Source organism: Xiphophorus maculatus, chromosome 5 (assembly GCF_002775205.1).
Source record: "Xiphophorus maculatus strain JP 163 A chromosome 5, X_maculatus-5.0-male, whole genome shotgun sequence".
NCBI lineage: Eukaryota > Metazoa > Chordata > Actinopteri > Cyprinodontiformes > Poeciliidae > Xiphophorus > Xiphophorus maculatus.
The window spans coordinates 21,994,745-22,121,066 of record NC_036447.1 but is presented as its reverse complement, the minus strand read 5'-3'; the positions used below and the strand labels follow the sequence as shown (position 1 = coordinate 22,121,066).

General features: G+C 38.5%; 11 protein-coding genes and 1 long non-coding RNA gene across 20 annotated transcripts; 3 read left to right on the top strand and 9 right to left on the bottom strand.

The window, feature by feature from the left end:
- Nucleotides 1–977: 977 nt before the first annotated feature.
- On the bottom strand, nt 978–6,562 carry LOC102227346 (golgin subfamily A member 7B-like). Its single transcript, XM_005805066.2, has 5 exons — nt 5,757–6,562; nt 4,724–4,849; nt 3,277–3,429; nt 3,079–3,180; nt 978–2,471 (listed from the first exon to the last, which is right to left on the bottom strand). The coding sequence occupies exons 1-5, from the start codon at nt 5,766–5,768 to the stop codon at nt 2,388–2,390; spliced, it is 477 nt and encodes a 158-aa protein (XP_005805123.1). The 5' UTR covers nt 5,769–6,562; the 3' UTR covers nt 978–2,387.
- Nucleotides 6,563–7,481: 919 nt separating this feature from the next.
- On the bottom strand, nt 7,482–21,747 carry zfyve27 (zinc finger FYVE-type containing 27). 4 transcript variants are annotated; one of them, XM_023334014.1, is made up of 13 exons: nt 21,422–21,746; nt 18,219–18,438; nt 18,057–18,127; nt 17,786–17,972; nt 14,645–14,740; nt 13,890–14,002; nt 13,684–13,802; nt 13,192–13,263; nt 12,174–12,194; nt 10,221–10,362; nt 10,054–10,100; nt 9,868–9,949; nt 7,482–8,963 (listed from the first exon to the last, which is right to left on the bottom strand). In XM_023334014.1, the coding sequence occupies exons 2-13, from the start codon at nt 18,434–18,436 to the stop codon at nt 8,896–8,898; spliced, it is 1,236 nt and encodes a 411-aa protein (XP_023189782.1). In that variant the 5' UTR covers nt 18,437–18,438; nt 21,422–21,746; the 3' UTR covers nt 7,482–8,895. The 4 variants fall into 4 exon arrangements, with proteins under 4 accessions (XP_023189782.1, XP_023189783.1, XP_014326512.2 ...); XM_023334015.1 differs by having other exon boundaries at nt 21,507–21,746; XM_014471026.2 differs by lacking the exon at nt 12,174–12,194.
- Nucleotides 21,748–23,621: 1,874 nt separating this feature from the next.
- Nucleotides 23,622–26,610, bottom strand: LOC111608525 (zinc finger protein 79-like). Its single transcript, XM_023333278.1, has 3 exons — nt 25,840–26,610; nt 25,031–25,327; nt 23,622–24,778 (listed from the first exon to the last, which is right to left on the bottom strand). Exons 1-3 carry the CDS (start codon nt 26,297–26,299, stop codon nt 24,201–24,203), a joined length of 1,335 nt encoding a protein of 444 aa, XP_023189046.1. The 5' UTR covers nt 26,300–26,610; the 3' UTR covers nt 23,622–24,200.
- A 5,663-nt stretch (nt 26,611–32,273) lies between these two features.
- pi4k2a (phosphatidylinositol 4-kinase type 2 alpha) lies at nt 32,274–40,633 on the bottom strand. The gene is made up of 9 exons (XM_005805067.2): nt 40,145–40,633; nt 37,110–37,310; nt 36,047–36,178; nt 35,243–35,396; nt 35,021–35,082; nt 34,076–34,175; nt 33,741–33,874; nt 33,555–33,614; nt 32,274–33,404 (listed from the first exon to the last, which is right to left on the bottom strand). The coding sequence occupies exons 1-9, from the start codon at nt 40,475–40,477 to the stop codon at nt 33,243–33,245; spliced, it is 1,338 nt and encodes a 445-aa protein (XP_005805124.1). The 5' UTR covers nt 40,478–40,633; the 3' UTR covers nt 32,274–33,242.
- A 1,317-nt stretch (nt 40,634–41,950) lies between these two features.
- Nucleotides 41,951–46,145, top strand: LOC102227865 (phosphoglycerate mutase 1). The gene is made up of 4 exons (XM_005805068.2): nt 41,951–42,317; nt 43,869–44,143; nt 44,610–44,790; nt 45,542–46,145. The coding sequence occupies exons 1-4, from the start codon at nt 42,179–42,181 to the stop codon at nt 45,709–45,711; spliced, it is 765 nt and encodes a 254-aa protein (XP_005805125.2). The 5' UTR covers nt 41,951–42,178; the 3' UTR covers nt 45,712–46,145.
- Nucleotides 46,146–47,201: 1,056 nt separating this feature from the next.
- On the top strand, nt 47,202–56,044 carry exosc1 (exosome component 1). Its single transcript, XM_005805069.3, has 8 exons — nt 47,202–47,259; nt 48,539–48,654; nt 50,360–50,434; nt 51,305–51,393; nt 51,472–51,505; nt 51,620–51,670; nt 52,425–52,509; nt 52,777–56,044. The coding sequence occupies exons 1-8, from the start codon at nt 47,202–47,204 to the stop codon at nt 52,881–52,883; spliced, it is 615 nt and encodes a 204-aa protein (XP_005805126.2). The 3' UTR covers nt 52,884–56,044.
- A 198-nt stretch (nt 56,045–56,242) lies between these two features.
- On the bottom strand, nt 56,243–62,023 carry knop1 (lysine rich nucleolar protein 1). Of its 3 annotated transcripts, none has more exons than XM_023333180.1 (7): nt 61,953–62,023; nt 61,551–61,625; nt 59,676–59,744; nt 58,484–59,572; nt 58,333–58,404; nt 57,869–57,937; nt 56,243–56,771 (listed from the first exon to the last, which is right to left on the bottom strand). In XM_023333180.1, the coding sequence occupies exons 4-7, from the start codon at nt 59,540–59,542 to the stop codon at nt 56,466–56,468; spliced, it is 1,506 nt and encodes a 501-aa protein (XP_023188948.1). In that variant the 5' UTR covers nt 59,543–59,572; nt 59,676–59,744; nt 61,551–61,625; nt 61,953–62,023; the 3' UTR covers nt 56,243–56,465. The 3 variants fall into 3 exon arrangements, with proteins under 3 accessions (XP_023188948.1, XP_023188949.1, XP_023188950.1); XM_023333181.1 differs by having other exon boundaries at nt 58,348–58,404; XM_023333182.1 differs by lacking the exon at nt 58,333–58,404.
- Nucleotides 62,024–63,175: 1,152 nt separating this feature from the next.
- LOC102228375 (G-protein coupled receptor family C group 5 member B-like) lies at nt 63,176–72,399 on the bottom strand. Its single transcript, XM_005805070.2, has 4 exons — nt 71,958–72,399; nt 70,294–71,395; nt 65,682–65,797; nt 63,176–65,603 (listed from the first exon to the last, which is right to left on the bottom strand). Exons 2-4 carry the CDS (start codon nt 71,393–71,395, stop codon nt 65,559–65,561), a joined length of 1,263 nt encoding a protein of 420 aa, XP_005805127.1. The 5' UTR covers nt 71,958–72,399; the 3' UTR covers nt 63,176–65,558.
- A 1,047-nt stretch (nt 72,400–73,446) lies between these two features.
- LOC111608549 (small proline-rich protein 3-like) lies at nt 73,447–81,119 on the bottom strand. Of its 3 annotated transcripts, XM_023333376.1 has the most exons (6): nt 81,032–81,119; nt 78,763–78,815; nt 77,344–77,916; nt 77,128–77,187; nt 75,765–75,912; nt 73,447–74,727 (listed from the first exon to the last, which is right to left on the bottom strand). In XM_023333376.1, the coding sequence occupies exons 3-6, from the start codon at nt 77,909–77,911 to the stop codon at nt 74,622–74,624; spliced, it is 882 nt and encodes a 293-aa protein (XP_023189144.1). In that variant the 5' UTR covers nt 77,912–77,916; nt 78,763–78,815; nt 81,032–81,119; the 3' UTR covers nt 73,447–74,621. The 3 variants fall into 3 exon arrangements, with proteins under 3 accessions (XP_023189144.1, XP_023189143.1, XP_023189145.1); XM_023333375.1 differs by lacking the exon at nt 78,763–78,815 and having other exon boundaries at nt 81,032–81,112; XM_023333377.1 differs by lacking the exon at nt 81,032–81,119 and having other exon boundaries at nt 78,706–78,784.
- A 9,417-nt stretch (nt 81,120–90,536) lies between these two features.
- On the bottom strand, nt 90,537–98,701 carry LOC111608536 (cell death-inducing p53-target protein 1 homolog). 2 transcript variants are annotated; one of them, XM_023333320.1, is made up of 5 exons: nt 98,623–98,701; nt 93,511–94,158; nt 93,315–93,356; nt 93,066–93,213; nt 90,537–91,535 (listed from the first exon to the last, which is right to left on the bottom strand). In XM_023333320.1, the coding sequence occupies exons 2-5, from the start codon at nt 94,151–94,153 to the stop codon at nt 91,430–91,432; spliced, it is 939 nt and encodes a 312-aa protein (XP_023189088.1). In that variant the 5' UTR covers nt 94,154–94,158; nt 98,623–98,701; the 3' UTR covers nt 90,537–91,429. The 2 variants fall into 2 exon arrangements, with proteins under 2 accessions (XP_023189088.1, XP_023189087.1); XM_023333319.1 differs by having other exon boundaries at nt 98,619–98,700.
- Nucleotides 98,702–100,168: 1,467 nt separating this feature from the next.
- LOC111608574 lies at nt 100,169–105,580 on the bottom strand. The gene is made up of 4 exons (XR_002752744.1): nt 105,513–105,580; nt 103,465–103,692; nt 103,216–103,363; nt 100,169–101,483 (listed from the first exon to the last, which is right to left on the bottom strand). It is a non-coding gene; the product is annotated as an uncharacterized LOC111608574 (long non-coding RNA).
- Nucleotides 105,581–114,637: 9,057 nt separating this feature from the next.
- On the top strand, nt 114,638–124,613 carry LOC102218975 (somatostatin-like receptor F_48D10.1). Its single transcript, XM_005805115.2, has 5 exons — nt 114,638–115,914; nt 118,023–118,163; nt 118,231–118,503; nt 119,377–119,523; nt 120,644–124,613. Exons 1-5 carry the CDS (start codon nt 115,339–115,341, stop codon nt 120,857–120,859), a joined length of 1,353 nt encoding a protein of 450 aa, XP_005805172.1. The 5' UTR covers nt 114,638–115,338; the 3' UTR covers nt 120,860–124,613.
- Nucleotides 124,614–126,322: the final 1,709 nt, after the last annotated feature.

The window sequence follows — 126,322 nt, the reverse complement described above, 5'->3', positions numbered from 1 at the left end:
GATTAATATTTTAAATATGCATGTTCATTTAGATCCACAAGAGGCCGCTGCAGCACCCTTCACATTTCTCTTTCCCATTCCCTTGGTTAAATTTGATTGGGCTTTGTTTGCCTTCTTATTAACAATAACATTTAATTCAGACTTTTTTCAACATCGAATCCATAACACTGAATATTTTGTCCTGTGCCATTATGTGTATAATTTTTATTATTGACAGCATGTTATATTTTATTTTTATTTTGTCTACAATTGCTACTCAGTGGTGGTTGTTGTGTGTCTTGTCTCTATGCTGTAACTGCGAAATAATTTCCCTGATGGGATGAATAAAGTAATTCTATTCTATTCTATTCTATTAAATTTTTATTTTTACCATACTAAATTCGAAAGCAAATATTTCACTTGCAAAAATGTTATTTTTCAGAATAATGAAGGGCAAGTTAGTGTTTTAAATATGGAAGATATTCGCTATGACTTGATGTATTCATCTTTTACTGATTCTACTTTTTGCTTTTATTTTAACTGAATAGTAAAAAAGGGAATTTAAACATCTAGTGACTTTTACTTAGAAGCAGACTTGGGTACACCTATGTATTAAATCCCATCAAATACATGAAGCATTTTTGAAGAAACTGAGAAGACAAACTCAAATCTACAAATAGGGTAAAATCTTGAGGCCATTCAAACTTTATTACTTGTATTTTTACTCGCAGTAAAATTTTTTTTTTTAAACAGACAGCACCGGATAATATCTTTAAATCAGGCAGTTTGGAAAGAGCAAAAACAATGCTATTCAAATGAAAGCCCAGCAAAACTAATATTAAGCTTCCTGTTGTTATTTTAGTCTTGATGATACCACATAATATAAAACTTATCAAGAAGCTGCTTGGATTCAGTGTTGACTTCTCATCCGTTGAATTATGATTTGACAAATAAAACGCAATTAAAATACAGATGAATAACAAGATCAACAACATAAGTTGTGATGAAACAGTTTATTCCACACCTTTTGGTTTGACCTTTATGCCACATGTAGCAAACAAGCAGTATGAAATCTTGTACTTTCTGAAAACATCATGAAAATAAAAGTGACATTCACATTTATGAGAATCTGTTTGTTTGTTTGTTTGTTTGTTTTCTTTTTGGCAGTTACGGTTCTTTGGAAGTTTGAATCAAGGAAGGGCAGGTGTATTTTCAAAATGACAAAGTAATATTCTGGAAGACGTTTTGACCTATTCTTTCTCTCCTTACATCCAGACATAACTCACAGTGAGCCCTTGCATAATCTACACTTAGGAAGAGTCTGCCTCTCTCGCTAAAACTGAACAGGGTAGTTCTCGTATTTTTGCAGGTGTCTTCATGTCCAGCAAAGTAAATGCAGGCGTAAGAGTGAAAAATACAGAAGGTATGCTACATTATAGAGTGGGTTGACATTCATCTGCTTTCAGGCAGTGTGGAAAACATCAGAGGTAAAACAGGAAGAAATGCTCGACCCTGGTTAACTGAGCTTTTGGCAAGTGAACTTTAGCGTGGCGTCACACTGAATACAGCTACCTCTGGAGTCAGGTTGAATAACAGAAAACCTGACGTTAAAAAAAAAAACCTTCCTACGGCGAAGAGTTGATTTGAATGAGTTCAGTAAAGCCTTTTAATTGGCGAGGGATCTGGGCTTTGTTGTGTACCTACTGGATGTTAGTTGAGGTATAAAGGTTTAGTGAAGCTTATGGTTCTTCTTGGCTTGGCACCTCTTTCTTTCTTTCTTTTTGTTTTGAGGGCAGAAAGAAAAGATTGAGAAATTGTAGCTGTATATGTAGACAACAGATCCCATTCATAGATCGTAAAGGATAGTTCTTAAAGGAACAGGAAGGTAAACGAACGGTCCCATTGAGCAAACGAGGTCACATTTCGTCTAATGTTAAAGGTACAGCATCATCTCTGAAAACCAATAGGGATTTCCCCCCCCCAGGTTGGTTCCAATGCTACAACAGATCTGGTTTTTGCACAAGGAATTGTTCTTAACTGGTTCATTAAAAACAATTAAGCATAAATTTGGTTTTCTTTAGCCAGCAAACTGCATTGGCGTCATGTCACGTGGTGCAAAAAAAGCATATGTACCTTGTTGGGACACTTGCTTTATCTTGATTCCTTACTGTTGCACTGAGTGGGTGAGTCCTGTCTGAGGTGCATTGTTACGTGTTTACATCTTTGAGACGGCTAAAGTGCGTGTTTAGGCTACTGTGGAACAACTGTGTGATGACAGGTCAAGGTGACAAACATTGTCATGGAGGTTGGCGAGTGCTTGGTGTGAATGTAAATGGGATGTGAAGGCCGTTGGAACGCGAGTGCTGTTATTGTCCTAAGTTTTCCTGCAGGGAGAGCTCTGCGCCCAGTCATCGAGCGGTGCTGCCAGACACCGAACTGCTGCCGGAGCTGGAGCCACTGGAACCTCGGTCTTCGTAGATGGATATCTCAATCTGGAGGACGTAGTTAGGGGCCAAAAAAATGTGACGTAGCTTGAAATTTGTTGCTAGGAGGATCATCAACGGTACAACAAAATCTCTTGTGGACACATTTCTGTATTTTTATACATTTAAGTTCCTTTAAAGACTTTCATACAATTTCTCCCTGGATGTTGATTGAACATCTTACATAATTTTGTAAACCAGCAATTCTTGGATTGTTTGTTTATGTAGGTTCTCCCTACAAAAGGGAGTTCTGCAAGGTTCAGTTCTTGGCACAATACTTTTGCTATAAATAAATGACCAAAACAGAGTATTTCAACCTAAGGTTTTTACTTCCATGCAGACAGTGGGTTCTGAAGGATTTTGAGAATCTCCAACATACTTTTGACAAACTAAAAGAACATTTCTATCACCTACGCGCAGAAATGCAGAAGAAAAAAAGAAACAAATCGTATCTTTACAGGCGACCTTAACAATAACCTTAATAGCAACAACAAGCAGTTCAGTTGACTTTAAATGCTGAATAGTGCACTTCATACGACACTGAGATTTATTGCCAACTCATGAGCGCCCACTCCGTACTAACTGGAAGTCCACGCATACTTGCAAGCAAGGATACAACACGCATTCCCCTTTCGATGGGATCAGTGATAAGCAGACCTCTGGGAGCATAGATCTTCTCGTTCTGCTCTTGAATGTACTTTGCTATTTTCTTCAACACCTGACAAACAGATTGTACAAGAAAAGGCAAGAACCTGTTTGGCGTTTATGTCCGATTAACCTAAACCTTTAGAACGCATTAACCTAAAAATCTGACCTTCTCGTAGCGAGTCTCCATGCAGAGGAAGATGAGATAAGCCGTGGCACACGCCAGACAGCCCTCCAGGTAAGACTGGCCTCCAATCTTTTCTGCTTCTGCATAGAAGTTGTTCAGTGTCTTCACAGTCTCCTCAAACAGAGTCAGTTCAATCTGCAGACACATTATGACCCGCAGTTATTTAAAGAAAGATGAGAAACATTGGAAAATATGTGAGTGAGATATGCAGTCATTTGCACCCTCACTGCTCATATGTCATAAGACTAAGGAAACCTAAGACACTTTAGCACACATAGAGGGTTATGTGAATCATGACAGTAATCTAGTATCAGTGCATTACAACTTATATCCAAATCCCAGTACTAGGCAATTCTGCATTATTTCTTAAAGCATCCCTTGAGTGGAGACTTTGGGTAAATACACGTCGTATCAGTCACTGTGTAAGAAAGGAAAGAAAGTTCTTATTTATCTTGCTGAATGAAAATTGGAGCTAACTTTTCTTCTTCTTTTGGGTCAGCACTGAACTGGTGTGTCAAACTGAAACTTCAGTGCCTGCTGCCATTTTTCAGTCACGAGAAAGTTTTTCACCTCCCGTGTTCTCAGAAATCTTGTGGCATCTGTTGATAGCTTCGTCTTTCTGGGCAGACTGTTCCACTGTTCCTTCAACTTTAAACCCCTAAACTATGATCCCAGGTTTAATTCTAGGGACATTTCGTAACCTTTGCTGCCTCTTTGTGTCCCGTTCCATTTGCTTTTGCAGTGCGACTATCTCTAAACTCTTTGAGCAATTCTCTCGACTTATTTCTAACAAGCAACACAATGCTACAGTCCAGGGTTTTTTTAGATGTTTGATCTTCAGCACTCTGGATGCCATTAATGAAGTTGTTGCATCATGTGTGCATGAGACCGGGCCAGATTTGGAAACGTGTCCTCTAACACAGTAGTCTCTTCAAGCGGTTGAAGAAGCTTGAAGAATCAGGAAAAAAACCCAAAAACATTTAAACCATTCTTGTGTAAGTTGATTATTGCAAGTGTGTGAACAAGTTAGAATTTTGCCAGTAACCCTCATTTGAAATGGGGATTGAATAATTTTAGGTACAAACTTAGGCCTTTTTTTCCTCCAAATGCCCTGTTAACCTTGTTATAATACATGCAATTAACTGCAAAATGTTCAATTTTAAACAAAAACTACAAAAATGAGTAGATGCAGAATCTGGACAGAAAACATAGCTAGTATATGCTACAAGTGATTTTGTTGTCAAAGTAAACATTTCTTAACGTGACTTTTTTCTTCATCTGCATAAATATACTCAAATTAAAAGTAGATTTTCTCAAAATAATAATAATTTGTGGACTTTTCATACATTTTTTTTGTCCACAAGTGTCTGTTCACATGTTCATGGATCCCTCTAAAATAATGACACCAGGCAGAAAATCCTCTCCTTACCCTGCTCTCCAGCTCAGACGGGAACTTGGTCTGAAACCTGCATGTGGTCCCTTCGCTGTAGTCCCTCTGGATGAACACCTTGTTGGCGAGAGACGCGCTGTGCCTCAACTCCTGCAGGTTATGGAACTGAGTTGGACAGAAAATAAGGACAGTGAAGCAGCGTATGTCCATAAAGGGCCTGGACAGATCCGTCCCTCCGTGGAGCTCATCAAGCTTCTGTTCACTCCCGTGTGTGCAAACAGAAGCTGACGTTGGACGATCGGGTAGGAGCAAACAGGACGTGATGATCGATCAATCTGTGACTGGAGTCGTTCCTGCCTGGTGAGCTGTTGGCGGAGAGCCACGCACTCCCTTATCCACACACCCACGGCTGGGTTATCTCCCATCTTCCTCTATGGGCTGGGATGAGGTGCAACATTTCACTACATCTCACAAACAGATCGAAGCAAGATGAGGCAGACACACCAAAAAAAAAAAAAAAGGCCAGATAGACATTACAACCGGCCCCACAAACAGTGGCAGCTGAAGGTCTGCGTGGCGTGGCTTCTGTCCGTGGTGCTGAACGCTTTCCCCGCGTGTTTCAGAGCAGAGCAGGCAGACAGTGGCCCGTCACCGGATTAAAAGGGAACAACGGTGGAGGAAAAATAGAGCTGCTTTCACCAAAACAGCTTAACATCGCGGGGGTGGGAGACCGGGTTCACGCCGCAAGTTTCTCATAAATGTACCGACCCGCGTCACGCAGACGGAGCTCTAGCCCTCACCACGTACACAATTCCTGTCGTTTTGAATAAAAACGAAGACTATGTAGCTCAGTGTGATAATGTAGGACACAGTCGGGTCCAGAGTGAGGGGAAGTGCGGTTAAATCAGTTTGACCGTGTGCAGACCCGATGCCCTCACTGACCGCGTTAACCGCATCAACGGGTGGAGGGCTGGAGGGGGTCTGTTTGTATTTATTTTCATAGATAAATGACAAAATACAGTCTCGTTCCTGAGCGAAGAGGAAAAGAAAAGCATAGCTTTGCCCGTCTTACCTCTGTCGCCATGTTGCCATCCGTGAACGCGGGGCAGAATCCCTTCAGGAGCTGAAATCGCTTTAGTGGGACGCGGAGGAACGAGGGGCGGGGCTTAACGTGGAGGCGGGGCTAATTATAATGGGGCGGAGTCAGAGTTGAAACAGTTGAAAAGGGTGTGGCTGGTTATAGAACAGCTTCGCACAGGATTTCTGCTATGTTTATCATTTCAAAATAGGAATTTTCAGATTTTTTTTTTGTTCAATTTTGGGGCTTTCTTTTTTAAAAGCGTTCATATGTATACAATTTCTAGTGATGCTCTGATTTCGATGTTCCTGGTCATTTCCAATTCTGAATAATGTTCCTCGGTAGGGGTGAAATGTGGAAGGCAGTTTTGTGCTCTCAGGGACCACTGCCCAGCATATTTTAGATGCATCTTTCCCAAAACTCTCGACTCAAATGATTACATCCTCTGCATGCCACCAAGTATTTCAAAAGCCTTGAAATCATCAACTTGTGTATGGCGTACGGGAAACACCTAAAACGTGTAGGGCAGCAATCCCAATTTGGGAAACACTGCTCCAACAAGAACATTTTAATCTGGACTATCCTGATGGATGCAGATAAGAAGATCCCACCGGTTTTCTAAGCAACACAGGAAGGAGATTCCACCAACGCCCTGAGAGCTTTTTGTCTTATGGATTTACAAAGTAATGAAACGTGAGGTTGTTTGCGGCATCAAATGGTCCTGGCTATGAGGAGATGCTGTCGCAAACATCCCTCTAGACCAGACAAAGGTCCCTGATCTATGTGGTCCCAGGTGAGGGTTAAAACATCAGACAGGTAAACAGGGTTGCTGCATGTTTCACCAACTCAAATGTAAGTTTTTTTTAAAGATAATTATGAATTACATTTAAGACTGATATTATTATGAAAAAGTACAGAAGAACATTTTACATTTTGTCCAAGCTTTGTTGCACAGATATTGTATAATAATATTCCATGGGTTGGAAATGGAAGTGAGCCAGAGGCGAAGGCCAACCTTGTCTAGCCAACTGGCAATAAATTTACACTCAGGATAGACTCAGAAGAGCTGCCTAGCTACTTAGCGGTAGCCACAACCGCCTCAAGTCACAGAACAGAATGTCTGAGTGCATCTGAGTTTTGCTCCTGCGGGAAAAATAAACTAGATAGAATATACGAGACCAAATAGACCTGCCACAACAAAATGTAAGATCTGTGTTTAGTGCATTAAAGACCAATGTACATATTTTCTAATGAATTTAAGACATCTTAAGGCCTTAATTTTTTAGATATGTGAATTTAAGACTTTATAAAAAGAGCTTTTCTTTTAGGCTTAGGTCTTTCTTCACCAGGACAGACCAGAGCAGAGCATACGTTACAACAGATGACCCCATCTGTCCACAACAGGAACTGAGCCTAAATGCAATTTTACATCAAACTATTTTAGTCATATCAACAATTAAAGACATGGGATCTATTTTATGACATAACAAAAGTGTTTATAGTAGTAGGAACATTTATGGAAACCATAAGCATTTACACCACTGCTTAGTACCGACATTATAGCTCAGTTAAAAGATGAATTGCCTTGAAAGATTGAACCCAAACTTTTCACAGTTACGTAAAAATGTAACCTGCCAAAATTAGGCCATATAGCATTAAAAAGAGAAACTGATTATATGTGTATACTGCTTTAAAAGGAAAGAAAAGAACTCTGAGTAATAAAATTCAAAATAACGTTTAATTTTTGTGCTAAAAACTGGGAGGAATGTTATAAGAAATTCTACATCCAGTATTAAGCTGCGATTACAACCGTTTTTCAATTAATGTTAATACCGTTTTAATGAGGAAGAAGAAAAACCAACCCTAACCTTCTCTATTCAGAGTTGATCATTTAAATTTTCTGAGTTTATTACAATAATATCATAAACGAAGCTTTAAAACATGACCCCAAATTTATATATAAAAACACAAATAGTCAAGTTGTTCAAAAAAAAATCTGCACTTTCTGGAGTTTTAAGTTAAATATATTAGATATAGAACAAACAGAACATATTACAATAATGGTGTATGTATATAATTACCATAAAAGCAAAGCAAACAGTTACAATCATCTGTGTCTGATTAAAAATCGACTTTTCACCGCGACACAACGTCAGTTCTTCAAGTCAAGTCCTGCTTGCAAGAGAGAGTGAGGCTGTGGTAAATGTTTCAGGTGGATTCTGGGACTTTCATCCAGTTAGACCAGAGTCCATTCAGTTCGAAGAGAAGCTTCAGAAGTCTGGAGATTGCTATGCTGCTGCGGCACGTCGACAAGCGCATCTACCCACACGGAAGCAATAAAACCAGAAGGAGGCAACAAGTCGATAGTTATTTTGTAAAAGTCTTTGTTCTGCTTAACGTTGTGCTTTTTCCACATGTTTTTCCTCAGGTCACAGGCAGTACTCCAGCAGCAGGACCACGTCTGAAACACAACTGGGCGTTTCTTCTAAATGTTTAGGAATAAATTATCCCTGCAAGTTCAGGTTAGCCAACAAAATACGATAACTGAGCAACACTATGCAATCTCCACATTAGCTGGCCAAAGCTAGACGCGGAACTTTAATCCATCATTAATTTGAACGCACCACCTCCAGTTTTGTCCACTTTGGAAATTAATTCAAAAGCATCTCACATTTACAGAACGCCCTTCACTTTGTTCCTATAGAGAATTCCTCTCAGTATGACTCATCTGCCCCACAGGACAGGAAACGTAAAGCAGATTAAAAACCTAAACCAAGGTATCCATCCTATTCAGTTTTGGTATTTATACTTCTCTCAGCTTAGAGAGAAGAATAAATGTAGGTTCCTTTGATTGAGAACCCATAATGATCTGTGTCAACCCTTAAAGACTCATGAAGTCCAACTGCAATTACTGACAGATTTAGCAGGAAACATCTAAAAACACACTACAGGAGTAATCCCACAAGCCACATGAGAGGTTTACAGAGGGATGGCAGCTGGTAAAGGCAGGAGGGTCCTGGAGTTCCACGTGGGAAATTATCTGGACAGCGTGTACGAGCCTTTACTACACAACCGAAGCATGTAGGTTTGGGTTTCGGCGAAGGACTCTGGAGACAAAAATCAGTTTGCCGTCTCATTGTAACTTGAGAATGGAAAAACAGGCAGCACACACAAACACGGTCTCTCTCTGCGCCTCTGGAGCTGAAACAGAAACAGGAAGCAGAAGATGAGACGCAGCAGGAAAAATAAACAGCAACTGGAATCAACCCGCATGAAGGGGTCTCTGACTGTGGTCCTCCAAACCTTTTGTCCTGCAACTTTTACATGCATACAGGCTCTAACCTGGATCAAATTAATGACTCATTAACAGACTTCTGAAGTCTGCCATTTGATTCAGGTTGTTTGGTACAGAAATGCACCTAAAAGTCGCAGTAGCTCCAGAGGACTTAAATCAGGGCATCTGCAGGCAAGACTTTTAAAGACATTTTTAACACAGAAAAAACTACAAATATGAGGCATGGTTGGGAGAACTGGCTGCATTACAATCAAGCGCAGCAAAAACAGTGAACCCGCCTTTAGCTTACTCACTCTCAACAGCTTTAACCCCACTAGTGCCTAGCTTAAACATTTTTCTGCACCTAGCGTCATATAGGTTGGCAGCAGGAGCCAACCAGAACCAAACGCATGCCATCCAGTTAATTGGTGCTAAATTACCAACTGGTGATGCAAAAATGATAGCTAGCAAGTTAGAACGGATATGTATGTTAGCAGCTAGTTAGCGTTAGCCTCAACGGTCTCTAGTTACAGAATGCAATGAAGATGTTTTATGTGTGACTCAAATTTTTCCTAACAGAAAAGTCCCCAAAAAGAAATACAAAATTAAAAAATCCTGCCAGGACAAAATTTAAGACCTGTCCTCAATTTTACGTTTTTTTTTTAAGTTGTCACAGGTTTAAAAAACCTGTGACAACTTAAACCAACTTGTGTACAAACTGGCAAACCTGTTTTTTAAACCACCATGTTAAGAACATTTTACTCCTTAAAAAATGTAATCATAATTAATGCAAACATGATTGTATGTATTGTTATTATTATGTATTCTCACCTGTTGCCCCCATGAAGGACCTCGGCACCTTGTAGGAACAGCATCGGGAGCAGAAGCTGTTGCCACAGTTGCTGCAGTTTCTCTACAACATAAAGACACGTAGTTAAATTTAGAGCCAGGGAAATGATTCAGCTAGAATAGATGATGTAAAAGCTAAAACATTTAAAAGGAAAATTTCGGTCTCACCCTCTTCTTCAATACTGAGAAGACGGCATTGCAGCTGGAACAGTTGCCTTTGGAGATAAAGAGAGAAAAATGAAAGGTTGATGCACTTTAAGGTTTTTCTTCCCTATCAATGAGGTCTAGAAGTGGGAAAAAAAAAAGACCCAGAAGAGGAGTCGGAGCAGACTGACCCATGCTGGTGGCAGGGTAGCGTTTCCGGAGTCTCTCCGTCAGTTTGGACACCTTGCTGCGGATCGGTTCATTTCGACTCAAGAAGCCGTTCTCAGAAACTGTGTCATATTCAGGAGCGCCAAGAGGTCCGTCGTCATCCTCCTTCGGAAGATGGAAAAAAGAAACAAAAAACACATAATTTATAAAACCTGAGTTTTTATGTTCTCCTTCCAGATTAAATTCAGCCAAAATTCAGCCATGCTTCAACAATAACTAATGTTTGAATGAAAAATGGAGCAGCTTCAGTATAGCTAGTAAGACCACAAATGTAATAATTAAACCTAAGAATCCATGCATTTACAGTGCAAATACACACAGCACATGCATCCGTCTTATAATGAGCTCAAAGTCATGAAGGGAATCAATATTTTGGGCCTACAAATTTTAGATTGGATTAAGGTATTGGGATTAGTCTGATCCCGCAATAATGATAACGTTGTTCTGGAACCAGGATGCTGCTCTCTTTACTGCCGTGTTTGGACTTGTTATCTTGTTGAAACACACAATTGAAGGAAATTTACTCTGACACTGGTCAACATTAGTTTATATAGGATGTTCCACCTGCACTGAGGCTTGAAATCAGTGTTAGAAGGTCATCTGATCAACTATCTACAACCCAATATCCAATAAACAACCAGGCTTTCACCAGTTCATAAACTTTTTCTCCCAGACCAATAGATTGGTTCTTAGGCTGTGCAACAACAAAACTTCTTGCCAATTGCCTGACATTACATTAGCTTCTTCTTCACTCTGCAGCACTCTAAGGTAAGCGTTCATGTAATGCAGCTGGCAATGTAATGACTGCTGGATCCTTTGAGGTTTACTCTACTACACCTAATAGTAGATTATTTCTCATGTAGAAATGTAATATCTACAAAAATGTTTATTTTGATTAAAGTGATGACAGACTGCTATTCTTTTGACACAACTGTAAAAAAAAATAATAATAAATCGTCGGTCATCAGCGGGTCAGCATAGTTCACTGAAACAGAGCAGGAAGCCATGTCAGGTTCTCAAAAATAAATATAACCATATTAGGGATGCGCAATCGGCATTTACATTGCTATTGGCCGTTGTTAGTCAATTTATAAAATACAGTGAACCCGTGATAGGCGAAATCCGTGAAGAAGTTACCTTTATTTTTTACAATTATTATACAGCATACTTAAATACTCTACATTGAAACCAAAGAACAAAGCCTGTTTTCAGGCCCAAGCATTTTTTGACAAATATAAAGCATTCTTACAAATAACTACAGTAAAATAATCATTGTAATCATTAATACGAAGTACAGTAGAACAAATTGTGACTCGCGTATTTCACTGTTCCTCTGACTGTGACGCTGCGGCCTGACTCCGCTCTCTAGTGGCTTTTGAGTGCGACATTGATTGGAGAGTGTTTAAGGGAAGTAGACTAGTAATGTTTTTCATAGTGTCAAAAGGGGTAGCAAAATATATTTAATAATATGTAAAATATTGGTCAATATCAGTTATCGGCCATGACAGCAATGTTAATTTTGGCCTAAATTTACACATCAGTGCTTCCCTAAAATGTTTTGTTATGCATAGACTCATGCATACATGTTAATATGTAGAGGGGACAGGCATCTGAGCAAAACATCCCATAATATGCTTTCAGTTACAAAAGCATACTGACACTGACAATCCTTAATGAGGATGTTTTAATAAATTGGATGGAGGAGAAAAGCTGATTTCACTAAAGTGCCTCATGGGTGGATGGAATCCACTTACCAATAAGAGCAAAGGGGTTTCCTTGTTAGGAAACAGAACAACACATGAGAACAACTTGAGATAACAGCCATGCTTTTAAGGCAAAATCAACCACCACACCAGGTCACACACGGCACGTGAAGTTTTGCTTTTGGAGGAATTTCAAAAGTGGGGAAAACTCACCTGCAGAGCAACTGAACTTTCCTGAGTCAAAAGGACAGCATGAGGGGAAAACAGGGGGAATCAGAGCTTTTAATTTCCAAAACAACGAGTGGTAAATGTAGACTATTTTCAAAATGTGTGTTGGAAAATGAAGAAAATACTCCAGAATGTAAAAAAACCGTGCTTGTTTCATATGCTTTATCAGAACAGTTTCTGTTATCCTTACATTAAAATCTGTCTGAGTCACATCAGTCATAGACATGTATTACTGATGCACCAATCAATTAAGCCAGTGACTGATAGCAAACCAATGCTCCTTCCTGTTCAGCAGGTCAAATTTCAAAGCAAGCAAAAAAAAAAAAAAATACCATCAGCCCCTAAAAGCCTAATATTTAACATCTGATGCAGGGGTTGAATTTGTGTCACAAGACTGTAAAGACAACAAGGCTATTTAGGACTTGTGCAAACATAAAATGTGATGCCTTTTGTCATGCATGTGCATAAATCACAGGAACAGCAACTAAGGTTGGCCCGTGCAAACCTATTTTACTGAGATATTCAAGAATAGCAGCAGTTTTGCTTTGACTATATATATATATTTTTTATATATATATATATGTGTGTGTGTGTGTGTGCATATAAATTTAAAAACATAAAAATTGAGGTGAAGCTGTGTTAAGCGTGGCTCATTCATTCGTTTATGTAACCTTACTGTAACTTTATTAACTTCTTGTTCAACTGTTAATCTTTTGCTTAAAACATTTTAATGAAGCAAGGTTCAAATTATACTAGAAGGAAATAACATGTCCTACCTGTGCAGCATGTAAACTGTGCGACTACCTGACTGATTATGTTTCTCTAAGTGCTTGGATGTCTCTTTAACCCCAGCCAGAAATGTTCAGTTCTGTGTCTGGGGATTATCTGAAAATGGGATTGTCCAGGCAAATTCTTTCCTCCGGTCATGACAGACTGTGGGATTACAGGCTCAGCACGGGAGGGAACTGGATCTTCAAATATCAGCGAGAGGTTTGTTTTTTACCTCAATTGCATCTTTAAACTCGTCATCTGGCTCAGCCTCCTCTGCTTCTTCTATGCTGCCAGGAGAGAGGTCCTGTTGAAAACACACACACACACACCCACACACAAGCAAACATGACCACTGTTTTGCAGACATCTTCTAAAACCTTGTTGCCCCCAGAATCAGCCCCCTGGACAGTAGAGATTAAACAGAGATCACAATAGATAAATAAAAAAATAAGCACACAAATTAATGTCAACTGTGACACTTTGTGTTGTCTGGTGCCTTATTGTCTCTAGACTAATCTGAGGCCCTGTCCATTCGTTTAATATGAAAAAAAATAAAAAATCAACATGGATGACAAAGTACCATCTATGTCAATCTATGGATTTGCACTACATTAAATACGATGGGTTCAGTACACGTGGCAGACAGAATAAGAAGCTTACAGTTGCGGCTGGTTTTACCGTAAATCACAACATCTGAAATTGTCACATTTTTCTGTAATCTCACCTCCAGGCTGGTTGGGGTTGGAGTCTGGTCCGTCGTGTTGGCAGGTTCCTGCTCCTCACTCAACCCCTCCAAGGTCTGCGTCTGACCCAAGTGAAACAGGTTCCTGAGGTCCAATAAAACTGAAAACACACATCAATGAAACATAAAAAAAAAAAAAATCAAAACCATCCCAAGAGTTATTGTTAAATATGTATGAATGAACCAACCTCTGTAGAAGTCTCTGTTCCACAGGAAGACAATACTGTTGAGCCCAGCAAGCAACCAGCCCAAAGGAGCGACATACAGCAGACTCACCACTATTAGCACTGCACCATAAAACCTGGAAGGAGGAGCAATGGAAGAATCAGACAACAGTTTTGGCCTCTGACTCAGTTTTCAGTCAATTTTGACCTAACTTTAATGCTTAAATACAATTATTCATTTTGAATATACTACAAATTTTGTTTTGAAGTAATTTGCATGGTCGCAAATAAGTTCGCAAAGAAGTAAGTTCGTCAGTAACTTTGTAAAGAAGTGAGTTTGTGTGTTCATAAGTAAGTTTGTAAGAAAATTAATTTAGAAGTAATAAGTTTGTAAAGAAGTAAGGCCATAAGCCAAGTAAGCTCATTCATAAGAAAGTTCATACATAAGTTTGTCATACGTTTGAACGTAAGTACGTTTATTATTTAAGTTCATACATAAGTAAATTTGTATATAAGTAAGATCATATATAAGAAAGGCTTAGACCATGGGACACAGAAAAAGTATGGCCATTTTTTTTCTTCCAAAAAAAAAAATAAAAATAATAATAATTCCAAACTCAGGTACAAATCTCCCATGAAGGGCAAGATGGGTAGTATATTACAATTACGGTACTATCTCAATATTGACGGTTCCAAGGTTCAGTCTGCTGAAGAAAAACGGCTGAATCACATGCAGTGTACATGTATTTGTGTGTGGGTGTTAGTGCACACACACACACCTTGATGATGTGGCATGATCATCCCAGTATAAGACCTTATAAATAGCTTCTGCTGACTGACAAGCAGAGGACAACAGTTCATCCAGGTGCTTTAGCCTGTTGGGGACAGTAAACACAAACAGGAATAAAAATGTAACCTGCTATTAAAAGAAGCAGTTATAACTAGATTAGATGTAAATGAATGTTGTGGCAAAAATATGCAAGGTCATTGTGTGAAGTAGTGTTGCTAGTCAAAGAACCTTCGGAGAACAGACAGGCTTCAGTTGAGAAAATATGATGAAAGTTGTTTGATGCACGAATGTTACTGTGTACACATGTGCAGGTGCATATTTTGCCTAAACTTCAACAGTATTAAATCTCCCCAATATTTACTTAAGCTATCACAACCCTACATCCAACCAACCTCTTTCTTGACTTAATGACTCTGGGATTTTCCCCAAACAATGAAAAAATATTTTCACCCTTTACAATAAAACTTCCCGGTGAGACTGCAGTGGTTACTGCAGCTCTCTTTGTGTCTGTGCACTATCCCTTCGTGTGGAGGAGATCTGTACATAAAGCAGCTGAAACTGTACTCATTGGGGCCTGCCATGCAAAGCAATGGCAGGAACCTATTGCTATTCTCCCAATTCTTTATTTTTCATCCGTAACCGTTAATGCGGCTCATACCGCTGGGTGCACACCTACAAATGAGGTATCAAAACGTGCAGAAAATTCACGCCATTGGAGCTATTACTTTTGGTGGGATTTGGGCTTAACGTGGCGACATAATTCGCAAAAAACTACGAAAAAAACCCCATTATAACTCAATGGGAAAAATCCTAGAAATACCCTATTTTTGAGGATTTTCTGTGTCGTCACGAATTCACGTAGAAATACCATTCAAATTTCATTTTGTAGATACGTCTGTGATCTCTTCGAAAGTGAAGACGGCTCGTCGATACCAGTTACGGTTTGTCCACAATTTGTCTCTAAGCGACCCAAAGTTTCTCATTTTTCCGAAAATTAGAGTGAAAGCCAGGGCCTTTAGATCTCGGCTAGAGTGAGAAATGGAGAGATTTTTTGAGCCCAAAATAATTTTGAAATCGCCATCACGCCCACAAATATTGCACGATTGGTATCAAAATCGGTCCTCACATTGATACACATGTCTGCTCCGGTAAAATGTTTTCGAAATTTATCTAGACCGTACGGTTTTCTGTCACGGTGCTTCAGAGCATAGTCATGCGACAGGATTTTCTAGGCTGTCTCAGGCTCTGTCACTAACAGTTCACACCTTGGTGAGAAACTTATTTCCCATAGCAACGGAACTCAAGAGGCTATTGGCTGCTGATTAGGACTACAAATACGCATCGCTGTAGTTCTATCTATAGTGGAATACTCAGTTGAAACAGATCAGGACTGAACTGGCCTTTACAACTACCCGCTGCTATGGGCTGTATATAACTGATTTAACTCAGTAACTGTTACACATGGGATTAGTTTGGAACTTTAAAATTAAGCATAATAATAATTTCAAAATAAAAGCCTTGAATATTTTTAAATCAGATATTTGCTCTGTTGGGCAATATATAACTGATTTAACCCAATGACTGTTATACATGGGATTAGTTTGGCCCTTTGAAATGAAGTTTAACAAAAATTCCAAAATAAAAGCCTTTAATATTTTCACATCAACTACTTGTGTTTTGAGCATTATATAACTGATTTTATCCAATGACTGTTATTCATGGGATTAGGTTGGCCCTTTGAAATGAAGTTTAACAAAAATTCCAAAATAAAAGCCTTGAATATTTTTACATCAGGTAATTGCTCTTTTTGGCTTTATTTGACTTTTTCATCCAAAGCACTGTTACACATGGTATTAGTTTGGCCTTTTGAAATGAAGCTTAACAAAAATTTCAAAATAAAAGCCTTGAATATTTTTACATGACGTAATTGCTCTTTTTGGCTTTATTTGACTTTTTCATCCAAAGCACTGTTACACGTGGTATTAGTTTGGCCCTTTGAAATGAAGCATACTGAAAATTTCAAAATAAAAGCCTTGAATATTTTTACATGACGTAATTGCTCTTTTTGGCTTTATTTGACTTTTTCATCCAAAGCACTGATAAACATAGGATTAGTTTGGCGCTTTGAAATGAAGCTTAACAAACATTTCAAAATAAAAGCCTTTAATATTTTTACATCAACTACTTGTGTTTTGAGCATTACATAACTATTTTAACCCAAGGACTATTACGCATGGGATTAGTTTGGCCCTTTGAAATGAAGTTTAACAAAACTTCCAAAATAAAAGCCTTGACAACATTTTAAATCATACTGAATGGTGCACGTCCACCTTACTTAACGTTCTTGTGATTCTCAGCATGCTATTGATTACGTTGCAGCGTTCTTTAGCATCGATGCCAATTTGTAGCGTGACAACGCCGGGCCCAAACCGATGGGCACGCCTTGGCAGGCCCCGGCTAAATTTCTTCAGAAATTTTCTAGTTAAAACATTATGATGTCCAAAGTGAAACAATAAGTTTATGCCACACGAAACCAGTGTTTTCAGTAAGTTTTGCCACAGGATTAACAGAACCTGCAGAGAAATGTACCACTGAACAATGAGTCAATACAAAATACAGAGACAAAAAGCTAGTATTAGCTTAGCCATTTAGCAAACTACCCAACATGAAAACTTTTCAGCATTTCAGCCTTCTCGAAACATTGGAGTAGTTTTCCCAACCCAGTTAACCCACTGCTGGAGTGGTTTTGACGCAGAAAGTCCAACTGGGACAAAATATCTGCTGCAGTCGAGAAAAACAGAAGAGAGCGACTTTGTAGAACGTTACTGGTGAGGGAGATCAGTGGGACAAAAATCACAATACTAATGAGGTCATCTAATATAGATCAAATGTAATCGTTTGAGGGGTTTTATGCATATTCACAGCTTTGGTTTTGTCAACTTTGATGCTGTATTGGACTGGGACTTGCTTTTGGTAAATGAATGACCTTAAGTGACAAAGACAAATATCAGGAACCAAAAAATAATAATTTCTTAGGAGATCCTGAGCCTCAGATCTGACCAATACTTATTAAATCAATAAGCTGAAGGTTACACGGTCATTAACTACAAACCAGCACTTTGTATCTTACAGGTCTTTGATTTCCAGCATGGCCTCCTGTTTGGTGAGATTCACTGTCTGCAGGTCTTTACGATGCACAGCGTGATATCGCCTCTTCTGGAGCTCGGCTTCTGACGCTCTGCTCCCGCACCTGTCCTGCAGGTAACCCAGGGCAGCAGGCACCGAAACTGTCACCACGCTCACTGTGAACCAGCCAGCTGACACCAGAGGAGAAAAAAAAACTTGTTTTATAAATTATTAAAATGCACAACTATTTACTATTACTATTTACGTCATCATACCTTCAGTAATTGTGCAAAAGAAGACATTAAGGAATACACACACAAGAAGAGAGCACACCGGCATCTTCCATCTGAGCAATGAAAAAACAAATAAAACAACAACTATAAATAGAGATCTCTGGGAAAAACATGCTCGTTCAAGACATAAGCACCCGTACATACCCGAGCAGACAGCGAATGAGCTCCACTGCGTCCACAACCGGTTCTAGAAACAGAGCCATTCTCTTGTAGGACACCACCGTGTTTAGGAGGTCAAAGTTCGGTGGGCAGCGAGGACTCCCCAACTCTGAGGCATCCGGAGAGCCTGGGGTCTCTTTAGATAATGAGTGCACCAACTCTCCCCGTTCCCCTGAACCCTCTCCAGTGCTGTGCATTGCCATCTCTGGGCAGTGAGTAGAAAAAAAAATAAGACAATCAGGACGGAGGCAATCAATGAAACATGGTGCAAAAGTCACCCAGTCATAAAAAGTTTCTTCCTAGAGCAGTTTAGTAGGAAAGCATTTCAAAAGTTCAATATGGTCGAGGCAACGTCGTTAGCATAGCACATGTTTAAACAACAAGGCAGGTCAAAGTGATTTACACCTTGAAAACATAATACAATAACCAAATACGAAACAGCAGTAAACATAATATTTTGTCAAAAACCATCAGCAAAATCATCATGAAAATATACATAAAATATGTTGATCAATGTTCCAGTTATTTCTGGCTGTTGAGTTTTGGAACAATTTAGATTGTGATTTAGTCACATTTTAACATCATGTCCTATCTGCTCTCCCTGAGCTCTTTCTCTGTCTGTTACCAAGATCTAAACTAGGTATGAGCATAAAAAACAGAGAAAGTTTATCCAATGGCCAAATGTATTTTTGGCAAGCATCGTTCCTGTGTGGGTTTCTACTGCCCAGAGTCCATCGAACGAGCAGTTAGTGAAATATTATAGCCTCCTAAATTATGCATCTAAAGAGTCGTTTGAGAATGCACCTTGGACAGTAAAACCTTGATGACTAATGGGGATGGGCATTTATCGTATTGTGGATTGTTGTAAAAATCTAAAAAAAAAAAAATAATAAGAGTGGCAATTTATCATAACCAACAATTAAAACATCAAAGGTTTTGTCCATGTTATTTTTTCACTGCTGATTTCAAGAGAAAAATCAATAAATAATCAATAAAGTTCATTAAAAAATACATGGTGGTGTCCTGAATAGAATATACTTTATTGATCCCCAAGGGAAAATTGCTTATTTGTTGAAAGCTACTACGTCTTATGTGATAAATACAAAGTTCGTAAAATATATATATACACCCAAGAGTGAATAATAAAGAGAGAAAAGTTCAAAATGACTAGACATAAACAAATAAATAACAAGCAATCACATGCAATATATTGATCAATAAATAACCTAGAAATGAGCGCAGACAAAAATTTGAATCAATTAGCACAGACTTGGGCATTGTAAAGCCTGACGGCAACAGGCAGAAATGACTTTCTGTGGCGCTCTGTGGTACACTTTGGCAAAATGAGTCTCTGGCTGAAGGTGCTTCTGTATCCGGGCAGAACGTCATGGAGTGGATGAGACTGAAGTAGCCCTTTTCAAAATAGATGTTAGTTAAGAGTAGTGTTGGTGTTTGTGGGGCTTTGACTGCAGTTATATCCAATCATAGCCACACACAACTGCCTAAAAAAAGACTGAAGTCGTAATTTTTTAAAATCGTTTTTTGATAAATACCACAAAATTGTGTGGTAAAATTTTAAGTCCTAATTTCCCAGCGCATGCGACAATTGCAATTTGATTGTGCGGCTCTAGTTTAAAGCTGGATAGTGGTGCATAGCTGAAAAGCAATAAGTCATCTGACTCAAAGTAACTTGAACTAACATCTGGTTAAGTTCTGGATCAATGCTCTCGTTCCTGCAATGTAATCTGATTACTTTGTTTAATTAAATTGTTCATGTTTAGTTTATGATTGAGTAAGTAAAAAAAAAATCACAACATTTTGGTGCTTTTAGTTCTTTTAAATCATATTTGTTTTGGCCCGACGAGCTTGGCCCACATGACAAAAGGTTTGGACACCCTGCTCATCAAGTCCATCCACCTAAACTGACAGACTGGACAAGGAGAGAATTAAGGCCGTCAAACTGAACAAAAATCTGATTTTTAAAATTACAGATCTGATTCAAGACACTAGCAGTCTGCATTTCCAGACAAAATTGAGTCCATGTCATTTAAAAACAAGAAATGAAATAAATCATCATGATGTTCAACAGAGCCATTTGTCAGACAAGCCAACTAAGATCTCCATGGTAACACTGGAGTAGCTGCAGCAATCCAGAGCTCAGGTAGAAGAACCAGTTGAACAGACTTGTAGAGTCCTCCACAAACTGGTGAGAAGAAAGCCATTGTGTCATCAATTGGTGCTATATAAATAAATGGAATCTAATTGAATAAAAACCTTTGAAGTTTTATTTTCCTTAAAAATCCCATTTGTGCTGGGACATTCTTCTCACCGCAAACATGAGAAGAATGTGACGGTTTAGTCAGATTAAAGCAGAATTAAACTTTTTGATTGCAAATTGCTGTGTAGTTTGCAGGTATAGGGAATAAGGTCAAAGGTTTTATGTAGTTTAGACTGCTACAAAAAATTTCAGACTGAGGCAGGGGCTTGGCTTCAGCCAGAATGACGGCTGTAAGCATTTAGCCAGAGGTAAAAATGGAATAACTAGGATCAAAGCATATGTTAGAATGACCTAGTCAAAGTCTGTGAGACTTCCAAGTGAGAATCTGTGATAAGAAGAGAGCTATTATTTTAAAGAATGACCAAAACAAAAGGTCAGATGTTTAAAGCTGATATAAAAAAAAAACTACCTACAACTTGCGGCTGATTTTGCAGAAAGGGATTACTTTCTAGTGGATGAACAAACAAAAGCAGGTCACACTTTGCCGACTTATTATTTGTCAAAAGCCTTTAAAAAGGACTTAAATTTTAACATATTCACTATCTAGTTCTGCTCGATCACAACCAAGAAGCGTGACAAAAGGTGTAGAAAGGTGAAGCGTACTTTGAAAGGCAATGAACATGACAAACAGTGGAAGTGGCTTCCGATAAGATAGAACTAGTTTAGCCTTTAAAAACTTGCTTGAGCAGTTTTTAAAAACACGAATGCTTCCAACAGAGAGCCACAACAGAATGAGCAGGCAGCTCAAACAACTGGTGCTAGTAGCTGCTGTGGCCCGAGAGAGATGTGGTCAAAACAGGAAAGTGAACTCTGGATGGAGAGCACGGAACATTGCGCAATAACACGAATGTGGGAGCATTTCATGTTTCACATAACTTAAAATATGAGGTAGGAGTCGATAATAACTCACTGTGAGCAGAGAAAGTCCAGGAGCAGCAACAGCAGCTGCGGAGGAGAAGAGAGAGAGGAGCTCAGGCGAAACTAACGAAACCCACCGACATCATGAGACCGGGGAGGGAGGAAGAGCCTCCAAACTCGACCAGCTCCGGTACCATGACTGCAGACAGTCCGTCCGAACAGTCTGGCTCATCAAGACTGCCACAGAGGGGGAAAGGCGACAAAAACCCGCCGGTTTTTGGTTAGTTAATGGAAGCGGCTATCTTTGTTAGCTCGGTGTTGTTCAGAGAACGTTCGCTTCCCATTCTAATCCAGGATGAATAGTCGATAGCAGAAAACGGGCTGATCAGTACAGAAGAGTCGATCACAGAGCAAAATGATCAATTTCAACAGATAGATAGATAGATAGATAGATAGATAGATAGATAGATAGATAGATAGATAGATAGATAGATAGATAGATAGATAGATAGATAGATAGATAGATAGATAGATAGATAGATAGATAGATAGATAGATAGATAGATAGAAAACACAGTTAAGACATTATTATCCTTTCATCTAAATCTGCCAGGAAACTTAGCTGTACCTAGATTGACACCACCAACACACACAGACACACACAGCCTCACAATTCAATATTTGGGTAAATTATGTGTGGCAAGTTGCCAAGAAACCATGATAAACTTCCAGCTTAATACTCATTTTATTGTCTAAATTGGTAGAGTTCACTTGTGCTGGCTGGCATTCTTGTGTGGACATGGCATTTAAGCTTACTTTTCAAGGTCAAGGCCATTCTAGAAGCTTAAATGCTGCCTAGTGTCAGAGATTTTTTATCTCATGGGCCATCCAACAGGACGAAGACCCAAGGATGGATAAGAGCAAAACACTGGACTGTTATGAACTGGCCATCTGTAAGTCCTGATTTGAATCCCACTGCATATCTGTGGGAGGAGCTGAAACATGCCATCTGGAGAAGGTTCCCTTCAAACCTGAGAGAACCGGAGCAGTTTGCCCACTAGGAGTTAACCACAATACCTATGGACAAGTGCAGAAGTTTCATTGATAGTTACAGAAACTGTTTGATTGCTATGATTGCCTCAAAAGGTTGCACAGTTTCCATAATTTTAGTTCAGATTTTTTTTGTTTTTTTAATTCTATTGTATTCAAAACATCTGATTTTCATTGGTCAATTTTTGGTAATTTTTTTTATTTATTACCTCTGTCAGCTTTTTGTTCATTAATGGAATGTTAAACATTTTGTATTCACATGTGTGAATAATGTAACCTGTATGATTTTCACCCACCCCCTAAGTCAGGGGTGCCCAAAGTCAGTCATCAAGGGTGATGACTGACATGCATCCTGCATGTTTTTGTTTTCTCCCTGGTAGTACCAACAACCTTTTCAGCATGTCAGTTTTCTTCTTAGGTCTTCTAACGAGCCATCATTCGATCCAGATGCATTAAACCAGGGAGAGAACTAAAACATGCAAGATGCCGGCCCTCCAGGACCGACTTTGGGCACCATTGGCCTAAGTTATTAGAAGCCACTGTGAAGAGGGAGGAGTGCTGAATGCTGCTCTTGTTGTGCAATGTTTAGAAACAGAAGAAGTGTATATAGTTGTTGAAAAAGGAAGTTGTGTTTTTTTGAGCTCTTATCAGTTCAGTATTAGCCAAGATGGGAAGTGAGTAGAGAACTTTGTCATTTGTTACAGCTGCTTTTTCTCTAAAGCTCATCAGTACAAGAACATTTGATGCAAATAAACAGAAAGAGAAACAAAAAGAAGCAACACTATGGTTTTGTCTTCAAAGCAAGCACATCTTATCAAGCAGTTACACCAACAAGCAGGAAGTTTCTGACAGTGACATGATTGATTAAAATAAGTTTCAGTTGGAGAGTTGTCACATTTTACAAGAGTTGTGATGTTTTCTTAAACACGACCCACCTGAATGAATAGTGATGTGGCTGGTAAAGTGTTATATTGCTTACATATTCCTAAAATGATAATTCGGGTTGTCAGAAATTAAATGCCAAGTTTTTGACTGGATAAGCAAAGCAATTACTGTCAAACTGATGTTCTGAATGTATTTGTATGCTGGTGTTTAATATTTTGTGATTACCCAGCATGAGTTGAAAGGGAGAAATTATCTTTGTCGCCCTCTACTGTAATGGTAAATAAGCACACAAGTCAACAATACCAGCTCAAACTGGCTCATACAGTGAATTTATTTAAATACTAAAAATAGAATGACAAAATACAGCACTTTGAAATCAGAAGGCCCCACAAAAGAAACATAAAATGTCATTATGCACTACTATTGTCACAATACCTGTATACTGCTATTAATATAAGTTAATCTAATACATTCCACCGTTTGAAGGTTTTATTAAATGCTGACTCAGACATTACAGCTCCACCACAATTAAAAAGGCTAATTTGTGAAAACACTTTGTCAAGGAAACATTTTAAAAGACCCTGTAAAAACCATGTATAAAAATATTTACCCTTAAAGCATCAGAGCATTTCAATAAATGAAAAATGTAATTGAAACCCCAATAGTAATATTTCTTTTCTAAACGTGACACTTGCGTATTGTATCGACTCTTTACAGATTTTGACTTGCAGTTAATCGTTTTGTCTAAAATAAATAAAAAGTTATAATATTGGAATTTTTTTTTTTTCCAAAATCAATCCTGGGGAAGACTGCTGACAAACTGATATTTTTAATCATCTGCTTCAGATGAATATGCTTATAATTTAATGCATTAAAGAAGTTAACACTCTCTAAATCTACTGCTGGTGATCGCTGTGAGAGCGCTGGTGGAATTTGAGCCCACCACAGTTCCTGAACGACTTCCCGCACTGCCCGCAGACGTACGGCTTCTCCCCGGTGTGGATGCGGAAATGCCGGGTGAGGGCTCCCGAGTGGCGGAAACACTTGAGGCACACAGAGCAGGTGTACGGCCTCTCTCCAGTGTGGATGCGCAGGTGGGTCTTCAGGTTTTCCAAGCGGTTGAACTCTCGGCTGCACACGGTACAGCGGAAGGGGCTGCAGCCCGGGGGGTACAGCTGCAGCCTAGTTCGCGCACCCCCCGTTACGGGCGGCAGACAGCGCTGCTGGAGCCTCTGGCGGCACTGGCCGTAGTGTCGCCGCAGCAGGCTGGGCAGGGGGAAGGTCTGACCGCAGAACTTGCACGTGGGAACGGTGGAAACGCTGCGGTCTGCTTCGATGTGGAATCTGTGGACCTGCGGAAGAACTTGTGATACGGAAGCTTGTTCTGCCAGGTGGAAGATGTTTGGAAACTCTGGGGAGACGGACTGAAGATCGGAGGCAGATGGGAGGCTGCTGCTCATGTCTGGAGGACAAGCTGAGGGAATGAAAATAAATAAGATTAAAACCATAACGTCATGATGAAAAATGTAAGGTTTACAATCTTTTGTTTGTCACAAATGTATTCTATTTTCTTTGCTCGTTTTAACATGAAAGAGTGAATTTCTTTTTAACTGGATAGAGGGGGCAAAATGTCTCTTGTTTACCGATGGACCAAACATTTAAAACCTTAGCTAGAAATGCTTCTGCACATTTCTTCAACTTTGAGCTCATCTGTTTTGCCTCTTACCTTGATCTACCCTTGCACCGAGAAGATGAGTCTCTGGATCTTGACTCTGAATATCCATCTCCTCTGGTGGCCACCCGATGCCCTCCATGCTTAAGTTTTCCTCTTTAATTAATTCCAAACAGCAGGACGCTCCACTCCTTTGCTCTTCCACTCTTTCCTGCTTTACAATAACTTGCTCCATTGTAGATTTGACGGCAGTGCTGAGAGGTGGCACAGACCCTGGAGCTCGTGGGTTTCGACACGTTATCGCGCCTTCGTTTTTCAATGCAATCATCTGAGATGTCGTCTCAGTGGAACCTATGGGGGAAAAAATGAAGCAAATTGTAAAAATAGAAAAATGTTCAACAGAAATTTTTGTTGTAATGACATTGAATGTAATGCAAAATAAAAGTGTATAAACTTTTTTTTTTTTAGTTTATTGACCATCTGCATTTTGCTGAGCATTTTAGGAATGACTCCTTCCTGTTTAAACATGACAATGCACCAGTACAGAAAGAAGAGTATAAAGAAACGAATGAGCAAGTTTGATATGAAGGAACATGACTGGCCTGCAGAGTCCTGATCTCTACTCAATAAATCACCTCTGGGATGGATTAGAAAGACGACTTCAAACTAAGCCTTGTAGTCCAACATCAGCATTTGACCTCACAAATGAGCATTTCTAAGAATAGTCATTTGTCCCCTAATTATAGAAAGCGTTTTTAGAGTTGAAGCTAAATAGGCACATGAGGGTAAACGAATACTGTCAGCAATGTGGTGTAAATGAAACATCACACCTACTGTATGTGCACACAGACATGTGGCCCTACCTTTATTATGATCCTTTTCTTGTCCTGAGGCTAGCCGCTCCTCACGTCTGTTCATATATTCACCTCGAACATCCGGGCCAGGGCAGTCGTGACCTGCAGGCTCACGCCTGATCTCGGTGCTTTCTGTTGCAGCATTCGTGCAGGGAGTAGGGTGGGGCGCCTCGCCTCTTCGCATAACGCCACTGTCATTATCCTCAAGCCGCTCACATTCAGCCAGCATCTCTTCTGCCCGCTGCAGCGTCTCTTTCAGGGACTCATTCTCCCTCCGCAGCTCTACGTACATGTCGCTTGTCGCCTGACTTACGAGGGTTCGCACCTCCCGGACTGCGATCTCCACAGCCACTTCCAGAGCTCCGTGTATCGCAGCAACAAGCTCCTCTTGAATTGACCGCACAGCCTCAGATCCGCACAGTGAAGGCGCAAACGCCCGCCTTTGCGCCCCGGACAGCTGCGGCTTCATGGCGCATTCAATTTTTTGTTATATTTTTCGTTGACTGACCTAGGTTTGCTGTTGATTTGTAAACAGAAACTCCACTTCCGCACAATGCGATATGTATGAAATTTCAGTCGCTCAAAAAATTGAGGTTGGGATTCTTGCATCTCCCACACATTGCGACACCTAACGGTGGGCGTGCCAAACTGCAAATTTATCCACGGAAAAACCCACACACTCGTCATGATACGAGACTTTATTGCAGTATCCAACAATATTCAAATCCAATATTCAACAGCAAGCACACCAAAATGGCTCACCGGCGTGTCCGCCATTACTCTCGGCCTTTGTAGTGGTCCAAGTTTGATAGAATCCAACCGGAAGGCCCAAGGACGGCCACAAACGTCACAGTAAGGACAAACATAGACTCCTTTAGACAAACAAAAATGAAATAAGTCAAACAAGAAACAGTCTAATTTTCTAACAAAACACATCAAAGAAGTCTACTTTGGAGCTTTGAACTTACCACACCGCCTATTTTGTCGCCTATTTGTCGCGGATGTAAGTTGCTCTTTGCTGAACACACATTCTGGAAAGTTGAATCCGTCGAGATTTCAGCAGTCCGACAAAAAGTCGACTCATATTCAGTTTTTGCAAACTCTCTCTCTCTCTCTCAAAAAATGAAGTGTTACAAATTTGCTGAAGCGGAGCCACACAGCTGCTTATGTTGCACTCACACACCTGCTGGATGATTGACGTTGCGTTCAGGTGTCACAAGGAAAATTACATACCATGAAATCAGATATTTTATAACTTTGACGATATTTTTTGGAAAAACCAGTTTTTCTGTTTGTAGAACCCATTTAATAGGCTTTGCAATCAATAAAGCAAATGTTGCATCAAATGAGGCTAATCATTTTGCTGCTACCTAATGTTTACTGCTGGTTTTTGAAGAATTTTCCTCTAACGAAGAGGCAGCTGAAAAATATTTAAGAACTGGTTACTACAGATTTTTTAAAACCAATTTTACATTTAATGCACCAATTTGTAATTTTCTCTTGACCTTAACCCAGGCTACTCTTACTCTAATTGTCCTCTCTGTTATAGTGGTATTATATATCTCTTGCTGTGCCTTTAATTCGCAATTGGATCACTGTTTTGTTGATCCTGTTCTCTCTTAGTGAACCTCTGCGTTGTGTTCCAGCTTTTCTAATTAAGCTACTAGACAACTTGGACTACTTAATCTCAAAGTTGTTTCCTGTTTGTTTACTCTCTACACAATGCTTCTAATACCCATCCAACAAAAAAAGATCAGAAAAACATCAATTCTAATGTCACTCAACACACTTAAAAAAAAAAAAAAAACAGAAATCTGCAATTGTCTGCTAAGCATTCATCTTGTACCAGTAAAATGCATTTGAGTCCACTCTTGGAAATCATTTTTGGGATCTTCCCCATCCACGATTAGGTCTAGTCCAGGATGATGATTTGCACATTGACCTATAAAGTAACATTCGGGCATCTAATTAAGAAACTGGACTTTTAGATTTAAAAAGTCATTCAAGGAGTAAAAAATGCCTCAAGGTCTAATTTTGAAAGAACTGCTTGAATGGCCTCCTTGCCAGGATCCTGCTAAATAATGGCTCAAAAGTGAGAAGTGAAAGCCTTTTTATTGTCAAGCATGCTTTCCTTGCACAGGCAAGGAAAACCTCTTGTACAATCACATATCCCACAAAACAGCAAGCAAAAAGAAACAAAGTGCGACATAAAGTTAAGCTCCAAACTGTTCATGCTCCTGACGGATTTAAGTTCAAAGCAATCGTTTAATTTTAACTTATCTTACTGGATGTAATATTAACATGTTGGTGTGGCCCAGCCAAAGTCCAGACCTGCATATGATAGACAATCAGTGGAGGGAGCTAAAGATTAGAGTGATGGCAGGGGGGGCTTCCAACTTCAGACTGTTGTGAGTTACGGCAGATATCTACGGCTGCAGGAAACGGATGCGTACTGTAGTTCAATATTCAAATAACAGAACCATTCTATTCCTGTGCTTTCTCCTTATTTTTCCTAGGTTACTTCTCCACATAATCCCACTCAGCCTTGATATTTTTACACATTCTTTTCCTGGTTGTTAAATTCTCTCTCCCTCTTTGTTTATAGGCTGACGCTGAGGTGATCGCCTTGGGCTTGACGTCACTGCTGGATTACTCTTTGATTATTCCTTCCCCCCGCGGCTCTATTTGCCTCTGACGCTGTCGTTAGAACTGGGTCAGCTCAGCATTAGGTGATGGTGAAGCCTGCAGTCTAGGTGATGGTTCAGTAATTAGGTTGTCAGTGCCTGACTGTAGTGTAGAGTCAGACCGTCTCATTCAATCTACAGAACCTAAGGTAAGCATTATGATTGGACCACGCTGCATTTGTTTTTTTCAAAATAACTTTTCAGAGTAAGCAACATTATTTCTCGGTTTAGAAAAAAGTTTTTGCCAAGTGCCATTTAGTTGGTAAACAAAAGAACCTCTGGGCTACCTCATAAAAATACTGTGAGCAAATATTGTCAATAATTATGTTCTTTTATATTCTGAAGGAAGATAATTATTTTCTTAATCTGTTGAGCATCTAAAATCTGAAGCAAAATTGATCAATACAATCATTTTCTATCCAAACATTTTCTCAGAGAATAGCAAGATGGCCTAAATTTGCAAACATGGATGACTAGTTCTACAAAGTATAGATTTTTCGTAATTTATTGAAAACTGTATTCGATCAACAAAAAACATGAGATCTCTTAATGCGGGACGCTTCAGGACAGCATGCATTGCTGCAGACATGCAAAATTAAGCAGATTAATTTATTTGTTTGTGGAGTTTGTCACTAAAATGATAAATTATTGATAGGTTTTAGCTGTGCAGATTTTACATTTTTCTTAGGACTCAACACGTATAGGTAAGTCCAAAAGTATTCAAACATGGATTTAAGCCAAGAAGCTCGACACAAACATCTCTCAAAAGATAGTAAAACTTCATGTGAAATATTACATTTGAAAAAAGACAACTCATCTAAATATATTTACTCTGTATTAAAATAATGTCTCAAAATTATTAAAACTCTTGCAATAATCAATGTAAAAATCTTAATTTGCTTAATAGCAATCAATCCTTTGTTTTATGTGCTGGCCAGCTTTTTGCCTGTTTCCAATGGGGTTTTTTTTTTGTTGACAATTTATATTTGATCATAAGTCCTTGAGGTCAGAAGACTACGTTTGGCCTAATCCAGTAGACGTATGGATATTTGTTGTGTTAATAGAATATAGTGACTTTTTTCTGCTGTGGCAGGAAGTTTCCAGATGAAGTCTCTTCTATTTAGTTTGAACAGCTTGGCTTCTTTTCTTAGATTTCCCCCCTCCTTTCAATTATTTTATCTTCCAGTTATTTTATCAAAGTTACCTTTTTTGATTCTTGTGCAGGATAAAAAAAAACAACTAAGCTGTCTGACATAATAATATGGCAGAGGCCTTAGAAGTCAGCTCCACTGAGGACGGTCTGCCTGCGGAGTGGAAACCTTCCAGTCGACGCAGTAGGAAGTCGGGCTGTTCCAACATCTTCTCAGGGGTGAACCTGCATCAGCTGCACAGGCTGTTCAGAACGGCGGGGGACAGAAACGCGGAGCACCGGGCGAAGCTGGTGTGGCAGGACGTGGAAGCAAATCCGGAAGGAGCAGAGGAGGGAAAGCGGAGTGAAGAGGAGCAGGTAGAAGATGAAGTGGGCCTGGCCCAGGCCTTGGTGGGGCTGAGAGTTCGAGCCAGGAATAAGACCGGAACAAGAGCGGAAGGACACAGTAAACACAAGTGGCTCAGAACTTCGGGGTATCTCAGGTATGTGAAAACGTCTGATAGGAGGAGTCTGAGTTTGTGTCTTGAAAGGTGTGTTTAATATCAAGGACCTGACAAACCAACACTGACCTTGCAAAACTGAGTTCTGATCTGCCTACAAACCATTTCGCAAAGACGCCTCATACTTCATGTTTCACATTCCTCACTGCGATGAAGCTGGCCTTCTCAGGCTAGTAATGAAGAATCACACATTGTTAAAAATATGCGTGAGATTACAGCAAGCCGATTTAATTTTCCTAAAAATCTAATAACTAGACAAACCTTGATTCAGAAGGAGGATAAAACAAAGGAATGGAAATCAGGAAATTTCATTAGAACGATTTGCTATGGGCCATTAGGAATATGTGACGATAGTGTCCCTAACTTATTCAAAATAGCAACTGTGGGATCTTACAGCCACAGCAGTGTAATGTTTCCTGCTGTTTGTCGTTTCATGTTTTCAATGTAAAGCACTTTGAATTGCTCAGTTGGTAAAATGGATTATGCAATGAAATGTGACTTGATTTATCTGAAATCAGGTTTTCAAACTGTTGAAAACCTGATTCTTGTTGACAAATTATTGGAGCTGTGTGTGAATAAACAAAGTGCTGTTAATAAGAGCATTAAACATAGTTTAAACATATCAAACTATCAAAAAATAGTTTGAGAGATCTGCAGTCACTGTTCTTTCATAGGGATAAACCCAGATTAGAAAATGTTCATGCATAAAAGCAATTTGTTGCATTTGTGATTTATGACTGTTCTTTCTTGAATTATTGTTTTTTGAGGATTTCATGGTGGTCAGATAAACTTACTGTTGCCTTTCTGTCTTCAGGGTTGAGGAGCCATTAGCCGTCTACTCTGTCGAAGATAATGCTGATCAGTCAGAAAGTCTGGAGACATTTAAATTGCCAGCAGATGAAGACATTACAGGGAATCAAAATCCCTTCAAGCCATCATCATGGAGGTTGGGCATTAGGATGGAGAGTGCCAGAGATTCTGAACGCTACCTTCACCGCATCCTCCACTGAAAACAATGCCTACTTGTAGAAGACGGAAGGACAGTAATAAGTAAAAAAGCCTGGTTCTGCATTGATGGAAATGTGTTATGCTGTGTGTTACTATAGCAAAATCTCTTCTGTGTTGCTGTATCTGCTAAAAACAGATTATAGGTGCACCATCATGTCAAACTATGTGTGTTTAAAACAAGAGGTTGTGTGGAGCGATGATAGTATTTCACAACTGCATATAGTTGCATGCGGAATTTCTTTTAGATAAATGTGTTGTGTAGTGATGATGCTTTTTTTAAACATTTGAGCTTGTAAAGATGTAAAATTACGATGTCCGTTCAGGATGGAGTTAAAATATTACAAAGATTTCAGTGAATAATGACTTCTGATTTTGCATGAGTACTCTCACACAAGAAATGTAGCTAAACAGTAAAGCAGTTATTTTTTAAAAAAAATCAAAGCTTCATCAATAGAAATGGTCCCTGCAGCTTTTTGTTGCATTCTGGATTAACAGACACAATCAGTCCTAGAACAACACTACCAGCAATAAGGTGGAGTCACAAAGTTTCAGAACATGTGATATGGATAAAACGGTACTTTCTTACACTTCAAAAAGCAAAACTTGCATTGGTTAAATCTATTGATGGAAAGCAAAAGTGAAACGTTTCCCAGTGTTTCTGTGTGAAACAAGCACCCTAAAATTTATTGGGCAAACAAATTATTATTTGTGTGATGACTTTTAAGCTTGAAAGCTTTCTGTTGCAGGTCTATGGGGTGTAAGTGGTCCTGATAGTGTATTGTACTTTTGGTACGAGTTGAGTGGCTATTAATACGGGATCTGATGACTATTAAGTCAGCAAGCGGAACATAGCAGTTCATAAAAGGAGTATTTACATAAATCACTGATGTTGAGACTGGATTGTTTTACGACGGTAAAACTCCACTTCAGTCCTGGAAATTCAGACTAGCTGCTAGGGTGAAACGGTCTGAACCTATACGGAGCTTTAATGCTTGGAAACATTTTCGCCCGCCTTCGACAAAATGTTTTTATTGAGGATATTATTTTCAGACAAGAACTGGATCTACCAGTTCCGACGGAAAGAATGCAAAAGAACACAAATCAGTATTAATTGAATATATTTCAGTTATAATCTATCATTAAATATTACATACAAATTATACAGTGCAGTGTGACAAAACAATGTCAGTTCAGCAGTATGTTACTTCTCGTTTACTTGGGTCGACCCCAAGAGCCACAAACGTCCGGGGAATCGTCATGACTGGGAAAAACGGAGGCGGGTACAAAAAACCCACCTGTCTGGTTACAGAAGCAGAACTTTGCTCTTTTTTAATTAATTTTTAATTAATTTTCAGAAAAAAAAACTAATTAGGCAAACAAATAACATGGCTGCTATCTTATTCAATCTCTTTAAATGTACGTACCTCTGTTTTGTAACGTCACCTCAGACGGCTTAGACGTAGATTTTGATTACCACAGAAACGATGCATACTGTGGATCCAGTTCACATGTTCAATGTATAGAAATACAAACAGCTTTAGTGCCCCTCTTCCTAAGTGTGTGAGAGTTAATCTCATAGTCGACGAAAAGCAAATGTATTGGCACTGCTGTTGCCAGCGTGGGAGAGGAAATCTCCATGAGTGTTGAGACGTGCGAGGAAAACAAAACGAAAGAAAAACCAATGGAATGCAAAACACCTCTCGTCCAAAAAAAACGCACACACACACACATGAACACGCCGGTTCTGAGTGGTGTGCAAGTGGGTGTGTGAGCAACCATAGCATGCGCCAATGAGTGCAGAGAAATGTCATTGCACAAAACCTTCTTCAATCATATTAACACAAGGCACGGATGCAGACAGGGAAGATATTCTGGGAAATCCCTCTTCTTTTGGCCTCATTCTTACATCCAAACACTTTCCTTCTGCAGCAAAAAAAAAAAAAAAAAAAAAACAAGGAGAGGAGAGGTGGTAGAACCTTTTTTTCTTCCCAAAACAAAAATCTGTTTTCTCCTCCATCCATGCACAGACGCTCCCTCGGCATGGCAATCTGCTGCTGCTTTTCTTCTGCACTACCACCAGGTGAAGAAGGGTCTTCTGCTCTGGAAACTCTGTGTGTAGGATTCACTGTTTGCTCTCTGAGGTGCTCTCGCCGTTTCAACAATAACCGGGGGCATCTGGACCAACTGGAGCGGGGATTTACCGTCTTTCAGTGCTTGGCATAGGTTTAAGATCTGAAGATGTAATGATAGGAATATGAGAAAGCAAAAAAAAAAAAAAAAAAATTCTTTTTAGATTAAACATCCCTAAAAAAGTTTTTGATAAAGTTGGGGTTTCAATTTTAGATTTTAGAGCAATCATAGGGAAGAGAGGAGAGAACTCACCTGCCCCCTCATGACAGATACTTGCTTGTGAAACTGTCCCCTGTCGAAGCCCGGATCTTTCTGTAACAAAAAGAAAATATGTGCATGTTTGTTACCTTCAAGTAAACTAGCCACCTTCTAGGTCAACCGCCCATTAATACTTCACTTTGCAGCTACAATTTACGTCAATGCTGAGGCTTTTCTTGCCTTAAATAGTTCATAGAGGTCCTCTTCCAGGTCTTTGATGAAGTTCGGATCTGATAGTTTGGGAAGCACCAACTCTTTGATTTCCATGGAGAAAGCCACTTTGGCTTGGGACAGCCATGCCCAGTAGAACGGGTCTGCAAATCAGACAGTAAAGCTGTTTCTTAACAGTGTCTTAAAACAATATAATCATCAACACTGATAATCTGTTGCTATGTCACCAAAACAACCAGTATATTTCAACAGAGAGATGACAAATACACCAAATAGACTTCTTAGAATACATTTGTGTGAGACATCAGTCTACTGGTAAGCGATAAGCATGTAGAGTTTCTTACAAGCTCTCCAGGAGTCGGGGTGTTTGAGTGGAAAGGCAAGGCCGTTGTCTATAGCTGCCAACTTGATGATGGGTTCCTTGACTACAACCCAATCTGTCTCCTGGAGGGGGGAAATGCAAACATTCAGGATAAGCACAGCACAAAATATGAACTTTGATCTGATCTCTCAGTTAGCCAGGGGTCAACGTAGAGTTGGGTTAGGTTCTGAGGAGCCAGCGACATTTAAAGCCCAATCGCAAAATGATATTCCTGTTAAAATGCTTCCATGAAGATTGATGAACAGATAGCAATATTTGTCTGTGTGTTTTTAAAATGTCAAAAAACACACAAACATGTCATAGGTTTTCATAAAAATACTTCTTTCTGATTACTTATAATACTTACTCCCTAAAAGGAGCTAGGAGGCAACAACAGGAGATGAAAAATGAAAGTTTCTTACTTGCAAAGAGAAAAACTTCAACAGGTGCATTTGTTCTTGAATTTCTCAATGGATATGTAGCAGACCGTACATTATAGTTAGGAAAACAACGGTGAATAGGTTTTTACTTGGGTCGTTTTTACTGAAAGAAAGAGTCAAAATGGAACTACTGATCCCAAGTAGGTTTGTGTTTGCGCGCGTGTAGTTGAGCATGCTAAATATAGAGAAGCGAAAAACACATTTAACAAACAAATGGAAATCTTTTTCGGGAAGTGAGGACATTTCTCTAGTCCTCACTTTTTCCCCCATTGTACTGAGCTTTTATAGTTCTGTTTATAGGTCTGGTGTGAGTTAAGTATTGGTAAGGTTAGGGTCAGAGTACAGTGGTATTGGTTAGGGTAAAAGATTTGGGATGGGCATAAATGCAGTTACTAAAATGAATGGAAGTCAATGCAAAGTCTTCAGAGCAATAGAGGTACAAGAATATGTGTATGTGTATGTGCATGTGTGTGTGGGTCTGTCCTTACCCTGTTACCTCCAGAGTCCATGGGACAGTCGTATTTCAGCAGCCAGTTGTCATTTCCTCTATCTAGATTTTAAAAACGGCCGAAAGTTGTATTCAGAAGGGACATCTCAAAAGAAGCAACAAAGTTGAGTTTCTAATAAAATATGATCATTAACACTACAATAACTACAGTACATTCCAATAAATACTGGAACTTGAATATCTATGATTTGAGCACAATTACCCGTGTTCCTGATGATGTAGTCGAGGACCACGAGGCGTTCAAACTGCAGCTGTAGCTGACGGTTTGTGTTTTCCGGCAAAGGCTCCGCTTCAAACCTCCGCAGCCAGAAATCTGCATCCTTGTATCCGTCGACAAAGATTTGGAAGGACCCGACCTGTTCAAGTTTAGAGAGAGAAAAAAAAATATCTTAACACGTGTGGGTGGGACTTTTTTTTTTTTTTTCTCAACTATGCACATCAGAAGACAGTCCAGGCATATTTTGGTAACATCACTTTCTGATCAAAATCCAGAGGTACTAATTTAGCTTCAATTTCTTTTCATACTTAAAATATGAAGAAAATAAAAGCGCTGGGGAAAACAAATTAGCAAATTATGCGCAGCCTCCAGATGTACAGTAGATCTCATTACCTTACTAAATATTAAAATCCAATTATGTCTTGTGGACCGGTTTCAGTTTGCATTTAAAGTCACTATTTTTTTGTTTGTTTCCTTTTAGATTACCGTTTAAAAACACGAAGAACAGGTTTTACTTAAGACTATTTCTGGCAGTCATGTGACGAACTGTTGATACTGATGATCACTTACCTGCTGTTATGCTTTTATTTTCAATGTATTTAAAATGCCATTTGAATTTGAGCTTATTAAAATCCAGCTTATAGAAAATCTTAACATTGGAGCAATAAATGTAAATAACTAAAATATGAATACAATTCACTGAAAAAAATAGGCAGATATTGACTTTGAAGACTTTTAAGATGTGAAAACCTCATAAAAAAAGATTTCTATAATCATCAATATTTTTACCTTAGGTGGTAGTCCAATTCTGTGGAAGCGCTGACCAACTTTGGGCACCTTCTCCAGAGCAAGCCTTTTCCCTCGAGACTTGACTCTGTCTATGGCACTGTAGTTGAATGTTTCACTTGCCAAATACACCACCTAAAATGACAATGGTGACTTAGAAATTGTAACTGAAAAAACTGTTTCAGGCTTTTATGACATTTCTTGACAACTTTTCGGACAGTATTAGACTTCTAGTTAAAGTCAAATTATAAATAATACAGCCATTAGGAAATTATGTATACAGTTAAACCATGCTTACAGCTTCATTTCACATGGAAACAATATTTAAAAGCTTACATTTTTTTTTTGGTAGGATATAAAATGTCAAGTTTCCAGTTCGGCCAGTTGAATGAAATGCATGTTCCCTAAATACCCACAGCACCATGTGTCTCACAAATAAACCTCTATAAGAGAAATTTTCCTTAAATTAAGCAGCCCTAACTATTAGTTAAACAAAACTAACTTGGAAAATATTGGAGCAACAAGCTATTCATGAAAGACAAGATCGATCACATGGATTTTTATTAGGCAATCAATAAGATTATTTTAGTTTGGAAAGGTAATTTATAACAGTGGAGGCAGATTTTTTAAACTAAAGTCTTTGAACAAAACTATCAAATTACTGAAGATAAAATAAATACATGAATCGCATCTCGTAAAAATTACAAAGGCATGGTGGAGGAAAAAAAAAAAAAAAAGAGTACAGGCACCGTATGGACCTGCCCAGAACTCCTCTTCTGCTGAGGGTAATTCAATTTTAAAACAAAAGCAGCAACAGCAGCTCTGTACTGTTCAACCATGGATGCATGAAGAACGATTTTAAATATCAACATAAATATAAATATGCAATTATACATCCAAAACTAGCTCTGTTTGGCAGCCAGACATTAATAGAAATGTAACACTTGGCTTTCTGGCTCTTTCAACTCTCCTTTTGGCCTGCTGTATCAGATCTGCTGAAGTTCTGCCAGCTGACATAAATCAAGCTTTTGGGGAAATATGTAGGCAGTGGTGTGAGGGAAGATACCTTGGTCCTGGGGACAATGTTGAGTTCCAGTTTCTGATCAACCAGGCTGGCCCCGGCCTCTGAGAGGTAGCCCTGGTTTAGAACCAAACAGTCGCGGCCAAAGCAGCAAGGACAGCACAGTTTCTGGAGCCACTTCGTCCACTTGGGATTCAGCTGGCCGTACGGTTCTTCATTTTTTGGCTTGAAAACACCAATAATTTTCTGCAAAGACAACGAGAAAAAAAAAAGGCTTGTATTTTGTACCAGATGAAAAGTTTAAACTGAGGACATACGAGTCTATCATTAGTCAGAAATCCACGCTAAAATAACAAATACGGTACGCAGCGTCCTTACTCATTACAACAAACTTCAATGTGTCTTATTGGGATTTTATGTTACAGAGCAACAATGTAAAGTTTACATTTAAATTATATTTACAAAGAGATTTCTGGAGAGTGTTTCAAAACCTGAAAATTGTTGTTCTCTGTCCATTCTGACTTAGCATGAACTCAGACAGAAGGATGTGATTTTACTTCCTAAATATGCACTACTTCAGTCTATCGCATAAAATCCAAGCAAGTGCATTTAAATTTGTTAATGCAATGTGACAAAATGAAAAAAAAAAAGCTAAATGGGTCTGAATAAGTTTGTAAAATACATTTAAAGAAGGTAGTGTGAAAAGGGATAAAGCTGAACACTATGAAGACACTACAGATGTATACTATGCATGAAGAAGACACTACAGAGAGCTTCAATGTGGGTTAAACTGTTGGAACGTACACAAATTAAAACCACAAACAGCTTCCAAATAGGCTCCCTTAAATAAAAACAGATAAGAGGATAAGAAGTTTGACAAGAGGAGGATAGATTTGGGGTGTGCCGTGATTTCACAGTTCAATACAGAAATCACATGTCTCTTGTATTACACACACTCCCACCAATTACAACAACAAAATCCTCAGAGAGAGGTAGCACATGACTACTTAGCACAGCGGTGACTAACTTAAGAAAGCGCAGTGGTGGGGGTCAATGGCAGGAGGTCGCTGCGTAGAGTAAAAACCTCCTACGGTTCGCCTACAATGGCCTTTTCTATTTTAAATTGCCTCAAGTCAAAATGAGAGAGGTAAATGAAAGGCTGTGGTTCTTTTTATGTCGAGTAGACTGAAACTGAGGGTCTAAATGTAAGCTTCAAAAAGAGACTTCTGCTTTTTCTTGTTTTTTTCCCTCTTTTGCGTAACATTGGGCACAATGACGAGGACATATTAAGAAGGAATGCGAGTGGCTCAAGGTCCTTCATTAAATCCGGTGGCCACCAGGAAGGTTTAAAGTACTTATTTGAAGAGGAACACTCTCTAGTTTCTCCATGGTGACTTGGTTTTTATCCGAGTCACCGTGCATCAATTTGTAGAGTTCCAGTTTGTAGAGCAAAGAAGGCGCGCGGGTTCAACGTTTTTGGTCCAAATAGATGTCAAAGAGTTAGTTGTCTATGGAGAAAGAAAAGCATAGAACACAACACCACAGAAAGTAGAAGTTGCGTTGTGAGAACGACTAAAGTAAACTAAACTCATTACAGCGTGAGTGATCAATGTGATAGAAGGATTTAAACAAACACTGACATGCAACTTTTTCCCAGCAGATGAACCTGTAATGATTAGCATCTGTCTGCACAGTCAAACTCAAATGATTAAAGCATTTTAAAAAGGACTTCAGCTGTTATCAGTGTCACGGGATGCCAAAGGTAAAAAAAAAAGTTTACAGTTTCAAAACCACAAAAATGTCATCACAACGTCACCCCGACGTGTGGCTGCATGATCCGTTTGCTGAACAACAAAATAATACTTTTTTTCTAGCTTATACGGAAGCCTAATGCGTCCGTTTAGAAAAACTTTCAGTTAAAAAAAGAAATGGACAGTCAATGCTTGGAAACAAGTTGTGCAACCGATCACTCTTCAATCACTAACACTATCTGAAGCTACAGACAATGAGTTGCAGGTCTGTTAAGCAAGTAAGAGCAGACCCACTATCCCAGCAAATGATTGGTTTCAAACTAGTTTATACCTAAAAGACCAACACCATAATAAATTGAAATACTGGCTTAGTCCCAGGATGCATTAGTATTGTGTCTTAAAGCCTTTTGTGAGTCTGGAACCTACCTTTATAATGTTTTAACCATGAAAAAGCAAGACCTGTTTGGAAAAATGCATCAGTGAGATTTATATTTTAAAGACCAACAAAAGGAGCAGCAAAAGCAAAAGATAAGGATGAGCAGTGCTTGAAAACAGCTGATGGCATCACCCAGGACATGTTACTGTGGAATATCGTCTCTGCTGCCCAGATATTGAGCTGCTAGCATGTCATGATAGTCATGAGACCATCATAAAGCAACAGTCTTCAGTCAGAGGCCTTTTCGGAGTAGTTGTAAGACTGAGTGCTACTGGAGATCTTTCCTGCCCGCCATCTACAATGACTCGAAGAAGATATTCGGATTACATACGCTACCACGACATTTGATTTCCCTTTGGGTTAAATAAAGTGTTTTTGAATTGAAACTTTAAGACTTATTTTGCAACATTTTTGCTTAATGGGACAACAAGGCATTTTTGAATGGGTCTCTATTAAAGCTTTGTTTTCAAAGTGGATTTAGCTACTATAGTAAACTGGAGCACACTTTAGCAAGGATCTGCTCTTTGTCTACAAAATGCACATATGAGAAGAAAAAATAAACTCTCTTTATCCAATGATGCTGTCAAGGGGCTATGTGTTACAGTAGGCCTAAATGCATTGCATCTTAGTTTTTGCTGTGTTAACTGGGTAAAAGTGTGTGTGCGTGTGTGTTGTGTTGTAGACCATCTGCCATGTCATCACCGCATTGTTAGAGAAGGCCTTTATCAACAATCGACCACAACTATGTCCCAACACACATGTAAATATTTTTCAGGACTACAGAGATCTTCAAGCTGAACCCCAACTCTGTCAGATGTGTGAGGAGACACCTCTGGCAACCTTTAAGTAACCCGAGGATGAAGATGTGAAGATGTGAAAGCCGCTCCTCTTACCCCCTGAGAGTCTTTGACAAAATAGCTTCCACTGGAGCCCTGGTAGATCCTCTCTGGGTAGATCCCTTCCTCTATGGCTCGCTCGGCCTTGCGGATGATCTCCCTGAACTCTGGATCTTCCGGGAACTCGTTCCTGTGCCGCTCCCGAGACGCGTGTCCTCGATCCTTGTCCAAGAGCGGCTGTCTCTCCTGGCTCCCTCCGGGACTCCCGGGCGGGATGCGCACCACGGAGCCCGGCGTGCTCCCGAAGGCGCCTCGGGGGCTGTTAGGCTCCGTGTAGCTGAAATCCCCAGAGTCGCGGAGCGGAGAGACAAGCGGACTTGTCTCGTCCATGGTGCGAAGGTACCTGAGGAGTTATTTTATCCTCCGTTAAGGGACGACAAAACGGAGAAAGAGGGTGAAAAGGAAGAAAACAAAAGGCAGGACAGTTGTTTTGCTGGTTAGCTCTGACGCTGGCTAACAAAATCAGATGACTGTCATCTTCCGGGAAGAGGCGGGACCTGTTGAGTGTGTTGATCTGCAACCAATCAGCGTTGAAATCCTTCTGTCAGTAACCTAATTACAAATCCTGATTGGATACAGTCGCCCTGCACACAAAATACACGTGAGAGTGTAGTTAATCTAATCAATTACCTCTACCAAAAGGCCTTTGTGAAACATTCTGTGATTTATTTCAACTAAATTAGATCTGAAGCGTCTGGATTTCTCTAAAATTAAAACTGAGCTCTATATATTCATGAAATAACTGCAAGAAGCCGTTTTATTTATTTTTTTTTCAGTGAGACATCGAAGGACATTAATCTTCTGATGAAAGCCTACTTGATTTATGATTCTTATTATCTTTTATATAGCTTACATATTGCTTGCAATGAACCATTGTAGCTTACTCGTTACCTCCACACAATACTATAAATACAGGGGAATCACTGCACGACTCTGTTGTAAAATGATTCTGTTCAACAACAGGCCTGGCTTTAAATTAATTCAATAGACTTTTATTAATTATAAAGACAAATGTACTTTCATATCAATGTCAGTTACATAAAATACAAAGTATTTGTCCTAATGTGTATATTTTTTTTATTTTAATTGATTCATGAGTAACTTCATCCAAAGTTACAGTAAATGTTTGCTGTGTGCAAGACAAAATACGCTTCAGTATATTTCATGGCTGGTTGTTAGAAGATGACTGCGTGTCAATACTGACCTCTGCGGGACACTATGAGTATTGCACAAACGTTTCTCACAAATTGTTCTTTGCTACTCACTCCGCAAATGTATTTTCCTGACAAACGTGGCGTCATTTAAGGCGAAATACAAAGCTTAAAAAAAAAAGTATAAAATGTATCATCAAAAAACATTGCCACAGGGGGAAAAAATCAATGAAAAGCATTAATTTTGCTTTACATTGTACATGTCCAGGAACATTTATTTTTGTACTGGCTCATATTATTCATACATTTGTTTAAATGGGATTACTTCTCCATTCTCTAAAATTAAAGATTGTATTATTTTAAAATGTTCATTGATCCCTTTGTATCCCAAAAAGAGATACATTTATTCGACTTTTAGTGTGCAGGATTCTTTGCAGTATACAGTATTCTACAGTTCATGGACAGATAATTATATTCATAAATAAATAAACCAATTTTTTTATTTATTTTTTGTTTGTTTGGGGGTGAAAATTCCAGATGTTTTGTGCCAGCCTGGAGGACGCAGAGCTGGGTTTGTGGACGTGCTGCAGAGCGCATCCTCTTGACTCCGTTCTCCGTCGCCTCACTCAGCTCGCCTTCTGATTGGCGGAAACCACCCGGAAGAGAAGAAGGGAAGCCCTTTCGTCACTCACGCTACTCCTTCAACCCCTCTTCACTAACACGCTGTTCCTCGTCGGGTTGTGCAAAAATACTGAGTCCTTTTCTTAATAAACACTTTGGAAGCTGCTGCGGAGTCAGAACTAATCCGCCGGCGTCGCTGCAGCGTTTTTGGAAGAACCAAAGTTACCGGAAGTACCGCGCAGAGGGCATTGGAGTGAGGATGGCTGCCTACAAGCTGGTTCTGATCCGCCACGGAGAGAGCGCCTGGAACCAGGAGAACCGCTTCTGTGGCTGGTTCGACGCCGACCTGAGCGAGGCCGGAGAGAAGGAAGCGAAAAGAGGAGGACAGGCCCTGAAAGGTAGGGTACTGCGGGCCCGGTCAGCAGGTCTGATCGGACTCTAACTGGGTTAAGCCCCTGAAAAGATGGTTCTTATGTAACTGGAGGATGAAGAAACAGGCAGGCTAGGGACTCCATTAAACAATTCAACTGCAAACACAGAGGACGTATTTCTGTGTCCTTTATATCTTCCTTTTCCCCTTTATTTTGACATTTTGTTTAAACAAACAAAAAAAGGGAACATTTTCGGATTAGATTTCTGCAGTTCAGTGAAACCTGTCAGACAAATGAAACCAGTCATGGCCTCGCTTTACTTAGATTTATTCAAATGTATATTCATATTTAAAAAAAAACGTGTGCAGAAGTGAAGGAGCTTTCTATGCCTCACAAAGGCTCTTTCCAGAAAGAAAAGGGGGAGACTATCAAGACACAATTTCTCAATTTTCAGTATTTTGTTCTCCCTTTTGACAAGTGGAAATTTCCTATGAGTCACTGAATTTTGGACACGTGTTCATGCGTGCACCCCCTGTTAATTTGACCTCAAATTCACCTGCAAACACATCATCCAGAGCTCACAGTCAGGCAGTACCATGTGGCCGATGACTTTAAAGAAGAAAATGCTTAATTTCTTTGGAAAGTGAAATGTAGCATGAAGATAATCTTTGTTACCCTTCAGAATAATGTTTCCCTTTGTATCTTAAATGGCTTAAAAATCTGTGTAACAGCACCTTGTAAAAGGGTCCCTACCTTCTAATACAAACCATACGCTTAATTGTGAAACAGGACGATAATAAATGGTGTTTTAATTTTAATTACAGTCTGAAAAGTGTGGTGTGCACTTGCTGACCAGAGTCGATACTTTGTAGAAGTGTGTTTTTCTACAGTCACAGCTGTAAGTCTTTTTAAAATATCTTAACATATATATTTTCAAGTCCTGGCAAAGACTCGGAATTTGATTTAAGTTTGGGCTTTGACTGGACCATTCCAATGGATGAATATTTGATGAATATTGATCTTTAACCTAGCTGTTTGGTAAGGGCTGTAATGCTTAAAAGTGAACAACAGGTTTTTCCTCCAAGACAGCCCTGTAGTTAGTTCATCTTCGTTGAATGACTGTTCGACTACTTGACTTTTAGGTACCTTATGACCTAACCCTGCCTTGAACTTTTCAACAACTTTATCCCTGACCTTTCAGCTTTGCTCTTTAATCTTTGTGATGCTGTCTGTTCACTTATACTTTCTAACAAACAGCTGAGGTGCTCGCATAACATCCGTATTTAGGTGACTTCTGAAGGTTGGGGTCGATTGCACCTGATTCTAGAGGTGTAGGAGTGAAAGGGGGCTACAAATGAATGCCGCACTTTTCAGATTTTTATTTATAGAGATATAATGCCATTTATCACTTTTCTGCTTTGCAATTACGCACCAGTTTTCACACGTGATCCTCATAAAACCCATATGAATTTGACAAGATGAGAAAAGGTGAATAATCTTACATAGCACCCTGTAAATTCTCCCACTGTCAAATCCTCATTAAAATGCTTCTTGTCTCATCTTTCTCATTATCCTCAGATGCTGGCTATGAGTTTGATATCTGCTACACCTCTGTCCTTAAGAGGGCCATCCGGACCCTGTGGTTTGTCCTGGACAGCGTCGACCAAATGTGGCTGCCCGTCCACCGGACCTGGCGGCTCAACGAGCGCCACTACGGTGGCCTGACGGGGCTGAATAAGGCAGAAACTGCTGAGAAACACGGGGAGGCTCAGGTGAAGATCTGGAGGCGTTCCTTCGACGTTCCTCCCCCACCTATGGACGAAGGACACAACTACTACCAGAATATCAGCAAGGTGAACAAGGAAATCTGTTGACACATGACCTGAGTTTCTATTACAAATGTGTAATTAAAATCACTCATAAATAAGTTTGCTCACGTGAAAAGTCATTTAAACACATCATCCTCCTAACACTTCCTGTCATTGTTTTCGTCTTTTTCGCCGGTAGCAACATGCGGTTGTTGATGGCGTGACTTGTGTGAGGTGAAAAAAGGTTTTGCATTGCAGTTTTGCCAAGTGAATTTATTTCAATAAAGCCAAAAATCCACTCATCGCAGTGCAAAAGCTTTATCAAAAAAACAGTTGTTTTTTTTCCAAAGTTGTTTCCATTTAGCAAATTTATTTTTGTTATTCCAGTTTGTAGTCATTATATGGTCAATGGAAATGCATCTAATGAAGCTTTTTTTCTCCTATAAAACATAAATATGTGTAGTCTAACCCTGAAACCTCTAACGGCTGGAACTTTGTCTTTTCGTGGCAGGACCGGCGATATGGTGACCTAACGGGGGATCAGCTTCCCAGCTGCGAAAGTCTCAAGGACACCATTGCCAGAGCACTTCCTTTCTGGAACGAGGAAATTGTTCCTCAGATCAAGAAAGGAAAACGGGTCCTTATCGCCGCTCATGGCAACAGCCTGCGGGGCATCGTCAAGCATCTCGAGGGTAAGAGAGAAAAAACTAATCATAGAGACAAAACCCAGATGTTGTTATTGTTTATCCCCTACTTAATTTTTGCTCTTTTGTTAAATACGCTGTGTTAAGGTTTTTGTGGAATTCTTCTGAATACAAATTATAAGATTGAGTTTAATTTAAGAAATAAAACAAAAACTCAAAGAGAGGCTTGAAACTGCAACACAATTTCAAAGCAGTTCTATACTTAAGCTTTTCAAATCTATGAATAATGACCAGAGATATTTGTTATGAATTTAATCGTGTAATTAAGCCTGTGGCAATAAGCAGTTATTTAATTGAATGGTGAATTAAAATAAGCTTCATAATTTTCATTCTGATTTGGCCTTAAACCCAGAGCGAGGAACATTGTTGGGTAGTTTAGCGAATGCCGTATGAAGGGGCTTAGTTTATGGAAATTAATAGGGATGCACAATATATTGATATCAGCCGATGTAATTCATTTTTTAACATATTGGTACTGGCCGGATAAGTAAAACTGGGCCAATTTAAAAACAACAGATGTTTATCTCCATTGTGTTGCCATTTGTTTCTGGAGCGTGTTGGTCATGTGATAGTGATGTAGAGCAGGATAAAAGGTCTTTACATACCGGTGCATTTCTATAAATCAGTTGATAAAGCACTGAAGTCTTAACATCAACTTTGATTTTTAATGAGATTTGCCTTGCTTAAGGTTGAGTGAATGAAGCATATTTTCTGCTTTGCATGTGTTGCTGTTTTCCAGGGATGTCAGAGGAAGCCATTATGGAGCTGAACCTGCCCACAGGCATTCCCATTGTGTACGAGCTGGACAAGAACCTGAAGCCCACGGGACCCATGCAGTTCCTGGGAGACGAGGAGACCGTCAGGAAGGCCATGGAAGCGGTGGCTGCTCAGGGCAAAGCCAAGAAATAGACTCGTCCTACCCGGCGAAGCCCAGAATGAAGACCAATCGTGTGCTGTTCCCACATTGAGTTGAAAAAAAAAACACGGTTATTTAATGTTTGTGTCACCACAAATTGAACACAATTAGACCCCTAAACATGCACTTTAGAAATAATACTCTGCCTGTGTTTATTGGTCTTTATTCTGTTATACACTGAAACATGCATTTCATTATTAGACTATCGAGAATAGTTAAAGCACTGACCAAATTGGAAATTAGGGACCAGAGAGAAGAAGGGAGATTGGACCAGTGGCTGTAGATAAAGCTCAACGGGAACCGGATCGCCACTGGTTGTTGTTGTTCTTAAAAGGATGAGTGCATTGTTCTGTTTTGTTGTACAATGGTGAACATTGTTTGCTGTGGCAAAAATGAATAAATGTGGAGACATAATTTAATGATTACATTTTTTTTACATGTCTTTGGTCTTTTTTTCTTCCACCAGCACAACTTTCTTCTAGGATTCAGTGTTTTTATCTGCCATATGTAAATTAATTCACTGGAAAACTAAAGTCTACATAGGGGTCTATCAATACCCAATTTGTTCTGTTCAAAGTCAGAAGGATGAGGTTACAGGGTATATATGTTTTTGGTTGTTTTTTACAAGTACTTATCAGAAATATTATGTATTAACTCTTTATTTAAGACAATCTATGAGGAAATGTATAAAGTCTTGTTAAAAAAATATGCACACCCTTTAAACTTTTCACGTTTTGTACACATATTTTATGTATTCAGATCTGATAAACCAGGATAAGTGGTGCAAAAGTTGTTGAGAAGATAAAAGCAGAGTTAGGTTATAAAACAATTTAGTCAAAATGAACAGAGCTAAGTACGAGACAATACTGGAAGGAAACATGCTAGATGGAGAGTTAAAGATTGGAATGGAGGTTCACTGAACATCCCTATCACACGCTAAACATGAAGCTGTGGTGGAAGGATTTTGATCAAAGGTCATTTGCTCAAAAGCCTCAAAGTTCAGACCAAGATTGTATTCAGAATTTGTGGCAAGACTTGAAAAAACTGCTATTCACTCATGTTTGTTACCTAAAATAACAGACAGTGAACCTGTTTTGCAAATTATGTACGAGAAAATCAGTCTCATGATGTATAAAACCGGTGGAGACACCCTGAAAGTATTCCAGCTGCAGTGAAAGGTATTGACTCAGGGGCTCTGCTTGCACACTGTTAAGACTTTTATTTGTTAATTGATTTAAAATAAAACAAACTTCTATTTTCCTTACACTTCACGACAAAGTACTTTGCGCATCCCTGGTCTAGACAAAAACGTCTCAAAGGAAGGCTGGACAAACAGAATGGAAGATCTCGTCAGTTCCAACTCCTTTCCACTAGGTGGCTCTAATGTAGCCTACGGTTGATTGGCCAATCGCCAAAAGAGGGGACAAATGAAGAAGAAAGAAAGCCGTCCAATCAGAATCTAGACCAGCCTTCTTCATAGCCAATGAGGCGGCTCTCTGCTCTTCCCGAAAAGATGTCGCCCCTGAGATTGTGTGTCCCAGGTGAGTCCTCCGTTTAAAGTGTTTCAAATGTGTTTCACTCGGAATTTAGACCGTGTTTGTAGCGATGCTGATGTCTCGGGTGATTGAGAGGCTTTTGTGTAGCTGAAAAGTTAAATGCAGCAACAGACAGACATGTTGAAACAGCTAAGTAGCCACACGTGAACAGAGGCTTGCCTCTTCTTGTAGACTTACAGCGCGTTAAACTTTTATTTATGGCCACAAAACAAGATGGGAGAGATACGTTATAGTTAAACTTACTGCTTATTTATTTATTTATTTATTTAAATCGACTTCGTTTAGCTGTTTTGGTCTCACCTGCCCTGCCCAACGCCCCAGGCATCGCTGCACATTCCTCTGCGCTCTTGTTTTGACACACCGACTCCACCCGCAGCTTTCCACCCCCCTCTTTAGTTTCAGTATGAGAATTAACGTTATTTATTTATGTATGTATTACTAAATAACGGGTTTAAATTTACAACAACAAAAAAAAAGCAAACAAATTACTTACAAGTTTTAAAAACTACAAAAGTCCTACCTTTAATTGTCTGTTTTGAAGCCTCTTGTACACTATTACATTTCTGTTAAATTTATGACAACACAATACAATTTAGATTCTACCTTCAGATTCTCACCATTTAAACTGAAGCTGGTATTACTTGAAACATTTATTTGACCATTAATATTGTAACTCAGTGTGTAGTCATCTTGTAATTGGAAGGTCGTTGGTTCGACTCCAGCTTCCTCCTGTCCGACTTGCCCCTGTCTGTGCAAGGCACTTAACCCCAAGTTGCCTGCCGATCTACTCATCGGTGTATAAAGAGTTACTCAGACCCTGTCAGATTCTTAGATATAAAATTATTTTATTTCAACCTTGAAATGTGTCTTATTAAATGATATGGGGAGCTTTCAATGATAAGACGATATTAAAGTAGTATCAACATCGAATGCAGTATTTCATGATTACACTTTCCTAAATGTCAAATATGATTTGTAGCCTTTCTTAATAATCAACAGGCAGTTGTTTTATAAGCTTTATAAAACTACAATTTTTCATGTTTGCACTTGATGATTTAGCTTTGGTGATGAGCGCCAAGTCTTTGAGGTTGGAAGTTCTCCTTGGCATCACCTTGATTTTTAGATATTACTACCAGCCAAAGAAAACATTGTGCTCAGTTGAAAAGATCACTTTAAGCCTAAAATCTACCAGAGGTATGACTAATTTTGCACATAACGGTATGTAATGTTTCCCTTTACTGACTCCTTTTCTCTTTGAGTTCAGGTGAGAAACTGTGCAGCGTAGAAGACTGTAATCAAGGCACTGGAGTGTATCAGCGGCATGGCTACATCTACTCCTCCCTCGCTGGCTACGTAATGAGGAAGAACGAGGGAGAGGAGGTGAGGTTCACAAGGCAGAGGCAGTCTATTTGTGTAGCTGGTGGTGCGGATGACAGACTTTTGGAAAGCTGCCAGCGAGGTTCACACAAAGGCCTGAATAAGAGCATTGTACAATGTGCAATTTGTGGCCGTGGCTCAAACACAAAGTAATGAAAGTGAGCTTCTCAGTGTGCAGTGTCGCTTTATTTTGAGCCAATTGAAAGCGGTCACATTTTTTTGGATGAATTTCCGCAACAGAAAGTAAGCGTTTGTTTAAAGTCAGTCTGTTGCACGACAGCAACTAAATTATTTTATAAGCACAACTGTTAATTTCTTACTCTGTGAATATTTTAACATTATAAACATATTCTTGCATCCTAGAAGAAGGAAATAAGTACAAGTGTATTTTTTAGAAAAATGAAGATTAAAAAAGTAATTAAATACCGATAAGTAAGGAGTTTTCATTTTCAAATCTGAAGGTGTTTGGTTAGTCTTTCATGAAATATTTTTAGTAATTCTGCTTTGAACTTTTCAATTGTCCTGGAACATTTGTTTTCTGCTATTTCTTTAAAAGTCAGAAGTGTTGTTGTCAACCAGTTTCTTGAGTGCTTTTGCTCCAACATGTTTTTAGCTCCTGTAGTCGCATACCATTACATTCTCACTCCTTGTCCAGCTGCTGTCCAGCTGTTTAGCACACTAAACATCTTCATGTTCATGTATTCCACTGTGGCTCGGAGCTTTTTCCTGCTACTCCAGAATGCCCACTGCTCTTGGAACTGTTTCAGACAAAACAATCTTCCATTTTAAATAAGCTGTACTTTTACCCTCTAAAATATAGTTTTGTAAGACAAGATTTTTTTTTCCTTCTCTTGAAAATGGCCTGCTGTTGCCTTTGTATTGTAATGAACTGTATTATGACTGAATCCCTATTCCACAAACACAAACTGCTGGTACATTCCTGCTCTTTAGTTTTAAAGAGTTTTAGTACACACTGAGAGAGGGTTGCAGCGCTAAACAGTTGTTGCAGTTTTTGTTTCATCGTCATACGGTCCTTTTCAACAGCTGATTTAAAATCTCTCTGAAGTTCAACCAAGGATTTAATAACTGTTGGAGAAACTTATTGTTCACATTTTGCTACTTCCACATTTCCTGTAAACTGTCTTAAAGAAACGTGTCATCTTCATGTATTCCACTGTGGCTCAGAGCTTTTTCCACAACCTCAGTGGAATAACTTGCCTCATTTTGTTAAAAGATTTTAGCTACAAATCAGCAACAGAAGAACAACCAGTATATGTGGTTGGGTTGTGACTTAATCTGTAGAGGAAATGAATTCTCCAAAAATAATGATTACCATCCAGTTAATTACTAATTATGAAACATTACAAAAACAGCATAATTAATAAAATGTCTTTGCCTGCCTCAGTCTGTTTCCATAGAAACACCAGTAGCCTCAGTTGAAATAACTTTTAATTATTTCAAATTCACTGTTTTTGCTCACTCACTTTTGTTTGTATTTACTTGTTGTGTACAGGAGACATTGGGTGCACATATTTAATATTTGATGAATATTAAATATGATTTTTTGTTGATGGAGTTCAATGTAGGCTTGTAGCATATAAGTTATATTGCACAGAAAGGTCCCCACATATGTTCAGAGTCAGTACTGAAATGTGAGCAATACAATTGTTTTGTAATATAGTTGACTGAGGTGTTTGTGTTCTCCCAGCTACCGGTGATCTCAGTGGTGAGGGAAACTGAAGCCCTGCTGCTGCCAGATGTTGGAGCCATCGTCACCTGCAAGGTCTGTTATGGACAAGCTAGTTTATTTAAGCAATTCATATAAAAGAGACTTACTGTAAACAGAACTATATGTTTTAATCCTTTATTTAAAAGTTTGTTTATTTTTTTATTTACATTTTTTTCTTCCACTCAATCTTCCATTGTTATCCTTGGACACAGCAAGCTTATTGATGCTGTGAATAATTTTTAGAAATATTTGAAACGTACTACAGCATCTGCAACTGATTTACAGCAGGTGCATCTTAAAAAAAAACAAAACAACAGAATTTCATCTCAATATTGATCTATTCAGTGGTTAACATCTGCACAGGAATGCAGTGGCTATTCCTGTCAGCATCACTTTTTTCCTTCCACTCAGCTTTCCATGAACATGCTTAGAAACCGGTGCCTTAACCTCGTTGTGGAGGGTGTAAGTGACTGTCTGCTGGACGTCTGTTACGTCAGCCATTTTCTGTGATTGTTTCTTTGGCAAAAACATGATCACAACATTTCTCTGTTAAAACCTCTTTTTATTGGTTTTATGTAATATTTTCATTTTTTAGAGGAACTAAATGTCATCTAACTTATAATAATCAAACCATAATAATCAAAATGAACGGATACTCAGACTTAAAATGAATCACATGTTAGTGATACATCTGGAAGATGAGATTGACTTTCAATTGATTTACAGAAATAGATTAATCAACAGTGATAAACAATGTAGAGCACAGTAAACCTGTTTACTTTTGGACCACATGAAGAACTTTGACATGTAGGAGAACTTTATCTTTCCTTGTTCACACACAAAAACAAAACACAAAAAGCATTTTAAGACTTTACCAATAGTTGTTGTGCAATCTTACATTAATTTTATGCTTAAATTTAAAAGGTGACTGGCATCAACTCCAGGTTTGCCAAGGTCCATATCCTCTACGTGGGGTCCACACCGCTGAAAGACCGCTTCAGAGGGACCATCAGGTAAAACCGGAAGTGTCTCCTGGTTGATTTATTGCCTTTTCTGAGAAACCATCTCATTCTCTCTCTCTGCGTCACCAGAAAGGAAGACGTGAGAGAGTCGGAGAAAGACAAGGTGCGTGACGATTGACGCTTTCACTCAGATGATCTCCCACGTCTCTCCACACTTTTCCTTCTCTTCATGTGTGAATATATACCGAGTGTAAACATTACCCTCTTCTTTGTGTAGGTGGACATATACAAAAGCTTCAGACCTGGTGACATCGTCCTGGCAAAAGTTGTATCCTTTACTTATTTTTAAGCAAATGACTGACATGGTTATATGACAGGTAAATTACTTTGTGAAGAATCTATGCAGCTCATACCTCAGATACCTCCTTTGTTGTTGATTGACATTCCTAGACTGCATGCGTCTGCTTCCCACAAATTAAAACCCGCAGCTGAAACAGGTGATTAACTGTTAAGAGCAGGCGATGAGTGTCACAGTCCACAGGTGCATTGCAATAAACTTGAATAGATTTAAAAAGGTAATTGTAGCAAATAACCTAATATGTTAGATTCATTGCACGCAGATATAAATTTCAGGTTAATTCAGTTTCTCACATGATCTTACAGTCTTGAGGAAAACTGCTGTCCAGAAGACGGTAAATGACAACAGCAACAAAAAGTCAGTACTAAAGAACCTAGCTGTTCAGAACTCTCAATTCAAGCATTTTGATGTAAAGTTTTGTGGAAGGAAAACGCGGTTCTATATGCCTTTCAGAGGTGCAGTTATGACAATCTATCATTGTCATAACTACCAATGTAACCCATAAACTCCATATTATTTTCTCAGTTCGTTACCATGTGTTAACTACTTGTTTTACATTTTCATCTGAATGTTTCTTTTCTTAAGTGAATTTTAAGTTTTTACAATTATTCTGCTGTTGTTTTTTCTGTTCCTTTATTTTCTTGTCAAACAATTTGACTTTACGTATAAATGGTGCTACACAGATAAACCTGTGAAGAGTTAAATCCTTCACCTGCGATGTCAGATTTCGCTCGGGGACGTTCAGTCTACCTACCTGTTGACAACAGCTGAGAACGAACTGGGCGTGGTGGTGGCTCACAGCGAGGCAGGTAAATCTCACCGCTCAGCTGCAGCTCTTCAACCGGATCAGGTCGACAGCATTTTTGATTACAAACACAAGGTGGCGCAAGTAAAGGCGAGATGTTTACTTTTACGTAGTTGCTTCTTGTGAAAATAAGTACAGTTTAGAATTTTGACTTGAATTTGCAAGACTCCTGTTTTCTGTTTGCAGTTACTGTCAGCCATGTCGAACTCTGTTCTTGTTTGTTGAGCATGTCACTGATGCATGTTTTTAAAAACATTATTCTACATACCAGGTGCCCAGATGATTCCCATCAGCTGGCGTGAGATGCAGTGCCCGCAGACCAACGCCAAGGAGTTTCGTAAAGTGGCCCGAGTTCAGCCCGAGTATCTGGAGGCCTGAGAGACCCTGAAAGTCTGTTACATCACCAACAAACGACTCCTTTTGTCAAGTGGCCTCCCAACTCTTTTTCTCTGGGTGACATGTGGTTCCTGGGCTACTTCTCATATCGGCTCATTAAGTGTCTTGTTAACGGCTTTACTTCTGCACGTTTTTCATTGTGCTGGATTGAACCCAGAGAGCTCCAACTAATGAAATTGGTTTTTATTCCAAATAAATTGAGTTTATTTTTATCAAAGGTCCACGGGCCAGCAAGAGGCATGTTCAAAATCATCCTGAATTACTTTATAGAATTGCATCAGGTCAGGATTTTACAGTTGAGGTTGCTAAGATTTTACAGAATCCAAAAAAAAGTATCATTTTTGCACCAAGAGAGGAGAAGTTTCTGTTCCAAACGCAGGATTCAGGGTTGTATCGATAAGTATTATGGCAGCATCAGCCAGAACTGCCACTGTTTTGCTGGGAGATGAAACTGTGTTATTGATAAAATCCAAATTTCAGAGCCACTTCTGCAGAGGCCAGGTCTAGACTCTTATAATTAAATGAATTATCAGCCCCCTCTATTTTAACTCGGGGTGGATCTATATTTTGGATTTCTGGCCCTTGCGAGTTTGGCACATTTTAGTTGAACTGTCATAGAAAAAATGTATAATAATCTAAGGCTAGTCATTGCTGAACATCTGGCAATGTTCACCATTGCCAGATGCCAGATCATTGCTAGATGCCAGACTGCCAGACAAACTAGCCAGTTTGTCTGGCTGAACTGCCAGACAAACTGGCTAGTTTGCTGCCAGTTTGTCTGGCATTCTAGCCAGAAACTGGCAGTCTAGCCTGTTTCTGTCTGGCAGTTTTCCTAGTTTTTACTAGGAAAATTCCAAACCAACAACGTACCAGGGCTTTCTAAAGTAAGCACACCGCTTTGAACAGTTTAAAATTTTCACTTAACAATCACAATATGTAAAGTATTTAATTAGGAATTTATGTGCTAGACCGACACAAAGCAGTGTATTAAAGTGAAATGGAAAGAAAACGATACATGGGTTTCAAAGAATGCTTACAAATGAAACATCTGAAATGTGTGGTGTACATTTGGATTCAGCTCCCTTTACTTTGATACGACCTCCACCTAAAAATGCAGAGCAACAAGTTGCCTTCAAAATGGAGGTCATCTGTGTGTGATTTAGTGTCAGTGTGAATCCAGATGTCCTGTGAAGGCTTCAGACGTTCATTAGTCAACAAATGGCATCATGAAGACCAAGGAACACAGCAGACAGATGAGGAATAACGTGGAGAAGTTTATAGAAAAGAGTTGGTGGCGGCGGCAGCATCATGCTATGGCGATGCTTTTCTTCAGCAGAGACAAATAAGCTGGTGGGAGTAGATGAATGGAGATAAATGGAGGGCAGTCCAGGTAGAAAATATGTTGCAATGGCCCAGTTTAAGTTGAAACCAAAATGGATTTAGAAAGGTTTAAAATTGATGTTCAGAGACTTTTAATCAAATCTGACTGAGATTTAGCTCTTTTTATTTTAATTTTTTTTTTGCAAAGAAGGGCAAAAGGCTTTCCTCCATGATTGCAGAAAAACATGGTTTTAAAAAGTATTACCGTAAGGGAAGGGAGATTCAAAAACGCGCCGCACCTTTCAGATGTTTTTGAAAACATTTTGAAACCCATGCATCATTTTTATTTCTCTTAAAGATTAAGCACTACTTTGTTGGTTTATCATATTAAATGCCAATAAAATCCACTAAAGCTTGTGGTTGCAATGCGAGAAGATGTGAAAGTTCACTGTACCTGAAACCATTTTTGCATAATTTTCTTTAAATCGGCGGTCTCAAGCCGCATTCCTCGAGGGCCGGTGTCCTGCAACTTTTAAACATGTCCATTGTCCTCCACGCTTGAACTAAATGGCTCAATCGCCTCGCTCACATGCAGTGAAGCTCTACAGATTAGCTGATGATCTGTAGAGCTCATCTACAGATCAGCTCTGTAGAGCTGAATATTGGAGTCAGGTGTGCTGAAGCAGAGAGACCTCTACAAGTTGCAGGACAACCGGCCATTGAGGACCGGAGTTTGAGACCGCTGCTTCATAGGGGAAGTTCAGGTTTTATTTGGGGTCAAATGGAGTAAGAACGGTACCATTAAAAATGAAATTTCTGCCATCTGAAATAAGTCAGGCTTAAAATGTGAGTGCTATGTTCTGAATTTCTACGCTGCATCATTTGGTTTGTCGTAACATTGTAACACAGAACGTGTTGACATGGACCGTGGTCCGTGTTCCAACCATACGCTAGTGGTTTCAACATGGACAGTGATAAAAAACAAAGACAGTAAATTTAAAGGGCGCCTCTGTAACCTCAGTGAGGTTCTGCCGAGCACCTTCTCTTTTACACATGCTCTCATTTTATACTGCTTTTATATGTGTATATATGAGATGTAAATAAGCATATCAAATGGGAATCAGGTGGACAGTCCTGCTCAAGGACACTTCGGCACTCTGTTCCCCCCACCTTCTAATTGGAAGACGATTACCCCGCCGTGGGTAAATGGATGCGATGTGTTCGTTTAAAGCAGCAACACGCTCACTTGAAGCTTTCTGCTTGAGTAGACTTAGAGGATGGAAAGTTTTTCCTGAATGGGCCTTTTCTGAATATTTAGGCATGTCTTTTCTGCTGCCTATTGTTCAAATACTCCATTAAACCCCATCAAAAAATATTGAAACACCTCATTAACTTCTATTCATTTACAAAATTAAATGGAAACAAATTAGCCTTAAAACCTTGAAGTGGTTAGAACTTGGATATTTATAACACAGGTAGGCTTCTTGTGTAAAGACATGAATTGGCAGTAAGCATCTTTCCTGCAGATTGTTGTTCTGTGGCTGGTCTGTCAATAAGAATTTACAGAAAGATGATCCATGTTGTATGGCCTGTATTTTTTTGTATCCTTGCAAGACTTTTTGTATTTTTAAAGTGCAACTGGAAAGCCCAAAGCAAACTTTAACAAGGCTGCTATGCTTGGAACACAATGTACGATTCCAGCTGAATGTCTGTGAGCCATCAGTAACAAACCTGATTTTCTGTTTTCCTTAAAGTGAACTTTTTCTTTTATACTGTCCCTGATTGCTAATGTGCAGGAACAAAATTAAATGACTATCAGAGCATTCGCTTGTGACTTTTTATTGAATGTCAGCTGCTAGTCAAGTTGCTGCTCAGCCCAGTGTGTCCAGATGTTCACATCTGTTTGGCCTGAGGAAAGGCTTTCAAACCTTTTTCTTTTTTTTTAATCTTTAAAAAAAAGAAACCAATTTAGGTGTATAACACATTGTCAAATGGAAAAAAGCTAAAATCAAGCTTGCGTTTGAGAATTTATTAAAATAAACATCATCACAATGTCTTCAGAGAAATTTACAAAACAATGACAGTCTACTATCCAAAGTCTGGTATGTAACGCTACACAACATGCAATTTGCAAATTTCTCATTCATAAAATGTCATTATATACATGTTGATGAGTTATAAACTAGTCTCCAGTTGAATCAATACTTGAAGACACTAGAAGTACAAAAAGGCCGACCTCCCTAGTTAGTCATCAAAGCGGACGGATCGAGACGCATTGATGTCGATGGCGAACTTCTTATTGGAGGGTCCCGTAAACCCAAGTCCCGCTCCTCTGTTACTGAAGTCCATTTTCCGTGCGTGTGCTCGCTCAAACTCTCCCAGAAGCCCTTGCTGCAGATGCTGCTGCGCGTCCTTCCCCAGCGCCATGTTGGCTCCTCCAGCTGCGGTCCCAGTCAGCTGGAAGCCCTTCTTGAAGCCGCCCATCAGCCGCAAGAACTTCTGCTGCTGTTGGGAGTTGTCGAACTGAGCGGTACTCCACTGACCCAAAGCCTTCCAAAGACAATTAGGAAGAACATTCAGGTTCTGACGCTGGTATTGACATCTGAATCTCTATATAAGAAAGTTGCAGTGTTGTGGCATCAAAGAAATGAATGAAGCTTCCATGACAGCTCTCATTAGTGCTCTAATCTGTGAAACGTTTTAGTCAGTGGTGGGCTCACTTATGCTAATGTGCCAACAGGGGAGCTAATGTTTTGCTTAGCGTTTTAGTTTATTTTGAAAACCATTTTTACTGCACTTAGCTTCCTCTAAACTGCATTTTTTCCAGATAAATTCTGACTGTTTCCTACACTTTCACATGAATTAAGTTCAACATCTGTTGATGTTTTGGTTATCCACTGCTAAGAACTCTTCAAGCACTTTATATTCATGCTCTTATTTTGAACAGCAGCTCTGTTTCCTATCATGTTTGTTTTTTTATATCATCCATCGCGGTTGAAGTGGATGTTGTTTGTGCGTCAAAATTACAGGTGTACCAGAAATGCAAATACAAAAGGTTCTGGTTTGGCATTTTTGCATGAGAAAAAAAAAGTATTACAATTTTAAACGCTTTATAGTCTATAAAATAAATAAATTGAAATTAATATGCTAAAGTCCTGGCCCTAGTTGCAATATGGTTTGTCACTGACATATTCAACATTGTTGAACTTAGCGCATTAGCTTGTGTTAATGTTGGTATAGCCCTTTACGGTTAGTGTAACTAGCTTTTTAGTTAGCAATGCCCACAACTAGGACTAGTTATAAAGATAAAAGCATTTATAGTGCAGGCTTACTGTAGATGAGCTACCATGGAAAAAAAAAGAAAATATCCACTAAGAATATAGCTATGAAGCTCTGCATCCTCTCATTGTTACAACCCATTCAGGCTGGTAAACTGTAGCGACGCAATAATCTGGTCTCTACTGGTTAGATGTCCTAAAACAACAACAACAAAATAAACCAAGTAAAAACTAAAAATAAACATCTAATTTGTCCCCAAAAAAGCCAGAGTATCACTTGGCTTTATCATAACTACCTGGAGACAACGTCATGAAATGGAAGCATTTAAAGTTTTAAATGAATGATCAAAGAAAAATCCTGATACTGACCGCAGATTTATCCGGTTTATGAGGTACGGAAGCTTCCTCGATCTCCATTTGAAGAGCTTTTCTTCTCTCCTGTGACCAAAACATCGTATTAGACATCAAAATATGGAATATAGGTGTGTTATAAAGTTAAAATCCATGTCAACAACTTGGATTTTTGGAGAGAAATTATTCATCCAGCTTAAAAGGAGAGACAGATAGTGGATCACTAAGAACCTTCCTTTTTCTTTTTCTTTTAACAAATACAAAGTTTTGCAAACCATGAATTGGGTTTTATTGAGTTTGGAATCAGTGAAAAATAATCCAGTCCAGGTTGAATCAGTCTCAATCAATTTCTTGGGATACTGATCCCAAGAAAAACGCTTAAAATGCTCCCTGTTGCATGTTTCTCTTTTTTTAAAGCAAAGGAAGGGTCTCATTCATGAACACAATCCCACAGTGGAAGTGATGCAGAGAGATGCTTTTACTGGATTAATGGAGACCTCATCGATGTTTCCAGTCTTTGCTGATAGGAAAACGACATCGCCTTCGGCAAAGTCCTGAAACACGAACCCAGGCTTTTTACTGACCACTTCAGTAATTTAAAAACAACAGCTAAACACTTATTTTTTGGCTCACCTGTGAGTCTTCCTGCTCTTCTTTGTTTTTTTTCTTCTTTTTTCCCATAGCCTGGGCCTCAGTGTTCATGTCCTGATCGTCTTCAGCTAAGTTTTTCTTCTTTTTGCTCTTCTTGCTCTGCGGTTCAGCAGCCAGAGTGATGCTGTCCTCCACACCCTCATTCTCCTTTACTCTTTTCTTCTTCTTCTTCTGTGGCTCCATCTCCTCAGCTTCTATTTTCCCATCTTCCTCTATGGCTTTCTTACTCTTTTTTTTCTTTTTGATCTTTACCTCATTTAAATCTTCCTCTACAGCAATCTCTTTGTTTTTTAACTTGTTTTTTTTCATTGGGAGAATTTCCTCTTCCTCTGTCGATCTTTTCCTCTTTGCTTTGATTTCATTTCCAAATCCCTCAGATTTACTCTCCTTCTCTTTCTTCCTTTTTAATTTCACCTTGCTAACCTCTGTCTCTTCTTTCTCTACTTTTATCCCATTTTCCAACACTTTTGCTTTCTTTTTTGCTTTTGTTTCACCAACTCCATCAGTTATTACAAAAGTTTTCTTTTTCTTTTCTACAACTATCTCTTTAGTATCAGCTGTCCTCAAAACTAAAACTTCGCCTTTTTTCTTCTTGGGTTTCTTGCGATTATTACTTCCGATCTGCATTTCCTCGTCTTCTTCTACCTTCATATTTTCTGGTGTGATTTGTACACATTTGTCCTTGAGTTTCTCCTCTTTCTTTTTCTTCTTTTCCAATTTTTCAGCCTTCAAGGTAACACTTTCTGCTTGAATTACACCGTCTCCTATCGGATTCTTCTTCCTCTTATCGTCGTCATCTGTTTCAATAGTTGAAGAAACACCATCATGTTTCTTCCTTTTCGTTTTTTTCTTGTCTTTCTTCTGATCGGTTTCATCTTCCTTTTCTTTTGCCACCGTTTCTACTTTTTTCCATTTCTTTTTAGTCTTGGCTTGGCTCCCATTCTCAGCTGTGCAGATTTGGATTTCTGGTGAACATATTTGTCCTCTCTTCTGTTTTTTCTCCTTCTTTATTCTATTAACCTCACCGTTCTCCCCCTTCATCTTTGCTTCAGCACTGATCGTGTGGCTTGTCTGGTTTAAACAAGATCATGCAAAAAAAATAATACTGTTAAATAAATAATAAAAACATGGCTCACAAACACATTTTGTACATGCCGGAGGAGTCAACACTGACCAGAGGTTTGGCAGGCTGCGTGGGCTGGGACTGCTCATCAATGTCTCTCTGCAGAGCCAGTAGCTTCTCCTGCAGCAGAGCCAAGCAACAGATCTGCCTTAACGTTCACTATGAGTGCATAACACGAACTACATTAAAAACAACTACCGCGTCATTTACATACATGTCGTTTACAGGCTGTGCAAAGCTGAGCCTGGAGTTACATTTACGCCATCACAGTTTAACTGTGTGCATTAAGTCATAGTGTAAAGGACTGCAGAGGCGTTAAAGAAACACTGTAAATCATAACGTCTGAAAGATCTCATTTCTATGCTTTAAGGATCGCTAAGAGGGTTTTGATTTCATGCATTCACTGATTGAATAAAGAATAAAGCACTGTGTGTCTCATCTTATACTCTTTTTTTTGTGTGTTTTATCTTATCGCAACCACAAAGCGTAATGTATTTTATTGGCATTTTAAGAGACACAAAATAGGGTGTGATATTTTATTTGCAAATAAATATCTGAAAAGTGTGGCGTGCGCTTGTTAAACCTGCTCTGCTCGTAGATGTGTAACATCCAGATTTCTCGTGTCTTCTGGGCCGGACTGTCCTACACTAAATCACGATTTTCCGGAGCGCAGTTTGTGGCGTTTAAAAACTTTAAAAAGATTGAGTTGACAAAAAGCAAGTTAGTCTTTTTGTGAATTCAAATTAAAAACTGTCTACAACTTGGTTTTCTCACTATGAGTTTTCATATTCTTGTTTTCTGAGGCTGTTGTTTCATAAATAAATGCATTCTTAAAGTATTTATGTGGTTTATATTTTGAAAAAAAAAGTGTTTACATATTAAAAACGTAATTAGGAAAAATAGAATCAACATCATTTAAGAGAGTAAATGCTGTATGAACAGAATTAACGCATTTCCTGCAGCCCTGTGAAAGGAAAATAGTCTGGTAGCCCAATCAATGTTTTATTCTTTGTCCACACTGATCCAGTTAGGAATCCTGCTAATTAGACTCCTGAATCTATGTTTCTTAAGGATTTTACATTGAAAATAGTTTATTTTCACACAATTTTATGCAACTCTGCCTTAATCTAAATAAGATTCCCTATGACAAAATGTGGAAAACGGAAGCACGTTTAATTGTTCATGCTGCTTGATGCTTTTGTTGCCATACCTAAAATGTAAATACATGGAAGCCAAATGACCACAACAATGCACAACAATGCAGGTCATGTTGCACTGGGGTTTAGGTGTTGACTGGACTATTTGGACAAATGAAATATCCTTGTGTTTCGTGGCCCTACCAACAGGTACAGCACCCTGTGGTTCCTTTACTTTTGAACGTTTTGCTGACGGGTGAGGGGCCAGATTTGTTTGCGAATGCTTTAATATATTTAGGGACAGAAGACCGACTTTGATCTAGAGAAAGCTGAATGTGACACGAGTGGTAATTAATCTGATTAAGATATGAATCAACTTCAGAAGGTTTCTTAAAAGTATAGAGGAAAAAATAATAAGTTTTATTGTAAAAAGCCTCTAACTGTGTTAATCTAAAACCCACTTGGAGGAAATGTGGGATGGGTGTTAAACCAGCAACTTACATGATGAATTAGACATTTTACCAGCCAGGCTAAAAAGATACTCAATTACTCGTCAAGAGACAAAGAATAGAAGTAATACAACTGTTTTTGATTACATCTGTCATTTAGACAGACTATGACTGTCTAAATGTCAACTATGACTATCAGATTTTTGATTTACAGATCATTTTTAAAAAGTGATCATCGTGGGAAATCTAAGTCAAAGCTACTTCATATTACCTATAACAGTGTTTTGATGTGTGATAAATACATATTATAAAGAGAGTTCGGTGTTAGAATAAATCCTTACCAGGTCGATTGTGGTCTCTACGGGTTTAGGCGCAGACTTTTCAGAAACAAACACCACGTCCTCACTGGAATCCGTCTGAAATGTGAACAAAAGTTGGCGTTTCCCGATCTTCAAAGTGGAACAACCACGTTTACATTCGACTCAACGCAATCTTAATTCAGTGCTGAAAAATCGACAAACGAGATAAAAGGGGCAATAAGAGTAAAACTGACTAAATGAACACAGTAGACTATTCTTTCATTCATAGCTGTCGTTAGCATTGTTTGTAAGCTAGCTGCAGCATGATTGAAATGATCCACAAAGAATCTGAGAATGAAAAAAATCTGCTAGCTACGAGAAACTCCGACCCAACAACAGTCGAAACGTGTTTATAAAACCATAGTTAGTGAGCTGCTTACTTACTTTGTACGCTTTGATAAGTCACGTGGAGACACATTTACGCTCCAGGCGGAAGTAGCGTTTGCTCCTTCCTGTTAGCGACAACACAAGCGTCCCTAGCAACGTGCGCGCGAATAAAATACGGTCCTCGTTTTGTTTTCGATAACGTTTGGATAAATGTTGACACTGGACTTTTATTCGAAATACAGTGCTACTGAAACGTCACAAGGTGGCAATTTTTTTTGTATACTTTTGGCGTCTTCTTGCGGTGCAGAAGAGCATTGAGAAGAGAAACCGAAGTCAAATTCTGTGCTTGTGTTCACAAATTCCTGATTTCAACACAGGTGTTATGTCTAGTTTTGTTGCCCCTCCCCGAAGGATCATGTTTTCCCGATAAAACTCTCCCCCGTCGTCCTGTGCTCGAACCAGGCAGTTCCTACAGGTAAGCTACTTAAAATAAATTGTATATCGAGAAAACCTTCAATATTTCTTTCACTTTAATTTCATAAAGTTAAACCTCATGTGTTAGTTCAAATGCACATACAATGAAATACTTCAAGTCTCTTGCTTCTTGTAATTTTAATGTTTATTGCTTACAGAAAATGATGTTCGTTCTGTGGAATACATATTTGGGTCAAGCAGACTCTGGAAAAAACTAAATATAATGGTGCTTTGGGCGCTGTACAGGGTCCAGCTGCAGTCCAGTTTTTAAATTGCAGCCCTGAGCAGCCCCTGCAGTTACACAGCGATGACTCACTCAGTATTGAATGGTTAATTTTGAAACACTCCCACAGGCAGTAAGATATTTTTTGACTATTTTGTGAGATTTGAAATGTTATGTCATGTGGCTCAATATATTCACAGGCCCATCATTGGGCCTGTGAATGATGGGCCTTCAAAATCAAAAAACTTCAAAATCAACTTCAGTTGATTTTGAAGTTGGCTAAACAGTAGCTAGTTAGCCTGCAGCTTTTTTTTTCCTGACTGTTGATATTGCAAAATCTACTTAGTTTCACAAAAATATTTCAATTACTTTGAAACGTTTATGTCATCGATACAGTTAGGATTTCTGTTTAGTCATTTTAAGAGCGCAAACTGTTAAATAATTTGCACATTTCTTATGGTAGCCCCTTTTCTGAGATTTTCTGTATTTGTGGAAATCGGTGCTGTGTGGAAACGATTTTGTTGACACCACATCTGTTAAAAGCAACAGATCCTGAAGGAGAAGAAAGGCAAACCAGACAGTGAACTGTGCAAAGGATGTAATAGCCACTTAGTGCAAGTCACGTTACAAACATTCATTTTAATGCTGCCAGAAAACAGTGACAGTATTGTTCTTATAAATCCATCTGAAAAGCATTCTTTCTTTACAGTAAAAGTTAAAAGTCAGGTTAGACAGAGTTTTTCATATTGATCCCATATTTTCATTGAACAATGTACAAGCACTCACCTGCACACAAAAACAAAGCCATTGACAAGTTAACTTATTTTTGATTGGAGTTACAGCAAAAAGGACTGGTCACAGTCACATACACAACGCATTAACTGGATATACTGTCTCAGCTTGAATTCACTGTCGCTCAGGAGATGAAGCTGAAAAACCTTTACTCATACGTACACAAAATGGTGTTTTGAATTACCGGTTTTGAAAAGCTGTTTCGGACTAGAGCTATCAAAGCAATAAGACTGTAATAGAAGCAACATACATAAGATTTTTTTTAATTTTTTTTTTATAAATTCACAGTTTGGGATCAATAAACATTATCTTTGTATTTCCCAGCAGTTAAAATAAAGAATAAAGATATGCCGAATTGTTTATTGAACCTTTCCAGTTGTCTGTACTGACGGTATACATGAAGTTAAGACATCACAGCCAACAATGCAAAAGAGCGAAGTGACTCTATTAGAGCAAGCAGGACTTCCTTCACTGCTGAAGCAGAGCTGCAGGCCAGTCTCCTCCATGCCGTGTTGTACTGACGCAGTGATTCATGCTAAATGCTGAGAGGACAAACTGTCCAGTAGCTTTCAGTAGGTTATATGTTTTTATATTAAAATGCTTCTTTTATTGGTCTTATGCAATGTTCAGATTTCTGAAACTGGATTTTTGGGTTTTCATTCGCTGTATAAAGCCATAAAGTTTCTAATTACCAAAAATATACCGTCTAGGAGCAGTGAAAGCACATAATATGTCATTTTCAGTGTTGTACTGGAACAGCTGCTGCAAATAATTTCTTGATAATACAAACATTTCATCGAGATCCATCTATTAATAAGACTAGCATGTAAGAGTCTTCCAATTTGACTGGTGTAACTTGTGATAATAATAATCGAACAGTAAAATAAAGAAGCATGGATACATGCATGACTACCAGGACAACACAGTGGAGTATTTGGGGTTGTTCTAAGCGTTGACATCTTTAATATTAAACAGAGGAAATGTAGAAAATGTAACCACCTCTTTTTTTTCTTTTTCTTTTTTTTTTTTAGTAAAATTGCAGACCACAAATCCCCCAAATTTGGCAATAAAAAAAGTCTAGCATGCTCTTTAGGTTCGTTTTGATCATTACTAATTTGTTTATGAGATACTCTGGAGTTATGAGAAAATGTGCAATCAGTGTCATTTTTCTTGAATAAGGCAGCATCCAGTTTATGTTGGTTTTAAATAGACATGACTGATTTTGATTAATTCTTTATCTATGATGATAAATTGACTATAAAAACATTGTAACAAGTAACTCCCTTTGCTATATATTTAAACATACAGTACATATAAATGTTTGTATAAATAAAAAATACTTAAAAAAAACATCCATAAAATGCAAACATTTAGATAAAATACTGTTCCCCCCACATTGTGCTTTCACGTGCAACTTAAACAATCTTTAATCTCACAATTTCACCATGATCTCTGTACTGATGACTGTCTGTGCAGGTTAGGTATTGCAGTATCAAATGGCTTTTATTATATGCTTCCTTATAGCATAACACTTAAAATATAACTACTAAGTTGGGACATTTCTTTACCCCTTAACAGCACCTGATAATCCAACGTTTTCAAATAAGTGTGCCAAAGTGTCCCAGCGAGTCAGAAGGTCACTAAGAAAGAACCCTGAAACACAACACAGAGGTTAAGCAAGCTTTGTAGGCATCTGCTTGTCATTTACATTAAAGTCCTAAAAGGCTGAGTTTGACAAAAGTGCAGTTTATTGAAGTAAGCGTCACTTATTAACAGACACTTATTAACTCTTATTAACAGAGACCAGATGCCATGGCACTGGTGTCGAGGTGCTTAGATGGGATGTTTACTTCAGCACATTAAGGTTGACTGTCACATGTTCAAATTCAACATGTTCAGTAATTCTCATTCAAATAAATCTTTGTTCCTCATATTTATGTATTCCTCAGTGTAAATATGGCCACTATGCTCCATCCTTGTCTTATGTGGTGCTGTCAAATCGATCTGTAAAATAAGCTAAAAAGTTAGTCTGAAATACTATTTGCAGTTGTCTTTTAAATATATTAAAACATGTGTGCAGAAACACAAACACATTAAAATACTTTTTCTTCTTCTTAGGTAACGGGAAACTCTTCAGCATCACAAAAGTGGCTTGACTGTAATCCTGTCTTGTGTTACCATAAGCGCCTCCCAGTGTAGTTAATGGGAGCTGTGGGCATCTGCAAGAGATACGGGAATATTTAGGAACATATTTACAGATTTAAGGATGTAGAGTGTGTGTGCCTGTCGATACTTACAGTACCGCCGCCGTTCATGACCAAAGCCATCTCAGTCGGTTGGTAGACATGGCCTCTGAAGGCGATGCCTGGGCGCATGCTGCCATGGCTGCTGTGGTACGTCCCACTTCGGACAGCTGCAAGAACAGTCGATGCAAAACATGCAAAAAAAAAAGTTATCAGTGTGGCAGAGTCTACATGTTATGTTTCTAAAATCTCCTCAAACACACCTGAACAGCAGGATGTATTTGAGTCGTACGTGTAAGGCATGACTCTTCGTGAACACACTTGGTTTTGAATGGGTGAATAAATGGAATGAAATGCTCAAGTAACAGTCACCGATTTTCCAAATTAAGTTTTTTCCTACATAAAACTTATGAAACCATAAATTTTCATAACTTGTGGTTATGAAAACCAAATTCATAACCGTAACCGCAAATGTCTTTATAAATTTTACTACGTGAGGGAAAATCAAAAAGGACTGAATAAATGCAGACATTTCAAAAATCTTCCTTCATAGTTTGTGCCGTAATGAAATGTTGACCATTACCCTGCGAGGACCACAAAAAAAAAAAAAACAATTTCACATGAAGCTTTCCTTATGGTGGATTAGTCAGCTGAGGACCATAGATCATGGAGGAAGCCATTTTATTTTCTCATTTGCCTCTGCTAACAGCCTTTTCTTTCTTGCCCTTTTGCATTTTTATTTGTTTTTTTTTTTACTGACTAAGTAACACTTTCCTTAACATGTACTGGCAATACCAACAACAGGGATGACTAACCAGAACAAGTGTCATTTAACTAGATACCCATTAGCATAGCTATAGTGGTTAGTTTATGCTTTTTCCAATAAAAAATTATAACAAACAAACGAAAAAGAAAATTTAACATATTAGCTGCAGTCTTTGCTAATTTTACTGTTAAACTGATCAAAATGATGAATCGTGTGAACACAAAGATTCACTTTGCCTTTATGACCTGGGTTTTTCTGCATTTGTTCTTCAAAGCAGCCGCGTGACTCTGGGCTGTATCATCAAAATGAACTTTCAACACATTTTACATTTAAGCACATCAGTAAGACAGCACAATATCACTTTTTAAAACAACTGCCTGCTGGATGGCATGCAGCCTAAGCGGCCATTGTTTCAGCCCCTGTTTCTGAATCACTGTGCTGCTTTAAGAATAACTGTGCGTGAGAAACAGCTTCTTCAGAAATTCAGCAGTACTGAAACGATACAGAAGAGACGGTTGAGAGGAAACAAACAGATGGTTGCTGCTGAATCCGTTTTGCAGTAGGTAATTTGGAGCCCCTCTAAAGTCTTGTATGTTTTTCTGTTTTATCAATTCACTCTCCGTCTGGAACGGCTGCTCACTGGCAATGCCTACAGATACAGCGGTCTCCAAGGCAACGTTGATATTTTATGTCATTACTGTAACAAAAGAAAAGTGTTTTCAGCAGAGTTGGAACAGCACCATAAAACATACCTGGCTTGAGTTTCGGATCTGTTATCACAAAGATAGAAATGAAAATTATATACAATTTGTACACATCTAAACTGTGCTGTTTTTTATTTTAAGAAGCTTAATCAATAATGAAAGGAAGTAAAACTCCAGTTTTACATCTTATTTTTTAAGATATGTAAAGGAGACTTTAAACTTGGGAACAAATTAAAAAGAAAGGATTCTGCTGACAGTAAAACATTTCTATATTTTAAAATGTGCTGCATCACCTTTTAACTCTATCAGGGACTTGGTTGTATGTTGCTCCTGTAATTAACTCTGATTCCTAAATATCACTGTATGCCAGCAGCTTCCTGCAGAATGCATGTCAACTTTGCAGTCTACATTATGTCTTATCAAAGATCAACTCCTGATATGTGCAGCTGGGTTCAGAAAAATGTAGCGATTAGTTGAAAAGGAATGACTCACAAATTTCCGTCTTGTAAAGGCTGGTGGATATTCAGACATTTCATGAGACTTAATTGTTTTTTTTGTTTTGTGCAGCAGGTACTTATCCTTGCAGCCCCAGCCACACCTCCTTCCCCACGACCCTGGCAAAATAAGCGGTTTCACAAGATGGGCGGTTTGATTTACACAAAGCCACAACAAAGGAGATATTCAAACCTTGATGTGACTCAGATTGAAATGTGTGGGGTTTTTTTTTGCACCATTATTGAAAACTTGGATGCCGTCTAAATTATGTAAATGTACCAGATTGGGGGACTATCCATTTATATATTCCACGTTCCCTGTATTCACACATTTACAATAAATATATTATAAATATGTATGAAGGAGGCTTTCACATCAATTTATAACTATACTCGTAGATGTTTATATTTGCAGTAAAATAAGTGATTGTCATAATGTGTGTTGATGGTGGATCCAAATGCAGTAAGGCAGAGACAGTGGGTAGTTTGAAGTGATGAATATTTAATGGACAAAACAATGATAAAAAAACTTACAGGCAGCCAGGGTTGAACATAAAACACAGGAACTAGGAACAAAAAAGCATTATGGAGAACACAGGGATCCAGGGTAGAACAAAAAACAGAGGAGCCAGGAACAAACAAACAAACAAAAAAACCCAGCAAGATGAACAGGGAAGCAACGGGATATAATGGGAGGAATCAGCAAGGAATCGGAGCAGGAGATGTGTTTAAATACTGTGATGCTGAATGCTCACAATATTTAAACTGTTTCTGTTTCATAAAACAGAAACCAGGCTGATGTAATTAAAGAAAGAGACTAAGGAGCACAGAATAACAATAAAACTAGAATCAATAAATCAAATCCCAAAACATCATAGGCCCTGACAGTGATGTCAGTTTCATAATCCAATCCAAATTGGTCCAAAGTAAGTAGATAAATTCCTTCAGAGATTCCCAATTGATTTTTGATAAATGTCTGAAGGTGGCTTTATAGGTATAATTTCACTATTTGTCATTAGCAGGGCGTACATCATTTGTTTTTTTTTTAAACTAGATTTTAAAAAATTCTCTGCCAAATGTGAAACGTCAAACAACATTGTGGCTTTGGTCATGGTTTTCACCTGGAAGAGTTGTGAACTTACTGTAGTTTTGCCTTTCAAGATTTTACCTAATTGTTGAACTGACATATAAACATAGCATTGCCTGTCCACTAGGTGGCACAACAGTAAGATTATTACATTATTGATGGCTAATAATTCATAATGACTTGCTAAGTTTAAACATAGGAGGAGTCTCTGCTTTTCTTTGGCTGCCAGCTTTATTGATTTTCTTGAACTGTTAATTTAAGATCAAAACAAGACACACCTATGATCTAAACTTTATACAATTAGATAAGTTATATTGACTTCACAAATATAATATGCAATATACAAAACAATCTGTTTATTACATTATTGATTTATTATTGTGTTGAACACGAGCAGCAGAGCTGACATTTCACATGCATGAACTTTTTTCCACCTCAGAGGTGTGAAACTTCAGTCCTCAGGCGATTTAACTTCTGAATGCATTTGTGGTCTAACACACCTGAAACAAATTAACAAATTTCTTATTCATAAAACTCCCCTTCTTAGTTGTAGAAATAGTTTGTAAAGCAGCTTGTGGTAGCATCTTTATTTTAATTACATTAATGATTAGCATTTAAAACTTGGAGCGATTACTAATAAAAATAAATGTTTGACTACAATATGCTCCTGATGTTTTTTTTCTTAAAAAATTGAAATGTAGTCAGGCAGAACTGATGCTAATGCTAATGTGACAAATACACCACAATCTCCCTGCTTCTATGAATTTATGACAGAAATGTTTAAGTGGAAAGAGAAAGACATTTTTTCAGGCGAATGTTTTAGGTTCATGTACATTAATATAGTTTAATGAAGATTATGAATGCATTGCTGCTGCGTTTCTTGAACACAAACTTGAAAATAAGTAAAGATCGATGTTGTTTTCCTTCTTAATTTGATATTCTCCGTTAAAAGCTGGTAGATTAAATTGCTGCTCCATTTATTTATTGCTAGCGGGAACCACGCTGTTGGAAATGCTACTTGGTGTTAACATCTTCCTCCCTGTGAGGATGAGTGTTATTTTTAGAAGTCCATTGTGTTGGTTTGCACTTGTTGTGTAAGGTCTATTTTTAGGCAGTTTGGACCAATAATTGCTAGAGGTGTTGAACTGGATATAATTAATTTTATCCACTTAGCTTTTAATGTTTGGTTTTCACATTCTGCAAGGAAAACTGTTGACCCCACCCAATTGTCAATCTACCGATGCTATAGGTTTGATCATATAATTGTCTGAAAATGTCATACCTTTTCAAAATTACTTACTCCTGCTATTTTAAAGAGAAGCTGCATTGGGTGACTGTTTTCACTGCGTTCACTTTTCTTTAGATTGTATGACTCAGTGGTTTCATAGCTTACTGTAAAACTTCTTTCAGATATTTTTTTATTAATTAAATGATTTCATTATTTGAATGATTCCATTACTTCCACCGAGCTCTGTAGAAATCTGTTTATAATTCACTTATTCAATTACACAAGTGGCAACAGGTACACATCTAAGATATGCTGGAAATTCCCTGGGGAGCATGACCACTGGCCACTGACATAACAAACAGAACCACAAGCACACATCGGGCTTACTTGCACTGTGCTCCTCCATTGAGAAGGCCTGGTTCTCTTGAAAAGACTGGTGAGAATGTGCGGGGTGATCATCTCCGAAATGAGGAGCAGGTGATGCGCGGCCGGTGTCGAAGAAATCTTGCGTGTCAGATTGTGTTGGATTTTGGAGACACAGGTGGGACTCTGGGATAGCGTGGAACAGCAGCAGGATCCAGCCCTGGATCACCAAGGCCACAGCCAGTGCAGGCTCATCCAATACTTTTGCATCCTTGTTTCCTCCTCTCTCTCTGCTCCCTTTCCCTCTCAACGCCTGGTTGCCGTAAAGGTAAAACCCCAGCCAGGCCACCCAAAGCAATGCGGACGCCAAACTGGACAGAAAGACCCAGACGGCATTACACTTCCATCGTCGCTTTTCAGTCTCTCCTTCTCTGTCTTCTTCTCTGCCATCTCCTCCATCTTCTCCGAACTCTCCTCCGCAGAGCACCACTCCGAGAGAGAGACCCATGGCTATGAGGAGCAGGCCCAGAGTGTAGCTGCACATCAGAGCAAAGTCTAAGGGAGGATACTCGCATGCTGGGTGACCCTCTCTCACGACAGTCAACAGAACCCATTCAGCAGAGATTATCCCCTGAACCAAAGCCAATGCCAGTCCCAGCGCTGCCAGCGTGCTCCCAGTGGGGCTTGACTTCCCAGCCACCAGCCTCCTGAGTCTCACACCTTGCACTAGTAAGCAGGAGAAGCAGAGGGCAAAGAGGGGTCCCCAAAAGGCCCTGCGGACCACACAGAGCACCTGGGTCTTCCCTACCAAGAAAGCCAGAGAGATGGTGAAGATCCCGAGGAGGGTCCCCAGGAGCAGGAGCAGAGGGCCGAGGCCAGAGCGCCTGGCTGGGTCAGAAACCCCACGCAGCTTGACGATGAGCAACACCGCAAGAACCAAAGAGGTGAGGCCGCCACTGCAGGCCACGGCCTCAAGGACGACGCCCCAGACCGCCTCTAGGTCACACAGCACTCTGTAGGGGGCTTCCACGCCCACGCTGCATCCTCGGGGAGGTGGGGGAGTGGGCTGAGACGAGCTGCAACTGATCAAAGTCAGGAGGCAGATGACAAAAGGGCTGACGGCCATCTTGGTGACAAACAGGGAAAAGAGAGACACAGTTAGAGCTAAATAAGCAACAAGTCATTTCATCCCTTCAGGTCTACGTCACGTGGTGTTACATGAGCACATCAGCTGCTCTTACATCTTCATTATGAGAAAAATGGTGAAAACAGCAATTTCTGCTTTTATTCCACAAGCCTCTTGTGTGATGTTGTTCAAACACACACACACATACACACACTCGCTCCACAGAATAGCACAGGTTTCAGCACTGGGCAATAGTTTCCATGGAAATGGGAAACAGCGTGGGCTGGTTACATTGCATACTGGGCTTTTCAGGAGTCGAGTTCAGTACCTAAAAGCACAGAACAACACAACATTCTGCACACACACACATACATACACAATAATTATTCACACTTGGATTGATTTAATGAATATAATGCATTCCCCAGCCCTTACCAAAGCATTAACATGCACCTTTAAATTAACTGTCATCTTGATACAGAAAGCTTGTACCAAAAAAACCCCAACTGTAAATCAGTGCTTTCTTATGGTTTCACATTTCATAGAAAGAAGTAAAACTCACCTCAGATGAATTCTTGACTTGAATTCTGGGTTACTCACAGTTCAGATATATCATCATTTCCCACAAATCATTATTTGACATGACTTAAGTCTCTGAGTGTTGTCAGATTCTCACTTAATGAAGTCCTTGAGGCAGCAGAAACAAATCGGTTTCCATTTTGTCGCTGTGTTTCCTTTCAGCTCTGACTGCTTAAAAGTACCACAGCACACTTTGAAAGACCTCGGGTGTCTTGCTGATGTAGTGACTTGTCCAGCTGCTCCGAGAAGAAGAAGAAGCCACAATTATGATGCATGCCTCGAGATTTCACACACCCACACGGTCAAATATATCTTCAGCCTCTTTCGCTCCTTTCTCTCTCACTCCCTCTGTCCTCATCTTTCTGTTCGTGCAGTCTGCATGTCTGAGTTGCTCTCTCTCTGTCTCTCTCTCTCCCAGCTTCACGCTGAATCTGCGGAGGTGTCAACAGAGCTAGAGAGAGAGAGCGATGCAGTCCCAGCTTACCTCTGCTCGCCCACGCACACGGGGCAGCGTGATTAGCTGTTGCACCTGTCTCACCAGGAAGAAAAGAGGAAATAGGCTCAGTACATAAGCATGGCAGTTCACAGCCTGTCCGGCATTAATCACTTTGTTTGCACATCTTGGTGTTATTTCATCTTGGCGTTATTTCCCGCCTTCATGCTCCCACATCTTCTACTTCTCAGTCCCTGCTAAACTATGGGGGATATTTGCTGATGAATGATGAATTGCCGTGTTATTAAGAACTGATCTGAAATGGAGATGAAGATGGGACGCATGCTGCAGAAAATGGGCATCTCGATTGAGAAAGAGCAGATGGTCGCTCTAAACACAGGTGAGCCTTTGGCCATGTGACCATCCCAGTAGAGAGTGTTGCATAACACCCTGGAAGACATGATTCAATTAAGTCTGTTAAGAGAGACGTAATCTCCAACCCCCTACATGTGGGGATAAAGAAGGACACAGGGAATGTCATGACAAGGATGCCGTCCATAAAGGCGTGTGAGACATTTTTGCACTGTTTTGTTGAGCCAGAAACCCAAAATCTGTCAATTTTAACTTTTTAACTCTTACAAGTAAGGTGTAACAATATATAAAACTCATGAGATGGGAAGAGACATGATATTGAGTTCGCAAGAACGAGATGAGTCAAAAGGGTAGGGGGTACCTTTCTATGAAGAAGGGTAGTATTTACTCGTGGAAAGATTGGGAACTGTAATTCAGCTCTCCATCCTGTGAAATAAAACTTTTTACTGTGCAAGGAAGCCTTCATGAATAAGCACAAAAAAAGAAATTTTTTTTTTCAGATTTCTTTTGAAATATTTTAGGATTTTGTTTAATTTTACATGGAAAGAGATTCATTTAAGTTTCTGAACAACTGTGAAATGTGCTATTTACAGTCAAAGAAATCTACTTTCGAAAACAAAACCGCATCCTCACCCACATCAAAGTATAAAACACACATGATACCACATTATAAATTTAAATGAGTATATTTGGTCTAAAAATTCAAAATTACATCTTGAAACTTAGAATTTGATTTAATCATGATATTTACTATTTAAATACAATGGCAATTGAGTAATAATTACTAAGTAAATGTTCACAGAATCATACGATATAAACTAACTGAATAATTTTAAAAGATTTGAACATATTACATTTTTATTAAAAACACAGTCATACAAATCTTTTCAAGAAATTTGGTTTTAAATATATTTTGATATGTTTAACACATTGGCTAATGCTCCAATTGTAAAATTATAAAATTATTTGTTCGTATAAATAAAAAAAAACCTGCTTTCAGTGTTTCAATAAAACATCAATATTTCAACAAAAGCAGTCTATTAAAGAGACATTCAATAACATGATGATGAGCAAAGCTTTGCTTTCACATTTAAATCTCCTGTATGTAATGTAACTTTCATTAAGAAGATATGTTTTTTACAATTTGCTAAAAGCGTCACTATGTTGTGATAGTAGAGTATAGCCTCCTTCCTGTGGTCCGTTTGTCATGCAGAAATACACTGTCAGAAGCAACCAATCAGAGCTAGAAGAAGCTTGTTAGCGCAGTCAATCATGCCTCTGTTCGCACTGCTCACAGCCTCCCTCTTACTCTTTGCTACACTACGGCTTCTCCCCATCAGCAGAGCCTACCATAAATGCTCAGGCTATTTAGCAAAGCCAAATATGATGACAGATAATTAGTTTTCCTGTAACTGTAAGTTGTTTTTCCCTTCTTATCAAGGCTTACACCATGCATCTTGTACACAAGCATGATTGACAGTGCTACGACCCTCCTCCTGGCTCTTATTAGCATATTTCTAGAGATAACAATACCCCATGGTATATTAAATTGTCACAAGATAGAGACAGTTTTTAAAGTGTCAAATACATTTTGATAAGTTTCCTACTGCAGCCTTTATTGTCAGAGAAAATAAAGGCTGCATTTAACTCCTGCTCTTGAGTTAAATGATCATACCCAGTTATAAAAATAACCCTTTAGCAATGAAACATAATTCAGAGTAAATCAGTACAAGTTCATGTCACGTTTTAACAGCTTAATAAAAGACATCAGGAAAACTGAATAAATGTATTTACAGTCCATCTTAATGGATGTCCAGCATACGTGTCAGGCACTGATGGATTTCACCTCCGTTTGTAGAGGTGCAGGACGTTGTTACACTGTGGGCAGGAATGCTGGACATCCTTGCAAGAATTCACGCAGAAGGGAATGAAACTGCACGGCCAGCAGCTGATGGGAAGCATAGGATAAAAAGAATAATAATGAATCATGAGAACAATAATATTTTGGTCATTAAATATTTGGTTCACCATGAGTTGTTTGCTGAGTTGTGGGGAAAAAAGTAGAATTCATACTTGAGCTTGAAGAGTTATTTAATTTTATTTTATAAATTAAGAGTTGATGCTGTACCAGGGCTTTATACTTAAGCGCCTCCATTTGTTCATAATTCTCTGCAAATCCGTGATTATGTGTAATGGCATATAAGTGCCTCTTGGGGGCAGTAGAATCATATGGGGATTTTTTTTTTTTTATCTGTCACTCCTGAATTCTCTGGTGACGTCGTTTGACGCCGTAGCTTTTTGTTGAGTACGGAAGTATGGCAACGGAAGCGCATTTACTGACCAACAACCACACCCAATCAGTTGTGCTTGCAATCTTGATAACCTAAGGACTAGACTTCAAACGAATCTTAAACGTAGTCTGCATAATTTACAGGAATATAAAAATAAGCGACCTGTCCAGAGTGTACCCTGCTAGAGATATGCACTAGCACCCCTCTTGACCTCATAGGACTAAGAGTGTAGGATAATGGATGGAAAAATAAACAGTTTTGACTCAAGCATGAATTACCCAGAAAAACTTTCCATTTTTAATATTTTCTACAAACTGCCATTCAGTTTGCTCTTGGAAGTTCTTTACATCTGGGGGTAATTGATGATAAAATGAAATACATGAACTGTGGGAGGAAGCAGTGCAACCAGTCAAACCAGCAGAAACCTAAAGCAGATTAGACTGAAGTAACTTCACTTTGTGGCAAAAAAAAAAAAATGTTTTTAAAGGTGGTGATGCTCGATATTTTAAAGTTTATTAATTAGAATGTTGTTATTGTCCACATCGTATCCATGTTTATTTCAAGTTTTACAACTTTTATGTTTTATGACAGCTCAAACAGGCCCAGAATCATTCATTTTCTTGGACCATCATTAGTTTGTAAAGAACCCACCACCTGACATTGTGTGTATTTCTATGTGGTAGTTTATACTCACAAAAACAAAAACAGCACTCCAAAAATGATCCAGGTTAGCATGCCCACTTTGTATTCAACCGAAGTCACAACAGTGTTCTTGCAATGCGGACAAAGCATACTTCCAGCAACGTCAGTAGGCAAGCGTTGCACCAAGAACACCTGGTTACCTGTCAAGCACACTTTGTTAAAACACAAAGTCGATATATATATGACGGATTGGACATATTGTGACTACCATTGGACCCACATGCGCCATTGCTATACATTGAGACGGTAACACTGATGGTTGGGGAGATCACATGCTGCAAACAGTATAACGCAAAATATTTCAAAACGGGTTTGCAGTGTTTTGCTATTAATTGTCAACACTACGACAAGATGCGGTTTGTAGCCACAGGAAAACATTGACAGACAGAGCTGGTTTAGCCACAGTGTCAATGATTCCTTCACAGTTTTAAGTTTTCAAATTCTTTTAAAAAAAGCAAATCTGCTGGGTCCTTGTGGCTGGATTATTCTATCAAGGCATATATTTTTGAGCGGATCCAAATGCAGCAGGCGTGGAACGTTGAGTTCATCTTAATGAAAAGATGAACCAACTTACAGAAAAATCTAAAAGGGCAAAAAGGAACACAAGCATGGAAATCTGGGGGGAAAACGACACCAGGGAACAGATGGGAAAAATAACCGGAGAAGACAGGAGAATCCGGCACGGAGTGACAGAGAATAAGGTGCTTAAATACTTGGGAGGTTGAATGCTGAACAAAAGACCTGGGCTGAAAAGCTAACATATTGCAGGTGTGAGGGGAGAGAGGAGGAGGCAGACTGAGGAGAGGGAGAGAAAAAGTGCCACAGGCGACAAGGGAGAGTACACATTGACTTGGAAATAACTATAACACTAAAGAATGACTAGACCAATGAAACATAAAATAGAATCACTAAGCAAGAACTGATCTGGAAATGGAAGCAAGGCATATCTAAAAGACAAAACTAAGGGACACAAAAAATGACAAAATCCCAAACCAAACTTCCCCAGATTAAAACGAAAACATGTTTTTAAAAATCACAACAGTGGAAATTTTCTCAGCTTTAATTTAAGCCATATTTGATAGAAATCAGATGGAAAATAAGGGCAATATTTTCCAGCTTGTGACAGATTCATGGTCATCCCACATCATAACAGCATGATTTGGTTCACATGACGCAATGCAAAGTAATGTGAGAGTAATGTAGTCTGCGGGTGCACATCACAACCAATAGACACTGTCCAATCCAGTAATATATTGTTAAGACCCATCACCATCTCTGAAACACTAGCATACATATTGTAAACTTTAATCAAATTTTCAGTAATGAGAAACAAATCTGACAAACGATAGACTCACCTGAGTGAAGATGCTGATTTTGTTGTATTGTGGCAATATTCTGCACAACTGGTTGCTGAGCTAGACACATAAAAACATTGAACTTGGAGTGAACAGAATGAAATTTAAACTAATCAAAAGATTACAGCATAAACATATATGAAGATACACAATAACTTAGTTTTCCCTTATGATCATGCAGGTTCATTGACACTGATATGGTCTTTGATCTCTTACCAGGTTGGGGATATTGCTGAACTCCAGGTTGGGGATATTGCTGAACTCCAGGTTGGGGGTATTGCTGAGCTCCAGGTTGGGGGTATTGCTGAACTCCAGATTGGGGGTATTGTTGAGCTCCAGGTTGGGGGTATTGTTGAGCTCCAGGTTGGGGGTATTGCTGAGCTCCAGGTTGGGGGTATTGCTGAGCTCCAGATTGGGGGTATTGTTGAGCTCCAGGTTGGGGGTATTGCTGAGCTCCAGGTTGGGGGTATTGCTGAGCTCCAGGTTGGGGGTATTGCTGAGCTCCAGGTTGGGGGTATTGCTGAGGAACAGGCTGTGCGCTTTGCTGACCAACAGGCTGAGGATTCTGCTGATTAACATCCTGGGAATGTTCCTGATGAACAGACTTGGACACTGGCTGGTTGTCGTACTGAGCATTATTCTGAGCAGCAGGATGACCAACAGGATTAGGCTGACTGGTGAGCACACTGGGGTCCAAAGGCGGGCCAGGATATGGTGGCGCTGGGATATCTGGAATTTCTGAAGTACCTTCAGTATCTGGAGGAGGTCCGTTACCTTTTTCCATTTTATCTGTCAAAAAAGTAAAACAAATATGATTGCAAAGCGTAAAATATCAAATATGTCCAGCGGTTCTTCTGATTCCTTTCATTGAAGAAGCAGAAGTAAACTGTGACACCAAGCTTGTCAAAAGCTAAAGATAAATAGAGGGCTTGACTGCAGCATGGAGGAATGCACGAAAAGTTGTCTATCAGGTTGGGGCATTTAAAAGTAATGCTTGACTTCTTTCCAAAACAAAACTCATTGTGTACGTAACACGGCATAAGGTCACATTCACTCTGTAAGAGTATCATCTGACAAAAATAGGCCATGAGACAAATATTTAAACTGAGCAGGTAAAATTATTTGCTGTGTCATTTTAATGTATTTTAACAAATGGTTTTTTGAGTCACCTACAATACAACAACAAATTTTAGTAAAACGTGTAGTGGTTTTATGTGGTCGAACAACAAAATGTAGAGGAATGAAGTGTGACATAAGGTAGCATAAATAAGTAGGAAAAAGACCTGATTGTAAACTTTTGTAGGATAAAAAAGCGTAAAAGGCCCTTGTGTAGCTTCTCTCTCGGTCTCTCATGGAGAAAGTATGTAATATCCCTTCAAATTCCTCATCAAGAAACAGAAGGAATGTGGTACATGTGTAAATGTTCTCAGATCAGGCCATCCTTACAAACTGTCACTATAAGAAGGAAACTACTGAAAGTGGCCACCAGAACTCCTTTGACTAAGCTGAAGAAGTTAAAAACTTCAGCAGTCAAGATGGAAGAGATTAAGCATACATTGCCTCGGGTTGGTTCTTTACCAGTCAAAGCTTTATGGGAGTTTGGCAATGAGAATTCCCCCGTTGAGGAAAACTCACATCAAGACTCAAGGAGACTCCAAGATTAAGTGAATGAGCAGGACCTTGAAGACCTGTAGAGGTAGAAGATTTAAAAAAATAAGTCCAGCAAAATATAGGGAAATCTTGGGGCACAATTTGTTTCCATCTGCAAGAGAACTGTGACTTCAGAGAATTTTTTTTAAGCAAGACTACAAACTGAGGCATTCAGTTGAAGCTATACAGAAGTGATTTGAAGACAACAAGGCAGACATTCTGAAATGGCCCAGTCAAAGCCATACATAAATTATGGCAGGACTTTTGCTGTTGATTGTTGACAAACAGCACCCCTTCCAATCTTTGTGACAGTGGACAGAGCCAGAATGTCGTTTTTGGATTCTTTGGGTATGAAACAGAGGCTTTCCACTCGGCTTAACCAGTTCAGCAGGTGAAATGCTGACTCATCGGTAGGCCCCAGCAGGATGCTTGTTAGCTGAGTCATTTTAACCATTGTTCTTTGTCACCACAGCTATTTCCGTCCATTTTGATGACGTCAACAAAAAGGGAACAGTGTGTTTTGGACACGTAAATCTTACCACAATCAGTAGAATCCAGTCAATCCCCATCACCCTTCACCTGGATCCGAACCCGTCAAACATTTCAATAAATATTGATTTAGTTGTGTTGGGCATTGCCTCTCAAAACTATTCACACCGCTTGAACCGTTTTGCCTTTAAAGATTCTATTAAATTAATACTGGGTAGTGTTTAATTTTAAGGTGGAAGGAAAATGCATAATTTTAAATAGTATTTGGCGAATAAGCATATATTGAATTAATTTTACTCTGATGCACTTGGTATTTCTGTACTCTCTTGTTTTCTTTTTTCTTGATGTTTCCAGAGTTGGGCATAACAGCGACATTGATTATAATGGTTGTCCTCTGCTTTTAATTAATGATCGCCATGTTCAGTTCATTTAACATGACCAATTTGTCAGCTTTTGTTTGGAAGTCCCTCTTGATCTTAAGTCTGGTATTTTCTACCACCTTGGGAAGTGAGTCTCTGTGCGGATAGGTCTTAATCAGGCTTGCACTTCTGGACATTGAAATTCTACAACATTCTTCCTTGTAAAGCTTGTTCATTTTTCATGTTTTTTAAAATCATATGCTATTTATTAAATTGTAAAATGTCACAGTTCCAAACTCTATCCCAGATTATATCTAGAAACACTGGACGGGCCGTTTCAATGGCAACGCAAACATTTACCATAAACAGCAGCTGTGACTGTATTAGCACTGAAGCAACTTAAAGCTTGGTAGACCCAGCTTTTATTTTGGCAGTCCACTTCCACTTAACAAAACAAGAGAATACTTAGCTGTGAGCAAAAACATTTAGTCTGCAGCCGAATGTTTGGTTTGTGAACTAAATATTTATAAATGTTGGAACTGTGACATTTGGAAATATATGCATAACATAGTGAAAATATGTCTTTGATAAAATGGAGCCCAATTTATTTTATTAGACTAAATAACCTAAAATATTGCTGTCATTTTTTTCAGTGTGTAACTTTACAAACAACATGGAGATGTTGCCAAAACTTGGATGTACATTTTTATTACGAAGTGGATGCAAAGGACGCAGGTGATTACACATAATGAAAAGGAAAGCAAGTTAAAACATCCCTAACAGCCTGAGTTTGCAGACCTTGTTTAACCTGTCCCCCACCTATTTTATGAAAAGCTTATGCACTGCAATCTGCTTTCAGACTACAACTGAATCTTCTCCACACTGAAAGGGTTTTAGTCCTTCAGGATTTGTTCCATATACAACATAGGCATTTCTCTTTCACAATGATAAATGACACGTGTTCTAGCGTTATACTTGTAGGAAATATGCGCCTGCTTTAACTTCATGTTAAGCCATGCATGGTAATTTGTCTCAGTACCTCAATTCAAATTGTTACACATATACTGATGTTTTTAAAGCTTTATTTATGTTCATTATGATGTTTTTCTGCTTACAGCTTATGAGAACATAATAAGCTAAGAATAAAACATGAAACAAATAAAACATTTACAGACATGAGAACTTATGCCCACTAGATGTTTAAAGATTAATTTCAAAAGTTACCTTTCATCTGTATGCCGTAATAAATATTAATAGAAAGGTTTTCCAGATACAACTGAGAATTTTTGACTTATTGTTAGAACCTGTGATTAAGTGATCGATTCACAGCACTATTGGTGTATTTATAGTACTAGAGCATTTATGTTCATGTCTTCTCTTAATCTGTATTTTCTAGGTTTTCTCACCTTTGGATGGATTTGCTGAATGTCTTGAAAGATGGTCAGGAGGAGTCACAACAACCAGAGCGTCCTATTTATCTGACACTGAGCAATGGTTAAGGCGAAACACACTCTGTTGATGTGTGCCAGCTAAAAGGTGGTGCAACGTAACAGGCATGCAGAAGTAGGTGTAGCTTCTTTAAAAATAACTTCAGCAAACATCCTGTGGCCAAGTGCAGCTTTATAAGAAGAAGTATAGACTGACTCTTAGTTTACTTTTGTTTTTTTTTGTTGACAATTTGTATGGGGAAAAACAATGTTGATCAAAATTTTAAAAATGGCAAAATAGTTAGATGTATTTGAACCTTGTTACAACATGTTGGATGCAATTAAAAAAAACAAGACAAAGAGATAAAAATCAATAAACGACCATTTATTTAAAGACATTTACACTTAATCAAGGTTCCCACAGATGATTTAAGGATTAGGGCAATTAGGATGGGAATGAATTAGAAAACAGAACTAAAAGTGTAAAGAACGTTCTCACCATTAGAGTTTAGAAAAATTCAGCATGGTCCAAGCCCAAAGTAAACTTTGCATATTATTGCAAAGTCAGACTTCTAACTATCAGCTTAACTTTTTTGGGAGGATTTATGGGGAAATCAGGAACCTTCATGCAGAAACTTTAGCAAAACACTGAGAAGTCTGAGTCTGTGGAAACTCAGCCTGATTAAATCTAAACCAGTTAAATCCTTTAATATAACCTTTTTTTTATATTTTTATTTTTTCTTCCTAAATATGTCTCTCAGTTGAAATCTATTCTTTATAGATATAGAAGACGGAGTTGGAAGACGTTAAACAAAAAGTTTAACGTCTTCCAACTCCGTTTTGTCGGTCCTGATCAATGTGATTGATAGGAGCCGAGCAGGTGGAAACACATGCACAGCGGGGAAACAGTGTGCTGCGCTTACAGTCTAACCTTTCTTTCTTTCATAATCAGGGTAAACTATTACTCTGCTATTTGTTATTTCTAATTGAAAGGTTAGCACAACTTTATGTAGTGCTTTTTGGTTTTCCTCTGTTCTCTATGTAGAATTATTAAACCACACCACTAAAGGCAAAGTCGGACCCAAACCTGGCTTGGGGAATAATCTCGCCCCAAGAACTCCTGAATTTCAGGTTGAGGTCAGATGGGACTTGAGCTGTAAATCTAAACTCTAGGTCCTTCCACTTTCAAAGACAGAACAGCTTTCTTCCTTTACCATCCTGGTGTCGTGAGAGCGTGAACCACTAACAGAAAAAGGCACAAAAGCTGCATTCGTGTTCACTTTCGTAAATGTCCGATCAGCTGATAAACAGCCAGTTTCAGTAAGGAAGTTTTCAAATAAACATAGCCTTCCTGCCCAGTGTTTTTTTTTTTTTTACTGCTATTAAAAAAGAGAAAGACATTTAATGCTAGCTTTGGACAAAACGTTTGGCTCTTTTCCTCCTTTTTCTTCCGAGTCCTTGGCGAGCGACGGCGTTCTCCGTGTGCGCCGTGCAGCGACCGCGTGCTGCCAAAACGAAACAACAACAAAGCGTGTTGACGTCACAGATCACAGAGTTTAATCTCATACAAAGCAATCGACAACAAAGCTGCAGAGGAACAGAGATATGCATTTTCTCATAAAAATAAAGACACACAAGGGGAAACGAACACGAAACAAAGACAAACAGCAAAGACGTCTTTGGAGAGAGAGCCAATGCAAAAAGCAAAAAAGTGGCAACTTTCTGCAAATTCAGTGGTGACACTAGATTTTATATTTAGTGAGTGTTTTTTCTATTTAATTTATGCATTCTAGGCGTTCCTCTTGTTGACCAACTGGAAGCTCCCAGAGAACTTGGAACTCCCCTCAATCTACGGCAAAGATCAAAGGGCCATCTGCCTTCTACCGAAACAAAAGAGCGGATAGCCGGCCCTGACCCCCTGTGGCTCCCACGGTCATTCTGAGTACAGAACGACCTGAGATACAATCTCACAGATACCTGAGAAATCTAAAATCTCTGTCTCCCAAGGAAACTGCTAATTTTATGACTTCGCCTGTGGCCTGGCCTCACAGTGGGGGTCCCATTGAGAGATCTCCCTTAATCTGCATTTGGTTCCTGTGTCTCTGAATGCTCAACAGAAAACTGTTCAAAATAAGAGTGTTCCATATATCTTTTAAGATTAACTGTATTAAGCACCAAAATAATCATATTTCCTTAACAGTCCCCCTTTTGAGATCTTCATCAAAGATCTCAATAAAAATTGAGTAAGCCTTCTAATCCAGAACCAAAACTATGTATTGAACTAATAAAAAAAACGAAAAAAAAACAAAAAATGAAAACCAAAAGAGTGACGTACCCTAATTATATCCAGTCCCCCTTTTTAAACAAAACCCAAGGGTAAGAAATACTTATCCTCACAAAAATAAAATCATAAAACAAAATTATCACAATAGAACCAAAAACACAGGACAAACAAAACCCAAAGTATAAAATGAAAAAAAAAAACAGGGACATACATAGAAAAAACTAGTAAGAAATGGTCTGCAACTGAAAAGACAACATTCAGCACAAAATTACAATCTGCCAAAAAATGAGAAACACACAAAGTTACAATCTGCTGCTCGTCCTTTTTCTGTTTTTTTTTTTTCAATGTCCGTCGATAGTCTCTCAAAAAACAAAATATGAAGTCTTCGTCAGGAAATGTTCAAAAAATGCGCGCAAAAAACGAAACGAAAGTCCTTTTCAGAGTTCGTAACGAACTAAAAACACGTAATAAAAAGTTAATGATGATCCTCTTGCAGCCTGATCTTCTTCGGTTTGAAACCTCAGGTTTCCACCTGAGCGTCCGTTGCTCACTGAAAATTGGATTATTATGCCAACATAACCGTGAGTTTCAAGGAGAAAGTGAAATCTCCTCGTGAGGAAAGTAAATCTTGTGTAACGACCTGTCACAAGTTATTAAACAGACTTTTTGTTTCAACATGAGTGTCAGTAGCATCAGAAACACAATTACAACATTCTTCAATATCATCTTCATTATTGTCAGCATAATCAAACGATGGTTTCACCTAAAAATAAATTTGTTTTGTTATCTTCCATCCAGGAAATTATTTTAATCCTTTTATCAAAGAACGCAGACTTTGAAGGAGATCACATCCGGAGGGCACCAGGAATCCAGCTTCAAAACTATAATGACAAGACAGAGATCAGATTTCATGCAAAGGCATCATTCATTTTGTGTATTCAACACAAACATCTTCAAGTCACTCCGTGTCTGAGTGAATCCTCCCCCGCTCGTGGCTCTGTGGCTGCTATCGTCGAAAAAAAGGTGGAACTGCTTCTCCAAGCAGTGGCACTCCCCCTCGAACAACAGCTTGTGTTGCAGAGTTCAGAGTCAGGCTTGGAGCTCAGAACTCCAAGCCAGTCTGTATGTAGTTAGCCATGAGCAACTCATCACGTAAAGCCTTATCTCCTACTTTGTCCAGTTCTGCTCATCAAGTGGTGGATGTGATCCCTTCAATTTACGTTGCTATTATTATATACTATAGCTCCAACCGATGAAAAATACCAAAACCCTGTAATCATTTGCTTCAAAAGACATGTTTCCAAAGTAACGTTTTCCCAGAATGTTAAACAAATGCAGATCTTTTCTTAAAGCAATCTTGTAAAAATAGGATCAAACAAACGAAACAAAACAAACACAAAAACCTAAAAATGTAGTTGTAAAGCTTACATTTACCACCAAAATGAATAACAATGTGAATTAAACAGTCCAGTTTAAATTACTTTCATAGAACAAACTAGATCCTACTGTTTATTTGTCTAAATGATTTTACATGCGTTCCTTAAACAAAATTCAAAAGAGTTAGACCTGGACAAATTATAATGTCAATGTATGCCTTAACAAATCCAAACATTTTCAAAATATACCAATTTTACCTAGGCTTTTACTTGTCGTCGAATTTAAAATTTAAAGTTTTATTCAAAATCGTTTTAAATGTTTGTAAATCAAAAAAATCAAAATCAAGTTTAGAAAAATCATTATAATCCCACCTATGTACTTTTCCTGATTAGTGATAACTTTAATCAAGAACAGATTCTTCAAAACATTTCTTAAAACATTCATGCTCCATTAAATTAATGCTCTGAAAATGGCTGACACAATAATATGTTAATTTCTATAATTATTTTCCCAAGTTAATTAACCAAAATATGCTTCATTATCACTATAAATGTATCTATTTTCTCAAAATATGTTAGCCCATTATCAGAACATCTTTCAATGGAGAACAACTCAAATCCATTCAAAATAAGCACTTATCAGACATATTCTTCAAAAGTTTTGTTTAAGTAATATAAGTGTTTCAGTAATCTAATTAAGTAATATAAAAATAACCCATAACATATTCTCCCTCTGTATGATACATTACTGGCTAATGTATCATCATTACCTAATATGTTAACTAACGATGTTGATGAAACAGGGTCATTATTGTACTGAGAAATTCTACCCAATACTGCCCCGTCCTAACAGGCAAACTGTCAAAACAAACAGAACAATTTATTATAGCATGCTTTAAACCTTCAAGATTACTATTTTCAAAAAACATTTCACATTACAGTTTTAAAACTCAGTATTCAATTTTACTGTTATGATTGTCAAATAAGTCATTTTACAAACTTCTCAAAAATTTTCACTAGCGTTTGACAAAACGTGTTTACCAATTAAGACTCAGTGAAGGTTATGCATAAACCAGGCAGAAAGACGTTGAAAAAGAAAAAATTCAAAATATATTCTTAAGAAAATCCAAAAATGATAAACTTTGACAAATACTGGTCAGAATATTACCAAATCAACAAATGAAAGAAATTAAACTGAAGACTGAATTTCCCCCTCCCCCTTTCGAACGGGTCAAGAGGAAACTGGTAACTCAAAAGAAAGAAATTAATTTGGGAGATTTACCAAAATATAAAGAACTGACATTTAAAATTAACTAAATGGGAGTCAAACTAATGAAAACAAATTTTAAAGAAAACGTTTCACTAAATCTAGGAAACCAAACTGCAGCAAAATCTTGTCTTATGTGATGAGAAAAGACTCTCTACAACTTCCTATAATCTATAATGTGAAACAATACCCTAAAATTTAAACAGCCGAATCTCTATGTTCCTTAGGAAAAAAGAAAAATTAAATCCTTTTGTACTGTTAGATTTCACAATTTAAATTTGAAAACCACTACACCAGTCTGAGCAATCTCTATCGTCAGAGCACAAAGCAAATCTATAACCCCACCATAAAACCCCTCCCTCACCTCTTGAAGGGAATGATTTTATGGCAGGAAAGAGAGTCGATAAGGATTTCAGGAGGAACTCCTAATTCTTTATTAGGCTGTGGCACTTGAATCATCAGATATGTTTTAGTTTCTTCTAATTTGAAAAAGATGAACTTAAAAATCTTTTGTCGTTCCACCACTAAAATTGTAACTTATATTCTGATATTATGTCAAAAGGTACTTTAAATGATGGGAGAGAAAATGATTTGCCTCACAGCTGCTTGTTCTTGTCTGTTGAGCTGCTGTGAGCAGAGGTTGCTTCGCACTTAAAGTTAGTGGTATGCAAAGAGGCTTCACATGTTAATTAGTTGAATCTAGTGGGGGTAGAAATTACAGCACAGCTGTAGCTTGTTCTCCCGTGCTGAACTTCTGTGAATGGGGTTATAACTCCTCCTTGGGCTCCATTCGTCTCATGTCTAAATAAACATACTTGTCGCTTCTTCTTGTTTTGTTCTATTTATTTATTTTTCTTAATTTTCTTATTTTATTTGCAGCCCTCTCGTCTGTCTATAGGCACTATTTAACCATCTCTTATTACAGTTTAATATTGATTCTCTACAATAATTCCATATAATCTTTTTATTCATTAACCAATAAGTTATTTCAAACTTAATGTTATCCTTCAACAACAAATTTGTATATTTTAGCAAACTTTTCTATATTTAATCAGTTTCTATTTAACAAGAGAGTTATTTCTAATTTATCCTGTCTGAATTATCAGTAAGTCCTGTAGATTTAATGATATTTTATCTATCTTAAAGTTTTGGACAGTTTTAAAAGGACTGATTGTGAAAATATCTAGAATCAGCTGCATGTTACAGTTTGTTGTTATCTGAACAATTCCTCTTACAGTTAGAGCCTGTTTCTCTAAAGATTTTTGATTTGTCTGTATCCTCTACCCATTTTAAAAGTCCCATTGTAGTAAATTGTATTACATTCTATCAACATTTTTATCTACTATTTTAGTGCATAATTCTATACACAGTTTTTATTTTATTTAGTTCTCTACCTAATCAGTCATGTATTTAGCTATTCATTCATTCACTTTATTTATGTATTTATCTATTAATTTGCCAAGAGAGCATTTCTAGAATCCTCTGTGACCTAATTTTCTTGGCCTATTCTTTATTTATTTATTTATTTATTTATTTATTTATTTAACCGTAGAACCCATAATTTATTTTCAATTTGTTCAGATGAATTATTTTATCAAGATTCTATCCTTTAATCACCTTCCAATCTTTACACTGCAGGTCACACTTACTGCTGTTATTGCTTAATTTTAATAATTTAGTCCAATTTAACACAGAGGATGTTTGTAAAAACTGGAAATTTTGCACCATAAAACAGCACTAAAAAGATTCTGTATTTATATGACATAAAATACCCAGTGGTATTTTATGTCCAATCACACACCCTCTCACACCAACATGAAATGTAACACAAACAAAAACACAAAGCACATTACAAAAAACACAGAACACAACACATCTGGCCAGGTTTATAGTCAGTCAGAATTTCATCAGTCCCCAAATGTCAGTCTGAGGTCATTATTCTATCAAATTTTACTGTAATTTATATCAAATTCACTGAAATTTATATCAAATTTACTGAAGCTTCAGAAATTGTCCAATGTTTTATTAATATATTTTCATGTGTCAATTTAATTAATTTTAAAGTCCAATTGTCAGGAACCTTTTAATTCCCCGTGCACGTTTAAAAGAGAGACATCTCAAAGTTATGTTAAAATCAAACCACAACCAATAATTTTGTTTTCTGGTACCAGTTCTATGTACTGAACTCCTATTTATTTTATTTATTTATTTATGTTTAAAACTAAACGACCACGTTTTCGCCATCGTTCTACTTTCCCCGTCAAGATTCTTCAACGAACCCCGACCATAAAATAGCGTATAGCACGTGTCGCAACTCAGTGTCCATAATAACTGCACAATAAAACGCAGCAAAAGCAACTCACATTCACGCAAACAGCGCTTTTCAAACACAGCGTTCCACACAAAGCAATTAACGCATACACACGCACAGACACACGCAAACACACAGACACACACACTTCTACGGCAGCCCGCACACAAATCACCACGCACAAAAAATACAGAGAACACAAACACAGTTACAAACAAACGTAAGAGACAAAGGGAAAAAATAAAAATAAAATGCCGGCTAAAAAATAAAAGATGCACCATATTAAAGTCTACCCCAGACTATTTTCACTTGATTCCTTAACAGTCTACCTCAGACTATTTCTCGAAAATCTAAAGCCTACCCCAGGCTATTTTAAATACACAATCGCTAAATTCCTTTCTTTAAGGAGCACAGTCATGAATCTCCAGGGAAAAAGAACATAAACTAAGAAAACCCAGCCTTTTTACGGCGGAGGCAGCGCAAAACCCTCCGTCTGAACCCGCCACGGTCCCCTGTTCTGCAAGTGTACCACACACTATTCGTCAAAGTCTACCACAGACAAACGTTCCAGCCTTTTAATTCAATTTAAAAATAAAGACACACAAGGGGAAACGAACACGAAACAAAGACAAACAGCAAAGACGTCTTTGGAGAGAGAGCCAATGCAAAAAGCAAAAAAGTGGCAACTTTCTGCAAATTCAGTGGTGACACTAGATTTTATATTTAGTGAGTGTTTTTTCTATTTAATTTATGCATTCTAGGCGTTCCTCTTGTTGACCAACTGGAAGCTCCCAGAGAACTTGGAACTCCCCTCAATCTACGGCAAAGATCAAAGGGCCATCTGCCTTCTACCGAAACAAAAGAGCGGATAGCCGGCCCTGACCCCCTGTGGCTCCCACGGTCATTCTGAGTACAGAACGACCTGAGATACAATCTCACAGATACCTGAGAAATCTAAAATCTCTGTCTCCCAAGGAAACTGCTAATTTTATGACTTCGCCTGTGGCCTGGCCTCACAGTGGGGGTCCCATTGAGAGATCTCCCTTAATCTGCATTTGGTTCCTGTGTCTCTGAATGCTCAACAGAAAACTGTTCAAAATAAGAGTGTTCCATATATCTTTTAAGATTAACTGTATTAAGCACCAAAATAATCATATTTCCTTAACACTGCTCTACTTACTTTGTTATGATCCACCAGTAAAAATGTGAGCATCTGTAATTTCTTTTCCTGAGACTTTGATTGCTGATTGTTGGAGGTGACCCGACCATCTTTGGAGAAAAGCTAGAAGGTGTTTTAGGAGGTTTTCGTCTGTGATGACTGTTGTTGCCATGCAGTGGTGGACAGCTTTAGTCCCGGGCTTCGATGTAGAAGACAAATCTTAACAGACTGAGAGTGTGTTTGTGTTTTGGCTCAGCTTATGGCTTGACAATAGCAATAACGTTTGCAACTACATTACCATTTTTGCCAGCTAATGTGTGCTCACTGCTATCCCTTTTACTATCCCTTTTACTTTAGGTATAATACCTAAAGTAAAAGGTATTATACCAAAACTTCCCATGTTTTGTGATCACTAAACTTTGTTTTATTTAGTGTTATTTTCCATATATTCATTTTCAGAGAACCTACGTGTTCAGAACAGAGCGGGTGTAATACCTGCATCTGACCACTTGATGGTGACATTCAGCCATATTGTAAAATTTTAGACGTCTCAGAAAACATCCCACTATTCATTTTCACTTGTTCATTTACTTTAAAATGTTGCAGACATAATTTTCCCCATGGTGTTAGGCTAAATATTGAATAAAATATAATACAGGTTGGCACTATTAAAGCAAAAGCTCTATACTGATCACTGATGGCAGTATAATCTATTCATCTGTTTCAACCTGGCTGCAATCTATATGCATCAGTTTTACATCTTGAGTTAACCAGAGTAACCCTGTCTCCTTCCAGGGACAAAATGTAGCCCTGTGCTTCATGAGGCTCCATATTAATCTCTTTTTTTTTATCATATAATAGAATCGATCTGATGTCTCCCAGTCATGCCACAACAATTGACTGGGTATTTGATCATTTTTCAAAGGAATCTATGGAACATTTCAGCATAAAGCTCTCTGAGGAATGTATTACGTTTTATTATGTTTATTATGTAATTATATTCAATTGTATAAAGGAATGTAGCATTTTTTGTAAAAAAAAAAAAAAAAATAGGCCCAACAATGTACCAAATACAAGCACACACACATGTCTTTCCAGATACACTGTATTTTGGGCTGTCACAGTTTTGTCTCTTCTTCTGCTTACAGAAACACAATTGCTTATAAGATGATAAATGAGATAACCTTTAAAAAACCTCACATATAAATATATCTACCAACTGAACTGATCAAAACACTCCCTAATTCTTTTAGGAAATTCAGAAGTGTTATTTCAATGACAGCATCAATTCTCGCAGACTTTGGGAATTGTAGTTTTACAGTGCAGCTCTCAATTAAATAACTTTGTACAGTGCAAGAAGACCTCAATCAACAGACAAATTAAACATTTCAGATATTTTGAAGGATATTTTTTGTAGATATTATGTTCTGATTCATGATTCGTTACAACAATAATCAAATGTTGCACTATTTAAAGTAAGAGAAATCTACTTTTGCAACCAGAACAACATTCTCATGTCAACAGTTAGTATCCAAGTAAATCACTGAGTAATAATTAGATTAGAGTAATAATTGTTAAGGAAATGGTAACAGAACAACATATACTCTAATGTTGAATGATTACAGAAAGACTTTAAATTATTAGTGTTAATTAAAATGTAGAATTATGTTGACCTTCATCAAGATGTGTTTTAAATATTTTTACATTACTTTAAAACATTAACTAATGTTTCCAAAAAATATTTGTATATGTTAAGGTCATTAAACACAACTTGGATGAGCAGAGCTTCTCTTTAGGCCACAATGGGGAAAAAACTTTCTTCCGATCTTAAGTTAAAAATTTTGAAAATTATTCGTTAATGAGACACCATAAAGAGTAAAATATCAATAGTTTGTTAAAAAAGTTCATGAAAACCTCATAAACGTATTTTTTCAGCAAAAATGTCAGTAACTGCAGTAACTGCATGTGAATCACTATGGTTCACATGCGACGGTAGACGTGCAGAACGTTGTTGCACTGCGGGCAGGAATGCTGCACATCCTTGCAAGCACCCACGCAGAACGGGATCAAACAGCAAGGCCAACACCTGGACAAGGAATATGATCAAAAAGACAAAACAATAATAGTAAGACCACTCGACTCAAAAAAAGTTAACTCAATCGAAAGTGTGCAGTATTTATCTGTATTCTCCATTTAGTGCAAAAATCAGAAAATGGTCTGTTATCCCAACTTTCGTTTTGGTTTAATAAAAATAAATAAAAAAGCTAGTGTATTTTTTGGTTTGTTTGTTTTAAACAAAAAAGCAAACTGCCTGAACGTACATGGACCGAAGGCGTAAAGAAAAGTGCTAAACAAACAAGGAGTGAATCCAGGGGTGGAAATTAAACATTTTCTCCACCAGCCAGTAGCTGGTAGAGAACATTTTTTACCAGCCACTCAGACATTTCACCAGCCACTGTTTTTTTTTTTTTTTCTTCCTTCGGTCACCAGCCCCACCAGTACAAGCAAATTATATAAAATATATGATTTATTCTTAACCCTATAAAATCTAATTTACTGACAATAAGTCTACCATAAATATGTACATATATAGATTAATTTAACATAAACCATGGATACCTTAACAAAGGTGAAGTGCAATAAGTTCACTTGAAGTAATTACTAACAGCAAACTTTAACTACACAACCCTAACATTCTTGCAATCATTTCCTATGTTGAACATTTCCACATTTTGGCTACAACTCCCCCAGATAGTATTTAGTTAAGATCTGTCTAGTGATTTTTTTAAACATTGTTAAATGGTACCAAGAGCTGTTTTTCTAACTGTTCTATGTTATCAGGGGGGATAACATCAGGTTACCTCCCTGATGTTACCTATCAGGGAGGGGTAACATCTGGTATCCTGTAACCAGGTGTTTAAAAAGCCGGACACAATATCCAGAAATCTCCTTTGTGTCAAGGCTTAAACAAGATTTTTTTTTTAATATAAAAATACATTCATAAAATACATGTGCAGTCATTTCACTCTTTCGACTTCCGGGTTGTTTATTTGGGTTTTGTTTGTTTCTGTGTTCTGTAATTCCTCTATTATTATTTAGATCAGCTATGTTTTGCTTGACCTTGGTTTGGGGAGGGGCGGGCCAAGGAGAACCAAGGGATTTCATTGGATAAACCCAGTGTCCGTCAATAAAATCTACCAATGGGCTGTGGCGGTTTGTTAAATTATGACAGTATAGGGCCGCCAGATATGGTCTGTACTTCAGACGGTCAGTCCTCCCCTGGACAGACGTTCAACCTGAATGCAGCTTCTTCTTTTTTCTGTTCAAATTGTAAACCTGCCACAGTGGCGGGTGCGTTGCTCCAATTTACACGCCACTTCACACTAATTTCAACCTCTGGCAGTGACTTTATTGGTATTCTTCTTGATGTCAGTTTGGAATAATTGGTTGCACTAATTCATTCTTATTTTTCCTCTCAATTTTCTCCCTACCGTATGAAAGCTGTCAAACTGACCCAGTTTGAGATATCACTGTCCTCCTGTGGCTGCAAGGGCGGCAGCACTGCTAAACCGGTTGGTTAGAAAAGAATACTTCAATACTTCAACTTTTTACTCACCCAATAATAAACAGTGTTCCAACAATGATCCAGGTGAGCATGCCCAATTTGTATTCGGTTGTGCTCACAACGGTGGTCTTACAGTGTGGACACAACATGCTTCCAGGAGCCTCAGTTGGTCTCGCTTGCACCACCACCACAGGGGTTGCTGTCAATAACACTTTGTTAAAAACTCACCACCAACTCTATACATTCTTAAACTTTAGACTCATCTTCAATAAAAAGACACTAACTGAGAAAGTAACTCACCAGGTTGAGTAGTCTGATTTTGCGGTACAGCTTGTTGTTGAGCTAGACGTATAAAAACATTGAACTTGGAGTTAACTGAATGAGGCATAAACTGGACAAGATTTCAGCACATATAAGAAAAGAAACAATGATTGGAGGAAAAGGGGTGAAATTATGTTGAAATGCAGAATAAATAAGATGACCTCTGATCTCTTACCAAGCTGGTTAACCGGTTGTTGATACTGTTGACCAACAGGCTGGGGATATTGCTGATACTGCTGAGCAACAGGCTGGGGATATTGTTGATCAACAGGTTGCTGATACTGCTGGACACCGGACTGGGGATATTGCTGATCAACAGGTTGCTGATACTGCTGGACACCGGACTGGGGATATTGCTGATCAACAGGTTGCTGATACTGCTGGACACCGGACTGGGGATATTGCTGATCAACAGGTTGCTGATACTGCTGGACACCGGACTGGGGATATTGCTGATCAACAGGTTGCTGATACTGCTGAGCATCAGGCTGGGGATATTGCTGGTCGACAGGTTGCTGATACTGCTGAGCAACAGGCTGGGGATATTTCTGGTCATCAGGTTGCTGATACTGCTGAGGAGCAGGCTGAGGATATTTCTGGTCAACAGGTGTAGGTTGATTGATGACCACACTTGAGTCCAATGGCGGACCAGGATATGGCGGCGCTGGGATATCTGCGATGTCTGGAATATTTGTAATATCTGGGATAACTGGAATGTCTGGAATATATGGAATATATGGGATGTCTGGAATATATGGGATGTCTGGAATATATGGAATATCTGCAATGTCTGGAGGAGGTCCTTCACCTATTTCCATTTTACCTGTCAAAAAGGTAAAAAAAGTAAAATAAAATAAAATAACATGACATCAAAGCTGTAAAATATCATATGTCTCCATTCGTTACTCTGATGACTTTCAGTGAGGAGCCAAAATGTGACACCAAGCTTGTAAAGTGCCAAAGAAAAGAAGACGGAAGAAAAGACTGCACGAAAAGTTTTCTGTCAGATTAAAACATTTAAAAGTAATGAAAAAGGAAATAAACACCTTTTATTTACACCCCATCAGGGAGGGGTAACATCAGGTATCCTGCAACCAGAGGTCTAAAAAGCCGGACAAAATATCCAGAAATCTCCTTTGTGGCAAGGCTTAAACAGGATTTTTTTTAAAATATAAAAATACATTCATAAAAAACATGTGCAGTCATTTTACTCTTTCGACTTTCGGGTTGTTTAGTTGGGTTTTGTTTGTTTCTGTGTTCTGTAATTCCTCTATTATTATATAGATCAGCTATTTTGTTTGACCTTGGTTCAGTCCTTTATTAGTTATTTTAGTTTCATCACTATTCTGTGTTATTTCTTATTTTGATTAGATTTGTCTTGTTTTGGGCCTGTATAGTGGCACAGATGGTAAGAAAGGAAGGTTCTAGGTTCAATTCCCAGCCACTATTCTTTATGCATGGAGTTTGCATGCGTGGGTTCTCTCCAGGTACTCTGGCTTCCTCCCACAGTCCAATAACATTACTGTTAGGTTGATTTGTCTCTATAAATCTTCCTTAGGTGTGAGTGTGTGCGTGCATGGTTGTTTGTCCTGTCTGACCCTGTGTTGCCCTGCGATGCACTGGCGACCCCTCGCCCCCTGTGCCTCTCTCCCCTCACATGTGAGATCAGTTTGCCAATCAGCCCGGTTCTTTGTGTCAGCAATCAACCTTCCAGTACCTAAGCTCCTCTCTTTCAGTCACTCCTTGCTGGTTCCTTCCATTACTCCCCTGGTTTCTCCGTACTCTCCACATGTCTCCTTGCCCGGTTTCTTCCTTGGAGTTTTGATTTATGTTGCTGCCCTGGACACCTGTGACTTTGTAGTTTTAGACTTCATCATTTTTTTTCATTAAATCTTTTTCATTATCTACTGCACGCCTTCATGCTTCTGCATTTGCCACCACCATCCACCAAGACAAATAAAACACGTTGTTCCCTGCAGTGTTGTAAAAGTAATGTTCCCCTTGAAATTGTTTTCAAATTTTCCATGTCCATAAATTTATTTAAAAATGCTACAATATAAACTTAGAATTGTTTTTATTAGGGTATAATGTAATAAACCACAAAGTTGTGAGCAGGATAAACCAAGAGGAAGGAAAAGAAAGAACGAATACAGAACCAAATCAGCAAAACGAAACTTATGAAGCTATTAAAATCTTCAGGAATCTTATGTTGTGTAAGATATTTCAGAAAATAACACTGAAACACTTGTGAGTTTCTTTATCTTGCTGTAATCTCTAAAATATGTTTCTTCATATTTTTAACATCAAATCACTCACCTCTTTCCCACAGTTTTCACAGTTCAACTACTGCAGAGGATTTATAGTCATTGTTAAAAGTCAGTGTTGAGCATCAAGCGATGAAGGAAATTTACGTCAACATGGAACCTGACAAGCCTGTTTACCAAATTCCTTCATCTAAGCACAAAGGGAGAATGCAGACAAATGTACTATGTATTTAATCAAATTTTAAAATTTTACATATTCAGACTTTTTATTTTTCTGTTATTTTTCATCACGGTTCAAGCAGTTCCAAAAATAATTTCTACCTAGGTGTCATTGTATATCTGGCAATCCTGAATGGTTCACTGCTGGCTGCCTTCAGTTCACACTGTGAGACTTCTATTCATTTTACACATGGAAAGAGGAAACTTAATGTTGCTATAATAAAAATGTCATCAGCCTCTTCTGAAATCAAACTGACCGATATGGCAGGGTTTAAAAAGACAAAGAGCAGGCAGAAGGCTGATATTAAGGCAAACCAGATACAGCATTTGAAGCATGCTGAAGGCCAGCAAACAAAAGACTCAGAGAGTAGATGTAGTAATGGTGAGTAAGCTGTCAAAGTATTGGGTACAGGGTGGAAGATTTCACTGAAACAAGATTTTGTCCTCAAGAAAGCATGAAACAGTAGGAGGTTTCAGTGTTGATTCAACAACAAGGAAGAGACTGAACAAAAGTAGTATTGTTTTGCTTGTGAGTGCAAATTCTGGAAAGGAAGTGATGTTAGGGCTTATCTTTCTCTCTGACTCACAAAAGCCTCATGAGGCATTTGTATGAGGCCTAAACACGTCTATTTAAACATATGAGGGAAGGTGAAAAACCGTTATTATTCCTATTAGTATATATTGTTATTGTTGATGATAATGTGTATTTGACACTACTATTTTATTGTTTTCATGCTTTAGTTGTGCTGTTCTTAAACTTGTGGAGCTATAAAAACAAAACAAAAAAATCCCTGATGAGATGAGGTCTACAGATATCTATTTAAACATGTTTAACATTTTCTGGCACATTAGCAGTGGATTCACAATGTGAATGAATTGAGAACTTGCAGCAATGAGCGTCACGGGGAGAAGAAAAGAGGCCAACCTGATTTTGACGACAAAGAAAGGAAAGTATTTGAAACCGAAAGAAAAATGAAAGAGGAGAATAAAAAGGGCAGATCGTTTTACAGGTGTAGATTTACTGACCACATACAGTAGATAGATGACAATGGTGACCATTTTTCTAAAATGTGTCGTACAAAAGGGATATAAGGACCAAATGTGAATGTGCTTGAACAAGATGAGTATGTATTCATTGTGAAAGACAATGATGTACCGGATGAGCTAACATTTTCTGTGGCGCTAATAAGTTGAGATGAAAATGCTAATTGATTCTGGTTCTACAAGTAATGTAATGGGGTAAAATATGAGGGAAAAACTGACACTGAAAAGGTGGTGTCATTCATATGTACTCAAAGAGCAGAGGAATTTGTATTTCCTTGTTGGTAAAATGGACAACAGCTGAAAGGTGAAATATATGTACGAAACATATATTCCAGCCTGATGAGACAAATAAAAGCAAGTTTATATGACCTTTAGTCTGCACACCTTCCCATGCATTGCCTACCTGTTTCGCCAGGGAGTGGGGTTGACACAAAGTGAAAAATAATACTCTTTATCAAAACTGACAAGTTGTTAAGCAGGTTTGTGGAGAAACTTTGCAAGTTGCTTTCTCGAAAAAAAAAAAAATAAAACAATTGACTGGAGAGAGCCAGTTGCATTTTTTCTCATTATAGAGGCATTTAGCAAATAAAAATAATTTTGGTAATTCTAACTGACCTAAAACAAGAAAGGTTTGGCCAGTTCTCTTGCTCAAGTCACCACAGGATCTTCAACCAAGGCAGAAAAGTGAAAGTGAAAGAGCAATTTTTTTTGAAGGTGAGTACTACAATATTTAATTTGACATCACATGCATCTTACTAGCTTTATTGTGCGATCTCTCATTTCCCCTGTATGCTTCTTGGAGCACTTCTGGGGTTCGCAGCTGCGCAGAGCTGCTTGTTGTGTAAATAGTGGTGATCAGGAATGCCTTGGAACAGAGATGCATGCAGACTAAATCCGTGTTTAGATGTTCTGATTTTGCAGAACAGTGTTCAAGATGCGGGGTTAGAATCACCCAGCTGAAACGCCCACCTTGCTGCGGCACGTCCACAACCTCAGCATCTCGACTCTCGAGGTGTTTTGGCCGAGCAGAAAGCATCTGTTTTTCCCGAAATATCCTGGAATTACACTCTGACTCTAATGTGAAAGAGGCAAAGCTGCTGCCAACGTGTAAAGCAGTGAGTCAGTTTCATTACAATGTGGTGAATGCAAGGATTGTTGACGGGTACTAATAGTAAAAAGGAATTCAAACAAGAAAAAAATCCAAAGCAGTCTAAGATTGTGGATCTTGTTGAACCTGTCAAGCTATTTTTATAAGACTTCCTGTTTGCACATTGTGATCTGTTTGAAATGCTTCTCCAGACTGAAAAGCTTTTTTTTGCCACATAGAGTTTGTTCATTTGTAGAGCAAATTCATGGCCACTGCTCTTTCAAAATGACATAAAATGACTGAGACACATGCAAGCATTACAGTTGTAAGAAACATATACTTGCTTTTGCTTTATGTTAAGTGATGACATGCAAAACTGCATTTACAGATGCATCTCTATGAATTTGAATGTCATTTAAAAGGTAAATTGCTTCCGTATCTCAATTCAAGGGAAACTGTTACACACAATGATAAGTATGTATAATACTTGCTTAAAGATTATCGTCAGAGACTTTTAATCTGACAAAAAAATATCATCAGAATATATATATGTATAATTAAATGTTGATAGAAAAATTCTAGAGGTATTTTTAAATTAAGAAGCCAAAACACAAGACTATCAATTCATGTTCATTTCATTCTTAATCTCTATGTTTTAGATTTTCTCACCTACAGATGAATTTGTTGAATGTCTTGAAAAGTAGTAAGGAGGAAGCACGACGACCAGAACGACCTATTTATCCGTCTCTAGGTAATGAATAAATGTGAAACAAACTGTGTTGACGTGTAGGTGGAGCAAGATAGAAAGTAGGCAGAAGAAGGTGGGAAACATAACTTCATTAAAAAACTGCAATAAAACATCTGCTGGATGCCAGTTGAATTTAAAATTCAACTAGAAGAAACAGGAGCAAGAGACAAAACAAAAATAATTTATTGAAAAAGACTTTTAAACCTAAACAGACTACACACAACTGGTAAACAATTTGAGGTGATAAAAAAAAATGAAACAGAAAGGGAAACTTTGTTGTTTTTTTCAGAACTAAAAATGTCAAAAACGTCTCACTATTATAAATGGGACCTTCAAAAAATTTAACATGGCCCGAGCCCATTGACATTGTGTCCAAGTCAAAGTAAACCCTATATATTATTTTAAACTGAAACCAGTAGGTACTTCAAAACGTTTGACTTTGCACCCAGGTTGATTAGATCTTTTTTTTCTTTGTTCGTTTAATGCTAGTGAAATGGAGGCAAGCAGTCTGTAGCTAAGCTAACTATGCTAAATGGTTGATAATGTCACACAATCTACCCACCTCTCCTGCAGAAAAACTGGGCTACAAATTGACACTTGTCTTTTTTCTCCCTCTCCTTTTGAAAACCTGATTTTATTGTTTTTCTTGGCAGCATTGTCTTGTTCTGACTGGTGCTGAACATCGTCACCATCAAGCGTGCTAAGCAGGAACGAACCAAAGAGGGTGGGGGGCAGGTTCAGTGCAAATATGGATGTGTGCTCTTTGGTATGGAAGTGATAATATTTATTTTTTTACTGCTACAAACACAATATGATTAATTTTGTAGTTGACAGGGCCCCAATTTGTTTCTATTTCTATGAAGAAAAAAATATTTTGTGTGGTCAGGGGTCCTTGGAATTATCCTAACTGGTTTTCAGACACTGACTCGGATGATGGGCGAAATTCAGATGGAGGTCTGGAAGTGGATTTCTCCAGTTCAAAACAGGGCGAAATGGATCACAACGAGTATGTTAATACCCTAAATAGGCTGGAACAGACTAGGTATCTTGAAAACATCTCTAAGATGAAGATATCTCTAATTATATCTGTCTTAAATTTATCTTTAGATAGTTGTTTAATAGATTTGACTTGTGCAAATTAAATTACAGATATCTTGAAAGCACATAATGACTAGGCAAAAACAAAATTAGAAATATTTGGAATTATAAGTTTTGCTTGTCCAAAATCCTTATAGGATATTTCCAAATGAAGAGAAATCTTTAATTAAACAGATTGTCTATGTGGGATATGAATTAGCATTTTGACTCGTCAGAATGACATTATTGGTATCTTGAATTTGCACTCTGTCAAGTCAAAACATCTTTTGTAGCATTTTGGAAGTTCAATAAAAAATAAAAATAAAATAAATGGTTTGAAAGTGCTTTATTTTCAGCTTAGGAATGGGTTGACAATGGCACTTTTATTTTTTCAAACCTTTGTCTTCATCGGAAGTGAATAAAGAGGAAATTCTTTGCAGATTTCTGAAGCAGTCTTAAATTGCATGAAATTTTGCATTCTCGTTATATCCAATACTTCTACACTCCTGAGCTGAGTATTGGAGTTTAGTACTTTGTAAACCACTTTTTTATTCTTCATATATCCATTTTCTTTGCAACCAGAGGACCCACGTATTCTGAATACAAAGAGAGTGGGTGTTGCATCTGGCCACTTGATAGTGACATCCAGCCATAATGTAAAATTTTAAATGTCTGAAAAAACTACAACTATTCTTTTTCTCTTGTTGACATGATTTTTCTTATGGTGTTAGGCTAAATATTAAATGAAGTAAATTGTAGTTTGGGGCTACTAAAACAAAAGCTCTATACTGATCACTGATGACAGGATTATCTATTTATTTGCTTCAACCTGGCTGCAATCTTACATGCATCAGTTTTACATCTTCAGTTAACCAGAGTAACCCTGTCTCCTTCCAGGGACAAAATGTAGCCCTGTGCCTCATGAGGCTCCATATTAATATCTTTTTTTTTTTTTTTATCACATAACAGAATCGATCTGATGTCTGCCAGTCATGCCACAACAATTGACTGAGTAGTTGATCATTTTTCAAAGGAATGCATGGAACATTTCAGCATAAAGCTCTCTGAGGAATGTATTATGTTTCATTATGTTTATTATGTCATTACATTTAGTCGTATAAAGTAATGTAATATTTTTATGGTAAAACATGTGTCCAATACAAGCCCACATACACACACAGGTCTTTCCAGGTAAACACTACAGTTTACAAGTTTTTGGCTGTCACAGTTTTGTCTCTTCTACTTAAAGAAACAAAATTTCTAATGAGAAGATGAACAATATTATCTTTAAACAAAATCACACAAGGCAAGAGTCTTCAGTTAACTTGACAAAGGCAGAGCCTAGTTTTGGACTATAAGGGGTGATATGTCAGTCACTCTATGTATTTACCAATGATGAACTGATCAAGACACTCCCTAAAAAATTTTTTAGGAAGTTCAGAGGTGTTATTTCTATGACAGCGTCAATTCTTGCAGACTTTGGGAATTGTAGTAATACAGTGCAGCTCTCCAATAGGCTCAAAAAGAACTTTGTACAGTGTAGGAAGACCTTAATGAATAGAGCCAAAAAAATTTCAGTAGCTGCATGATTGACCACTGTGGTTCACATGCGACGGTAGACGTGCAGAACGTTGTTGCACTGCGGGCAGGAATGCTGCACATCCTTGCAAGCACCCACGAAAAACGGGATCAAACAGCAAGGCCAACACCTGGACAAGGAATATGATCAAAAAAGACAAATCAATAATAGTAAGACCACTCGACTCAAAAAAAGTTAATTCAATCGAAACTGTGCAGTATTTATCTGTATTCTCCATTTAGTGCAAAAATCAGAAAATGGTCTGTTATCCCATCTTTCGTTTTGGTTTAATAAAAATAAATAAAAAAGCTAGTGTATTTTTTTGTTTGTTTGTTTTAAACAAAAAAGCAAAGTGCCTGAACGTACATGGACCAAAGGCGTAAAGAAAAGTGCTAAACAAACAAGGAGTGAATCCAGGGGTGGAAATTAAACATTTTCTCCACCAGCCACAGTAGCTGGTAGAGAACATTTTTTACCAGCCACTCAGACATTTCACCAGCCACTGTTTTTTTTTTTTTTCTTCCTTCGGTCACTAACCCCACCAGTACAAGCAAATTATATAAAATATATGATTTATTCTTAACCCTATAAAATCTAATTTACTGACAATAAGTCTACCATACATATGTACATATATAGATTAATTTAACATAAAGCATGGATACCTTAACAAAGGTGTAGTGCAATAAGTTCACTTGAAGTAATTACTAACAGCAAACTTTAACTACACAACCCTAACATTCTTGCAATCATTTCCTATGTCAAACATTTCCACATTTTGGCTACAACTCCCCCAGATAGTGATCTAGTAATTTTTTTAAACATTTTTAAATGGTACCAAAAGCTGTTTTTCTAACTGTTCTACGTGTTTCCCCTTACTTATTACGTTTTCTATTGAAATTCACAATTATTCTTATTATTAAAATATCTCAGAATTCTTCATTATTAATTCCACAGGCCATCATTATTTCTGTCATTCAAGTATTTTTCTGACTGCCTGCTAGCTTAGTGTAGCTTCCCCCTCCCAGACACACACCTGCCCTCCTCCCTGCATGAATATTTTCACTCCTAACTGGGCAGCTAATCTGAACTCTTCCTCATTGTGTCCGGTCACAATCTCTCTCATCATCCTCCTTCGACAACGAAGATAATGAATCCCCTGAATAGCTAATTCTCCTCCTTCTCTGCTCCTCAATCTTCTCCAGCAGCTGAAGTTTGTGTGGTAAACTTATCGGTTAGTTTGACACATTTTTTTGAATGTGCTTATGCACTTTTTAGCTTTTGTTGTCGTGGTTTCTCTTACCCGCCCCTTCTCGTATCCGCTCACTTTTCTCGGACTCCGGTTAGCTGAAATAGCGGTATTTATAACCGTAGAAGGGAGGGGCGGGCCAAGGAGAACCAAGGGATTTCATTGGATAAACCCAGTGTCCGTCAGTAAAATCTACCAATGGGCTGTGGCGGTTTGTTAAATTATGACAGTATAGGGCCGCCAGATATGGTCTGTACTTCAGACGGTCAGTCCTCCCCTGGACAGACGTTCAACCTGAATGCAGCTTCTTTTTTTTCTGTTCAAATTGTAAACCTGCCACAGTGGCGGGTGCGTTGCTCCAATTTACACGCCACTTCACACTAATTTCAACCCCTGGCATTGACTTTATTGGTATTCTTCTTGAGGTCAGTTTGGAATAATTGGTTGCACTAATTCATTCTTATTTTTCCTCTCAATTTTCTCCCTACCGTATGAAAGCTGTCAAACTGACCCAGTTTGAGATATCACTGTCCTCCTGTGGCTGCAAAGGCGGCAGCACTGCTAAACCGGTTGGTTAGAAAAGAATACTTCAATACTTCAACTTTTTACTCACCCAATAAAAAACAATGCTCCAACAATGATCCAGGTGAGCATGCCCAATTTGTATTCGGTTGTGCTCACAACGGTGGTCTTACAGTGTGGACACAACATGCTTCCAGGAGCCTCAGTTGGTCTCGCTTGCACCACCACCACAGGGGTTGCTGTCAATAACACTTTGTTAAAAACTCACCACCAACTCTATACATTCTTAAACTTTAGACTCATCTTCAATAAAAAGACACTAACTGAGAAAGTAACTCACCAGGTTGAGTAGTCTGATTTTGCTGTACAACTATTTGTTGAGGAGCAGGTTGCTGATGCTGCTGAGCAACAGGCTGGGGATATTGCTGAGCAACAGGTTGCTGATACTGAGGAACAGCAAGCTGTTGGGCCGCACCGGAGTTCAGTGGTGGACCAGGATATGGCTGAGCTAAAATTTCTGGAGTAGCTGCAGTATATGGAGGAGGTCCATCACCTTTTTCCATTTTATCTTAAAAAAGTAAAAAAAATCATGATAGCAAAGTTGTAAAATATCAAATGTCTCCATCAGTTCTTCTGATGCATTTAAGTGAGGAACTAAAATGTGACACCAAGCCTGTCAAGGGCCGAAGATAAGAGGGAGGAAAAGAATGCATGAAAAGTTGTCTGTCAGGTTGGAACATTTAAAAGTAACTCTTGACTTCTTCCCTGAAAAATACTCATTGCATACATAATGCAGCATTTATACTTACTCTGTAAGAGGATGATCCGACAAAAATAGAACATGAGACACTGATTTATAGTGGGTTGGTGCTTATATACACCGGGGGTCAACAAAATCTTCCAGGGGGCCACAAATGTCCCCTGGGCCACACTTTGAACACCCCTGGTGTAAAATATACAGTACAGACCAAAAGTTTGGACACAGCTTCTAATTCAATGGGTTTTCTTTATTTTCATGACTATTTATAAGGCAAGAAATCCCACTTATTAACCTGACAGGACACACCTATGAAGTGAAAACCATTTCAGGTGACGACCTCTTGAAGCTCATCAAGAAAATGCAGAGTGTGTGCAAAGCAGTAATCACAGCAAAAGGTTGCTACTTTGAAGAAACTAGAATATAAGGGGTATTTTCAGTTGTTTTACACTTTTTTGTTTAGTGCATATTTCCACATGTGTTATTCATAGTTTTGATGCCTTCAGTGTGAATCTACAATGTCAATAGTCATGAAAATAAAGGAAACTCATCGAATTAAAAGGTGTGTCCAAACGTTTGGTCTGTACTGTATATATATATATATATATATATATATATATATATATATATATATATATATATATATACATATGCACCAACATATTCTATGTTATATTCTGAGGAAATGTACAATGGTGTAAAAGGTTTTAGAGCTACATAAGATTAAACCAGCATCTTGTCAGGATGCCAGCATCTTACCTCAAACTGGTTCGGAGCAGAAAACATCTGTTTTACCCAAAGTATGTACATTGTGATAAGGGTTACTGATAATAAAGAGGAAGGCGCCTGAAAAGAAACCAAATAGCCAAAGATTGCTGACCTTTTGAACCAGTCCACATTAAAAAGAAGTCACCTTTTGTTTAAACATTGTCATCTGTTTACACACTACTCCCAACGCTTCTCCAGACTAAAAAAGGCTTTTGTTTGCCACCTTGATTTGGTTCCAGAGCTACAATATGACCATTACTCTTTCAATATCACACCAAAAACGACTGACGCACTTTCCACCACTATATCTGTAAGAAACATATACTTGCTTTTACTCTATATTAGCTGTAAACTCCATTTACAGGTCCTTCTGAGGGAATCTAAATATTATAGAAAAGTTACATTTTTTCAGTATTTCTTTCAAGTGAAACTGATAAATGTAGACTAATATTTTCAAACCTTTATTTCTGTTTATTATAATGAATTATTTTCACTTAGAACTAATAAAAAAAAGATATTTAATCTAAGAATATTACATTAGACAAATAAACAAAAGCATTTTTGATACACCAATGTGAGTTTAATAAAAAAATTTAAAAACCTGCTTAAAGGTTGCTGTTTTTAAAAAGTACTTTAGCCTGAAAAACAATTCTCACTGGAGCGCATACGAGAAGAACCTGTACTTTATAATAAACATTGAAAGAAACCAGCAAAACCGGTTTCCTTCAGCTTTACTAAGAAACTGATCAAGTCTGTGCTTTTCATAGGAATCTGAAATTAAAAAGGCAACATAATGTATTATTGAGATTTTAATAATACTACAAATTTTCTTCACTATCTGTACATGTTTTAGATTTTCTCACCCACAGAAGGATTTGCTGAGTGCCTGGAAATCCGATCAGGTAGATGTACAATAGCCACACCGCCTTAGTGTCATCTGACACTGGACAACGATGAGATGTGAAACCAACTCTACCGGACCAAAGGTGGAGCAACAGAGCAGGTGGGAGGAAGTAAGTCAGAAACAAAGCTTGTTAAAAAAAGATTGTTATCCTCTGGAAACATGTTGCTGCCCAGTGTAAATTTGAAACGACGAGTAGACTGATTTACTTTAGTTTTATTTGGATTTTTCTTGGCAATCCGTAAGGTTGGGTATACTTCTTAAAATCTTAAAAACACACAAAAAAGAGGAGAGCAGGAGTTACTGGAACCTGGTCTTCAGATGTTGTTTCAACATATCTGCATAATGTTCTTTCCTTATGATGCTACTAAATGTAATGCTCCAATTCCTGCTGCATTAAAACAACTCCACAGCATGATTCTGCCACCGCCATACTATCTGGTTTATTGAGGCTTGAAAGCACCCCCTTTTTTTACTCCAAATGTGAAAATGGTAATTATGGTTGTCAGATCAGAAGACTTGTCTCCAAAACTAAAGTTATCTTTGGACCTAAAGAGGAGCTATCTAGAGTCACTTATTACAACTAAAAACCAGCGATCAGGCCCGAAACCTGGGAGTAGCAATGAACTCTGATCTGAGCCTTCAGAGCCACATAAATACAGTTACAAAGTCGCCCTTCTATCACCTGAAGAACATTTCTAGGATTAGAGGATTTATGTCTCAGCAAGATCTAGAGAAACTCATCCATGCGTTTAGTCGCATCGATTACTGCAACAGCGTCCTCACAGGTCTGCCTAACAAGGAAATCCTCCAGCTGCAGCTGATCCAGAACGCTGCTGCTCGCGTTCTCACTAAAACTAAGGAGATGGAGTACATTACTCCAGTTTTAAAGTCCCTCCACTGGCTCCCTGTAGCTCAAAGAATAGACTTTAAAATACTGTTATTAGTTTATAAATCACTGAACGGCTTAGCACCACAATACATTAAAGATCTGCTGTTGTTGTATCAACCTTCCGGAGCCAGAAGACCGGTCAGGTCTGAATCTGTAGAACCAGAACCAAACACGGAGAAGTAGCATTCAGCTTCTATGCACTACAAATCTGTAACAAACTTCCAGAAAACTGCAAAACTGCTGAAACACTGAGTTCCTTTAAATCTTGACTAAAAACCCACCTGTCTAGAGTTGTATTTGAAACGTAATAATTTACGAATTTAACGATGGAACTTGACTTAATGTCATGTTCTGATTATTGATTCTATGTTACATGACTTTGTGTTTTTATGATGTAAAGCACTTTGAAATGCCTTGTCGCTGAAATGTGCTACACAAATGAAATTTTATTGATTGATTGATAAAAAAAATGATGGTCCTTAAGTATATTATCAAACTGTAATCTGGCTTTTTAAAAATATTAATTGTGATCTCTGGCTCCTCCAGAGACCACAAACCACCATAAAGCCAAAGGGATATTGAAGATAAAACAAAAAGAAATGTCCAAAAGTGCAAACATTTCAGGCTGATGAAGCACATTCATGTTGTAATAAATTTTTATAGGTTGACCTATAAAAATTTGGTAATATCACTTATTTCTTTGTCACAGAGAGGTTAAAGGTGAGATCAGGCCGACCGAGTTAGAGTGACCACGTAAGTATAGCTGTTTAGAGATTGATTTTGATTGATTTTTTACTGTTGTGCTATATATACTTAATTAAATGAAGCGTATTGCTATTATTATTATTATTATTATTATTATTATTATTATTATTATTATTATTATTATTATTATTATTATAGACACTATGGACACTATCTGCAATGACAGCCAGCCATCTTTATAGATCAGGCCTTACATGTAATGAATGAATTTATAAGATATAATTACACTGTTAAAAAAATATTGAACATTTTCAGTGTTCAATACGTTCAGAGTTTTTGAGTTGTACTTGTTGTGAAACAAGGTCCTTCAAGTGATTCTGGTTTTCTAACACTGGCTTATTTTTAATGTTAAGGTGAAAAGCTTTCTTTGTTTTCAAGGTTGCAGCCTACTTTCTTGTTCTCTATAACTAAACTGAAATCTCAGGGAAACAAGTAAAGCACACATAACAATGGACATAGAGATTTCTAATTCAACTCAACCTCCCGTGTGTTTTAGGCTGTTTTAAGAAACCAGTGAAAAACCCAATGAGGAAAACAACATGTGACATTGTGGGTCATTTCTACATCCGTTGGAACATCAGTAAGTATATTTTATTCCTCATTTAGTTCTGAAATGGGGAAAGTGCAAAGTAAAACCCACAAGTCATTTGCTGCCCTTTTATTGATTTTCTGCAACTCACAACTGCAATTAAAGAGGACAAAACTTGACCCGACAAAAATGGGTGAGTACTGCAAATGGAAACCCAAAATATCACGGTGAGATATTCTCTGTAAGACACAACCCAAACTATACTTATTATACTTTTTTATTATTTTCATGAAAGTTTAAAAACAGCTGTTGAAAAAGGTGTTTCACAATTTCACCAAAACACAACAAAATAGAAAAATCCCCAAAACTTTCTATAAAAAGAAAATAAAACAATCAACCACAGACATGAAGTTCATTGCATGCAAGATTTTATATTTTATATAATATTTTGCATCACATTTGTTACTGTAAATGAAGTATCGCATGCTAAGCGTTGGGAACCGGGGCTTTGGGTTTTTTGTAGGTTTTTTCCTCTGTTCACCTGCTGCTTCATTCTTCATCCACCAGATGGTGTTAGAGGCTGCACACCTGGAGGCGCGTGCCCGCTGTTCAGCGCACCTGTAATTCATCATTCAATCATCCTGGAGCTTAAGAGGAGCTGACTGCCTGCACCTCATCGCTGTTTTTGCCAGTAATGGTACCCTGAGCCTCCCTGAGATAGCGCTCTGTGGTTTCCCGAGAAGTCAGTCTTAGTAATCAACTCTTGTTGCCTCTCTCTCTCAGGTGAGAGGCAACAAGATAAGAACAAGGAACCAAAACTACGAACCTGCAGTTTCCTCTCTTTTTGGTGGAAATAATCAAGTCAAGTCAGATCAGTCTAACTACTCTCGAAGTTCCCATTTCTGAAAACCACAAACTCACCATCTCCCTTTGCTGTTCTTTAGTGTGCAGACGACTCCGTGAGCCTGACCCAAGGATCAGAGCCACTCAACCAATCTTTTCATATTGTTTAAATAAACTTTATCTGTTTCCTGTTCTCCTTGCTTTCTGCATGTGGGCTAAGAAGCTGGAACCCAACATGACACTAAGCAGATAATATATGTATATATATATATATATATATATATATATATATATATATATATATATATATATATATATATATATGCAATACTTTCAGCAAATGTAATGTTTAAAAAACTCACAAAAGCTTCATGGGGCCCCATAAAAGTTCACAGAAAGTACAGTCTTCATCTTGAGTTCTTAATTTTCTCCAATTTGCTGACATAATTGACTTCACGTGGTTCATTTCTGTGCGTCCATGCTTTCATCCACTCAAGTTGATTAAACATTCTTCAGACAACACTCTGGTTTATTTTTTGTTACCTGTGACATTTAATTTCAACTGTGCTTGACGTGTTATCATTGCTCCCTGGAGGAGATCCAGGAAGACCCATATATTCATAATTAAACATCTGACAGCTCTAATGGACAGCCAGGGAAGACGGGTTGACAATGTGGTGATGAATGCATGGCTTTTAGCTTTTCCCTCACCTGTATTGTGTAGATTCTAACTGTGGTACAGTTTTACAGGCTACAAGGAGAACATCAGGTCTGGTGGAGAAGATTGAGGGCTGCGAATCTGGAAGATTTTAGTTATGAAGTTATTTTTTTAAATTTATTTATTTATTTTAAAAAAAATTTTATTGCAGTGACATGTTTCTTCTTACTGGAAGTGATAGCCAAAATTAGTCCAGACTATAATCTCAGATAATCTGGGGAGGGAGCTAAAGAGTAGCCTGATAGCAAAGAAGTCTTCCTACCTGAAAAGCTTGTATCTTATCAGATGTCATTACAAATACCAGTGGAGACATGCAGAAAGCTGCTCAGCAATCACAAGAATTTAATTGCTGTACAGCCAATGAAGATTTTGTCTTGCTATATTTTGCTGAACAGTGCCGTGTTGACAGCTTGTTGACTGTCTACCCCACTGCCTCTCATTCCTTGTGGATTATTCAAAACGGTAACAAGCTTCTTTGAAAGCGGCAGCTATTCCAAACTAAATAATTTCCTCCTAATTAATCGTCAGTAATAAAAAATAATAATTTGGTTATCATATATTTCAAAACATGACAAGATTTTTTTATGAATGGAGACATTTTTGTAAGCTATTACATGGCAAATAAAAAAAGAAGCAAAACATAAAATCTAGGGAATTTCATCTTGAAACCAAAAACTGACATCAATTAAAGGGGAGATGAAGTGAAAAGGGAATCTAACCTCAGATGAAGTCCTGGGGGACCAAATATCTAATCTTTGAAGCTGCTAATATGACAAGACCAGCCATGACTGGAAAAAATCTTCGTGCTCCAAAAGATGGGAAGGCAATTACTAGGCTTCAACCCCGTCCCCGTCGCCCGCACGGTATGCTAACCTTTCATGTCCAAATGTCAAACTTTGAACAATCTTGACAGGAGATCCAAACAAAACAAAACTTTTTCTCTTTCAGATTACAAAAAAACAACCTAGGAATTCCCAAAAGTCTGAAGAGTTCTTGATGAAATCATTTAAAAACGTAACAGGAAGAGTCAATCTTTGTTTTATGTATTGCGTGCCTCTTCAAAACGCAGATTGCTACTTATGTTTACTTCATGTCAGAAAAATCTGCTGAAACATGAAATTATTATTTACAGTACCATTCCTTTTTAGGGGCTGCATGTACACCTCAGCAGGTTTCATTGAGTCCATTGTTGACACTACCAACTGGGAATATCCCAACACACAGTTATGTGGTGATGTCTCAGTGGGTTCCTCACTTAGACTTTGGAATTGAGCTTTAAGAAATTATGAAAAGTGATTTTGTTCTTTACTGGGTTCTGGTCTCTACCACAAAGGCGCATGGAGGCAAAACATCAGTGAAGCTGCCAGGAGCTTTAAAGCTTAGACATCTGGAACAAAAATGTGACAGTGAGTAAAAACTATTTTACAATATTTAGTCAAGTGGACCAGGTTTGGTGAATTTGATGATTTTGTGGGTTTTTCTGTTGGACTGTCCTGAGTTTACCACATCTCTTAAAGGGGCAGGATTATGTAAAATAGACTTCTGAGAGCTTTAATTAATGTAATAATGTTATGCTCTGTTGAAAATCCTACCTGGAGTGTTGTCTTGATTCTTTCATGCATGTTTAACATATCCTTGAATCTCCTGTGGCAACCATTCAGCTGCTCAAAACGACCCAGGTGGACCTAGCGCTGCCTTCGAGATGCAGCTCCTTCTTGGAGCTGCAGTTTCCAAGCTTCCGCATCACAGAGCAGCCCTCCCCTACGACTTCCTCACTCACCTATTACAGGAATGGAACTAGAGAAAGTGAATCAGAAATATTTAAGATAAGTTAAGTTAAGATACGTTAACAAACAACAACAATATTTGGGGTGGGTTGGCTTGGATAGCATTTATTCCTTAATAAAATCCCCATTTGAAAACTTCCTTTTGTTTTTACTCAGGTTATTTTTGTCTGATATTAAAACATGAAACATATACAGTAAGTGTGACAAAGCAACAGAAACAGAAGAACTCTCTAAGGCGATAATACTAATACTCTTTCACAGTACTTCCTGGTTCTTCCACACCATGGAAAAGCAATTTTTCTAGGTGCAAGTTAAAGGAAGGTGGCCCTCACTACAGTGGAGTCATATGTAAACAGAGTAAAAAAAGCATTGGGCCTAACACACATCCCTGAGGCCTACCTGTGTTCACAGTGAGAGTTAAGGAGGTGTGCCACTCCATGTGCTGCGGTCAAGCTGACCTGAAGTCTGTAACTCATTTATTGCTGGGTGACCGCAGTTAATGCCGAGCGTAAATCTACAAATAACACCCTGACATACATAACAGCTCTGTTCGGTATGTGAGTGCAATGGGAAGCGTTCTGGAAATGTGGAAGTATTTACGACACAATCGACAAACCGCCTTAGTCCTTTTGTGTTCCTTTCCACAGAGGACGGATTTGTTCTGTTTTAGGCGATTGCTGTTTTTGTGTGACGCATGATTGCTCTGCATGAACACGACTGCCAACTGAGAAATTGGAGACAAGTTCACCAAAGTAAAAAGCAAACGACTGCTAAAAGATAAAGCATGACGACTGACGAAGCTTTGAAAGGACCAAGAGCTGTGGAGTTGGAGCAGATGCTGCGGATGTGTGTGACGGGTGACTGAGTGAAGCCTCTTTGATAAACTGACTCAACAGAGGGTAAACACAGAAGCAATAATCTGGAGCGAGAGGCTGCCAAACAATCCTGACTGCAGCCTCCTTTCTACCTCTCTCTGTTTACATGAATACATTTCTGTTCTTCCCATGCAACAATGCCAGAAATGTCATTCAGTATCTCTCTCACTGTTGCGTCTCTTGAAGGTCATATGTACTTCATTGTCGTTTACATATCTCTGTGTAACTCAACATGCTTGTAAAAGGGATTTATGGTTAGAAAAAAAGAGAGATGCAAAGAGCGATTTGTTGTGATTTCTTCTATTTGCCGTCTGCCTTTTCTTCGCATGAACACTCTTCAGAGCACAAATGCTCGCAAAAGTGCAATCTATACTTCCATGACAACTGAGAAGCACCACGTTCCTGAGGAAACAGTTTGATTGAACCAGGAGCTCTCAAACAGCAGCTTAATAAACAGGAGAAAGATCCAATTTACCGCATTCTTGTTTCTGTGTCATTTTTCCTGGTCAGGAAATTATTCAAGAAGTGTTCAAATGTGAACCGTGAGCTGTAGATTCAAATTATGGCACGCTGTCATTTTTTAAAGGTTTCTAATTGTTCCAACTAGTTCAATGTACATGACACTGTGGGGTAAGATTAAACATTAAAGTCTTTGAGAAATATCTGAAAATATAATTTAAAAACATTGTGAGTTTTTTCTCCTCTAAAGTTGCCGTTCACAAACCTTAATCCAGATTCAATGATTTTTCTGTCAATGAAACTTAACGCATAGCAGCGATATTAGCCGCCTCCCTTCATCCTTTTTATTTTCTCTGCCTAAGGTCCGCTGCCTCAGTGGAGCGATCAACCGTCCTTTAAATCTTTTAGACATGTGAACTGACAATCCAAACAAAAAAAGTGACTCATTTTAAGGCCTGATCCAAATAAGGAAACCTGTCTGAAACTGAGTGAAAGTTTGCTACTTGACTGGCGTGTCTTAAAAGCCAGTCAAAATGAAATGTGTTAAAATTACAGAGAAAATTACAGAGAAGAGATGAGGACATTGTGTGGGTGGGAATTACAGCTGCAAACTGCAGCTCATGACAGAAATTCATCTGAACTGAAAGGTAAGAGCTCGTGTCAGGAGCGTCAGTGAAACTCAGTTAAGATATCTGCTGCTTTGTAGTTGCCTGAGGGCTTGTATTGATGTTAAAACCCTACATTACGAACCACATCACCTGCTTTTGGATGAAGTCAAATTTGAATTAAGTTACTTCCCTTATTATGCAATGGGTGAACATTTTGATACAATTATTTCTGAGACCTCTGTCTGTTTAACAAAGCCAGTTGTTTTCTAAGAACAAAACAAAACGTATCAAGTGATTATGTTGCTAAATTTTACTCATCCTTTATGAAAATTTAAAACTGCCTGTGGTTGTTTCTCATTAGTTTTAGGCACAGAGGTAAGCATGCCCATCTAATGCCACATTAAATTATTTCTCTACACAGTTATTTATTTGTTTGGCAAAAAGTTCCTCTGATGGACGGAAACAAGATGAAGGCTGTTGCCCGCTGGCAGTGCTTCTGTTCTCACAGCTGTGAGTTTGAGATAATGAAATGCAGGCTGGAAAAAGAAAAAAATCTCTTCCCAGCATTCAAATTACACCCGATCATGTTCACTTTCAAGTTGTGTTAGTGATATTGGATAAAATATTAAAATTTGCAAATGCACCATTACCTCTGACAGCTTAAGCTCCGGCTGTCAGTCATTTTGAAGATGTTTTTTCTTGTCAGTGGCCATTTTGGAAAAATAATACTTTGACAATTCTGGATGGGTTTTTTCCCCATCTGTGTTCATATTTTTGATTATTTGCTTGTTTATTTAATTATGCTAGATGTTGCCATTTCAGTCCATTCCTTCATATTTAGGTCCCTTGATTGTTCTTGCTTTGTGTTCTCTATCATTTTTGAGCGTATTATTGGTGTTGAGTGTTTTTTCCCTCTGGTCATTGTTGACTTCTTCCTCAGCTTCATTCATGTTAACCTGTTAACCTGTTTGCCCCCTGCTTTTCCTTCACACCTGCAACCAGTTCCGATCAGCCACCTGTTTCTTATCCAGTAATCAGGACTCCCAGTATTTAAGCTCCTCTCCTTTTCTTGCTCTAACTCTGTTCTGTTGATGTTAATTGACCTACATATACACTCTTCTTTCACTCTGACTAAGCTTGAGATATTTGGGAGGGAATATTGGGGAAGGATCTGTCGTTAGATGTGCAAAGCTAGTAGAGACATAGCTTAAATACTTAGGCGTGTTATACCAACGAAAGACGGTACAACAAAACATTGACTCACGGGGGAATAAATACAAATAGACACTACATTTTCTGTTTTTAATCTAAAAGTATATTTGAATTCTATTTTTTCCCCTTTGTTTTAAAAATGATGCACTACTTTGTGTCACTAAATAAGTTTGTAATCTGACAAAATGAAAAAGAACCAGGAGCGCTTTGTGTTGTGATAAATAAAATCCCAACAGTTGATGAAAGATGGCAGAGTCCTTCTTATTAAAGTAGAGAGAGAACGAAAATTGAACTTAATTGCTTCATTGCGGAGTCTCTCTGAATCCCACTCTTTCGCTTTCTCTCTCTGCTCAAATCCTACGAAGGAGAAGGAGAAAAGCTTTGAGCTCAAAGTTAAAAGAGAAGCGGCGGAGCTGCAGCTCAGCACCACGGACAGCGAACGATGCCGTCATTTTCTATCCGTTCTGGTCAAGCCAGTGGAAAAATCCTAAGAATGTGTCGAAGATAAAAGAGGCTTTTTCTTGGACTTACGAAGAATTTTTTTTTATTATTATTTTTTACCTCTGTTCAAAGTAAGACGAACCCTCACTGTACATTTTTACTCTATGTGCGTCGAATGTCTCCAAATTCCCTAAATATCGTATTCCGCCATTATCAAAAAAGAAGGAGTAGCTTTAGCAAGGGTTTATAATTTATCCTGGGAAACTCCTTTTGCAGAATCCAGATATATAAATGTAAATCCAAGCAGATGCGCTGTGCGTAAAAGCGGTGACACCGCTCGGTGCCATTCAGCTTTGGTGCGCGGCGCACTGTTCGGCTCGTCTTGTTATTTGGAAATCAGATTTTAATATACTTATTTATTTATCGTTAATGAGGCTGACGTGAAGCTTCTCCAACTACACCAACCTCTCATGTGAGATCTAACTGTCTCTTGTTTAAGCTTAGTTATATTTGAGTGAAAACCTCTTTTTTACATAAGAAAAGCAGAAAGTAGCACTTCACTGTCGCAGCTGTTTTACTTCTTTTTTTGCTCTAAAGTAAGATCAGTACAGTCTATTTTCGGAATTAGGGGAATCACATCTGCATGTGGATTGTACACGATGGACCCTCCGGACCCGTACTGGTATCCACTCCCTCCAGAGCCCAACTCCTCTGCAGCCGCTGGCTCCCCCTTTTTCTTTCCCTCCCCTCGTCTCCTGAACGTCTCGTCCAACATGTCCACGCAGAGTGTCCCTTTCCAGGGCAGCAGCACCCCGGTGACCGCTATTATCTACTTCACTGTCTTCTTGGTGGGTCTGACCGGCAACACACTGGCCATTTACGTGGTGTTGCGCTACGCCAAGATGAAGACCGTCACCAACATCTACATCCTGAACCTGGCTGTGGCCGATGAGCTCTACATCATCGGACTGCCCTTCCTCACCACTCAGAACGTTCTCTCGTACTGGCCCTTTGGATCGTTCCTCTGTCGTGTGGTGATGACTGCGGACTCCATGAACCAGTTCACGTCCATCTTCTGCCTCACGGTCATGTCCATGGATCGTTATCTGGCTGTGGTCCATCCGATCCGTAGCACCAAATGGAGACACCCTCGCGTGGCCAAGGTGGTGAGCGCAGCGGTCTGGGCTGTGTCCTTTATCGTGGTCCTGCCAGTGGTCATCTTCTCTGATGTGCAGGTATATCTTTAGACCATATGTTCATTTTATTTGTAGTAAGTTATCATTATTATTAAATATCAACATTCAGTTGGAAGACAACATTTATTGAACCCCAAAAGTGCAACAAATAAAAAAAAAATAGATTGAAGATACTTTATTGTGTCAGTAACTACTGAAAGGTCCGACATAAAACATAAATTATTTATAAAGTATCTCGTTAAATAATTATAAAGTTAATTGTTATGGTTTTTATATTTACAAAAACATTTCATTATCTATCTAAAGGGGGCGCTACGTCGCATCAGGAGTTATTTTCTGCCAACCTTGCAGATCAAAGTTAGCGGGTGGGGCCAATGTTGAGGTCGAGATGATTAGTCTGTGGTAGACTTGCTCTGCAGGTTGCTGAAGTGGACCCAAACACAGCCAAGATTAAGACATAATCAAAGTGTCAAAAAATTGTAGAACCCGTAAATAAGTGTGTTTATATATGCCAATTTCTTTTGCCGGAAAATCTACAACTAAGAGTGATAAGACCACAGTCTCCATTTGTATTGTATTTTAGAACCAGATCAATTTTGAGCTATTTTCAGATGTGCACATGGTTGATGCTCCACGTGTGAAGCCGATGTTGGTTGTTTAAAGTGTTTTACGCAGCGAATAAGGTTTTATTGGAATGGAAATCCTTTTAAATGGTGTCTTTGCAATAAATACTGATGTGTCACTTCACATGTGATGATATGTGATGACACAGCAATGCTTGCACTGACCTAGAACCTGTGGTAATTAGAAAACTGGTTGTGCTTACGTTTCATTGGGGAAACGTAAGCACAAAGTTTCAAGAAAGTTATTTTTTCTTACACTGGTTTTTGCCTTTCATGTGTCAGTATAGTCACAAAATATCTGCTGATGACTCGGCAAGCTCATTTTCCAAATGTTCCTCCTGCATGGTTATGGATGATTAATGAAGGTAGCAGATCTTTCTCAGTGTCTGATCATATAAGGGGAGAAACTTTTTTAAATATGAAGAGCATGTTGATATTTTCACTTGTGTACCATCAGACTTAACATCTACCTGTGTGGGTAGATGGCGGACATATGAAAAGAGTTTGACAGCTTGCGCCCTTCGAATAATATTTTAACAGCTAATTTGTAGTAATGTTACAAAATACTGGCTAATTATGAGGAGAAAAAAAGAGACTTGCACAACTACTTAGTGACTGTAAGAAAAAGCATAGTATTCTGCTCATACAGTTGTTGAGAGGAACATGTTAATCTGTGCTTGTGCACAGCAAGGCAACGATGCCATTCAAAAATGGTGCAAATACCATATTTTATTGTATCTTTCTAACTAATGCGTAAACTTTATGGTTTGAAATGTAACATCCGAACTGGTGGTAAGATACTAATCGCCAACAAAATCTAACAACAACAGCTGCAAAGGCAGAATAATCAAATAACTGCAACTAAAACAAACAAACAAAAAAATCTAAGACAAGGCATAAATAGTAAGAAAACTCACATTGGCTTAAAAGACAGAACCAATGTTATAAGGCAGTGGTGCCTAAAGTCGGTCCTGGAGGGCCGGCATCCTGCATGTTTTAGTTCTCTCCCTGGTGGTACCAACAACCTTTTCAGCATGTCAATGTTCTTCTTAGGCCTTCTAACGAGCCATCATTGGATCCGGGTGTGTTAAACCAGGGAGAAAACTAAAACATGAAGGATACCGGCCCTCCAGGACCCACTTTGGGCACCACTGTTATAAGAAAAAACAGTGGTTAACTGCTTATTAGAAATAAGCAGTTAATGGAAAGGAGGAACAGGTGTGCTGATTACCACACCCTGTTCAGGTGTGACAGAGACAGGAACGCCTGCCAAGGAAGCTGATTTAACACGATGAAATGGGAACATCTGTGATAATGTACAAAACAGAAGTGACAAAGAAAGAGCAAAATATTAGTTCTAAATTTAATCTCAAAATGCTAAAAAACAAAACAAAAAAAGTGACAACGCATACTTCTTGTTAAAACAAGAACAACCTTCTGTAATAATAAACTGATTCTTCAATCTTCTACGTACTCATACCAATCTGTTTTAAAAAGATCTTTTTTCCCTCTAATGTCACTCAGGACATGTTTAACTCCTGCAACATGAACTGGCCGGAGCCAAAGGATGTGTGGTCGACGGCCTTCATTATTTACACTGCCACAGTGGGTTTCTTTGGGCCACTGCTCGTCATTTGCCTCTGTTACCTGCTCATTGTTATTAAGGTGCGTTTATATCACCTATCTGTCATACGTCCCTTCTGGCGTTAAAGATGTATTAAATATTATGCAGGTGAAGTCATCTGGGGCCAGGGTGGGCTTCATTAACCGCCGCCGTTCAGAGCGAAAGGTGACGCGCATGGTGGTGGTCATCGTGGTGGTGTTCGTGCTCTGCTGGCTGCCGTTCTACATCATCAACATGGTCAACCTGGTGGTCATCATCCCCGAGTCCAGTGTCACTGCCGGGATCTACTTCTTCGCTGTCGTCCTGTCCTACGCCAACTCCTGTGCGAACCCGCTGCTCTACGGCTTTTTGTCGGATAACTTCAAGCAAAGCTTCAGAAAGGTCGGCTGAAAATCCTCCAGCCTTAAAACAAAACCACAGAATTGATGAAGTTCTCAAAGTTGCCACGCCATGTTGTGCAACAGTCAGACATTTTTTTCTTCTTGTTTATGTTGTTTCCATTACTCGCCTCGTTTCCTGCTTTACTTTGTTGGTCTTTGTGCTCTTTCTTTGGTTAAGGTCCTGGTTTTCCAATTGCACCTCAGGCTCAGTATTGTCACTCCTGCCTTTCTTTATTCCTTACCATCTTCAGATGATTCACGTGTTTCTTCTTTTGGCAAGTTCCACTTTCAGTTGGTTTGAATAATAAAAGAAATGCAGCACATTTTGTGACATTAATGATTCCTGACCTACTTATAAAGTATCTATGACACTTTTGAGGTTGTGTGGTGGATGTGGATCGGGACGGGGCCTTAAATTTCACGGTGTGCCTCTTCGTCAACATGCCATTAGTTACATTTTGCAGATACCACATTTTATGTTTTTCTGTTTTATAACGTAGGGATTTAGGTAAGGAAACAGATATTGCAAAAGTGCAATATTTCTCAAACTGTCATTTTATTGTGATTCATTACGCGTAGAGAGTGTATCTCAAGCTTTTGTTTTAATTTTTATATATATTTAATGATTATGGATTTCAGCACATCTGTCAATGCCCACGGCCCAAACCCAGCCAGTCTCTGGACTGTAGAGGTTTCCATTTGAGCTGTAAATTTTGGTGAGTATCAAAGAAAGCAAGAACCCTGACACCATGCCACGGAAATGAGAAAAAAAAAATTGCCCCGTACAGATTCACGGTTCCAATTCCTGGAGAGCTCTCATGTGGCTGTATAACCTTTCTAGATATCCTTTAAAGCTGCTCTTTTGACCCTACAGGTGCTCTGTGTTAAGGGTATGAGGTGTGCCGCCAATGGTGTCGATGACGGTGACCCCAGCGTTCCACGCACAGAGAAAACTACGGCACAGGACTGCATCCTGCTCTCCCCTCGTAACGAGGTCTACCACGACGCACAGAGCAGCCAGGTAACCTTGCTATGTAGGTCGTGTTGTGCGGGAGATAATGTGAAAATGATGATGTTTGGTGCACATAAAGGAGAAACAGGAAAATAAATGGGTCCTTTATGTACAGCTTGTGAATGTCGTCTGGTATCATGCAGGAAAATTACATTATTAGCCTTTAAGGATGAAGAACTGACAGGAAACACTTTGGCTCAGGCAGCTTCATCAAGTCCAATAAGAAGAGCTGTAAATCTGCCATAATGGCTCTGAGACTCCCTTTATGCTATACCAGCTGGTTCAGTGTTATGAAAACATAAGTCACAAATTCAGACATTTAGTTGCTGATGTTTAGATTTGTGTGAAAGTGCTTTAGCTTCTCAAACTTTCCCACTTTTTCGCACTTGACTACAAAACTAGAAACTGTATTGTGTTCAATTAGGATTTTATGAGATAGACCAACACAAAACACTGCATAACTATGAAGCTGAAGGAAACTGACCCATGATGTTTTGCAATGTTTACTAAAAATCTGAAAAGTGTGCCAGGTAAAAGAAAAATCATCATGAAGACTAAGAAACACAGCAGACAAGTCAGAGAGAAAGTAATGGAGAAGTTAATGTAAGTTTGGATTATAAAACAATATCTTGCTGCGCATTATGTGTTTAATCCATCATCTGAAAACTGAAGGAGTGCAACACAATCAAAACTGGCAAGTTGGGTGCGCTCTCAAACTGGTATGACTGAACATGAGCTAATCTGCTAAGAATGAGCTGAGATGTCAGTCTCTATCTCTATATATCTGAAAAGGTTTGTCTCTAAGAGAAACTAACGTTGTTTTTGCAAAGCATTGATACAGGAGGACACCATTTGGTCAAATTAACAAAATATTCAAAACCACATCTCTTTTTTTCATTGAACCTACATTTTGTTGTTCTAACACGTAAAATCCCACAAAGCTAAAAATAAAGCTTGTGATTTAAATGTGAGAAAAGTTGAAAAAGTATCAAGACTTTTTCAAGGCACCGTCTCCTCAGTAATTTTACCAAGCGAAACTACAACTTTCACTTCCTCCTTTATTTTCTCTCAGTACATCAGCAATAATTTTTATACATTTCTCTAACCTATTCTCCTTGCCTTGCTCAAGATCTCACCCCACCCCACTGACTGTTTTGGCCCCCACTCTGCTGCCGACCTGAACCGCTCCACCCCTAAGTACCAGCTTTCCTCCACGTTCCCGGGAACAGTCGCTACTACGGCCGGAAACGTCTTGATTACTTCTGAGGCACCCGAACCTCCCACTACCACGGCCCTGACCACCGCCGCCTCCTCTGCCTCCGTAGCTCCAGAGGAACAGCAGTGAGTGGACTCTGGGCCCCAGAGTGGGTCTACAGAAGAGAAACAGAGAGAGGCTGGACTTGCTGTTTAAGATATCAAACCGAAAAAAATTTTATTTCTTTTTCTTTCAAACTGCAAGCTCACTTTAAACAAATTGCCACACTTCTGCTTCTCATTGTGTGACAAACTGTTGAAGATTTTTGTTTACCAAGCCCGACTCTTCATTAAGCCTCCCTCTGACATAAGTGCCTTTTCATCAGCTCTCAGTAATCATCTCAGCTCCTAAAGGAAGGCAGAAACATTCACACAATCTTTTTTTGTGTGTGTGCTTTGTGTCAAGGACTCTTTTAGCTTGTAACCATGTCTATGCTTACTAGACCCAAATGCCTTTTACATTCAGAGAAAAGAATTTGTACATCTTATTTCATATAACTAACACCAATGTTTTAATTTGTACTTAATGGGTTTTTTAATGCTCACACTAATTTCTTATCATTTACTATACAGTTATGATCAAAATTAACATCCTTTCAACAAGAGCATTAATATCTTATTCAGTTTGGGCTTTAAAGTTACAAATTTAACCTTCCTTTTTCTATGAAGAAGTGATTATACAACATGCAACTTCATTAGTTCCACAAATTACAACTTATTGTGATTTATGTTTTTCCCTTCATCTGCATATTCAACAGTGACATGCGGTGAGGTTCATGGCTGGTGAGGAACTGGCTTAATCAAAAATCATAAGACCCCCTGCATGTTGTACATACGGAAATTTCGCGCATGCGGACAACAATGAATGGCAAAAAGACTATACTTTCACATGCCATCCATGGCCGTGCTGCCATGGTAGAATAATTCCGTTAACTCAATGAAACTTGGAAATATAGATATTATTTTAGTGCTATGCTGCACAAGCAAAGGGAAAAACCCGCTGAAGTACAACTCAAACCACCATTTTCTCTGTATCGGCCAAGCTACACATAGACTCGTTGCATGTAGCTTCACTTTTGATCGCTCCTCAGCACACGAAACATGTTACACATAGTTAGTAACAACAAGCACTGTACATTATATACATAAGATAAATGATGGAAAATCAGTTCATATATTAAAAGTTTTTTAACCATTTTATTGGCGACGTGCAAACAGGAGGATCATTCTCCCATAGAATGGCAGCCAGTGCAGTTAGCGAGAGGTTGCGCAATCACCTGGGATTGCACAACTTTGTCAAAGTTTGTCAAAGTTTCAACTATTTGACCCAAATTCTCACCTTCTGGAGAGAGGAAACTGGTAAGGATATATTAATTAAGATTCATGCCTGTCATTGAGTGGAAACTGCTGCAACACCAGTGTCTTTGTCCACAGTTGCAGTTTATGCCATCCAAGAAGTGCCTGCTTCAAAATTAGCACCTTCAAATTCAAATGAAAAAGAAGAACTTTTGGAAAAGTCTCGGCGAGGCTTTCAAACCTAAGAACACAAAGTAGGTAAAAGAATAGAAAGTGATCCCAAACCCAGATCAACATTCACCTCATTCCCAAATCATCTACCCTATCCTGACAAAGGATGAACCAGCTGAAATGCTAGTTTCTTTCCAGGAGAATTAACCAACTAAAATGATCTCTCTCTTCTGATTAAAACATGGATCCAATATTGAGCCAGAATTAGACCAGAAGCTTGTTGATGGTAGGCTGGCCATTGCCTTCCTGCGCTAAGTAAAATTCTCACTTACAGAACAGTTTGTGCTTTCTACCATTCACTTGGATTCCCTCTGGTAGATTTTTCTATTGGGCCAATCAGTGAACAGAAGAAGTTGTGAACGATGACGTTGTTTTTCTGCGCTGTTTTAGAATCGTAGTCTGTCTGTAGTTTTAGGAATGGCAGCGGAGGAAGTGAACGAAACCATCCAGTAGTTTTGATCACACTTCCAAGTATTGAATGAATATTATCAGCCGCCCCGTTCGGCTTGGCACTTCTCTTTTCACAATGCAGGATGGTTGCTTAAATCACTGGCAATTTCTGGTGAGCTTCATAACGTCAAACTTCTGCGTTACATACAGTACAGACCAAAAGTTTGGACACAACTGTGTGTCTGTACTGTACATCACATCAAACGTTAGCAACTGGGTAAAATTTAAAACATCAACACAATCTACACCTCCAGGAAGTTTCTCAATAAGAGCCCAGATCCTCTGTACGAAGTAAATAGCATAGGACAAGGAGCTGGTTTTTACCAGGCTATGTTGGTGGTAACTAAAATTTGCTTTCCTGCAAAACACTAACCAAATTGTTGGATGACTACTGAAAGACCACACAACAACTTATGCCTGACTGGGGAATATAGGCTACATGATTTTTCAGACTAGCTAAAGCCAATTGAAAAAATCCAATAGAAATAAAGGTTCACATTTGTTTTGATGTTTTACTTACTTCAAGTTGTCTTCTGACACTGCTCCCTGTCCTGCAGGACTTTTTTATTGGCTGCTGACAACACCTTTGCAGATGAGTCAGTAATCTGTTCACACTCTCTATATCAACTCCCAAATGCAATGGCGTAAGAGCGTCTCTGCTGAAACGCCATCATTTTGTGTAAAAATAGATTTCTGGGTTGGTGGAGTTAAAGACTGAGCTGAGGTCAGGGTAGTCAAAATTCACAATAAATTCAAACTTGTGTACCAAATCTTAAAAAAACAAACAAAAAAAAACACTAATTGCATGTTGTATAATCTTTGCTTTCCTGTAAATTCAAACTCAAATTATTCACAAAAAACCCTAATTAATATAATGCTGTCACCCATGATGACATGGTGATTTTGATGGATTAGCATCTGTATATCTTGTGAAGTCTAATACTGTATATTATGTGTGTATTTTTAAACCAGGCTTGTTGCTGTTTCCTACAGTGAATGTAATTGGTTGGCAGCTCAGAAAAAACTCACCCAGCATCGAACACAAAACCTCTGACCTCTTTGTGCTTTTACTCTGTTTGTTTTGTGTGTGTGTGTGTCGGGGGGGTGCTCAACTTTATTTGTGTCTCTTACATGGATTTGTTTTTTTCAAAAGATGTTTTTAAAATCCACAATTTCTGTGAGCATATTGCTTCCTGGGTTATTGGGGGCTTTAGCTTAGACTCACTCCGCGCTAAACACTAGATGAGGTATTTAGCTCTTGGACTTTACGATCATATTTCCACTTGAGCTTTTAAAAATTATTATAGTGGAGTTGTAACTGGGACACTATGAAAAGGACAATTCGTGGTATAATTGCAGTTCAAATGAGTTTCAGACTCATTAGTTTTGCATTTGAAGCTTAAGGATTTTCAAACTAAATTTCTGTGAATAAAAATTCAAAAGACTTTTTTTCTAGTGCTAAATTGTGCTGGCAGTATTGCTGTATTGTTGTTTGTGTGTTTTGTCTCTTCTTTTAGTCATATCCAACAATCACCCTGCGTGTAAATATATAAAGTTAATTTAGGACATCATATAGAGAAGGCAGAGACTTTCACTGAAAAAGCACTTTAGTGCATAATGTGAAAGTAGAACATTTTCTGATGGATTGTTGCGCCTTTTGTGTTTTGGAAAAAGTAATTTTTTTCACAGTGCAAAGAAGCTGATTGGTCGATAATGATCAAGTGGAGCCAACAATTCAGAGAAAACGAACCAAGGTTATTCATCATAAAAGCTTTTACGCACAAATTTCTTGAATACTTGATAGTCATTGTTGTGAAGATGTACCGGTGCTTTGGATGTCCTTGAAATAAAACGTTTTTAAAAATCTGGTCATGTCTTCTTCTTCTTCTTCTTCTTCTTGCACAAACATGTCCTAACAACTCCAAGCGATCAGACTGAATCTGTGGAAGGAAAATAAGCATTGAGTGGATTTTAGGAGGTTCACAATGTGAGCAACAGGCTTTACGTTGACCAGATTGGTTCTGCTTTCAGACTCGGGTCAAGGTCCAGCGTTATCTCAGGAGCTCCCTCTCTGAACCAGAAGGAAAACTGACTACCAGCAACAAACTACATTCTCTGTAAGTTTTAGGGGTTTCTGTTTGTATCTGCAGTATTGATAGTGCCATCTAAAAGTATTATAGTAGCATAAGGGGGCAATGTTATGTATTTTACAGGCACATTGTGCAGTTTTATAGCTGTTGATAGCTGATACCACTTCAGCAGAGGGTGACCGCATGGATCAGATGGTTAAAACTTGCATAAAATATGTTCTTCTACTGCCAAAACAATTCCTTACACATGCAAAACTAGTTTCTGAATCAATAAAGAAGGCTAACATTAAGCTCCTGGAGAGGCCCTAACTTTAACGCTATTTGAAATGTAAAAACTGTGATTTAAACCTGGGACGGTGGTGGGAAAGCAGTCAATTTGAATTTGCTCTACCAATTATACCAAACAAAAAGCCAGTTTCATTCCAGGGTCTGTTTTTGGCTGCAGATGGGATGTAGATCAGCATGAAACCAAATACTGGTGGGGGCGTGTGCAACTTTTTGAGCCAGCTGAGAAAATTCTTACTCATGTACCCAATTACTGTTTTTAAGACACATTTAAGGTCCCAGGGGGAATTGTTGTGAGCCTCTGACTAGACCTGTTATCAGGGGCGCTGCCAGGAATCTTGGGCTCCATGACAAAAAATTTTATTGCCCCCCCACCCCCCCACGCAGCTCCTGTTACAATTTTTTGAGTCTATTTGACCCATCAAAAGCGTCACAATTTTAAAGGCTTGCAACTGCCTTGCTTTCTTTGGTCTGTTGGTCAGGGGCCCTTGGAATTGTCATAACTTTTCCCACCTATATGGCGCTCCTGCCTGTTATTGCAGTTTTTCCCAAAGTGAATAAACAGGCCACATGTTGTAGTAGAAAGGATATTTGAAGAACATGAAACATCTTCAGGTTCATAATGTGATATAATTAGCTAGCCCCCAACACACACACACACACACACACACACACACACACACACACACACACACACACGCATGCACGCACGCACGCACACACACACACACACACACACACACACACACACACACATATACGCAAGCACAAACTGATGAATCTACAGATTGTTCACTGCATAAATCTCAATATTCAGCCCAACACCTCTAGAGATAAGCGTGACAGAAAAGAACACAAAGCAGTCAAATCCAATAATGTAGAAATGATCTCTCTTTCACATCTAATTTGTTTTATGCTCAGAGGGTCACGCAAACGCACGCACACACACACACACACACATTTGGCTCACTTCAGACAGTATACACAAAAGCTAGACTTGGGCTGATATAATCAGAGAAGGAAAGCTGCAGGACAGACAGCAAGTCAGAGACCATGTGCCACAACACAGGACTGAAAGAGCAAAGGTTGAACAGATAGACAGCGAGGCCTGCAGGGCAGTTTGGAGTAATGCTACACCTGTAGCCAAGTCTTTTCTGAACCATCTTTCATGTGATTCATGATTTAAAAAACCCTCCTCATTC

Coding starts and splice junctions, on each gene's coding strand:
- knop1 (XM_023333180.1), bottom strand. CDS start 59,542: ATGAAGGGGGAGAACGGTGAGGTTAATAGAATAAAGAAGGAGAAAAAA. Junction 58,405..58,483: donor AAGAGCAGGAAGACTCACAG/GTGAGCCAAAAA, acceptor TTCGTGTTTCAG/GACTTTGCCGAAGGCGATGT. Junction 56,772..57,868: donor ATAAACCGGATAAATCTGCG/GTCAGTATCAGG, acceptor TGTCTTTGGAAG/GCTTTGGGTCAGTGGAGTAC.
- LOC102227865 (XM_005805068.2), top strand. CDS start 42,179: ATGGCTGCCTACAAGCTGGTTCTGATCCGCCACGGAGAGAGCGCCTGG. Junction 44,144..44,609: donor ACTACCAGAATATCAGCAAG/GTGAACAAGGAA, acceptor TTTTCGTGGCAG/GACCGGCGATATGGTGACCT. Junction 44,791..45,541: donor CATCGTCAAGCATCTCGAGG/GTAAGAGAGAAA, acceptor GCTGTTTTCCAG/GGATGTCAGAGGAAGCCATT.
- LOC102218975 (XM_005805115.2), top strand. CDS start 115,339: ATGGACCCTCCGGACCCGTACTGGTATCCACTCCCTCCAGAGCCCAAC. Junction 115,915..118,022: donor TCATCTTCTCTGATGTGCAG/GTATATCTTTAG, acceptor AATGTCACTCAG/GACATGTTTAACTCCTGCAA. Junction 118,504..119,376: donor TCAAGCAAAGCTTCAGAAAG/GTCGGCTGAAAA, acceptor TTGACCCTACAG/GTGCTCTGTGTTAAGGGTAT.
- LOC102228375 (XM_005805070.2), bottom strand. CDS start 71,395: ATGGCCGTCAGCCCTTTTGTCATCTGCCTCCTGACTTTGATCAGTTGC. Junction 65,798..70,293: donor AATGGAGGAGCACAGTGCAA/GTAAGCCCGATG, acceptor CTGTTCTTGCAG/CTGTCCGAAGTGGGACGTAC. Junction 65,604..65,681: donor TCATGAACGGCGGCGGTACT/GTAAGTATCGAC, acceptor TATCTCTTGCAG/ATGCCCACAGCTCCCATTAA.
- LOC111608525 (XM_023333278.1), bottom strand. CDS start 26,299: ATGAAGCCGCAGCTGTCCGGGGCGCAAAGGCGGGCGTTTGCGCCTTCA. Junction 25,328..25,839: donor AGAAAAGGATCATAATAAAG/GTAGGGCCACAT, acceptor TTTCCCCCATAG/GTTCCACTGAGACGACATCT. Junction 24,779..25,030: donor CGGTGCAAGGGTAGATCAAG/GTAAGAGGCAAA, acceptor TCATTCCCTCAG/CTTGTCCTCCAGACATGAGC.
- exosc1 (XM_005805069.3), top strand. CDS start 47,202: ATGAGGCGGCTCTCTGCTCTTCCCGAAAAGATGTCGCCCCTGAGATTG. Junction 48,655..50,359: donor GGAAGAACGAGGGAGAGGAG/GTGAGGTTCACA, acceptor GTGTTCTCCCAG/CTACCGGTGATCTCAGTGGT. Junction 51,506..51,619: donor GAGAGTCGGAGAAAGACAAG/GTGCGTGACGAT, acceptor TTCTTTGTGTAG/GTGGACATATACAAAAGCTT.
- LOC102227346 (XM_005805066.2), bottom strand. Junction 3,430..4,723: donor CGTCTGAGCTGGAGAGCAGG/GTAAGGAGAGGA, acceptor ATGTGTCTGCAG/ATTGAACTGACTCTGTTTGA. Junction 3,181..3,276: donor TGGAGACTCGCTACGAGAAG/GTCAGATTTTTA, acceptor TCTGTTTGTCAG/GTGTTGAAGAAAATAGCAAA.
- LOC111608549 (XM_023333376.1), bottom strand. CDS start 77,911: ATGGAAAAAGGTAACGGACCTCCTCCAGATACTGAAGGTACTTCAGAA. Junction 77,188..77,343: donor TCAGCAATATCCCCAACCTG/GTAAGAGATCAA, acceptor TTATGTGTCTAG/CTCAGCAACCAGTTGTGCAG. Junction 74,728..75,764: donor GGAGTGCTGTTTTTGTTTTT/GTGAGTATAAAC, acceptor GCTTCCCATCAG/CTGCTGGCCGTGCAGTTTCA.
- zfyve27 (XM_023334014.1), bottom strand. CDS start 18,436: ATGGCAATGCACAGCACTGGAGAGGGTTCAGGGGAACGGGGAGAGTTG. Junction 18,128..18,218: donor CTCATTCGCTGTCTGCTCGG/GTATGTACGGGT, acceptor TTCATTGCTCAG/ATGGAAGATGCCGGTGTGCT. Junction 12,195..13,191: donor AGTTTAAAGATGCAATTGAG/GTAAAAAACAAA, acceptor CTTTTGACTCAG/GAAAGTTCAGTTGCTCTGCA.
- pi4k2a (XM_005805067.2), bottom strand. CDS start 40,477: ATGGACGAGACAAGTCCGCTTGTCTCTCCGCTCCGCGACTCTGGGGAT. Junction 35,397..36,046: donor GAATTGGACTACCACCTAAG/GTAAAAATATTG, acceptor AAACTTGAACAG/GTCGGGTCCTTCCAAATCTT. Junction 33,405..33,554: donor TATCTGTCATGAGGGGGCAG/GTGAGTTCTCTC, acceptor TTACATCTTCAG/ATCTTAAACCTATGCCAAGC.
- LOC111608536 (XM_023333320.1), bottom strand. CDS start 94,153: ATGGAAATAGGTGAAGGACCTCCTCCAGACATTGCAGATATTCCATAT. Junction 93,214..93,314: donor AAATCAGACTACTCAACCTG/GTGAGTTACTTT, acceptor TGTTATTGACAG/CAACCCCTGTGGTGGTGGTG. Junction 91,536..93,065: donor GGAACACTGTTTATTATTGG/GTGAGTAAAAAG, acceptor TTCCTTGTCCAG/GTGTTGGCCTTGCTGTTTGA.